The sequence below is a fragment of the Macaca mulatta genome, chromosome 14 (assembly GCF_049350105.2).
Source record: "Macaca mulatta isolate MMU2019108-1 chromosome 14, T2T-MMU8v2.0, whole genome shotgun sequence".
NCBI classification, from domain to species: Eukaryota; Metazoa; Chordata; class Mammalia; order Primates; family Cercopithecidae; genus Macaca; species Macaca mulatta.
In genome coordinates this window covers 123,489,035-123,630,709 of record NC_133419.1, presented here as the reverse complement: position 1 = coordinate 123,630,709, position 141,675 = coordinate 123,489,035, and the positions used below count along the sequence as shown (strand labels likewise).

The 141,675-nt window shown below is 42.4% G+C and overlaps 2 protein-coding genes, 1 non-coding gene and 2 pseudogenes across 7 annotated transcripts; 1 reads left to right on the top strand and 4 right to left on the bottom strand.

Annotated features, from left to right (window-relative positions):
* Window positions 1-6,107: 6,107 nt before the first annotated feature.
* On the bottom strand, window positions 6,108-7,076 carry LOC713956 (SUMO-activating enzyme subunit 1 pseudogene; annotated as a pseudogene).
* A 35,569-nt stretch (window positions 7,077-42,645) lies between these two features.
* On the top strand, window positions 42,646-46,958 carry BSX (brain specific homeobox). The gene is made up of 3 exons (XM_015116157.3): window positions 42,646-43,070; window positions 45,117-45,313; window positions 46,640-46,958. Exons 1-3 carry the CDS (start codon window positions 42,809-42,811, stop codon window positions 46,877-46,879), a joined length of 699 nt encoding a protein of 232 aa, XP_014971643.2. The 5' UTR covers window positions 42,646-42,808; the 3' UTR covers window positions 46,880-46,958.
* A 17,650-nt stretch (window positions 46,959-64,608) lies between these two features.
* LOC100425430 (ATP synthase peripheral stalk subunit b, mitochondrial pseudogene) lies at window positions 64,609-65,668 on the bottom strand (annotated as a pseudogene).
* Window positions 65,669-66,144: 476 nt separating this feature from the next.
* On the bottom strand, window positions 66,145-136,891 carry JHY (junctional cadherin complex regulator). Of its 5 annotated transcripts, none has more exons than XM_077964542.1 (10): window positions 136,793-136,891; window positions 134,686-134,769; window positions 133,580-134,007; window positions 115,863-116,382; window positions 95,019-95,132; window positions 85,343-85,998; window positions 79,081-79,375; window positions 69,321-69,401; window positions 68,406-68,534; window positions 66,145-66,620 (listed from the first exon to the last, which is right to left on the bottom strand). In XM_077964542.1, the coding sequence occupies exons 3-10, from the start codon at window positions 133,915-133,917 to the stop codon at window positions 66,423-66,425; spliced, it is 2,331 nt and encodes a 776-aa protein (XP_077820668.1). In that variant the 5' UTR covers window positions 133,918-134,007; window positions 134,686-134,769; window positions 136,793-136,891; the 3' UTR covers window positions 66,145-66,422. The 5 variants fall into 5 exon arrangements, with proteins under 5 accessions (XP_077820668.1, XP_077820671.1, XP_077820669.1 ...); XM_077964545.1 differs by having other exon boundaries at window positions 79,081-79,351; window positions 136,793-136,890; XM_077964543.1 differs by having other exon boundaries at window positions 136,456-136,869.
* Window positions 93,030-93,169, bottom strand: LOC114672587 (U4 spliceosomal RNA). Its single transcript, XR_003722978.1, has one exon. It is a non-coding gene; the product is annotated as a U4 spliceosomal RNA (small nuclear RNA).
* Window positions 136,892-141,675: the final 4,784 nt, after the last annotated feature.

Here is a 141,675-nt window from a genome sequence, read left to right as displayed (position 1 = left end):
ATTATTTCCCTTTCTTGTTTTTAATTCCTTTCTCTGACAGTAAAAAATTTGGTGGTTATTATTCACAATATATTTACTTATTTGTTCAACACTAGATTACACATAAAACAATTTTAGAATTTCTAACCTACAGCCTTGTGAAAAACAAATTTACTAAATACAGTAAAATATTGTGTGCTCTTTACCTTTAGAGTACATAGTTAACTAACAGTCCAAAGTTACTTAAATCTTTTTTCTCACCTCTTTTATTGTGGTTATGTTATAAATCTGTAATAAATTCAGTGCTTTTTTTTTTTTTTTTCTGAGACGGAGTTTCGCTCTTGTTGCCCAGGCTGGAGTGCAATGGCGCGATCTTGGCTCACCGCAACCTCCGCCTCATGGGTTCAAGCGATTCTCCTGTCTCAGCCTCTCGAGTAGCTGGGATTACAGGCATGCACCACCACCACGCCTAGCTAATTTTATATTTTTAGTAGAGACGGTGTTTCTCCATGTTCAATGCATATTTTAAAACATAAATAGTATTTGTAAAAATATATTGAAAAACACCATATATATGGAACTGTCTCTCTTGCAGACAACTTGAAGGCTTGGAGAAACATCCCCAGGCTAAGTACTCCCAAGCCTGTAGGAAGGTTAGAACCCTCATCCCTTCCTACCTTACTCCTCTCACCGGATGTCCTTATCTGTTTCTGTATCACCTGTTTCCTTAGTCCTACTGGAAGACATTCTCACAAGTGCTTTAAAAGTCCTGAACCTCACTGCAACCTCCGCCTCACGGGTTCAAGCAATTCTCCAGCCACAGCCTCCCGAGTAGCTGGAACTACAGGCGCACACCGCAACGCCCAGCCAATTTTTTGTATTTTAGTAGAGACGGGGTTTCACCGTGCTGCGCAGGCTATTCTCCAACTCCTGAACTCAGGCAATCCGCCCTCCTCGGCCTTCCAAAGTGCTAGGATTACAGGCGTGAGCCACCGCGCCCGGCCTTTCTTGTTACTTTTAATACCAGTTTTTTTGCTGGGGAGTTTTCTACGCTATCAGCCCTACTTGAATCAAGTATCTCACTGCAATCCCTTTTCCTTTTCGCGTGTGCTGAAGATGGCCACCAGGTGGCACTTTAGAGTTTCCTTCGGCCCCATTTTGAAAGTCAGCTGCTTGGATTCGGTTGACTTTAGAAAGCAATGTATTTCATGAGATAGGAAGAGATATTCTAGTTGCCTTTTAATTTTAGTTAAGAAATTTCCTCCATTTAGGTCCAAGCAAAATGAAAAAAAGGAAGCACATTTCAGCCTCTCTCCTCTTCTTTGCCTAGGAATCGTGAACTCTTCCCTCTTCCTTTATAAAACTTCTCTCAAGAAAAAACAAACATACATATTGGTTGACAGCCAAAGCAGGTTTATCTAAGAGTGACGGAGCTCCTTAGTCTATCAGCCTCTGCCAAAGAAGCTCAGACAGGACATCAAGAGGCTGGAATTCAGGTAGAAACTCCACCACTGACTCTCAGTACTTCCTTGAGTCATTTAACTTTTTTGGAGCTTCAGTTTTCTTATGTGTAAAACAAATGGATTGAACTCCATGCTCTCAAACACAAATCCCTCAGATGCCAGGTGGATACCATAAATCTATGAAGAGGCTGAAGAGGGGTTTAGGACAACAGGATCTTGTATTGACTAAACTAGAATTACAAAATGCATGCTCTACGAAATGCATTCAAATTTAAATTTGATTGAGAAGACCAAACAAAATACCTCTGGGCATTGAAAGTGTTCAGAAAGCTCCAAGCGTGCAGTTCTTAGACCGGAGAATCTTTATCACTGAGGCTTCTTTTCTTTTCTTTCTTCCTTTCTTTTTTCTTTCTTTCTTTCTTTTTTTTTTTTTTTTTTTTTTTTTTTTTTTTTTTTTGAGACAGGGTCTCACTCTGCACCCAGGCTGGAGTGCAGTGGTGCAATCTCAGCTCTTTGCAGCCTTGATCTTCCAGGCTCAAGGGATCCTCCTGCCTCAGCCTACCAAGTAGCTGGAACTACAGGCACGTGCCACCATGCCTGGCTAATTTTTGTATTTTTTTGTAGTGTTGGGGTTTCACCACGTTGTCCAGGCTGGTATCAAACTCCTGAGCTCAAGCAATCCATTCACCTCAGCCTCCCAAAGTGCTAGGATTACAGGTATGAGCCACTGCGCCCAGCCTCACCCATGCTCTTTCTGTCTGTTTGAAATATTAGCCACTACCACTGTTCTCTATCACCTCTGCATATCTAAATCCTAATTTGTTCTTACAAAACCCATTCAAATGCCACTCACTCAAGGATGTTTCCCTTGATTTGAGTCTTTCTAAATTAAAAGGCATTTTCTCTTTCTTCTGAATTCCCCTCCTTTTGGCCCTTATTGCTTTTTTTATTGTGTTGTTTATGTGCTGGTCATCAGTCTTTCTCTACATATTTACTTTTAAGCTCCTTGAGAGCAGAGTTCATGTCTAATTAATTTTATGTCTCCAACATCTGGAAAATCAGCCAACAAATATTTATTGAGTACCTACTTGGTTCATGTTTACGTGATTTTAGGCACTCAGCACAAAGTTGTGGAGACTCAGTAAGTGCTTGCTGAATTAATAGTGTTAAATGGCCAGCAGGGACAGTAAAAGTGAGAAAAGAAGATACTACCAAATGTTAGTGAAGACGTGGAAGAACTGGAAATCTCATACTCTGCTGGCCCCTATAATCTTTGCATTCTAGTGTGTTCCAATCACTATTTTTTTTTTTTTTTTTTTTTTTTTTGAGACGGAGTCTCGCTCTGCCGCCCAGGCTGGAGTGCAGTGGCCCGATCTCAGCTCACTGCAAGCTCCGCCTCCCGGGTTTATGCCATTCTCCTGCCTCAGCCTCCTGTGTAGCTGGGACTACAGGCGCCCGCCACCTCGCCCGGCTAGTTTTTTGTATTTTTTAGTAGAGACAGGGTTTCACCGTGTTAGCCAGGATGGTCTCGATCTCCTGACTTCGTGATCCGCCCGTCTCGGCCTCCCAAAGTGCTGGGATTACAGGCTTGAGCCACTGCGCCCGGCCCCAATTACTATTTTTTTTTTTTTTTTTTTTTTGGAGACAGAATCTCTTTCTGTCGCCCAGGCTGGAGTGCAGTGGCATGATCTCAGCTCACTGCAAGCTCAGCCTCCCAGGTTCAAGTGATTCTCCTGCCTCTGCTTCCCAAATAGTTGGGACTACAGGTGCATCCCAGCAGGCCCAGCTATTGTTTTTTGTTTGTTTGTTTTTTGTATTTTTAGTAGAGACAGGTTTTTGCCATATTGGCCAGGTTCGTCTTGAACTCCTGATGTCAAGTGATCTGCCCACCTCGTCCTCCCAAAGTGCTGGGATTACAGGTGTGAGCCACCATGCCTGGCCTCCCATCACTATCTTATGTTGCATGGCAAGAGAGATTTTGCAGATGTAATTAAGTTTACTAATCAGTTGATGTTACAATAGGAAGAGTGAGTGGGCCCAATCTAATCCTATGAGCCCTTTAAAAGCTGAGAGTTTTCTTCAGCTGGGGGCAGAAGAGGAAGTCAGAGAGATTCAAAACTCAAGAAAGACCTGATGCATTGTTGCTGATTTAACAATAGAGGGAGCCCCTGGGCCTGAGAGTGGCCTCTGGAAGCTGAGAGCAGCCCTCAGCTAACAGCCTGCCAGAAAATGGAGACCTCAATCCTGTAAACTGCATGGAACAATTCTGGCAACAACCTCAATGGGTTTGGAAGCAGAATCTTCCCTAGAATCTCCCAGTGAGAACCGAGACCAGCTGACACCTTGATTTTGGCCTTGGAAGCAGAGAGACCAGTTGAGCCTGCCTGCACTTTTGACCTGCAGAACTGTGAGATAATAAATGGGTACTGTTTTAACCTACTAAGTTTGTGGTAATTTTCTATGCAACAATTTCGAAACAAATACAGACACTCAAGCAGCTCTGTGGAGGGACGCACAGAGAGAGGAACGGAGGCTCTCGCTGAAAGCCAGCACTAACTTGCTGGCTGTGTGAGTGAACCACCTTGAAAACATGGATCTCTGTCCCCAGTCAAGCCTTCAGATGACTGCAGCCCTGGCTGACATGTTGACCACCACTTCATGCAAAGGTCTGAGCCAGAAACACCCAACCAAGCTGCTTTGGAATTCCTGACTTACATACATCATTAGAGATAAAAATTTATTCTCGTTGTTGTGAGCCATTAAGTTTTGGAGTAAATTGTTATGAAGCCATAGATCACTAATAAGTGTTCAGTAAGTGTTTACAGACTGATTGGCCACCCTAGGGCATTAGAGCCAAGCAGGGAAATTTCAGGCACCTCTGATGTCTGGTGTCTCAGAATTCCAACCACACCTGCAGCCCCCTCCTCACTAAGGCAGGTCCTTTACCTACCTACCTTTCCCTCCTGCCCTAAATCCTTGCTGGAATTCCTGCCTGAGGTTTTCAGGGTCTAGACTTGCCTGAGTTGCTCTGAACATGCTTAAGTTTCCTTAGCATAAAAATGAGAGAAGGAGGGTGCAGTGGCTCATGCTCGTAAACCCAGAATTTTGGGAGGCTGAGGCAGGCAGATCACCTGAGGTCAGGAGTTCAAGACCAGCCCGGCCAACATGGTAAAACCCCATCTCTGCTTAAAAAAAAAAAAATATATATATATATATATATATAATATATATATATATATATAAAAATTAGCCAGGTGTGGTAGTACACGCCTATTGTCCCAGCTACTCCAGAGGCTGAGGCAGGAGAATCACTTGAACCCAGGAGGCAGAAGTTTCAATGAGCAGAGATCACACCACTGCACTCAGCCTGGGCAACAGAGCAAGACTCCATCTCAAAAAGAAAAAACAAAAAGTGAAAGAAAGAAAAAAAAGAAAGAAAAAAGAAAAATGTCTTTCCTAAAATGAGAAAAAAACATTTTTACTTCATGAGAGAGTTGTAAATTAAGCAATAGTGGTATGAACACAAAACACAATACAGGCATTAAAAAGAGAAAAGCTCTGTCTAGACAAATGTGGAACACTAACCAAGACTATTAACAATAACAGACAACAGATATATTTTTAAATGAAAAAAGCAAGGTTTAGAACAAGGTGTACACTTGGCTATCACTCTGTTAGGAAAACTCTATTTAGAATAGCTCTGGTAATAAAGATTGCCTGTGTTTTTCTTGTTACCTAAGATTGACTTTTTTTTCCCCCTAAAGCAAGTGACTTCATTATCATTCCTTTAAAAATAACCAAGGAAAATTCAGACATATGTGAAACACAAACAGCTGTGGTTTGGGAGGTAAACAAAGGTCCAACACAGCCCTGAAATGCAACAGCCTCTGAATGGCCTGGGCCGCATGGGTGACTGGGGTTCTGTTAAAAGGGCAGGCTCCTCCCTCCTAGCCCTGGAGCCCCAGGAACCTGCCTTGAAAGACAAGCTCTCCTACTAATACGCAACTTGCAGGGTCTTGCCCTAACATCCAAGACTTAGTAACATCTCCTTTCTCCCAAAACCCAGCTGGAACTCAACTAATCCTAAATGAAAACTCAAGAACAGCACACCAGATGCCACCTGTTGTTTGTCAGGGTCTCAAACTCCAATGCATTTGCCTGTGGTGGGTTTCCTCTCTAAGGGCACCTGTCTGAACTTGGAGCTGCACTTCCACTGGTGCCTCACGGGGCCTGGGCTTACTCTCCATCTGAAGTCACGCTCCCCTCTGCAAGACGTCAGGTGGGGAGTAAGTCCGAGAAGGTGGCAAGAGGCTCCTAAGCAACAGAGCATGCTCGTTCCTGGCAGGCATCACCCACAATACCCCAGAGGGCTGGCGAGGCCATGACAGCATGAGGACAGAGAAGGGGCAGAGGGGTGCTTGGAAGTGCTCTTCACTCAGGGGAGCTGGCAGGCCCGGGATGCCAGGCTGTCTCAACAGTGCTGGAACAAAGACAGCTGCCCTGCGCCCCTTGTCGAGCAGCTGCTGGTGATGGGAAGCAGCATGACGGCACCACCTCCTTCGTCGCAGGAAATGTTTTGTATTGGGCCAATGACTTCCGTTTTCCTTGCCTGGAGATGCCTTCATGAAGCAGGGGGACAGGGAATATAGGCGGGCATGTTGCAATTGGCATCTCCGGGGCTGCCAAGTCTTGGGTTCACTTGGGGCCAAGGCACTCCACAATCCCATTCCCCTTCATGCCATAGAAGAAGAAGAAGTTGTTGTGAGGAGGGTCCCACTGAGACAGGGCCTTCACAATTTCCTGTGCCAAAATCCCTCCAACCACCGCACACACTGGGGCCATCTTGGAGAAGCAGTACCTGACAAAGTCCTCAGAAAGCAGGTCAGGACTAATACCCGGTGAGTCAAGCACATCGTTTTGTATCTGGAGCAACAACTCGGAATCTTCCCCGTATGTATCAGAACTGGGATCTCTTCCTTTTTCTGTGCGGAACTTTAGGAGCACTTGAAGCAGAAAGTGGCCAGAGGTCGTGTGCTTCAGAGTAGCCTTTGCTTTCCCACTGCTCCAGTCCACCTCCAGGACTTCTTTAACGGGGCAGAAGACCACCTTCTTTTTGACCATCGTTGTCTTAGAAGAATCAAGTTTTACTCTTGGTATCAGGCCCATCTTCTACTCCTTGGCTAACTTTGGCAACTTTAGTTTTCTCTTCTACAAACTCATGTTCTCCTAGATTGGCAAATGTGTATCCATGGTATCCAAAGCATCTCCTGTAAAGAACTTGATGCTATTTTTGTGACAGATCTGGTCAACTTTAACTATGACATCCCTGGAGCAGCAAGTCAGACACACAGCATCAAAGTGAGTGAAAAATGACTCTGGTTTCTTCTGTATATCCTCAGTGTCCACCTTCACATCCACCATGGGGTTAAGATTCTGAGCTTGCTCCAAAGAGGCTTCAGCCCTGTTTCCGCCAACAGACCCAGTACGAATCAAGAACTGAGCTCCGGGATCTTCTGCTCCGGGATCTTCTGGAGATACCTGTTCGTGATCCAGCATGGGCAGTCCTTTCACTCCAGCCAGGATGAGATTCTTGGCAATTTCAGCCCAGAGTCCTTTCATGCCGACAGGAAGCACCCGGGAGGCGCGCAGCCGCTTTTGGGCCTCCAGTCCCCACAGGCGGATCTGCCAGTCATACTGCACCAGCCTCCTCCCCGCTGATGCCGCCGCCAGTCTCCTCCTTCTCCACCGTGGCGTGGGCTCTTCCTGCCTCAGCTCCGGTCCCGCTCACGCCAACTGCCCGCCGGCCCCACGCACCGCCAATCCTTTTTTTTTTTTTTTTTTGAGACGGAGTCTCGCTCCGTTGCCCAGGCTGGAGTGCAGTGGCTCCATCTCGGTTCACTGCAACCTCCGCCTCCCGGGTTCAAGCGATTCTCCTGCCTCAGCCTCCCAAGTAGCTGGGATTACAGGCACGCGCTACACGCCAGACTAATTTTTGTGTTTTTAGTAGAGACAGGGTTTCACCGTATTGACCAGACTGGTCTTGAGCTCCTGACCTCGTGATCTGCCCGCGTCAGCCTCCCTAAGTGCTGGGACTACAGGCATGAGCCATCATGCTCAGTCTTTTTTTTTTTTTTTTTTTTTTTTAATGTAATCTTGCTCTGTTGCCCAGGCTGGAGTGCAGTGGCGAGATCTCGGCTCACTGCAACCTCTGCCTCTTGGGTCCAAGCGATCCTCTTGCCTCAGCCTCCCGAGTAGCTGGAACCACAGGTGAGAGCCACCTCATCTGACTAATTTTTGTATTTTTAATAGAGTCAGGGTTTTGCCATGTTGGCCAGGCTGGTCTCGAACTCCTGACCTCAAGTGATCCACCTGCCTCGGCCTCCCAAAGTCCTGGGGTTACAGGCGTGAGCCACTGTGCCAGACCCAAAATTGCCTTTTGAGAAGAGAATTGGATGGTTGGGGATGGAGAGGAGGGAGAGCTCTTTTTACTGTATAGCTTTTTGTACCTTTTGAATTTGGAACCATGTGTCATGTATTATCTATTAACAATAAATTCCTTCCTTGGATAGAGATTATAGGAGCTGACCACTTTTCAGCTTGCCTACTCCCTTTCCCTAACACATTCACATGCAACCGGAACTCCCTCCATACCCACCTTCTGTTCCCAAGTATACTTGAACATACAACCAAATGCTCTCCTTACAACCACATGGCTCCAGCATTTGTACAAAGGCAACAGTGCATCTGCTGCACTCACAGACATCCCCACGCACGGAGCCAGCGAGCATGCAGTCCTGTGTGTATGTGTGTGCTTGTGTGTACATATATCCATGTGTGCCTTTGACCCAGCCCCTACCCTCTCCCTTTATCTATATCTGTTTCCTGGGTACGTATACCTGGGTGGAGGTCCCTAATTACAAGGGGAAATAGGTTAAAAGTATCCTACTGTAAAGCACTCAATGGGCCTAATTACAAGTGACTGTAAAACTCTAATTATAAGAGGACGCATTAGTTGGAAAAAAAAAAAAAAAAAAGGAGAAGAAGGCAGACCTGAAAATAAAGGACCTGAGTGACAAATGTAGCCTTCTTAGACTGTTGAGAAAAAAGAGCTTAATTGCCCTTTGATAAAACTGGGGCAGTGGGAAAACAACGGGAGGGGTGGGGAGGGGCCAGCAATCAAAGGAGACTCCTATAGACAAGACCTCTCCCCAGGGAGCTCTCTCCGCCACCCCACCATTTCTCTCATAACTGTCACTTGCCTTCTACTGCTGGTGGGACAAAAGAGGAGGAAGTTGTTACTTGCATCCAGCTTACTCCTTCTTCTACTCTCTGAGCTCCCTCAGGAATCCCAGGTCCTTCGTCCCTTTGCACCTATCAAAATCCATTCTCTCAGGTCCCAGAGGAATGGCCTTGTGAACAGGACACACATTCTGATCCTGACCTAGCTACTCACTAGCTATGTGACATTTGTGAGGCACATACCCTAAGCAAACCTGTTTCCTCAATTCCAAACGGGGCTGGTAACATCTCTTGCAGAGTTGTGAAGATGCACAGAATGATATATGAGAAAGTGCTTTGTCAATGGGAAATTCTTGCACTGTTAGCCATTAGGGACCGGATTCACTGGACTAGATCGAATGTTCTTGGAAGACAGGAATCATGTCTTAGTCATCTCTGCTTCCAGGTTCCTACCTCTAATAGGGTAGAATCTTTTTTTTTTTTTTTTTTTTTTGAGACGGAGTCTCGCTCTGTCACCCAGGCTGGAGTGCAGTGGCGCAATCTCGGCTCACTGCAAGCTCCGCCTCCCGGGTTCATGCCATTCTCCGGCCTCAGCCTCCCGAGTAGCTGGGACTACAGGCGCCCGCCACTGCGCCCGGCTAATTTTTTTCTATTTTTAGTAGAGACGGGGTTTCACCATGGTCTCGATCTCCTGACCTTGTGATCTGCCCGCCTCGGCCTTCCAAAGTGCTGGGATTACAGGCGTGAGCCACCGCGCCCGGCCAATAGGATAGAATCTTAAGAGTCACTCTCACTGTGGGGTAAATGGCAGACCTTAACCACTAGGCTATCTTTCCCTTGGTGTGAACAAATGGACAAAACCTTTGGCAATGGGATGAAACTGTGGTGGCCATAGCATTAATTCCAATATTTATTGACATTTACTGTGTAGCAGGCACTATCCTAAGCAGTTTATATGTATTCTCATATTTGATCCTCTCAATGTTCTTAAGTGGAGCATATTGTCTCCACCATCTCCATTTTAAAGATGGGAAATAGAATCTCAAGAGACTTACCTCAAACTGCACTGCTAGCGAGTAAGGGAGCAGGACTTGAACAAAAACCTACACTCTAACTGTGTAGACTTTAGGCGCCAGCCAGCAGGTGGTGAATGACATTTGGGTTTGGGAGCCTTTCTGTGTGTGTGTGTGACAGAGTCTCGCTCTGTCGCCCAGGCTGGAGTGTAGTGGTAAGATCTCAGCTCACTACAACCTCTGCCTCCTGGGTTCAAGCGATTCTCCTGCCTCAGCCTCCCGAGTATCTGGGATTACAGGCGCACACCACCACTCCTGGCTAATTTTTGTATTTTAATAGAGAAGGGGTTCACCATGTTGGTCAGGCTGGTCTCGAACTCCTGACCTCAGGTGATCCGCCCACCCCGGCCTCCCAAAGTGCTGGGATTGCAGGCATGAGCCACCGTGCCCAGCCAAGACTTTTTAAGTAACCTGCTCATCTATTTATAATTAAAGGCAATAAAACTATTGATTAAAGATCCTGATCATAATGCATTAGCCAACATTTATTCAATAAACAAGTATTTAGTACTTGCTGTCTGTATGGTGCTGTATCCAGTAAATGAAATACATTGATAGTACATTGATCGATAACTGCCTCTTCTTTCATGAAACTTTCTAAGTATTCCAGTTGAATCCAAAAACACTAAACATTTCTGTTCGGCACTCTCTTGGGTAGATAAACATACATCTATTATTAGGCCTTTTGCAATATCTGGAAAAGCAATCATTCACTGAGAGAGAACTACGTGCCAGACATGCACTGAGCACTTTATAAATACTTGCTCGTTTGTTTCATGTCTCTCTTGCACCTTCACTAGAAGGCCAGCTCCATGTTTTGTTTAACATCTCTAGGGCTGACAATACCTGCCACATAATAGGTGCTCAACAAATACTTGTTGGCCAAATAAATGATCTCTTAACACTTCTGCATGACAGATAGGATTATTCTTCCTCTACTGATGAAGAAACTAACACTCAAAGAGATTGAATCACTTGCCCGAGATCTTGCTACTCTGAGTGACAGGCAGAAGTGTGAATGCTGGGTCTGTCTTCTTTCTTCTATAAGTCTCTTCCATCGGAGTTGTCTAGAGCCAGGGACACTAGGTTGAACAACTCTGAGATAAGATGTGAATATGCAAAAGTGTGTTTGTTGGCTGGGCGCGGCGGCTCAAGCCTGTAATCCCAGCACTTTGGGAGGCCGAGACGGGCGGATCACGAGGTCAGGAGATCAAGACCATCCTGGCTAACACAGTGAAACCCCGTCTCTACTAAAAATACAAAAAAATTAGCCAGGCATAGTGGTGGGCGCCTGTAGTCCCAGCTACTCGGGAGGCTGAGGCAGGAGAATGGCATAAACCAGGGAGGCAGAGCTTGCAGTGAGCCGAGATCGCGTGACGGCACTCCAGCCTGGGCGACAGAGCAAGAGAGACTCCGTCTCAAAAGAAAAGAAAAGAAAAGAAAAAAAGTGTGTTTGCGAGGAGGGAGTGGTCAGCGTGCATGGATCACAGGGAGAGAGAGGACTGAGACTGCAAATCATGTTAGTGTGGGAGGCCAGGAATGCTGAGCTGAGAACTTTGAATTTGAAAGGCACTGGTTAATGCAAAATTTTTACTATATTAGAATTGTGTTTTAGAAAGTTTGTTTGTTTTTTTTTTTTTTTGAGATGGAGTTTCACTCTTGTTGCACAGGCTGGAGTGTAACAGTGTGACCTTGGCTCACTGCAAGCTCCGCCTCACAGGTTCAAGCGATTCTCCTGCCTCAGCCTCCCGAATAGCTGGGACTACAGGCGTGCGCCACCATGTCCGGCTAATTTTGTATTTTTAGTAGAGATGGAGTTTCTCCATGTTGGCCAGGCTGGTTTCAAACTCCCGCTCTCAGGTGATCCGCCCGCCTCGGCCTCCCAAAGTTCTGGGATTACAGGCATGAGCCACTGCGCCCGGCCAGAAAGATTAGCAGAAATGTATAGGGTGGCGTAGAGTTCAGAGAGATGAGACCAGTGTCATTAATTCATCATTTGAGGAGGAAGTAACCAGTCATTGAATAGAGGTGATAACAGTAAGAATGGAAAGGAGGTCATGATGTCAGAAGAAACTCAAATGCCTCAAGTAATGGAGCCAAATTGAAATTCAGAGATAGATTTGCAGTGACAAGTAGATGAAGCAGCATCTCTCTTATGGTGACCTCCCCCTTCCTAGAGTTACCTCCAGGTGGGTGGCAGCTTCTGTGGTGGGATTGCTTTAAACCAGTCATCTTCTTGGCAGAGCCTCTGGGAAGCCATTTTTTTAGCAAGTATTTTTGGTGCACTTAGTATTTTATAGGCTCACAGCATCAGCATCGTCACTTTTTCTGCACTTAGTTCAATAAAATGCATTAAGCCCGTACTGTGTTAGGGTTTAAGATATACGAGCAGAGGTGTGGGGCTCTGTCTGGCTTCCTCCTTCAATCTATATGTGACCTCTGTTTTTTGATTCCATCAACCATAAAATGGGAATAATAACACACCTGTCTTACAAGGTTGCTGTAAGGATTGAATAAGTTAATATAGGGAAAGCAAATAGAACAATGCCTGGCATATAGTAAGTGATTTGTAAGTGTTTGCTAATGTTATATAAAGCCTTTCTTCTCAAGGACACAGTTGGATAATAGGATGCATACAGGACACTGTAATAATAGATGCACACACAAGGGACAGAAAGAGCTCTAAAGGGGAGCAATTCTTACAGTTACCTTTTCTATTGTTCATCCTTATCTCTTCCACTGAGAGCAGAGCTCTTTATTTAAAAAGATTTATTTTTATTTTTATTTTTATTGAGATGGAATCTCCTTCTGTTGCCCAGGCTGGAGTGCAATGGTAAGACCTTGGCTCACTGCAACCTCTACCTCCTGGGTTCAAGCTATTCTCCTGCCTCAGCCTCCTGAGTAGCTGGGATTACAGGCAAGTGCCACCACACCTGGCTAATTTTTGTATTTTTAGCAGAGATGGAGTTTCACCATGTTGGTCAGGCTGGTCTCGAACTCCTGACCTAGTGATCCGCCCGCCTCAGCCTCCCCAAGTGCTGGGATTACAGGCATGAGCCACTGCGCCCGGCAGAGCAGAGCTCTTTTCACAGTTTCCTATTATTGTTCCTATTATTTTTCCTATTCTTGTCCTGTTATTCCTATTAATGTTTCATTCCCATTCCTCTCCCCAGACTACTCAGTGAGAAAATGAGGATTAAATATACCCAAACTCCACAACCCTTGGACTTACTGAGAGTGTGTAAGACACAGAGCTCCCATGCAATTTTGAAGTGACTTTTATCCCCTTCCACCTCTGCAGTCCTGCCAGGAATGAAATCTTTGCTTGGGACAAATGAGATTATGTTCTCTTTGGAGAGGACAATCTCCATCTCTCCCTAGACACAGATATTCATTTGCCTGCAATGAACCTGCAAGGCAGATGAGCCTCTGAGATACCCTCTTTCTTGTTCACTTAGGGGTGAAAAATTACCAGCAAGAAACCAATTAGCATCCTCTACAAGCAGGTCCCAAGCCTTCTGGAGCCAATTCTTTTACTCCATCTTCTGCACACAAGCATCATCTGCTTTGGGGTTTTGCCCTAATTGAGTCAAACCTGTGCTGTTATCATTTGTTCACTGTAGCCCCAAGAGAGAAGAGCAAAGGAGGGAGGGAAGGAGGGGGCTCTGTCTTCCTTTGTCTCCAGCCCAAAGGAAGAGAGAGAGGGTGACTGGCCAAAGGGATCAGAGGTCAATGATGGAGGAACTGCCTAGACACTGAGTGGCTGATTTACATGCAATGAAAAGCAATACAAATGAATTGCTTGAATACTTATTGTAATATGTACCAGACACTATACTAAATGCTTTATATGGATTAACAGAATTATCGCAACTCTCTCTGTTAGTTCCCATTTAAAAATGAGGAAAAAAAATTAAAAATTAAACTAAAAAATTTAAAAATGAGAAAAAATAGAGTCACTAAGAGGGTAAGGACTTGCCCAAGGTGACATAACTAGACAGAAAGGGAAACCGAGGCTGGATGTGGTGACTCACGCCTGTAATCCCAGCACTTTGGGAGGCTGAGGCGGGTGGATCACCTGAGGTCAGGAGTTCGTGATCAACCTGACCAACACGGTGAAACCCTGTCTATACTAAATATAAAAAATTAGCTGGGCATGGTGGCACGTGCCTCTAATCCCAGCTACTTTGGAAGCTGAGGCAGGAGAATAGCTTGAACCTGGGAGGCGGAGGTTGCGGTGAGCTGAGATTGTGCCATTGTACTCCAGCCTGGGCAACAAGAGCGAAACTCTGTCTCAAAAAAAAAAAAGGAAGGAAGGAAGGAAGGAAGGAAGGAAGGAAGGAAGGAAGGAAGGAAGAAAGAAAAGAAAGAAAGAAAGAAAGAAAGAAAGAAAGAAAGAAAGAAAGAAAGAAAGAAAGAAAGAAAGAAAGAAAGAAAGAAAGAAAGAAAGAAAGAAAGAAAGAAAGGGAAACCAAGATTTGGGCCTCAAGATGCCTGTGCCGTGCTCGCTTATTTCCTCAGCCAGCCGATTGGCTGTATTTAAGGAACCAAGTTATCAACTGCAACATTGGAGCAAAGACTCAAGTTCAGCTTATGCTGCAGAGAAAAAAACCAAAAACTCCTGCTGAGAAACCAACAAGCCTCTTTCTTTGTGATCTTTGTTATCTGGAGAAAGCCATGATGTGCGCCAGGGAGGGAGTGTTCCCCTGCTACAGACTCTGACCTGGCTGCAGTAGGGGAGACACAGAGGAAACACAAGCAGACTTCAGGGAGCCGGGGCCTAACGGGGAAATACTTGTAAATACTGAGATAAGCTAAGGCAAGTTGATGTCTGCCATCAGGGGCAAACTGTCTGAAACCCAAAGCCCAAACTCAAAGCACTCAAGGCCTCTCCCCGCTGTGGCCTCTGACAGCCACTGCAGGCTTGGAGCTCTCACCTTGCGTGAAGACAAAGATGAAATTTTTCTCCCAAGTAACAGCTTCTTCTCATTCTGACTCCACTGGCAATGCCCAGCCCTCCATCGTTGGAGTAAAACTGCTTGCGTTCACATCCAAATGTCAGATTCCGTTTCTTAGAGCTTATGGCTGCACATTCAAATGTCCTCGGGAGTCCGTCAGGTGAAACACACAAACAATGGAGGTATAATCCAGCATGAGTGGTTAGCCTACCTTAACCTATGGCGTGTATGTTTTCCCTAAAGGCTTTCAGCATGAAAAGTGTTTGATAATACTGTGCTGACCAGGCAAGACCCCTGTGGCTCCATCACTACAAGGCTCTTACCTTCAACGGGGAGGAGCAATGGCAGAGGGCCCAGAGTTTCTTTTTTTCCTGTGAATTCTTTTCTTTTCTTTTTCTTTCTTTTTTTTTTTTTTTTTTTTGAGACAAGGTCTCACTCTGTCACCCAGGCTGGAGTGCAGTGGTGTGATATCTTGGCTCATTGCAGCCTCTGCCTCCTGGGCTCAAGCAATCCTCTCACTTCAGCCTTCGTGTAGCTGGGACTACAGGCACACATCACTACGCCTGGCTAATTTTTGTATTTTTAGTAGAGATGGGGCTTCACTATATTGGCCAGGCTGGCCTCAAGTGATCCACCCGCCTTGGCCTCCCAAAGTGCTGGGATTACAGGTGTGAACCACAACACCTGGCCTCTTGTGCATTTCTTGACAGTAGGAAGTAGGAGAGTGTGGTTTCACCACACTGTGAGGACATGGATAGACTCCAGAGACAGATTATGTGATTTTGATCCCAGTTCTGCTATTTATTGACGCTATAGCTCTGGACAGGTTATATGCCTTCCTCTGCCTCAGTTTCTTCATCTGCAAGATGGGGATGACGATAGAACAAACTTCATTAAAGCTGTTGTAGGAATTAAATGAGTTATCTCTAAAGTGCTTAGAATAGTGCCTTGTGCATATTTGGTGGTATGCAAAAGTGTTAGCAATTATTGTATCTATAGTACACATTTCACAGTTCTGGATGCTGTGGACATATAATAACAGTCTGTGTATAGTGTGACAGCAAGGAGCTAATCAAGAGTTCTATCTGTGGCAATATCTCTAACTTTCTGGGTTTTCTGGAGTTTACCTTTATATCTTCATTTCTCATTTTGTAATTAATAATAACAACAAATAGTAATAACATAATAACATTGTTTACTATGCAATATATTTTCTTTTTTTATATTTCCAGCCTGGGCGACAGGACAAGACTCTGTCTCAAACAAACAAACACCCCTCACAACAGTGAGATAGGCATTATAATCTCCATTTACAAATGGAAAAAGTGAGACCCCGAGGGGTTAGGTGACTTGCCCAAGCTGACACAGCCAAGTGCAGGGCCAGCCTTTCCCTCACTGTGCCACCTGGAGGGGTTGGTGTCACCACCAGTGGAATCAATCAAGCCACCAAATGTATGACATCATACTAAATGTTGAGAGGATATAGAGAGTATTCTAGACATTCCCTATGCTCAAAGTGTAAAGACATGACACACATGGGGAAATGAGTTAAGGATAGAAGAAAAGTTTCAAAGCGGTAGAATTGGAAAGGAAGGGAAAACAGTTCTTAAGTGTCAATGGGAAAGCCACATTCTATGCCAATAAAAGGGATTTGTGCATGAAGTATTCTAGGAAACATGCTGACCAAACAGAGGAAGCCAGAAGGGAGAGGATGCTGCCCTGCTCGGCCCCACAACAGCATCCAGCAATGAGCTGAACCCTCATGCACAGAATCCTTCATTGCCACAAAACACCTCTTCTTTTTCTTTTTTTTTTCCAGGGTGTGTATATGTGTGTGTGTGTGTGTGTGTGTGTGTGTGTGTGTTTCATTATGATTTTGATTGAGGACTGGGGAATTGATGCCCTGCAACTCTTCTCTTCAGCATTCTCATCGCTTTAATTTGTTGAGCTGCCTAATTACCTAAATACTTCTGGCCAAGAAGCAGAATGGGGATGTTGGGGCTGGTGTATCACCTTCCTCCTCTTTCCCCAGTAGTGCTGTCCCCATCTCAATTCAAAAGGCCTAGCAGCTTCCGTCGGAGTGTAGCAGCTCCATTTCCCTCCAATATTAATAATTATGACATTAGAAGGGTGATCTGCTGCAATTCAGGCTTTCTATTTGCAGACTGGCAGCTGCATATCAATGGCATGATTAGGCAAATGAAATCAGATTGGCACTGTTATGAAATATTTACATGGCCAGAATGCATATGCTTCAATCTCATTGTTCCCATTATTAAGCCATTTTATAATCTCATAACATTTAGACTCACACTTTGCATTTCTAATTAACTTGAGAAGTGACTTCGCTGGGAATTAATTGCAACTTGTGCATTCTTATACACACAAACTCACTGAGAAACAAACTCTGGTTGGCAATCATGCAATTCACCCCCAAGATGGACTCCAGGTTGACTTCTGTTCTACACCGGCCTCACTGTCGGTTGGGAAAAGTGGCTGGGGACCTTGGTTTTCATTAAAATTTGGCTACAAATCACATGCAGGATCAGTCTGAGCACAAGGGTTCCTTTGGAGAGACTCATTCCCACCTGAATAGCCTTTCACAAAGGACCAGTTCAGTGCAGAGCAATGTTTTTTTCTTGTTGCTGTTTGTTTGTTTTGAGACAGAGTTGCTCTGTCGCCCAGGCTGGAGTGCAGTAGCACGATCTTGGCTCACTGCAACATCCACCTCCCAGGTTCAAGCGATTCTCCTGACTCAGCCTCCTGAGTAGCTGGGATTCCAGCCATGTGCCACCAGGCCCGGCTAATTTTTGTATTTTCAGCAGAGACAGGGTTTCACCATGTTGGCCAGGCTGGCCTCAAACTCCTGACCTCAAGTGATTGGCCCACCTCGGCCTCCTAACGTGCTGGGACTATAGGTGTGAGCTACCACGTTTGGCCAGGACAATGGTTTTCAGCTGTCTGGATTTCATGGATCAATAACATCTCTATAATAATAATAATAATAATGACATAAAGATTTGGGATATCGAAATAGCAGTTATTTTAAGGTACTATATTGCCTTTGTTTAAAATTACTTCTGTGTGAACGGTGTGGTGTATCTCTCACACTTCAGGGTGGCTTAGTTAGCATTTGAGTGTTTCTAATCAAAAGTCCGTGCCCTTGAAGTGGCTACTATCAGGCACTTTAATAATCTTTATTTCCTATTAACATCAGAGTCTTGTTAATGTGCACAATTGGTGTTAGAAAGATTTTTTACTGGTGAAATGAATGGTGTTCAAGATATATGGATTGGTTAGAAATATTGACAAGGTACTCATGAATGATCAGGGAATTTGCTGTAAGCTTGCTTAGTGGCCTACCCTTTGGAATAGTGCCCTAGGCCTAAAATTTTGCGTGGTCATATTTTAGGAAGCTTATACAGGATTTGACTGCCTGGCTCTAAATAAGAAAGTATCTGAAGTCACTGCAAGTGAACCTTGCTTGCAAGATACTTGCAAGTTAGTAGTTCTAAACTGGGGACAACTTTGCTTTCCCCACCAACCCTTCCTGGGGGGCATTTGCAATGGTCTGGAGACATTTTTGGTTGTCACAATTATAAGCATGTACGTGTGTGAGTATGTAGTGGGTAGAAGCCAGATATACTGCTAAACATCCCACAATGCACAAGATAGCCCCCACAACAGCAACAACGAAAAATGGCCCATTCCAAGGGATATGAACAGACATTTCTCAAAAGACATGCATACAGCCAATAGACACATGAAAAAATGCTCGTCATCACTGGCCATCAGAGAAATGCAAATCAAAACCACAATGAGATACCATCTCACACCAGTTAGAATGGCAATCATTAAAAAGTCAGGAAACAACAGGTCCTGGAGAGGATGTGGAGAAATAGGAACACTTTTACACTGTTGGTGGGATTGTAAACTAGTTCAACCATTATGGAAAACAGTATGGCCATTCCTCAAGGATCTAGAACTAGATGTACCATATGACCCAGCCATCCCATTACTGGGTACATACCCAAAGGATTATAAATCATGCTGCTATAAAGACACATGCACACGTATGTTCATTGAGGCACTATTCACAATAGCAAAGACTTGGAATCAACCCAAATGTCCATCAGTGACAGACTGGATTAAGAAAATGTGGCACATATACACCATGGAATACTATACAGCCATAAAAAAGGATGAGTTTGTGTCCTTTGTAGGGACATGGATGCAGCTGGAAACCATCATTCTCAGCAAACTATCGCAAGAACAGGAAACCAAACACCACATGTTCTCACTCATAGGTGAGAACTGAACAATGAGATCACTTGGACTTGGGAAGGGGAACATCACACACCGGGGCCTATTATGGGGAGTGGGGGCGGGGATTGCATTGGGAGTTATACCTGATGTAAAGGACGAGTTGATGGGTGCTGACGAGTTGATGGGTGCAGCACACCAATATGGCACAAGTATACATATGTAACAAACCTGCATGTTATGCACATGTACCCTAGAACTTAAAGTATAATAATAATAATAATAATTTTTTTAAAATGGCCCATTCCAAAATGTCAAGAGTGCCAAGGTTTAGAAACCCTGGGAAAGGACAGAGCTTCAACTTCACTAAGCTCACAGAACTAACTGCTGATGTTTGTGTGTGTGGCTGACTTTAGGCTGTGCCTCTTTCTCTGTAAATAGACAACTGGACAATGAAGTTGTGGAGAATTTCATTCCTTTTCTATCTCCACTCTTGGAGGTTACTAATAGCTATCAAAAAGAATCCAAAGGTTAAAAAAAAAGTTGAGAAAGAAAAAAGAATACAGTATTTCTACACAAGCAAGTTGTCTTGGGTCAATTTCAAACCGTAGTGTAGGTTTCAGGGTTTTCTTGTGGAAACCTTAAATTTTATTAATTTCAGACTTTTAAAATAAACAGCCAGGCCCCACGTGCTTTCATACATTGCTCTCTCATTTGAAGCCACCGTAATCCTTTGAGGTAGCGTTATTCCCATCTTACAGAAGAAAAATAGGCTTTCATGACTTGCCCAAGGTTACATGGCTAATACATGTTTTCCAGTATCTTAACACAGCTCTCTGCTTCTAAGACTTCAGAGGGAAAACATTTCGGCCGTGATTTTTTTTCTTTTCTTTTCTTTTCTTTTTTTTTTTTTGAGACAGTCTTGCTATGTCACCCAAGCTGAGTACAGTGGCCAGATCTCAGCTCTCTGCCACCTCCGCCTCCTGGGTTCAAGTGATTCTCGTGCCTCAGCCTCCTGAATAGCTGGAACTACAGGCGTGCACCACCACGCCCGGCTAATTTTTGTATTTTCAGTAGAGACAGGGTTTCACCATGTTGGCCAGGCTGATCTCGAAATCCTGACCTCAAGTGATCTGTCTGCCTCAGCTTCCCAACGTGCTGGGACCGTGTGTGGCCTGCTATGATTTAACTAAAGGGCTTTGAATGTGTTCCCACTCTGTCTGATGGATCATAAGATGAAATGGTCCTTAATGGATCATCTAGTCTAGAAATTCTCAAACTTAAAGATCAATAGCCTTTTAAAAATAATTATATACTTTTATTTTTCCATAGGAAAAAAGTTTTCAAAACCTCCCACCACTTACTTTCGATACCATTTCATTAAAGAAAGGATATTTTAATCCCAGGAAAATAAAAAGGAAAAATTTTTCCTTCATTCATTCAACAAATATTGATTAAGTGCCTCTTACATGCAGGTATTCTTCTAGGTATTGGAAACCAGAGAAAAAGAATATCATCGAAGTCCTTACCCTCTTGGAGCTTACATTTCAATGATATCATCTCAGAAGAAAAGCCCTTTAAATGAAATACATTGAACTCTGAAAGATTCTTTACAGTATCCTTATTGTTCTCATTTAATGAATAAAAACCTTGTCATGTGTCAGCATTGGTCCATAGACCAGCATTTGGGAACTCTGGATCTAGCTCATCTCCAGGGACAGAGCAATGAAGTTATCACAGATGGAAGGAAATCAGAAGGAAATTTGGATATAATCTGGATTCTCCTAGGGACAAGACTTGGTGGCCTAGGTGAGAAAGGAATTGTACTATTTACTGTGCACCACGGGGTAATCTCAGTCGGATTTCTATGAGTTCAACTTCTGGCTCTTTGGTTCAACAGGTAAAGTGGCATTTTCTAAATCACCTTGCTTTGCCTGCTTTTTCTCCACCTCACTGGTAAGGCCGGAAATGTTCCCAAACACCCTTTGATCTGGCAATCATTGTAGCTCATTAGCAGGTCTAGGAGGCTGAGTTCATTCCACACAAGGGAAACTGAGCTGCAGGAGGTCACCTGGGAAGGCAGCAATGGCTTGAGGATCAAAACCCAGCTCTTCTGCTTCTATCCACGTATCTGCTCATTGAACAACTCAGAGTCATGTCTGTTCAGAGTAGTAAAGGCCAGAAGTATATTCTCCATGGCCCCACAAGAGCAACCTTGCTTGGATTTCCCCCTAGATTATTTGAGTTCCAACTCTTCAAAATCACCCTTCCCATTTTGCCCAAAGTATGTGCCCCTGGGAGTTCAGGGCAACAAGTTTGCATTGCTAATATCTCCTCCTTCCTGAGCTGCCCAGCAGGCTTAGAAATGGATATAAAATGTTCAAATACTGACAGATTATACCAGAGAAAGAGCTCAAGAAAGAGGTAAGAGCGGTCAGGTACGGTGGCTCACCCCTGTAATCCCAGCACTTTGGGAGGCCGAGGCAGGTGGATCACCTGAGGTCAGGAGTTCAAGATTAGCCTGGCCAACATGAAACCCCGACTTTACTAAAAATACAAAAATTAGCCAGGCGTGGTGGCGGGCACCTGTAATCCCAGCTACTCGGGAGGCTGAGGCAGGAGAATCGCTTGAACCCGGGAGTTCCAGAGGTTGCAGCAAGCTGAGACCATGCCCCTGTACTCCAGCCTGGGTGACAGAGTGAGACTCTGTCTCAAAAAAAAAAAAAAAAAAAGAAAGAAAGAAAGAAAGAGATAAGAGCAAGGCGGGAGCAGCAGGAGCTCTGGTAGGAGCTGAAAGTCAAGGCTAGAAGACTGTTCTGTTAGCTCTCCCGGTCACCAAGATCTGAATGTGGAGATGAGAAGACAGGATCCTTGTCCTACTTTAACAGCCTTCTCTACTCTGTCTGAACATGGTTAATTAGTTTTGTTTTACGGAAAGGGAATTCTGGCTGGCTGGAACACTTACAGGACACCATGTCTCTCCCTTGGCCTCCAGGCAGGGGTGTGTTTGCATCATTGCTGGTGGCTGCCATTAGGAAGTGCTCCACTTCCTTTGTCCAAAGCTGTACAGACTGACTCTTCCACCTAAACGCCTGCTTTTAAACATGACCTTCCCAACTCACCTCCTGTGGCTGGCTGTGGTACATTCGCAAATCTGACTTTGACAACACATTCAATTTCCTTCATTTATGAGGGAATTCTACCTCAATCCACTACTCTACTACGAAGAAGAAGGGCGACTAAGTGATAATAAAACCAGTGGCTAATGCCAACATCTTTCTGTTTGGCACTTGAGGGGATGCACTCTGTGTTAGTCTGTTCTCACATTGCTATAAAGAAATATCTGAGACTGGATAATTTATAAAGAAATGAGGTTTAATGGCTCATGGTTCTGCAGGTTGTACAGGAGGCGTAGCAGCTTCCGCTTCTGAGGAGGCCTCAGGAAGCTTCCAATCATGGTGGAAGGCAAAGGGGGAGCAGGTATTTCACATGGCAGGAGCAGGAGCAAGGTTGTGGGGGGAAGAGGTGCCACACACTTTTAAGTGACCAGACCTCAGGAGAACTCATTATTGCAATGACAGTACCAAGGGGGATGGTGCTAAACCATCCATGAGAAATCTACCTCCATGTTCCAATCACCTCCCACTGGGACCCACCTCCAACATTAGGGATTGTAGTTTGACATGAGATTTGGGCAGGACATGAATCCAAACCATATCATATGCTTTTTTTTTTTTTTTGAGATGGAGTCTGGCTCTGTTGCCCAGGTTGAAGTGCAGTGGCATGATCTCAGCTCACTGCAACCTCCACCTCCCAGGTTCAAGTGATTCTCTTGCCTCAGCCTCCTGAGTAGGTGGGATTACAGGTGTGAGCCACTACGCCTGCCTAATTTTTGTATTTTTAGTAGAGGCAGGGTTTCACCATGTTGACCAGGCTGGTCTCAAACTCCTGACCTCGTGATCTGCCCACTTCAGCCTCCCAAAGTGCTGGGATTACAGGCGTGAGCCACTGCGTCCAGCTGTTTTGTTTTCTTAATATTGGAAAGGCTTTTCTGTGGCAGTAAGCTTTCTTCCATGAGTTCAGAGATCTGAATAGGAATCAGTAGTAGAGGTTTCATGGAAGTAAATTGAGGCGTCCAATGCGGAAGACATTAAACTGTCTTAGATGTTTTCCATGTGAGGCCCACTTTGGGTAGAGGCTGGGTCAGATATATTTAAGGCCTCTTTTTGCTACTGTGTGTGTGTGTGTGTGTGTGTGTGTGTAGGCACGCATGTGTTATATACAATATAGGCTCTCCTGTACCCAGGAAGGTTTTTGTTTTTTAATGGGGAGAATGTGGCCAAGATCACCCCTCCGCAAGTGCAGTACTTGAGGGAATGTGAACGTGGTCCACATGGAGATGCACACGTAAAGATACATGAGCACAGAGTGGCAGTATTGCCTAATTTTTATTAAGCACTTACCACGTGCCAGATGCTGCCCTAAGCACTTTCCACGCTTGTCTCATTTAAAACTCCCAGCCATCCTGTGAGGAGGTAGGGGCCATTTGTTAATGTCCTGGTTTTACAGATAAGACAGAGGCTCTGAGAGGTCACAGGGAATATGCCCAAGGGCACACAGCTCGGTAGAGTGGGGAGGTATATCCTGGAGTGTCTGATGATCAGCTTCATTAAGGAGAACGCATGATTTGTATTCAAACACAGACACACATTCTAAGGCTGTACAGGTGTTAGAGACAGTGTCAAAGGGCAGAGCCACATAAATACCTGCAGCCACCCAATTCAACCACTCCTCATCCCATGATGGGACTGGAGAAGGGGGAGTACAGCTTCTCCTCTAAGTGAAGGCCTCTCCCTGTCTCCTTTAAGATCCACCTGCCTCCTTGATAACCAGGAGCTTAGGGGCCCATGGTGATACAGGATCATGACATCCACCTGGGCTTCTCTTACCACAGTCCGTCACGGGATGACCTCAGGTTATCCTCAGGTTTTTTTTGTTTGTTTGTTTTGTTTTTGTTTTTTTGTTTTTTTTTTAAAGGGGTCTGCCACCACATCTGGCTAATTTTTTGTATTTTTAGTGGAGATGGTGTTTCACCATGTTGGCCAGACTGGTCTCGAACTCCTGACCTCAGGTGATCCACCCGCCTCGGCCTCCCAGAGTGCTGGGATTACAGGGGTGAGCCACAGCGCCCGGCCTATCCTCAGGTTTTTCAGTTGAAGCAAATCAAATTTTCTGTGACTTAAGACTTAGAATAATTCTTTCCACTATTTGTGCATTTTGTGTATGTACATATACGTGCGTACGAGTCTTCGGTTTTGTTTTCCTAATGGATGACGTTGGCATTGGAGTCACTGGGCTCCTTTCAGCGGGCAGGAGCCTCCAGGTGAACAAGGATGGCTAAATGAGAGGACATGCTTTTTGTAATTTGTCTTCAAACAATCACTTAATGGATGCAGGAAATTTCTGCGAAATGGGTGAATAGCATGGGTCCATTTTGATCTGCCCCTCAATGAAGTAAAGCCCACTGGCTTTTAAGACCCAGGCAGCAAACAAAACGTGGTCTTTATCCTCACACACCAAATCTGTGCATCAGTAAAGTGCAGGCCCTGACAGGAATTTCAATTATTTAATCAAAAAGAAAATGAAAGAGGCCTTAAGTGTTGTGATTCGAAGACAGCCTTTTCATAGACCAATCTAGGGTGCGCTCACATTGAATTTGAAGCAAAATAGGAAGGAAATTAAGGCAGCTTCGGTTTAAGTCATGTGATTGCAAATAGTAAATTAGTTTCTCGATGTTTTCATTTAAGTGTTTAAGTGGAAGGTTTTATTCCTAATGTAGTGTAGTGACACAGAAGAGAACCCTTGGCGACTCCAGCTTCCCCACCCTTACATCAGTGATGCATTTGCCCTGGGGAGGGAGAGGGAGAAAGAGAGGCTGAGATGGAAAGAGAACGGGAAGCAAAGCCTCAGTCATGTTAAGGTGCTTTTGTTTCAAATGGCTACCAAAGTACGCTTTCACAGCAAACTCATTAATCGAGCAGATGAGTAACGTCTGTTGAAAATGTACTAAGCGAAAGGCATTTAATTTGGAAGGGAAATCAGGAGCTGCATTAGTCAGAGCTTATAAATGGCAACATCATCCATTTGGCTGTTGTTTTGTTTGATGTGGACTCACTGAATTTGTTCTTAAGGGATAAGGGTTAGGTAAAATGCTCAACATTGCGCTTGAGACTCTGCCTTTCAAAGGCTTCTGGGTAGTTTTGCTGGGGCTGGAACTACAGCCTGCTGTTGTGGTGGGAGCAGGGTCAAAGGAATCTCTTGGGAAAGTGCTAATTGGGTTGGACTGAGGTGGCCTCTGACTAGTGCAACAAGTATCTGGAGGTCATTTCTTTGCAAATGAGCATCCCTTTGTGTTTGTAATTAGCTTTGATTTATTTGGCTGGGAGCTTAAGGCGGTGCACAGCAGGAGGTCAGGCTCAGGGTTCACCCGTCGACCAATGGCGAGTGGACTTAATATCAATTTAAGCAATGAGGCCTGGTATCTCTGAGGGTTAGATTTGCCAGGTTCCCTTCTGCAGCCCACAGTGGGAGGGGAGTATTATTTTTTTTTGTGATGGAGTCTCACTCTGTCTCCCAGGCTGGAGTGCAGTGGCGTGATCTCGGCTCATTGCAACACCTCTGCCTCCCAGATTCAGGTGATCCTCCTGCCTCACCCTCCCGAGTAGCTGGGATTACAGGCACGTGCCACCATGCCTGGCTAATTTTTTGTATTTTTTGTAGAGACGGAGTTTCACCATGTTGGCCAGGCTGGTCTCAAACTCCTGACCTCAGGTGATCTGCCCACTTCAGTCTCCCGAAGTGCTGGGATTACAGGCAAAAGTCACCCTGCCTGGCTGGGGAGTGTGTTTGTAAATTGGCAACTGATTTGATCCTTCTATAGGTATCAGCGCTTGGCTCTGTCAATGCACATTGCAGTTCTATTCATCTGAGTGTCACCTTTTCCATGAACTATTCTTTGCCCACCTCAGGCCAAGAGATCTTTTTTTCTCTAGACTTCAAGAAACTTTTTGGTCTGTGTTACTTTCCGGACACAGAGTGCTGATCATACACTCACTTTTGCCATTGTTCAACTTTCTTTCTAGCTTGAGTGGTATTTTCACTCCCTTCTTTTTCTTTTAATTTGCAAGGTTGGGAACTTCCAACAAATAGAAAAACAAAGAAACTAGTATAAGGAAGCCCACATGTCTATCACCAAAAATTAACAGTTATTATTAACCTTCTGTCATATTTATTTTTACCTCCCTGAGGTCTACTTACAGTAAATTCTGATTTCAAGAACTTTCACTTTAATTACTTAAGAATGCACCTCTTTTTATTTATTTATTTATTTATTTTTGAGACAGCGTCTCACCCTGTCTCCAAGGCTGGAGTGCAGTGAGTACGATTGGCTCACTACAGCCTCAACCTCCTGGACTGAAGCAATCCTCCCACCTCAGCCTCCTGAATAGCCAGCGCTACAGGTGTCTGCTACCACACCTGGCTAATTTGTTTAATGTTTTGTAGAGACATAGTCTCACTATGTTACCCAGGCTGTTCTTGAACTCCTGAGCTCAAGTGATTCTCTGGACCCCCAAAGTGCTAGGATTACAGGCATGAGCCACTGCACCCCACCACAGCTCTGTTTTTGGACATTTCCCCTATATAACCACAATGTCATTATCATGTCTAACAGAATTAACAATGATTCCTTAACACCGTTTAATACCCAGTCCATATTCAAATTTATCCATTTCTCAAAAGTATCTTTTATGGTTGGTCTGTTCAAAGCAGGATTCAATCAAGGACCACAAATAGTGTTTAATTTTGTCTAAGTCTTTAGTCATCATTTAAGTTTTTAAAATTTTCCTAGGCCGGGTGCGGTGGCTCATGCCTGTAATCCCAGCACTTTGGGAGGCTGAGGTGGGCGGATCATCTGAGGTCAGGAGTTCAAGACCAGCCTAACCAACATGGTGAAACCCAGTCTCCACTAAAAATACAAAATCAGGTGGCGTGGTGGTGCATGCCTGTAATCCCAGCTACTTGGGGGTGCTGAGACAGGAGAATCACTTGAACCCGGGAGGCAGAGGTTGCAGTGAGCTGAGATCATGCCACTGCACTCCGACCGGGGTGACAGAGTGAGACTCAGTCTCAAAAAAAAAAAAAAAAAAAATTTCTTATTAACATTGCCTCCACAGACTGTTGGACCTTTTGGATTTGTCTGACAGTTTGGTACCAATACTTTACAAGTACTTCAGTTAGCACGACAATGGGGGGCACGCATAATGTTTAGTTGTCTCACCATTCACGATACCAACATACGACACAGGGTTAAAGTGGGTACAGCCTGGTCGCCCCATATCAAAGTTATACTTTCTTTTTTATAAACAGCAAGTAATGTGTAGGGTGATAATTTGACTTTGAGAAAAAATTCGGTTTCCCCCATTTCACAGCACAAATCAAATGAGGGCCAGGGATCCTGCATTAGAGAAGCTTTCTATTTTCTGCAGCACATAGTAGTGCAAGATATACAGTAGCATTTGGTGAATACTGGTTGAAGGGTGAATGAATGAATGCAAAATGTTTTGAGTGACTAAACTTAAAAATTTAATATAATGAGAAACTGCTGCATACCTTCCCTTCCCTTCCTTCCTTCCTTCCTTCCTTCCTTCCTTCCTTCCTCTTTCTTTCTCTTTCTTTCTTTCTTTTTTTGAGACAGAGTCTCACTCTGTCACCTAGGCTGGAGTGTAGTGGTGCTATCTTGGCTCACTGCAACCTCTGCCTCCTGGGTTCAAGTGATTCTCCTGCTTCAGCCTCCCAAGTAGCTGGGATTACAGGCACCTGCCACCATGCCCAGCTCATTTTTATATTTCAATAGAGACGGGGTTTTACCGTGTTGGCCAGGCTGGTCTCGAACTCCTGACCTCAAGAGATCCGCCTGCTTCGGCCTCCCAAAGTGTTAGAATTACAGCGTGAGCCACCACGCGCAAACTGCAAACCTATTTTTGATTGATACATTTGTGAAACGCCCAGCATCTTTGGAAATCAAGAAATGCTAACATTTCAATGGATGTGGGGAGATTCAGGTTTCCTAACTTCAGCTTTGCTCCTCATTTCCTGTGTGACTTTGGACAAATCCCTTGCCTTTTCTGGAACCTACTTGTACCATAAGGAATGCAAAAAGGAAAAATCTCCAAGATGCTACCAGCTTTGGCATTCTAGGATTCCAAAAAACACCACAAATAAATGTATAAACCAGAGTTGGAGCCTGCAGATCTTAACACCACTTGAACGTGGGTTTTTCCTGTGCACTATAGCCTTTTGGTGTTTAATAAGCTTAAAGGTTGTCATAGCAACCACCCTCCCCACAGCTTGTTATCTGATAACCAGCCATTCCAACTCCATCGCCGCCTAGGATTTCTGCCCCATTTGATATTGAATTGGAAAGGTGACCAGAGATTGATTAACCTTCATGTCATTTTATAAATGGTGGAAAACACTTGCTTCTTTCCCAAGCAAAGTAAAATCTTCTAGGCTGGATCATTTGAGTGACTATTTCACCTATGCATTTATTTATTTATTCTCTCATTCGCTCAGTTAGTCAGTATTTATTGAGACTTTACCATGTGCCAGACACTGCACTAGATGCTTGGGATATACTTGATCCTCCTTACGGAGAGTTTGCAGTCTAAACAGGAAGACAATTAAAGAGGTAGTTATAGTACAGTGAAAAAAACATGATGATATCAGAAGTGTGTGGTAACGCAGGGCAATGGCACCTAGCCGACCTGGTGGCATCAAGGAAGGCTTCTAGGAAGGAGTGATTTTTTTTCCTTTTAGAAGTGATGTTTTAGCTGAAAACTGTGTAGAAGCAAGCCAGTGTTAGAGTGAGAGATAGCTAGAACAGTAAATAGTCCTGCAAGAGGAGGAAGCATATACTAAGTAAGGCTCAAAGATGAGAGATAATATGATATGTGAAAGATTTTAGAGCACTGGAAAACCACTAAAGGCTTTTAGAAATTATTGTAGTAAAATGTACGTAACATACTACCAAAGGATCTTAAGCATGGACTGATGTAATCAGATTTGCATTTTGAATGATCCCTCTGGCTAGTGAAGGGAGAATTGAAGGGAGTGGCAAAAGAGAAACAGAGAGACTGATGGCACTTCAGATCATGCCATTATCATGAAGTTTAAAAGTCTTGGCCAGGCGCAGTGGCTCGCGCCTGTAATCTCAGCACTTTGGGAGGCCGAGATGGGTGGATCATGAGGTCGGGAGTTCGAGACCAGCCTGGCCAAGATGGTGAAGCCCCGTCTCTACTAATAAATACAAAAATTAGCCAGGCGTGGTGGTGGGCACCTGTAATCCCAGCTACTCGGGAGGCTGAGGCAGGAGAATTGCTTGAATCCGGGAGGTGGAGGTTGCAGTGAGCTGAGATCACACCACTGCACTCTAGCCTGGGCAATTATTTTTTTGAGATGGAGTTTCACTCTTGTAGCCCAGGCTGGAGTGCAAAGCCGCAATCTCAGCTCACTGCAACCTCCGCCTCTTCGGTTCAAGCGATTCTCCTGCCTCAACCTCCCTAGTAGCTGAGATTACAAGTGTGTGCCACCACGCCCAGTTAATTTTTGTATTTTTAGTAGAGACAGGGTTTCACCACGTCAGCCAGGCTGGTCTCGAACTCCTGACCTCAAATGATCCACCTGCCTCAGCCTCCCAAAGTGTGAGGATTACAGGCATGAGCCACCTAGCCCAGCCAAAGCTATTATTCTTAATAATTAACATTTTCATCTTGCTGAACAGTTTTCACAGCTTTTTTTTTTTTTTTTGCATATTTTCATCACAAAATAGTCCCCACAATAGGCCTCTGAGGTAGATGACATTCCCATTTTGCAGATAATAACTAAGGCTCACAAGCATTAAGTGACCTAGGAAAACAAGATCTTAGATCGTCTGCATGAGAATTATCTGGGACTCTCTAATATGCCACAGATAGGAGCATACGTTGATATTACCCCTATAGAGAACAGTTTGGCAACACCTATCAAAATTACAAATTTGATTCAGCAATTAATCTTCTAAGAATTCCTACAGATATAACTGCCCATTTCCAAAATGAATTATGTGTATGGTAATTTATTACAGCATTGCTTGTAATAGCAAAAGATTAGAAACATTCTAAATATCTTATTATCATCGAATGGGGACTAGTTAATAGATCATGATTCATCCATTTTTTAAAAGTTGTTAAGAAAAAAAAATGTGCAAAAGACTATGCAGTATATTATCCTTTGTGTAAAAAGAGGTAGAAAGAATGTGCATATGTGTGAGGAATATATACTTAAACACATACAGCTGTCCCTCATTATCTGCTTAAAATATACTTATAATATCTCCAGAAAGATACCAAGAAAATGATAACAATGGTTACCTCCAAAAGGTGAATTGGGTGGCTGGAAGAGAGGGAAAGGGGAAGATATATCACTTCATAACTTTTTTTTTTTTTTTTTTTTTTTTGAGACGGAGTCTTGCTCTGTCGCCTAGGCTGGAGTGCAGTGGCGCAATCTTGGCTCACTGCAACCTCTGCCTCCCGAGATCAAGTGATTCTCCTGCCTCAGTCTCCAGAGTAGCTGGAACTACAGGTGCCCGCCACCATGCCCAGCTCATTTTTGTATTTTTAGTAGAGATGGGGTTTCACCATATTGGCCAGGCTGGTCTCGAACTCCTGACCTCGTGATCTGCCTACCTCAGCCTCCCAAAGTGCTGGGCTAACAGGCATGAGCCACTGTGCCTGGCCCACTTCATAACTTTTTATAACTTTTGACTTTTGAATTATTTGAATATATTATCCAAAGAGACAATAATGTACGCTCTAGTTGGGAAAACAGAACATGGTTATAAAAAGAGAAAACATGGCCGGGCGCGGTGGCTCAAGCCTGTAATCCCAGCACTTTGGGAGGCCGAGACGGGCGGATCACGAGGTCAGGAGATCGAGAGACGATCCCGGCTAACACGGTGAAACCCCGTCTCTACTAAAAATACAAAAAAATAGCCGGGCGAGGCGGCGGGCGCCTGTAGTCCCAGCTACTCGGGAGGCTGAGGCAGGAGAATGGCGTAAACCCGGGAGGCGGAGCTTGCAGTGAGCTGAGATCCGGCCACTGCACTCCAGCCTGGGTGACAGAGCAAGACTCCGTCTCAAAGAAAAAAAGAGAAAACATATCAATGTCGTATTTAGCCTATGCCAAAACCCAGTGAGTTGTACATTTGCTAATAATATGATGATTAAGTGCTGTGGACAGGAGTCATTTTCCGAGGAAGAAGGGAATACAGTGGACCTAGATTTGGATGGAAGTTATCTATGTAGAAGGAGAGGTGATAGCGAAGATATTTCTAGGAAGAAGACATTTGAAAGCAACTTGTAAAAATTGAGCTTTGAAAGGTTAAGACTCCAGAATACAAAATTGAAGTGTTTTAGTTCAGTTTTGAAGAGCTTTTCCCAAATTTGCCAGCCCATTGTTTCTTCTCTACTCCATAAAACCACATGGTATTAAAAAACAATAGCAACATAGGGCATTGCCACACCATCCCAAGGAGCTGCTCACTTTCCAGCCAACAGAGAAAGATCTGGCAACCCACACTAAATTATTCTTGTACCTGGGACTGTCAAATACCACTGCAGTCAATCATAGATGTATTTGTGTGTCAATTTTGAGAGAGTTCAATATTGTGTATTGGAAAATATTAAAACAGTAGATAAAATTAAACCCTTGACCTAAATGTGGAAGCAAAATATATACACTTGTGAGAAAAAAACCTCCAAATGCATACTTACTTTTTTACGAAAGGTACATGTTTAATAAGTGTTTACAGATATGAGTGCATAAACCATAGAGCTCTTGGATTCCTCATTTCCCACTATTATTTCTTATCTGAATTACAAAGACAACTGAGTCTGTATCACATTAATGATAAATTATTTTACTGATTGAGTTAAATGCACAGAGAAGCCCTTGTTTGTTTATTTCTTTGTTTTGCCTTTCTGGCTGCATGTATTTAGGCTTGTGTGTGTATGTATTCAGAGGTAATGGAAGGCTTCTACTTTTCCTATGTTTCCTTGTTCCCTGTACTTTTGTATTTTTAGTAGAGACGGGGTTTCACCACGTCAGCCAGGCTGGTCTTGAACTCCTGACCTCAAGTGATCCACCTGCCTCAGCCTCCCAAAGTGTGAGGATTACAGGCATGAGACACCTTATCTCTCCAAACTACTTCACACAGAGCTTAGTACATGGTCGACAATCAATAAATGGTCTTTGCCTGATTAGTTTCCTGTCTCCCACATACCTAAAAGAAACCAGACTTAGCGTTGATCTTCAAGTATTTTCTTTTCTTTTCTTTTTTTTTTTTTTTCCTTGCGACAGAGTTTCGCTCTGTCCCCAGGCTGGAATGCAGTGGTGTGATCTCGGCTCACTGCAACCTCTGCCTCCCGGGTTCAAGTGATTCTCCTGCCTCAGCCTCCCGAGTAGCTGGGACTACAGGCGCGCACCACCACGCCCAGCTAATTTTTGTATTTTTAGTAGAGACGGGGTTTCACAATGTTGCCCAGGATGGTCTCCATCTCCTGACCTTGTGATCTGCCCGCCTTGGCCTCCCAAAGTGCTGGGATTACAGGCTTGAGCCACTATGCCCGGCTGATCTTCAAGTATTTTCTAACCTAATGTTTTCAACCTCTGGTTGGGGGAAGGCAGAAACACAAAAATTGCAGTCATCCAATGGGAAGTTTTTTTTGTTTTGTTTTGTTTTTTTTTTAGATGGAGTTGCACTCTTGTCACCCAGGCTGGAGTTCAATGACACAATCTTGGCTCACTGCAGCCTCCGCCTCCTGGGTTCAAGTGATTCTCCTGCCTCAGCCTCCCAAGTAGCTGGGATTACAGGCGCACACCACCATGCCTGGCTAATTTTTTTGTATTTTTAGTAGAGATGGGGTTTTGCCATGTTGACCAGGTTGGTCTTGAACTCCTGGTCTCGACCTCCCAAAGTGCTGGGATTACAGGCATGAGACACCCACCGCGCTTGGCCTAGGAAGATGTTTAAAGCCGTTTTTAAGGTATCTTCTAGACCTAAATAGAGATTCCTCACTCCTACCCAGGAAACACTCCTTATTGCATCATCACCTCTTCTCAGTACTTTTTTTTCTTTCCATGACTCTTTCTAGAATTATATAAGCCCGCTTTTACATAGCAACATTATGTTAGATTTGTTAATCATTCATGTCCATGGTAGCTCTAGAATTTCAGCATTGATCATTTGGGCTTCTTTTTATTGACTAGTCATGCCACCATCACCACCACCACCATCATCACCATCACCACCATTACCATCACCACCATCATCACCACCACTACTACCACCATCACCACCATCACCATTACCACCACCACCACCACCACTACCACCATCACCACTATCACCACCACCACCATCACCACCATCATCATCACCACCACCACCACCACCATCACCACTGTTACCATCACCACTATCACCACCACCACCACTACTACCACCATCACCACCATCACCATCACCACGATCACCACCACCACCACCATCACCATCACCACCACCATCACCACCATTACCATCACCACCATCACCACCACCACCATCACCACCACCACTGCTACCACCATCACCACCATCACCATCACCACCACCACCATCATCACCACCACCACCATCACCACCACCACTACCGCCACCACCACCACTACCACCACCACCACCACTACTACCACCACCACTACCACCATCACCACCACCACCACCACCACCACCATCACCACCACCACCACCATCACCACCACCACCACCATCACCACCACCACCACCACCATCACCACCACCACCACCGACATCACCACCACCACCATCACCACCACCACCATCACCACCACCACCACCACCACCACTATCACCACCACCACCACCACCATCACCACCACCACCACCACCACCACCATCACCACCACCACTACCATCACCACCACCACCACCACCATCACCACCACCACCGTCATCAGCACCGCCACCATCACCACCACCACCATCACCACCACCATCATCACCACCACCACCACCACCACCATCACCACCACCACCATCATCATCACTACCACCACTACCACCATCATCACCACCACTATCATCAGCAGCAGCAGCAACAACAGCAGCAGTGCTACTTATTGAGCATTGGCTGTGTGTCAGGTGCTGAGCAAAATGCTTTACATACTTTACCTTAATTACTCCTCAAAACTATCCTGTGAGATAAGAAATGTTATTATATTCATTTTACAAATGAGGACAACAGGGCTTAGAAAGGTTAAAATTTTCAAGGTCATATAGCTGGTATATAATGGTGATGGAGCCAGATCTCTAACTTAGATCTGACTCCAGACTTTGTTCTATTCACCACTGGTAATATATACTGCCTTCACTGCGTTGATTTAAAGATGGTAAGGATGGATAGGTAGGTAGGTAGATAGATAGATAGATAGATAGATAGATAGATAGATAGATAGATAGATAGATGATGCACAAGTGTGTATATCTGTGTGAGTAGAAAGAATGTCTTGAGGTTTTGACTTTGGAATGTATACATATGTACACACACACATATATATATACACACACACTTATTCCAAGTATGTGCACACACAAACACATTCCAAAGTGAAAACCTCAAAACAACCTTTCTAGCATTTAGGTTCTAGTTAGTGCAAGTCATGATATGAATTTATAAAACCATCCAATGAGAAGAAGAATTGGAGAGACCAGCCTCTTAAATCAAAGGCTATAGTTTCAAGTTGCATTCAAGATGAGAAATAAGCAAACTCTAATCTTGGTTTTTTTGTTTTTTTTTTTAGACAGAGTCTCGCTCTGTTGCCAGGCTGGAGTACAGTGGCATGATCTTGCTCACTGCAATCTCCGCCTCTCGGGTTCAAGTGATTCTCCTGCCTTAGCCTCCCGAGTAGCTAGGACTATAGGCACCCACCACCATGCCCAGCTAATTTTTGTATTTTTAGTAGAGACGGGGTTTCACCATGTTAGCCAGGCTGGTCTCAATCTCTTGACCTTGTGATCTGCCCGCCTCGACCTCCCAAAGTGCTGGGATTATAGGCATGAGCCACCGTGCCCGGGTTTATTTGTTTATTTTTTAAAGATAATGTGGTAGAGTGAACAAAGTGTGAACTCTGAGGTCATATGAACCTGAGTTCAAATCCTGGCATACAAACTGTGTAATCTGAAGCTCACAACTCTACCCAAGTGACTCCCCTGCTTCCTTTATCTGTAAAAATAGAAAAGTGATGATACTCAAATAAGAAGGCAAAGCAAAATATTTGATATATAATATAAATGCAAGAAATCTACCTCATTTAAAAAGCTTCATCATAATAGTGAAAAGCATTCTTTAAAGACTTTTGTTTAGGTAATTAATAGATATTATCCATAATTTCTAGATGGCGGTTAGGTGTTAACTTTTTGAAACCACATATAATTTGTATGAAAGTAAACAGTTTGTGAGGCCAGGCGTGGTGGCCTGGGATTACTCCTGTAATCCCAGCACTTTGGGAGGTCGAGGTGGGCGGATCACCTGAAGTCAGGAGTTCAAGATCAGCCTGGCCAACATGGAGAAACCCTGTCTCTACTAAAAATACAAAAATTAGTCGTGTGTGGTGGCGCATGCCTGTAATCCCAGCTACTCAAGAGGTTGAGACACAAGAATCGCTTGAACCCTGGAGGCGGAGGTTGCAGAGCTGACATCGTGCCACTACATTCCAGCCTGGGTGACAATGAGAGACTTGAACTCAAAAAAAAAAAAAAAAAAAAAAAAGGAAAGAAAAAGAAAAAGAAAAAAAAAGTAAACAGTTGCATAATCTTTACTGAGAAATAAAAGTTTGATATCCCTTATAGGCAAATGTCAAACAGAACTATGTGCAATTTGGGCTCAGTAACTTATGCAGAAAATCTAAAAGTTATAATTTTAAAATTTAGTGAATTTGATTTGGACATTTTTTTGTGTTGAAGCAAAATCATTCTTTTCCCCTTTGTGTTTCAAAGTTACATTTACATGATTTGTACTCAAAAGATACAAAAGGCTAAACGGAAAAAAAATCTCCTTCTTGTCAAGTGCCCAGCACTTCAGTCTCTAGAGGCAACTAATGTTGTGAGTTTCTTATGTATCTTTCCAGAGGTATGCATAGACAATCAAATATGTACCGTTTTCTCCCTCCCCAGAAGTATTACCTCTCTGTACTTTGCTTTTTTTGCTTAACAATATATCTTAGAGCTCCTTTTTTGAGTGTGTATAATTTAGCTGTGATGTGCAAAGTATATATGTTGCATACATTTCAATGTACATTTGTAATTTTGATAGACATTATCAAATTGTTCTCCATAAAGGTTGTATAAATTTATATTCTTCGCATCAATAGATGAAAGTTATTCTTCCTATACAGTTTTTTTTTTTTTTTTTTTTGAGACGGAGTCTCGATCTGTCGCCCAGGCTGGAGTGCAGTGGCGCGATCTTGGCTCACTGCAAGCTCCGCCTCCCGGGCCGACGCCATTCTCCTGCCTCAGCCTCCCGAGTAGCTGGGACCACAGGCGCCCGCCTCCGCGCCCGGCTAATTTTTTGTATTTTTAGTAGAGACGGGGTTTCACCGTTTTAGCCAGGATGGTCTCGATCTCCTGACCTTGTGATCCACCCGCCTCAGCCTCCCAAAGTGCTGGGATTACAGACGTGAGCCACTGCGCCCGGCCAACTTCCCATACAGTTTTACCAACAGAGTGGGTAATTAGATTTTTTGGTCTTTTAATTCTATAAATGAAAGATGTTGTCTCAGTGAAGTTAAATTTGTGTTAGTCTTATATTTGCACCTTTTCAAACTTTTAAGAGTCACTTATAATTTCTTTTATGTGAACTATTTCTTTTTATCCTTTGCCTATTTTAAAATAATGCCCTTCCTTTTTTATCTCATTGATTTGTAGAAACTTTTTATATATAACAAATTACCCCTGTGTTTGTCATGAACTGCAAATACTTTCTCCCAGTTTGTTGTTTCTTTTATTTATTTTGCTTCAGATAAATTTTGCCATACAGAATTAAAAAAATTAACATATTTAATTTTATCAATGTTTTCTTTTATGACTTTTAAACTTTTATTTTATACACAGAATGGTCTTTCCTGTTTTAATTTGTTTAAAAGTATTTTTTCAATATTTTTGCTTCTGTTTCCTTTTAAGATTATTTATCATTGTAAGACAAATCCCTTTAGAGTGACAACATTTGCACCTTCCATTTTTTTGTTCATAATTTGATTGCATTATCAACAGGAGTTAGAAGATAAAAATCAATTGGCTTCATGAAAAGTATCTTCAAACAAAACAGCACTTTAGCAAACATATACCTAATATTTAACTCTACACACAAAGTCCTTTTGAGAAATGTTTACAGGCTCATCTCCATACCTCATGATACAATTTGATAAGGTCTTATGATCTCTAACACCAAATACTCTCAACATATATTGGTAATAACTCTCATGTCCTTTTATTTTCAAAAGTAAGCATATTAATTTGGTATAACTGTTTGAAGTTTGTTGTGTCAAACTTTATTTTAAATCTGATCATATAATTTGAATGACTTAGAATGGAAGAAAAGAATATTCAAAAGGTATGTGTGTTAGCTTATTGGGTTTTTTCCCCTAGTAATATATTTGGCTACTCTTTGGGATACAATGGAGAAACTGGTGGAATACTAGCAAAAGACTGATGAAAGAGCATTCTTATTCCACCATATATCTTTTGCAGGATTAAAAAAAGGTATAAGTTTTCTCATGCTACAAAGGTCTTCTTTTCTCTTTATCACTTCATGAAATATGCTTTGAATTGAGATATCAAAGGCAGAATAGAGAACTTCAAGAGAAATGAAATGAGTTTTTGACCCTATAGACTGACCCAACCTGAAGGAGCAAACTGGATGGATTTAGTCCTCCTTGTATTACGAATACACTGTGATTTGAATACCACATCCTTAAGCATGTTGTTCTCATGTGGGTTCACACCCTAATTTCCACTGCAAACACATTATTTTTGAAGATGCATTTGTCAGAAGCAGCCAGCAACTCCCTTTATTTTTGTAGACATGTCATCCACTTTGGTAGTGCTTAAAATAAAGTACTCAGATAGAAGGTAAGTTGCAACAGACAACAAGCAATATTATGAGTAAAGTGTGTTACTCAGATACTTCTAAAATACATTTCTTCCTTTATTTTGAAGGCCACGGTATAGGCAACTTGGCTAATGGAACCAGTCTCTTCCTTTGATCATCAATAGAGTTATCTTTTCGGGAAACTAAGTCCCAGGTCAGATGACCATTTTAGCTGAGGCTGACATGAAAGAGAGAGGGACTGTTTAATTATTAGCTCTCTGAAAGGCATGTGTTTTTCTTTCTTTAATAATTCTTCAGCTGAAACCACAAACAGAGTACTTTTGGGGAGGTGGCTTCATTTGATCTTTATTTCTTTACTCTGGGCACTGTGTAGGATCTGGGCTCTATGTGTCAGCTTTGCAGAGAGACACAGCCTGCTGGCCCTGGGTGACAGATTCTAGTCAAGTAAGAATCAAAAGTAAGTGTAATTTAGGTGCATTTACTTAATCTAAGACTTGGGAAGGTATGTGGCAAGGAGCCTGGCACATAGTAGGTGCTCAATGAATACTTAGAATAATCGAATATAATGAATGGATGGAGGGCAAGCCTGGAGAATGTGCCAGGCTGGTTTCGGCAACTGATTTCCATTTTCTGTGTGTATCTATGGATATTTGAGAGGGTAATAGGGACTATGGCAATTGACTAAAGGTGCTGTGCAACACAGTAGCCACTAGCCCTATGCGGCTATTGAGCACCTGAAATATGACTAATCTGAGATTTGTGGAAAGTGTAAAATACACACTGGATTTAGAAGGTTTCGTATGAAAAAGGAATGCAAAAATCTCATTAATAATATTTATATTGATTACATGTTAAATAATATTTTTGATATGTTGGGGTTCAGTGAAACACATTAATATTTCACCTGTTTTCTCCTACTTTTTAAATGTGACTTTCTGTTTTTTAAAAAATGTAACTAATAGAAAATTTAAAATTACCTGCGTGGCTTGCATTGTATTTTTATTGGACAGCACTGGTATAGACTTTAGAGATAAACCAGGCGATGTAACATCTCTGCTTTTAAAGAGAAAATAGTTTCCCTGTCCCCGTCCCCTGCCACAGCCAACCTCTACAAGCTGTCTAAAAATGTACGCCTTCCCTGGGCGTCTGCGGCCGGTGGGTGGGGTGGGGGTTAGGGCTCTAGCAGGCAGGAAGGTGATGCCGCTGCCTTTGGTATGCGTTGCCTGCCACAGGAAGATACCCGATTCAATACCAAGATTGAATCTCAAAGGGGCCTCCCTAACCCCACCACGGAAGTAAGGCGGGCCAGCCGCCGCCTCGAGCCAAAGTTTCTGCAGCCCTGGCAATCCCCCGCGCGTTTCTGCTCAGGAGCCCCACACGGCAGAGAAACTTCCCGGCTTCTCCAGCCTCGCTATCTCCCCTAGGCTTTGGGACACAGCTTTAAGGGACTGCGGGGCCGGGACGGGATCTGAAACCTTTGGAGGACCAGACGCGTCCGCACAGCCCGCCCATGCGCGCTGCTGGCACCAGGACCCGCAGTCTGCCAGCAGCGAGTCCCCGCCGCCGTTCCTCTGGGCACCCCGGGAGAAGGGGGCGGCCCTGAGGAATCCCCTGCACTCCGGATGCCCTGTTTTCCCCGCCCTCAGCGCCCCAGGGCCCTGCTCGGGTCTCGGCAGCCCGTGGTGTTCTCTCGGCCGCGGAGCTTTGTTTCCCAGGGTCGCTGAAAGGGAAAGAGAAAGAAAACGCCTTCGGTCCTGGAGGTCCTGCCCCTTTCTGAAGAGATGCCATTTCCTCCCTCCATCTCTCCTTTCTTAGGTTCCTCCTGGGGCCCCGGCAGAGGCGGGGCGGCTGGGCCCCGAGTCTCTCTCTGGCTGCAGCGCGGGCTTCGGGCAGGCAGCGCGCGAGCGGGGCTGGAAAAGAGGGCGCCAGGAGCCGTCCCGCCCCTCATCGCCCCCGGCTTCTCCGCCTGAGAGCAGGGCCTGCGGAGATTGCCTTAGCTTTGGGGGAAAGCAGGACACTGAGTCCAGGGCTTACGAAACAAGGGAAAGATAAGGACGGAGGAGGCGGTCTACATCGCCCCCCACTCCCTTTCCGATCCCGCAAACACTGTGAGAGGTGTGTAAGTTCTGACGGGGGGTTGCAATGCCTTGGCTCAAAGGTAACTGTCACTTGAAGACGTTTTTACTGCCCCAGCTCTCAAAGGGACATTCAACAATCACTTCTTCTTCTGCGACAGAAGTTGGTCCCCTCCCCAGAATGAAGCCGAAATTCTGCCCTCAAGGCTGGGTGCGATCTGTGCTCTGTGTGGGGCTGGAGTGTAGGGTGCCCTCAGGCACGGGCCACACTCTGGTTGTACACCCGTCCAGCCCTCGATAGCCACTCGGCCTATAGGGTGGGGAGACAGAATGGCTTGATTTCTACTCTGCCCATGCTGTAAGCTCACAATGGAAGCGGGGGTGAATGTGGAAGTCTGTAAAATGTGGACGGTCACCCCCGGCCCCTCCTCACCAGTCTCCTCCGTCTGCCTCCAGCCCTGCTGAGACGATGGGCCAGGGCTTAGCGCTAGGAAAGGACTTCTGGAAAGTCTATTGTCTTCCTCTCCATGGCCACCTGCTTTCAGGTCTTCAGTTTCTCTTTCTCTCTTTCTCTTTCTTTCTTTCTTTCTTTCTTTCTTTCTTTCTTTCTTTCTTTCTTTCTTTCTTTCCTTCCATCCTTCCTTCCTTCCTTCCCTTCCTTCTTTCCTCTTTCTTTCTTTGTTTCTTTCTTTCTTTCTTTGTTTCTTTCCTTCCTTCCTTCCTTCCTTCCTTCCTTCCTTCCTTCCTTCTTTTTCTTCCTTTCCTCCTTTCTTTTTTCTGAGCTGGGACCTCACTATATTTCCCAGGGTGGTTTTGAACTTCTGGGCTCAAGCAATCCTCCCCCCTCAGCCTCCAAAAGTGCTAGGATTACAGACGTGAGCCACCACACTGGGCCTCTTCTCTTCTTACTATTAGAGTTTTTTTAAAATCGCATTTTGGACTTCAGGTCAAAGCATTCTGATTTCATTTAGATGTCTACTTGCCAAGATCTTATTTTAAAGTCTCCCTCACATCCCTTCCTCCTTCCTCTCAAGCTCTTCATCTACTTACCATTTACCAGTTCATCCTTATGGAATAGAATGCTGCCACTTCCTAGTGCACTGTAGTTTGGGGCCTAATTGATTCTGGTAATTAATTTGTTCTACCTGCTAGATCAGATGGAAATCCTACCCATGCGCCCCAGGATTAGCACTTGGCTTTCTAACACCTCCTCTAATTATCTAATAGCATGGGTTGTGAGGACTCAGTCTCTATTAAAACACTTTTACTATTAGCAGTAGTGATTGGAATTGTGATGACGACTAGATTTCAACAAATTAGAGCTTAAAAATGGGGAGATGGGAGAGAAGTGGCTTCTTTTAATTTCCCTGAGTTTAACATCAATAATTAGAGCAATTTTCGGAGATGTGAGCTGAAATTACCCCTGCTGTGTTGTAGATGATCACCCTAATTTTAGCAAATTGACTCCAGGGAAATAAATGTGACAGATTAGAAAAAGACAAACAGAAAAAAAATGAAAGATTGGTAGGGACAGAAATGAAAGGAAAGAGGCTGGGAAAGAGGAGTGGGAAACAAAAACGTAGTACAATTATTTCGGGGGCTAGGGTTGAAAAAGTAACAGCAGAAATAGCAAACTGTGTGAGTGAAATGAGGAGAAAGTAAATATTTGAGGGGACATGGAAGATGGCACTAAGAGATGACTCTGGACATATTTACACAGACCATATAACTTGACTAATGTAGACATAACCCTCCTCCTGCCCACTGCCTATAACTGAAGTAAAGACTGTTATGATGACCATCATCATTTTCTTTCTTTACCTTAATAATCCAGTCATCCCTCAGCCATAGACTTAAGTAGAATCTAGCAATTTGAAGTATCAGGTGCCCTTTCTCCTCACTTCCTCCCTTCTTTTTTTGCCACCAAAATTATGGAAACTCTTAAAACCCAGGCCTAAATGCCTGAATAAGTGCTTTATCCCTATTGCTTTGGTGCCCTTTTAGTGCCTTCTCCTCTGTAAAGAGGAGTTTGCTGGACAACAGAGACTTTTTCCTTTTAGCTTTCTTTTAAAAACGACTGGAAACAAAGCAGCCCCTGCAGTGACGGGGCAGAAATTGAGGTCAAGAAACCAGGTAGGAACAAGAACCCTGCGGACTCTGTTGTTCCCAGGCTTGGCCGGTGGTGTTCAGCACCGCGGACAGCTCCCCGCCCCGCCCCGAGCCTCCAGCACCCTCCCCTCTGCCTCTGGCAGCCTCGTCATTGGCTCTCCCCGCTCCCCTCTCCAAGCTGCCAATTCTCCAACACAGAGACCCAACCTACCCAGGAGCTTGTCTTCTTGCCTCTCCAGCGCCGGGGGTAGCCCAGGCCCGGGAGAGAGCAGAGGAGATTCGAGCCTCGGAGGGTGGTTGCTGGCTTTCGAGCAGGCTTGAAGACTCTGCCTGTGTCCTCCACTTCGTCCCGGCCCTTGTCCTGTGGCAGGTGCTCTGCTCAAGATGAATCTCAACTTCACCTCTCCTCTACACCCGGCGTCTTCTCAGAGGCCCACATCCTTCTTCATCGAGGACATCCTGCTGCACAAGCCCAAGCCGCTGAGGGAGGTGGCCCCAGACCATTTCGCCAGCTCTCTGGCCTCTCGGGTGCCTCTGCTAGACTATGGCTACCCCCTCATGCCCACACCCACCCTCTTGGCTCCTCACGCCCATCACCCTCTGCATAAGGGAGACCACCACCATCCTTATTTCCTCACCACCTCGGGTAAGTAACAGGAGCCTCAAGGTATGGGCAGTGAGAGAGCAGGGCTTCTAGCACAGACTCTAAGCCTGCGATGGAGCCAAGGAAAGGCCAGACTGGCTCGGCCTGGCTTGGTGGCCTCCTTCCCTAAGTGACAGTGGAAGGCTGGGGATATGGCTGAGGCCATGTGGAGCTCCTTGGAGGCATGCCAACTCACGGGGATAATTCGTGATCCCCCCCGCACTCTTCATAGCAGAGGATAGGTGCCTGGTCAAGAGGCAGCGTATAGGGTTTGACAATACTCTTGTTGGGCAGTGCTCAGTCTCCCTGCTTGTGATCTTCCTGGCCACTTTGGTCCATCTCTCAATCCTGATTCTCCGCCTCTGCCCACTCAGAGGGAGACCCTTGAGCATCCCACCCTGTGGACAGAACTTTTCCTGCACAGAAACTCAAAACACTCTGTCCAGGGCAGCTCTCTTTTTCCCCAGGCACTGAGCATTTGCAGATACTGCAGGGGGCATAGAAGTGAATGCAGGTTTGGGCTTCTCTGAGAACGAAAGGTTTGGGCTAGCCTGAATAAGAGAGAACGCGTGAGAAAAAATGGGGGTTGGGGGAGATGCAACTCTTTAACCCTCCTCAACCTCAACATCTAACATTTAACTCACAATCTGGGCTACCTCCTCTGCCCCAGCTGCCATCATTTAGCCAGGTGCTAAAGTATTTTGATTTCTCTGGTCTGACAAAAAGCAGAGACTAGCAAAGTCTGTTTGGGACAGGAGGATGTGGAAAAATACCCAGATTTTTTTTTCTGTCTCCCTCTAAAAGGCCACATCCATGGTTTTTTCTCTGGCGTTTTCAATCCAGCCAGAGTAGAATAATTCCTTGAGTCCAGACTCATAGCTCGGAGGTGGCAACAACCATAGTCGGTGCAGGGGCTGGGGGCAAGACAGGAGGTAGTTTGTGGGCTCTGGAATCCAGAACAAAGCTAAAAGTGTTTGTAAGGTGGTAAAAAAAAAAAAAAAAAAAATCCAGACTCCGGGGCAGTCAGTTGGAGGGGCAGTGATAAAATAAAGGCTGCATCCAGGTCCACATCTCTGCATTGGCTTCGCCACCCGCTGGTGACAGTCTATTCTCAGTGGCGCCAGTGGTTCACCCATACAGCAGTGGCCAAAGCCCGCGGTACCCGCACTACTTGTTGTTATGTTTGTTTATTTTCCCTGGGATTGGCCGATGTTGCTTGTGGTAGCTTCTATTCGCTTGGCGCGTCTCGGACAGAGTCAATCTCGCGAGGGTCAGGAAAGACAAGTTTTCCCGGACCGGGCCATGGAAAAGCGCCTCAAATCCTTCTGCTTCGCTGGCCTTGGAGAGGGAAAGAATGAGAAAAAGAATGAGGACCAGATTAGATAGCCGGGTCCCCAGCGCGACCCAGAAACGGGCGAGGAGACGTGAGAGGCGGGAAATACCCCTCTGTTCCCGCTCGGGGGCTTCTCCGGATAAGGCAGTTTTGCTCGGCTCCCTTTGGCTGCAGGGGGATAGGAGTGGCTTGGGAAACAGGTGTTTTTCAGTGAGGTTTAGAGGCAAGATTATATCCATGCATCTGCTAGCCCCAGAACAGCACTGACTGTCATCAGGGGTCTAGGAGGATACGGTGGGGGCTGGGGACAGGACTGCTCCTGGGCCATTTGACATTTGCAAAAAAACTTCGCCAGGCGCAACTGAAGACGGCTCTGGCCTACCCTACGGAAGTCTCTCCAAGAAGACATTTTTAAACGGCCTCCGGATCTATTTTCCGATTTTCTTTTCTGTTTTACTTACTGTTTGTTGTTTGTATTTCTAGATGACTCTCCAGATAAAGATCTCCAAGCGCTATTTCTGAGGCTTTTTTTTTTTCTCCCTGTTTCTCTGCCCTGGATTCCTGAGAGAAAGGCTTGAGGGGCTTTGGGGCTAGCAGACTGGTGGAGGCGAGGGGCGGAGGGAGGCACTGGGGGCTAGCGGAAGGGAGGGGAGCGGTGTGGATGTTGCTCTGCGGCGACCCAGGCTCTGCCCACTTGGTTGCTCTTCTTTCTGCAGGGATGCCTGTCCCAGCGCTGTTCCAGCACCCCCAGCACGCGGAGCTGCCGGGGAAGCACTGCCGCCGCCGCAAAGCCCGCACGGTTTTCTCTGACTCGCAGCTCTCGGGCTTGGAGAAGAGGTTCGAGATCCAGCGCTACCTGTCCACGCCAGAGCGAGTGGAACTGGCCACGGCCCTCAGCCTGTCCGAGACGCAGGTGGGCGGGAGGAGAGGGAGGCCCTGATCTCTGCTTCGTTCTTGTCTCCCTTCAGCTCTTAATACCTTCGGGACCTTGTGGAGTTCGAGTAGGAATGGACCCCGCTGACGCTTATTCTAGGCCTTTCCTAAGAGCTTTCGTAAAATTACCCATACCCGGCCGGGCGCGGTGGCTCACGCCTGTAATCCCAGCACTTTGGAAGGCCGAGACGGGCGGATCACGAGGTCAGGAGTTCGAGACCAGCCTGGCCAACATGGTGAAACCCCATCTCTACTAAAAATACAAAAATTAGTCGGGCGTGGTGGCGCGCGCCTGTAATCCCAGCTACTGGGGAGGCTGAGGCAGAAGAATCGCTTCAACCCGGGAGGGGGAGGTTGCAGTGAGCCGAGATTGCCCCACTGTACTCCAGCCTGGGCGACAGAGCCAGACTCCATCTAAAAAAAAAAAAAAAGAAAGAAAAGAAAGAAAAAGAAAAAAAAGTCTCGAGCGGGGCTCTGGACAGGAAGGAAACACTCCTCAGGTAATTCTGATGACCACCTCCGGGTTAAGAACTCTTATTCGCATGAATATTCGTCAGAGAGAGGAGTCTCTCCAACCAGGCTAGGAACCCGGGTCAGAGGTAAATGGTAAGCATTTAGGCGAGTTCTTGTACTGAGAGAAGTCCACACACCGAGATTTCTTCCCCCTTCTTTCTTCAGTCTCTCTCACAGCGGCCAATGTTCACATGCACCTCCGCTCCAACCCCAACACACACACTGTGGTTTAAGTCCCCTCCCTGTTCCCCTGTCCTGAGTGGAAGAATGGTTTTTATCTTCCTCCAAGCGCTATCCACCTGCAACCTCAAACCCCGTCCTCTCTTCCCCATTTCTCATAGTCTCTACCCAGAACGCCTCTTACTGTGAAATCATTAGCTCTGCCAGGCCCGGGTCTGATTTTCTCTCGGATGAGAACCAGGAGGTTCAATTCTCATCTTCCTGTCCAGGAGTCTTGCGGATCAGGTGGTTAGATGTCTCAATCAGAGGAACATCAGCTGAGCGTAAAAAAGATTTGCCCACGGAGCACTTACTGTTAGTAGTTCTAATTAATAACAATATGCATAACTGCTAACCACCCATGTTAATCCTCATCATTATTTTGGGACAGTTACTCCTGAAAGCCTCAGACTGTTCGATTCTCATTCGGCTCAAGGCGATAACTTATGAGCAGTTGAGGCTATCACCGATCTTGGATACTTCATCAACGGACTGCCACCCATTTTCCTAAACCCCAGCAATCGCTCAGATTTGGAGGAATGACATGATTTTATTTTTATCTCTCCGAAATCAGGTGAAAACATGGTTCCAGAACCGGCGGATGAAGCATAAAAAGCAACTGCGGAAAAGCCAAGACGAACCCAAAGCACCAGACGGTCCAGAAAGCCCCGAGGGCAGCCCCCGCGGTTCAGAGGCCGCAGCCGCCGAGGCTCGGCTGAGCCTGCCCGCCGGCCCCTTCGTGCTGACCGAGCCAGAGGACGAGGTGGACATTGGAGACGAGGGGGAGCTGGGCTCAGGGCCGCACGTGCTCTGAGTCGCCAGGCTGGGGAGGGTGGTAGGCAGGGGAGGAGACTGCGGGGCCGAGCGCCGTTCCCTCCCGGACGGGAAGACTCAGACTCCAGTCTCGTGGCGGGCCTTGGAGATTCGCTCCTGGAAGACAAACAAAACCCACCTGTCCTCCAGGCCGGTGCGGAGCCATTGCGGCCCGCGGCCCGGCCTCCCGCTTCCCCTCGCGCCCTCCCGGTCCCAGCCACTGGAGAGTGTGCGCCCGGGCGCGCATTTTCCTGCGTTCGTCGTCCTTGGGGTCGGGGACCAGCCCAGTACCGCGTCCTAGACTGGAAATTCGACTTTCGGCTCTCTGTTTTCTGCGATCAGAGACCCCTTTCTCCCTCGCCTCTCAGCAACTTGCCCCTAGCTCTGTTCTTTCCTCACCACGCCAACTCCTTGCCCTTTCTTGGGCAGTCCGTTTGTCTGCAAAGGGACCAGGTCTCTGGGGCCTCCGCTCCGCGGGGATCCAGATAGAACCGCAATCTGATCTTTAAAACGTCCAGTGTCAGGACAGACTCATGCACTGCTCGTCACTAACCTCCCGCTCGCTCCCATCCCCCATGCCCCGAGTCTCATCTCTGACTCAAATACGAAGGCGACTCCCCCCTTCTCTGGGCGGCGCTTCCACCCTCTCTCGTCCCTGTTCTCCGCTAGAGCTCGCGGTTCTGCATCCTGGCACCCTTCCTCAACTTGTAGCCCCCAGGCGCAGACGCCCCTTACGCCCTGTGTCCCGCGTACTGCGCGGCGCCAGCGCGCGGCGGGAAACTTGGGCACAGAAAACCCTTAGAGCAATTTCTGCTTCCCGAACTTGTTGCGCTCCTGTCCCGCAACGCTTCCACGTTTCACGGGCTACTTATATTTTAAAACTGAGTGTTCCTCGGGTTGTGTGTGGAAATACTCATTCTCAGTGCATTTTAGGAAATCAAGATGAAGGCCAAAGGGTTAAGGATAAAGGCGTTCCGGCCGTGCACCTGTTTGGGGACTTAGATGGGGCGGGGGTCTGATTGACTTTGCGCTTTACCCCTCTCCTTTTCCCCTGGGAGGTCTCTTTTTCTTTTACCGGGTTTGTAGTCTCTTAGATAATGAAAGGCTCGCCAGGCAAAACTGGGAATGATCACGCGTTTCCAGGAATGGTTTGCGACCGCGTTCTCCCACGCGTACGCCCCCTCCCCTCGGTCCTAGGCAGTTTCCTAGTCCCTGTAGAAATGAACTTGCGAATAACCTTTCATTAACAGATCCCCTCCCTCTCACTCCAATTTTTCTGTTTCTAATCGTTTGATTAATGGTCTTGAGTTCCACTTACGTGGAAAAGTGGCTCTGGTATTTTGTGGCTCTGAAATGCTGAAGAGACAGAGATGTACTGATATTTGGAGTTTGAAATTATACTACCGAATTGTGTGATGACCCTACACACTCAGTACACATATCAAACATAGCAGCTGCGCCAGAGGCACTCTCACTTCTGATTCTTTCGCTTCTGGTTGTGTCTTTAGGTAAGTGAGTCCGGGAAGGCTGGAAAAGAATGAGTAGGACTAAGTGGAATCCTGACCCTCGGGTTCTAATGATTAATAATAATTATATAAACAATAGTGGGTGTGAGCATGGGTTAATCTTTTTGTTTTCTTATTTCTCCAATATGGGGATGAATCCTAAAGATCATTTTAGGTCTAAGTTCTATACTTATGTGAATGTAGCAGGAGGCCTTTTCATTTTTCTGCAATAGGCTTGTTGGAGAAACATTATCCCAGGTAAAGATAAGTGTCAGCGTGACAGCTTATCCAGGTGCATCATGTAGGAGGCAAAATTATTGGTTTTAAAACATAAGCATTGTATAGCCTTTTGGATTTTCCAACGTGCTCTGTAATCAATCAATGATCATGTGGGTCTCAGATGACATGGGTATTTTCCCCTTTCATAGATGAGGAAATTGAGGCTTAGCAAGATTGAAGGATTTACTCATGAAATCAGGACTAGCTGACAGCCAAGGAAGGATTGAAAAATGTCTCTGACTCCTTGTTCACTTCTTTTCTCATGCAGTTTATTTATTCATTTTTCTTGGTAACAATGCATTGATTGGCATTTTGTCTCTATCACTTTATAAGAATACCTCTCTCATTTCTTTAGATTACACAGCCTAAAGATTGTGGCTATTAAAAGCAAATCTATGCTCAGATTTCTCTCCTCCCTCCCTTGTTAAGATAATGACAGTACTGTTTTTTTAAGGCAGAAGTTTTTGGCAAATGCTTTACAGTAAGACAAAAGACTTGGTGGAAGAAAAAGTGATTTGTGACTGAGAATGTTCTTAGTAACCTGGAAAGGAAAGTGTGTATCCCTTGTATATAGTGATACTGTTACACAAGATTATGGAGCCAAGGGAAAAATCGAATTCTTCTAATCCCAGGAAGAACAACTACTAAATAGGATTTTGAAAGAATCTTTAAAGTGAGTAGAAAAACTGTATTTGGGCAAAAGTGTGTGTGTGTGTGTGTATGTGTGTGTAAATTAGATGGTGAACCCAAACGCAAAAGCACCAGGCATTTCTGTCTTCTGCTTTCACAACAACTTGTCAAGGGCTTGTTCTGAGTCTAACAAGAGTGGATTGGGTGTATTTCATGACCTTTTTGTCTTGGAAAAGCAGACAATAGGAATCTGCTTGGAAAAGCAGAGAAATAGGAAAGCTGTTAGTATATGCACAGCTCTGCCTGATTGGAGGCAGGATGAGTCCTGAAGCCCAGGGACTATTTAGGTCTATAATTCATGAACATTAAACTTGGGAAGATACTCATTCCTTCTTACCCTTGTCCTCCCGTGGTGGTTTCTTGGCGGATTAGGTAGCAAGGGAAGAGGTGAGAACTGTGGCACCAGCCACACCAACTATGGCACAGTTTTCTCATCAAAAAATTCCCTGAAATTGATGGCAAACAATCCAGTAGCAAAGTTCTCCTAGTTTTATTTTTACTTTCATATAATGAGTTAGTGATAGTGGTAGAGGATAAGCACAATTTAGTCTCGATTTAATGTAATATGACAGCACTTTTTGGTTTTGGCTTTCAATACTGATCGAAGCTTCCATAGGCTGAAAAAGTATTTTTTCTGAATAACCCAGGCTTTTGCCTCAACTCAGTTTCACTTGTGGTAAAGATCTGACAAAACTATGTTTATTATGATATATTAAAGAAAGACATTCAGAGGTCTAATTTTTAAGAATCAAAAATATCACAAAATAGCCAATGTAGGGAAGTCATTTTAGATCTAATCCCATGTGTCGTAAATAATTTGTTCTGTACTTGTTCGAATGCTCTGTTTCTGATGGACTTCATTTCATAGATTCTCAGAGAGGGATTCCTGATAATATTTCTGCTCACATGATGTGAGAACGTAAGAAATGGACAACATACCATACAGCTCAGTTTTAGCTGATGGTAGCACTAAGAAATGCTGAGCTGGAGTCTATGACACCACTTCAAAAGATAGAGGGTTGGCTTTCATCGATGTATTTGATAATTAGAGAGAGATGTGAAGGCACAGAGCAAGCGGAATGCTTTCTGGTGCTAAGAGAATTGTGCAATAAACATACTTAGTTTAAGCAGTGACTCCCTGGTCTTCCTGAATTGGGTTCAATATATGTGAAAAATAACAAATTAATTGACATATTTTATATATTTATATTTTTGGCATCACATTTTAAAGAGAATATAGACAAGCTAAAACTCATCCAGTATGCAGGAAACTGGATAGGAAAGGGTGTGGAAAACAACAAATAAAGAAGAGTGAGCTTTAGCTTGGAGGAGCGAAGCTTTGGGGGATAAGTGGGGAAGGAGGTTCAGCTATGGTAGTTGAATCTGAATGGTTATGGGGCTATTAAGCATGAAGAGGTATATCTATTCTGCCATGCTAACAGATGATAGAACCAGAATCAATGGGTGGTTGCAGGGAAGCAGATTCTGGAACAACATTCGAGGACAGGCACTGTGCCGTACATCAACAGAGCAGGGTAAGTCCACAAAACATTGAGTACCTTTTCACTAGAAATCCTAGAGGCTGGAAGACAAAACATAAGGGCTTCTCTATTACAGATTTCTCCGTTAGTGGGAGATTGGGCTAGATATCCTGTACGGTTCTTTCTAACTGTTAAGATCCTAATCTCTCTCTTTTTTTGTAGGGAAGGGACTGCAAGTCCCAAGTTACTAAATTTTTTTATCTCACAAAGATTTCAGTTTCTATACTTTAATTTAAACACATATATCCACAGCAATGAGAAGTTTTAAGGGAAACAACAAAGACAGGAAAAGGATATTTCTTTCTTTATTAAAGAAATTCCAACACCTTATTCTAGAAGGTCAGTGAGAACACAGCGAGAACTAAGTCAAGGACAAAGATATAGTCAGGAAGAAATTGTCAGTATTAGAAGAGACATTTGACAAAATCTAAGCCCTTCATTTTATAAGTTGGAGAAATTAAGGCCCAGATATAGTGGTGAGTGCTTTGCCGACGTCACAAACACAGTGGTGGAATTAAGACTAGAAGCCAATGTTAATTATCATACCTTACAAGTAACTCATGTTGTGATAAAAGTGATTGTGGAACTATTGCCATTGTAGCATGTGGAGGAGAAGATTTTCATAGCAATTTTGGATATAAGTTTTTAACAATGCAGGTAGAAATTATCCAGTAAAATCTTAGGTCAACTTTTGGAAAAACTTCTGAATAAGAGCCATCTGAAAGTTGAATGAACTTTCCTGAGAGTACTAAATTCCTGAGCCTTGTTTTCCTTGAAGCCAATTTAGAAAGTAGTCCTATATCCAATAGGATGAGCTAGATGATCTCTTAGCCATCTTACATTTCTACATTTCTCTACTATAAAAATTTTGACCTGATCTCTTTTAATTACAGATGAGGCAACTGACAGTCAGAGACACTGACTTGTCTGAAGTCAGACAGCCCGTTATCAGGGAAGTTATGAAATTAATACATCTAACAGTCAGAGATAATTCCAATAATATTTAGGAGTGAGATGAAAATTCAGAATGGTTCTGTTTTCTCTCCTATTGTATTTCTGGTTGTAACCCCCTCCCAATGACACATTTCTTTTCCATTTTATTTATGCCTGTTCTCTGAGAATTCCCAGTGTGTACACTGATAACCTTTCCTCCATGATTTCATTGATAACAATTCCACAAGCCTTCTCCTATTACCTTTTTTTTTTTTTTTTTTTTTACAAAATCTTGCTCTGTCGCCCAGGCTGGAGTGCAGTGGCACGATCTCAGCTCACTGCAAGCTCTGCCTCCCGGGTTCACACCATTCTCCTGCCTCAGCCTCCAGAGTAGCTGGGACTACAGGCGCCCACCACTACACCCAGCTTTTTTTTTTTTTTTTTTTGTATTTTTAGTAGAGATAGTGTTTCACTGTGTTAGCCAGAATGGTCTCGATCTCCTGACCTCGTGATCTGCCCGCCTCGGCCTCCCAAAGTGCTGGGATTACAGGCTAGAGCCACGGCGCCCGGCCTTTACTCTCTTTATAGTATTGAGTAACTACATCAGATTTAGCATGGTGAATGGCTTGACTTAGAGGCTTACATTCTATTTTTTTTTCCCTGACAGAGTCTTACTCTGCCACCCAGACTGGAGTGCAGTGGTACAATCTCAACTCGCTGCAACCTCTGCCTCCTGGGTTCTGGCAATTCTCCTGCCTCGGCCTCCCAAGTAGCTGGGATTACAGGTGTGTGCCACCATGCTCAGCCTATGTTTTTTTTTAGAGACAAAGTCTTACTCTGTCAGCCAGGCTCACTGCAACCTCTGCTTCCCAGGGTCAAGTGATTCTCATGCCTCAGCCTCCAGGATAGCTGGCATCACAGGCACACAACACTATGCCTGGCTAATTTTTGTGTGTGTGTATCTATCTATCTATCTATCTATCTATCTATCTATCTATATATATATGGTAGAGACTGGGTTTCACTATGTTGGCCAGGTTGGTCTCAAACTCCTGACCTCAGGTGATCCACCCATCTCAGCCTCCCAAAGTGTTGGGAATAGAGGTGTGAGCCACCCTGCCTGGCCCTAATTTTTGTATTTTTGATAGAGAAGGGGTTTCAACATGTTGGCCAGGCTGGTCTCTAACTCTTAGCCTCATGTGATCTGTCTGCCTCCGCCTCCCAAAGTGCTGGGATTACAGGCGTGAGCCACTGTGCCAGGCCGATGCTTAAATTCTAATTTTACTTTTATCAATGATAACATTTTTTCTCTAACTTGTTATCTGAAAAATGAGGTAAGTGCCCTATAAATCAGTTTAGAATGGTGAGGGGATAAGAACTATGAAAGTACCTACTGTGAGATCTTGGATGAAAAGAGCTAGAGGAAGATAATGAATTACAATATAGAACTGAACATATCAGCGATAAATGTGATATGTTGCAAACGTCATAGGACTACAACTGTTACAACATGGTTAACTAAAAGGTATTAGTCTGGGACCTAATCACATCATTACAAAGGAGTCATGTCTCTTTCAAAGAAATTTTATCTTTTAAAATAACTTCATCTTATTTTCTCTTTGTCTGTCATTGTTCTACCTCTTGGGCTAAGAGAGGATGTGTAAGCCCTGAATGAAATAGGATTCAGAGCCTTTATTAAGGATGTTTCCATTAGAAGTGTCCTTTTCCCCACCATTACTTATCCAACACTCATCCAGCCCCGGGGGTTCTGTTATCCTATTTGGTGACAGACATAAGGCTATGTGGGGAGGGGAGTTAGAATTCAAATTCGTGGGAACCCTCTTAAGTGATAAAGACTTGCCTATGATTCCAGTATGGAATCTATCAGGAAAAGGCACGATTTCTTCTGAAGTTTTTGCAGAACTTTTTAGCTTAAAAAAAGACATGATGAGCCTGGCACGGTGGCTCACACCTGTAATGCCAGCCCTTTGGGAGGCCGAGGTGGGCGGATCACGAGGTCAGGAGATCAAGACCATCCTGGCTAACACAGTGAAACTCCATCTCTACTAAAAATACAAAAAAATTAGCCAGGAGTGGTGGCGGGTGCTTGTGGTCCCAGCTACTTGGGAGGCTGAGGCAGGAGAATGGCGTGAACCCAGGAGGCGGAGCTTGCAGTGAGCCGAGATAGTGCCACTGCACTCCAGCCTGGGCGACAAAGCGAGACTCCTCAAAAAAAAAAAAAAAAAAAAAAAGACATGATGAGCTGGGCGCAGTGGCACATGCCTGTAATTCTAGCACTTTTGGAGGCTGAGGTGGGTGGATCACTTGAGGTCAGGAGTTCAAGACCAGTCTGGCCAACATGGTGAAACCCCGTCTCTACTAAAAACACAAAAAGTAGCCGGGAGTGGTGGCGCACACCTGTAATTCCAACTACTTGGGAGGCTGAGGAGGGAGAATCGCTTGAACCTGGGAAGTGGAGGTTGCAGTGAGCCAATATCTTACCACTGCACTCCAGCCTGAGCAACAGAGCAAGACTGTCTCAAAAAAAAAAATAAAAAAGAAAAAGAAAAAGAAAAGACAAACAAAAAAAACCGCCCATGATAGATATCTCTTTATGACAAGAACAAGTTGTTTAAAAATATTGACAAATATAAACTTTGGGAATTAGCTGAACATTTCTTTCTTTCTTTTTTTTTTTTTTTTTCCAGAACAGAGTCTTGCTCTGTTGCCCAGGCTGGAGTGCAGTGGCGCCATCTCGGCTCACTGTAACCTCCACTCCCCGGGTTCATGCCATTCTCCTGCCTCAGCCTCCCAAGTAGCTGGGACTACAGGCACATGCCACCATGCCTGGCTAATTTTTTGTATTTTTAGCAAAGACGGGGTTTCACCGTGTTACCCAGGATGGTCTCGATCCCCTGATCTCGTGATCCACCTGCCTTGGCCTCCCAAAGCGCTGGGATTACAGGTGTGAGCCACCACGCCCGCCCTTAGCTGAACATTTCTAACATCTTTTGTCACCCTAGTCTCCATGGCTATAGATGATGCAGCTATTAAATGTGGTTGCCAAATTCTAGCTGGAAATTAAAGAATGGTAAAATAGTTTTTATTTTTCCACAGTGCTTAACTTGGGATTGGAAATAGGCTGTGGAAAACAATGGGTATAGGATAGAAGCGTGGCTCTTTATCCTGAGTTTCAAATGAGAATAATTTACATGCTATGAGCAAAAAACGAATACTGTATGCTTGCTCTGCTCTTTTTCCATCTATTTTTTTCTCCTTCCCATCCTAAGTTCTTCATTTTAAATTTTAAATATTAGGCTTTTATCACCATGCACATTGTTTAGAGTCAAATACTTCCATGAGTTTTATTAGTTTTTTGTTGTTGTTGTTGTTGTTGTTGTTTTTGAGACGGAATCTCGCTCAGTCGCCCAGGCGCGATCTCGGCTCACTGCAAGCTCCGCCTCCCGGGTTCACGCCATTCTCCTGCCTCAGCCTCCAGAGTAGCTGGGACTACAGGCGCCCGCCACCGCGCCCGGCTAATGTTTTTGTATTTTTAGTAGTGACGGGGTTTCACCGTGTTAGCCAGGATGGTCTCGATCTCCTAACCTCGTGATCCGCCCGCCTCGGCCTCCCAAAGAGCTGGGATTACAGGCGTGAGCTACCGCGCCCGGCCCGAGGATTATTTTTAAATAGAGCAGTCCCGTGCCCCCTTTCTTGTTTTCTTCACTACAGAGGCAATCACTTTCAATTTTTAGCTGATAATTTTGGTATTTATCGCCACGTTTCTAAATTGTCACTGAATTGCTGTTTTTGTTGTTGTTGTTGTTGTTGTTTTGAAATTTATATTTTGGAAATTATCTAGTACTTCACACTATAAAAAGTAAAACTTTCATTTTGTTGCTATTCCCTATTTCTATTTCTCCCCTATTCCCAACACATATGTGTGCACCCTTTCTGTCCTTCTAGCATAATTTTGGTTAGACCATTTTTAAAATTATTTATTTATTTATTTATTTATTTTGAGACAGAGTCTTGCTCTGTCACGCAGGCTGCGGTGCAGTGGCACGATCTTGACTCACTGCCACCTCTGCCTTCCGGGTTCAGGTGATTCTCTTGCCTCAGCCTCCAGAGAAGCTGGGATTACAGGCATGCACCACCACACCCGGCTAATTTTTGTATTTTTAGTAGAGACGGGGTTTCACCATGTTTGCCAGGCTGGTCTTGAACTTCCAACCTCAAGTGATCCGCCCGCCTTCGCCTCCCAAAGTGCTGGGATTACAGGAGTGAAGCACCGCGCCCAGCCTAGACCATTGTTACGATGTGTATATGCAATTCTCAGCTAAGCCAGGAAATCAATGACTTTTCTGTGAGACTTTTTGTTTTCCTTGCAATTAATACTTATTTTATTATTCTTAATTTTAATGTACTTATAACTAATTTATTCCCAAACTCTTTGCCATTTGTCTGTATCACACTCTCAAGATATTCACAAATTCCTAACATTCCATTTTCCTAAACAAACCTCTCCCAGAGCCTTCTGATCTGCTCCATTCTGGATTCTATGTAAATGGCTCTCCCTTCCCAATCATCCTGGGGGTTCCTTTAATTTCACCGTATTTTACTCTGTTTTTTTTTTTTTTTTTTTGAGGCGGAGTCTCGCTCTGTCGCCCCCGCTGGAGTGCAGTGGCACGATCTCAGCTCACTGCAAGCTCCGCCTCCCGGGTTCACACCATTCTCCTGCCTCAGCCTCCCGAGCAGCTGGGACTACAGGTGCCGCCACCACGCCTGGCTAATTTTTTTGTATTTTCAGTAGAGACGGGGTTTCACCGTGTTAGCCAGGATGGTCTCCATCTCCTGACCTCGTGATCCACCCGCCACGGCCTCCCAAAATGCTGGGATTACAGGCGTGAGCCACTGCGCCGGGCCCACTGTATTTTACTCTTGTTTCCCATATCTTTTTGTTTCTTGGTTTACTCTCTCATTTTGGTGAAGCACAGTCTACTGTAGTTTCTGGACAATTGGTACGTGAGAGGTAAATGTTTGGAGATCATCCTTATCTAAAAATCTCTTTATCCTAATTTCATGCTTTATTAGTAATGCGGCTAAGTATAGCATTCTAAGTTGGAAATCATTTTTGAATACTTTTGAATTCATCACTCCACTGACTTTTAGCTTCCAATTGCTATTGTGAAGTATAAAATGACTTCGATTCTTGATTTTTTATGTGTGTCCTGTTTTATTTATTCATTTATTTTCCTTTTTGGAAGCTTGTAGGATACTTTCTTTGTAGCTAGTGTACTGAAATTTTACAATTATATGCCTTGCTTTAGGTTTATTGTCATCCATTGTTTCAGATATTCAATAAATTCTTTAAGTCTGAAAATGCATTTTTTTTTCAGTTATGGGGAGTACTCTTGAATTCTTTAATGATTTCTATATATCTCCTGTTATTTGGATTTTTACCCCCTGGGTTTATTCTCTAAATTCCTAATCTCTTATCTCCTATTTTCTATCTCTTTGCCTTTTTTCTCTGACTTTTGGAAAAATTCCTCAATGTTGTCTTCTAACCTTATTTTTGTGTTTGTAATTTTTTGACTGTAATTGTAATTCCCAAGATCTCTTTTTAATTTTCTTGTCCACCTCCTTTTAAAAATAGTCCTGTGTCATATCCTCAGATGTTTGGAAATTCTTGGTTGTCTGCTCATATTTAAGTGAGAGGCTAGAAGGCTGACAGGAAACTATGAGTACATGGATGGGACTTGTTGATTGTGAGGTTTAACTGTAGGATAACAAAGTTGGGGTCTTTAGTTGGCGAACCTCTGAAGTCAGGATTTTTAAGTCTTTTCTTTTAGGCTGGTCAGATTCTCCAGAGAAGAACTTTCCAAATTCCTGCTTGTAGAATAAAGTACCAATGTTCTGGGAGCCAAATGGAAGAAGACCAGAGGTTTCTGTGTTTACAGTACACATGGTCACTATTGACTCTTTTTTCAGTACTTACTGTGTATCCTCAATAGAACCAGTTGTCCCTGACTCCAAAGATACTAGGGCAGTGTATTTTACTGGGTCAGTGGAGGAGCTGTGCGTGGCTGCGTGGGAACTGAGGAAAGGATTCACAGGTGTAACTGCTCTTAAACTGACTTTCATGCAGTCACCCTTCCTTAGCTCCCCCGGCCCCACATCTCCATTCATTCCTACTTTGAGAGGTAACTGACACCATTAATTCCTGAGCATTTTGGGTATTCTAGAGTGTAAGTCAGGTTGATTCTTGGTTTTCCTATTGCTAGCTTAGAATTTAGTATTTTTGAGAAATCTGATATTCTATGAAAATGTAAAAAGAATTTAGTGTTTTTTGGGTCTGCTAAGTTTTTAAAACAACTCATTCATATGCTTTCCAGTTTTCAAAATGTTATTACTATTGTTCCTCCTCCTGTTCTCCTTGTTTTTATATATTTATGCAATTTAAAAACTTTACTATTATTTTAGTAGGACTTGTCAAAGGACTGAAATAGATGTGCGTGTGTGTGAGAGAGAGAACGTATGTGTGTGTGTGTGTTTAGTATACCATATTTTGAATTTTCTGTTATTTTATTTTGGCATTTATAGTGAGTAATGGAGGTGTTGATCTTTTATCTTAACATTTCTTTTATGTAACTGAATTGTTGAGGTACAGGAGAATTGCATTATCACTGGAACAGATTAGAAGGCTGATTTCCTTGCCAAAACACAGAATAGCCTGTCTACTTCATATTAAGTGATGTAGTACCAACGGCTTGCATCTGCCTGGCTGAGAAAATTGGAAGTTAGAGTTAGTTCTTAAGAATCTTTGTCTGTGAAAGATTCTGAATAGCTCTACCAGATAGTCTTATAAATTTCAAGGTGAGGGAATTTATATTATTTCATTTTCCTTTGTCTCAGATTAATTTAAAACCTAGGTCCCTAGCTGCCTGAGGAGAGGGGAGAAACAGAAAGGATGAACCGAGAAAGCAAGACAAAGATACAGATACACAAATAGACACATACAGACACACGCATATACAAGTCTCTAAAGAGAATGACGCACACAGGACAGGAAGAATTGGGAGGTGATCAATTAAGACATTAAGTGTTTTGTGACACATGGATGCATCTGCATTTTGCCCTGGGAACAAGGGCCATCAGCTCATTTTCAGAGGGCTGCTGGCTTCTGCAGCTCACTCCTCAGATCAAAGCAGAACTGTCTGCTTGCATTTTCCAATCAGAATAGGGATGCTAATTTATACTCCTTAATGTGTGATGGTAAGAGACTCCTTCAATTAACTGAATTCTATAGCCAGCAAAATAAAAGGTATACAAAGAGGCGCAGGCTGGAAGAGCTGAAATTCTCATTAAATCAAAAGGTCCAGTATTCATTACCTCATGCATCTGAGGCTAAACACTAAATATTGGGATCATCAAAGGAGGTTTAATGGGTTAAATTGAGAATATAATCTAATTAAAATATTAGGCATGGCTAAATAGTTCTTTGATATTCATCTAAAGGTTTCATTAAAAATAGATGCTTGAGATTTGTATCATAGGAGATTATCAATTTTAAGCAGAAACCACAGATTTAGGAACCTCATCAGCACTACTTCAAAGTGTCACCATTGTGTGGAAGCAGGGGAAATGGGAAAAGGCATCACTGCCAGGTGACAGGGTGGAGATATGATATGAGGCGGGGCCAACCAGGCTTCATGATCATGATTTTGACAGTTGTCTGGATGGTAAAAAAAAAATAAAGTGTAAGATTAATTTGGGAGATGATTTTGCCACAGAGGAAAGAGTAAAACATAGAGATCTGAACTGGTTTTATTCAGTATGTTCTTGGCTTCCTTCTTCTGTTTAGACAGCTTCCCAAAGAATGGCTGATCATATTTTCTGGGTTTTAAATTTTGGGCAGTTATTTCCCCTACTATGAAATTTGAACCATTGGGATACTTAGCACTAAAACCTCTCTTGCAAAAGCGTGAGACCTTAGTGACAGAGGGTGCCCTGAGTAGCCTGTTTAGCAGCCCCAGTATCAGTGCTGGTCTCTACAAGCTGCCAGTTCAGCAAAGGGTATTTACGAAATCTTATCAGATATTTCCAAGTCTCCACTAAATACATTTGCCTGGAATGCTCACATCATTGTAAACCTCTCAACCTGTTAGAGCTATTTAATAGCGGAAGACCATTTATTCAGCTTATTGAAAATTAATTACTTACATTACCCAGGTTTGCAAGGGGGAAATGAAAAGGCAATGGAGAGGCAGCAAGGGAGATAAATCCAGTTCACCAAATTCTTTTTTCCTTTCTTCATATTTTCCAGAGCCCCTATATTGAGAGGTGGAAAGAGCTGAAAATACTATTCATTTTGTATCTTATTGTATCTTGCAACATGTTGTCTAACATTTTGGAAAAGTGTCAACTTTCCAGTTATTTTACTGAGCCAAAAGTGAATAACCAAACATGAAAAGTGGGAGTGTTTCACACTAGGGAGTAATTTAGAGAGTTTGATGAATGAATGAATGAATGAATGAATGAATGAATGAAGTCTTCCATCCGAAGCCTTCTGCTTTCTATTAGCCAGATGTTTGCTTAGGAAATTGGGATATTTTATGTTTCTTTCGTCTGTCTCTTTGTGAGACAGATGTGTGGTTTTGCTTAATGAAGTTACAGGGTGTGTAGAAACAAACACTGCACTTAGTCCGGAGGCAGTAGGGTGAGGGGACAGTGCTGAGCATCAGATTTTCAGCTTCTGGGACCCTGCTTCAATATATTTCAAAAAGTGGAATAAGCATCTAAATATAACTTTTTATTAGAACATACGTCCTTGCTTTTATTTTGCCTTTATAGTATGGGAATAATATTATTTTGGCAATATCTTATCATCACTGACGTAGGGAGAACAAGCACAATGGATAAACAAAATCCACAGTCATTCAAAAATTTCACTTCATGCTACACTTTTAAATCCTTTCCTGACTGGGAAAACAACTAAAGAGGCAAATGGAGCATTTCTGTATCTTTGTGTCTCCTTGTTTTTTACCCATTAGGAATAGAAATTGTGGAAACACAGTTAGCATTAGGGAGGAGAATTCCTATAGTTGTCCTATGAATACTTCACTGTTAGAATGAAATGTATATTATTCAAGTCTGATTCTTACTCTAACAGGAAAAGGTAATCTTTTTTTTTTTTGAGACGGAGTCTCGCTTTGTTGCCCAGGCTGGAGTGCAGTGGCGCCATCTCGGCTCACTGCAAGCTCCACCTCCAGGGTTCACACCATTCTCCTGCCTCAGCCTCCCAAGTAGCTGGGACTATAGGCGCCGCCACCACACCTGGCTAGTTTTTTTGTACTTTTAGTAGAGACGAGGTTTCACTGTGTTAGCCAGAATGGTCTCAATCTCCTGACCTCGTGATCCACCCGCCTCAGTTTCCCAAAGTGCTGGGATTACAGGAGTGAGCCACTGCGCCCAACTAGGAAAAGGTAATATTAAAAAAGGCATATTTAGGAAAGCAACACTGATTTTTACTTAGGAACTTCACATTTTCAAATGCTACTTCTAATATAATGGTAACAGATACATTTTGAAGCACATCTTGGGATAGAATTAGCGAAACTTGTCTTGATATCTGCAGACTATCGCCCACATCCAATTCATTTTCTGCTATTTTTCAATAAGTAATTAAAGAAGAATCCCCCTTGAGTTATCTAGTCTGCTATTGCGGGCCATTTGCTATCAACACAAAGTTCTCAATTAGCTCCAGTGTTGTTATAATTACCGGACGTGTTTTCAAACAACTCCCAGTTAATAACTGTTGGGATGAAGAGTCATTTTCTCACTATAGACTAGACTGTGCACGTTCACGCTTGCTGTGATGTTTTGACAATGATTCATTAACCAATAATAAGGCCCCAATTGGAACCATTAGGCATCAGTGCCTCTGCTAGGCTTACCTTTTATTTTGTTCCTCAACATTGTCTTTTCTTGACTTGGTTTCTGGATAACTCCCAAGAGACTCCTTACTATACAAAACAATATCAGGAAGACAGCTGTCATTAAATTCAGCTACTTGTAAAAAAAAAGCTCCCTTTAAGAGGATGCTCTTGTTGGAAACTCAAGATGGAAAAACACAATTAAAAGGAGGCTTTAATAAGAGAGAATACATGGTTTAAATGTCCTTTATTTGCACCAGTTTATAGACATTAGGCAGATTGGGTACTGTGTCTTTCAATGGCATGTATATAACATCTAGTCAAATACAGGGGCGCCATCATTACATCACTTAAGTTTGAAGTTTTTTGTTTTCTAATTCGATTATTTTTTGTTTTTGAATATTTGAAACAGAAATGCTACAAAATTGATCACTGATCCAATTTGGGCCTATAAAAGATCACTATTGTTGTCATTAGTACAATTTACTTTAAAACAGGAGCAAAAAACGTGTTTGTCATTCCCTGTTTTTGCAAAATGTCTCCCCTTAGTATTATGGTAGTTCAGTGACATTCTGCTATATTTCACTATTGTGAGATGACGTGGAGCCAAATGAAGGGCCACTTTGATCCATTCTTTGATTTCAACCCCAAACTTTCAGCAAATATGTTTTATTTCCTAGCCAAAGTTATTTTAGACGCCACATGGCACTATATAAAGAATTTTATTGTCCTTGAGTCTTATGTACTGGATAGTAAAGAGTTGCCTGGGAGGTAAGAATCCTGTTGAATGTTGTTTGACGGGAACTGAATCACTTAAGCTGCTTCAGCTAAGTTTAGGTTCTTGACAGTAGGTGTGAAAGTGAAGGATTTAACAATGATTAAGCTAACAGAAAAACAGTTTGGGAAGTTTTTGAAATGTTCTGGAAAAAAAAAGAAAATAAATAGTGTCTCTTTTATTGGTCATTTTCTAAGTTTGAGTTGCTTTATATGTGTATTCTAATTTTATCAATGTAGTAAAGAGTTGGCAGATTGTACATGCTAAAAAAGTATTAGGTACATAGTAATGCATATTTCTAAAAACTGAACTTGGTGGAAATTCAGGTCCAAAATAGAAATTCATAGCAACTATATGTTGCTTGTCCACACAGAGAAACAAGGACAACCTCCTTCCATCGACAAATAAACAGTACTGGTCCTGGTGTTGAAGGATGGGAGATTCAGACCTGGCTACCCTCCCATTACTCTCAGTAGGACTGATGGACTTCTGAGTCATGTAGCCTTTCTCTTCACCTCCATTTCCTCTTCTGAAAAACTGGCAGTTGAATGTGATAAACTCTTTCCAAGCTCTAAATTCTTTTAAGATATTCTAATACAAATGGAATATTTAAAAATTTTTACCCTGTCCCTTTAAATACGAATGTCTCTATATGCATTCTTTTTCTCTTCCAGATGAAGTTAGAATTTAAGGCCATTTCGGAAACAATTAATGAAGGTTATTCATTCTACCTCATATTTCTAGAAATGTCTTCCTGCACCCAGAAGGGGCCTCTTCTCTTACAAATACATTGTAGGAGCATTTTGGCCTGTGATTTTCCTGAGTCTAATGCCTCATATATTACATTTTCCAAATCTCACTGAAACATGATTCACCAGTTTTCTGTTTATCTTCAGATACTTGTTACTTTGCAGACTCTCAATTCTAACTGCTTACAGTTTTAAGAGAAGGTTTCGTATAGGCACCTTTTACGCTACATTCCAGTACATGTAAAATATATACAACATAGGAGTAAATTTCCAAAGCAGTCCTTACAATACACGTATAAACAGATTTGCCCCAAATTGATGTTCAAAATATCCACTTCTGAATATGCCTATCTAAAAATGTAATGTCCATCTAATATAAGGAAGAAAGTAAAAAAATTAAACCCTCCAGTAATTATTTTAAGACTGGGAATTCTTGCAATATTAAAAAAGGTTAAAAAACTAAAAAATATTTATTGACATTTGTATTCAGTAGTAAACTATGGAATGCTTTTGTCTTATCTATTTGTGTGTGTGTGTGAAAACACACATTTGACAATATTTTAAGATATCTGTGATGGTAAGATGGCCAGCAAATTTATGTACTTGGAGTAAGGAGCTTTGATAAAGTGTGTCTCTCAGAGGTGCCTGCATCAGGTGTTTCTGGACTTGTTGGAGGGTTTCTAACTAACGTCTTGATGCTCTCCTAGAACAACATTAGGATTTGTTCCATCTGAGCAGGCACAACCAGATGTACCTTCATTTTTTTCAACTTTATTTCTTTACTTATTTGTGTTTCATTCAATTGTCACTTTATTGCAAGATGGTAAAATTAATTACAAATTTAAACTATAACCTGGTAATCTTTAGTCAGGCACCAAGATTTAATAAAGGCAAACCGCTTATTCAAAAGCGATCATAGGGCCAGGCGTAGTAGCTAACGCCTGTAATCCCAGCACTTTGGAAGGCCAAGGTGGGTGGATCACCTGAGATCAGGAGCTCGAGACCAGCCTGATCAACATGGCGAAACCCTGTCTCTACCAAAAGTATAAAAATTAGCCAGACGTGGTAGTGCACGCCTGCAATCCCAGCTATTCAGGAGGCTGAGACAGGAGAATCGCTTGAATCCAGGAGGCAGAGTTTGCAGTGAGCCGAGATTGTGCCACTGCACTCCAGCCTGGGCGACAGAGCGGGAGTCCGTCTAAAAACAACAACAACAACAACAACAAAAAACAATAAAAAAAGTGATCATGGAACAACTCAAATGCCCAGTAAGAAGGATGGGAAACATCTGACTGGCCAACAGATTGAGTTCTCTCAGTATAGTGAACAAATGTTTCATTTTTAGGAGATAGAAACTATCTACTTCAGTAGAGGGCAATAGAGAAAGATTTCGCCACATAGACTACTTTCCATTAGTCAGTCAACTGTTTCTGGCTGTCTCAATTGGGATAGATACATTTACATAACTGGCTGTGCATGAACCTTCTTTGCCAACAGCTTTAGGTCCCAAATGCACTTGGCAATTGTCTCCTTTTCCTGCTGTGCAGAGATGCTCTGCACCACGTGCTTCTCCACCCAATTTATCACGCGCTCTTGTTCCTTTCAACGCATCATGTTCTGCACAGATATATGATAGTCCAGGTGATTCTTTACTTCCTTATACACTCTATGCAGTCATTCCCAGTAAGTAACCTTCAAAGCCATAGCAATGTTATTCCTCTGCACATCAAAAAGGTAATGGCGCTTCTGAACCAGTGAGCACTGCGACTTCTCCAAATCAATTGCATCCTGGATTTGTTTGATGGAAGCCTGCTTCACCTCTTCTAGTTTGGGCAGTGTCTTGCTCATTGAGTTTATAAGCAGATTCTCCAATAGAGGCACCATATTTTTAAATTACAGAAAGTAACCCTACTATTGATATAGTAGAGAAGGTCTCTGTGGTAATCATGTATATTTCTTTGGATAAAGCATACAAGATAAGCCCATTTTAGGGCACATAGTGTCCTGTTACACTGCTTTTAGGATAAGGAAATTGGAAGAATTCCTCAGGGATCAGCCCCAAATGAACTTTTCCTTTATAGGAAAAGGAAGGAAGAGGGGGTAGAGGGGCAAGGAGTCGCTGCCCTGTGTGAAAGGTCCTTGTCGCCTGCAATACCCCTGGACCTAGGAAAACTGCATTCTACAGAGAGGGGGCCACTGTGGCAGTGGCAGAAAGTGCCACCCAGGACAGCATGGTCGGCGAAGACACAGGCAGCCAGCTGTCTTCACATCCCTGAGACCCCGACCAGAGAATGTGTCAGGGCAGGAAACTTTTGTTGCTGTTGTTGAGACAGAGTCTTGATCTGTTGCCCAGGCTGGAGTGGAGTGGCACAATCTCGGCTCACTGTGACCTCTGCCTCCTGGGTTCAAGCGATTCTCGTGCCTCAGCCTTCTGAGTACCTGGGACTATAGACATGCACCACCACGCCTAGCTAATTTTTGTATTTTTAGTAGAGATGGGGTTTCACCATGTTGCCCAGGCTGGTCTCAAACTCCTGGCCTCAAGCAATTCACCTGCCTCAGCTTCTCAAAGTGCTGGGATTACAGGCGTGAGCCACCGGGCCCGGCCTCAACTTTATTTATATATATATATATATATATATATATAAGCCCTTTGCCAAACTTGGAGATTTTAGTAACATTTTGAAATGTTATCACAAAATTTACGGATGACTGAGTTCATTTTAGGAGAAACTGAAGTGTTTACACTTGTTTTTCTTACTAGGAAGGTAAGAGAGAAACACAGCTACATTTATTTCTGGGTAACTTTAAGGTTTCCATTACGCTAAGGAATGGGGTAGAGATTAAGAAATCAAAAGATCAATATAAAACCAAAAGCTTTATTCTCTAGTTATTATTCAGCTCCAATTCTAACTGATTTGAAAATAAATAATTAAAAAAATTTTCTTCCTAGAAAGTAAAATATGGCACCATAATCCAATTGGGCCTCATATTTTAAATCCTGCAGAAAGCAAGCATGGACTGCAGATAGATGATAATAATAAGCCATTACTCTCAACGCAGAGAAGGTGGGTGGCATTTCTTTTCTCCGCATCCATTCCTGGACCAATTTTGGTCTCCTTCCTATCAAATGTTGTCTATACGATGTGAAGGATTTTGAAAGCAGCCACAGCCTGTTTTTCCCTTTCGTGTCTGTTCTGTAGTATTTCCAGCAGTGAGATTTCAGGTAAACTTTCTTCTTTCCCAGCATAGGTTGGGTTTTTTTGTTCCTTTGATGCTTGATGAGTCAGATTTGATGGTTTGGGTTTGGGGATGGTCTTAGCGTATTCCAAAGCCTAAACGCATAAAGATGAAATTTTATTTGAAATGCCAAGTGAGCCTGGATTCCTTAAATAAAATCTAGGAAATGTTTGTTCATAATATAAATGGAGAAAAATCACTATAACTTACTAAGACATTGGTGGAAATGGAGATCAAATAATGCAATATAACACACAGTTTAAACAAAATATATTAGCCCCAAAACAATATATTGTGGAAAAAAAGGAGTTGAAGAATAATACATACAGTTGTGTTCTTTGGATGCTTTTGTCATAAAACTGAGTTTCCTTCAAGTGTTCCTTCTTATGTGTTTGGTCTACTTAGTTTCTGGAAGTCTTAGTAAAACCAAACTTCTATTAAGGAGATATTAATAGACCTTTCTATCCAAAGAAGACTTGTTACAGCTTGAGACCAAAGACATCACTGTAGTTTACATACACTTGAGCTCCCATCATTATACCAGATATTCTTGTTCCTAGGATCTAGAAAGTATTTGAGGTTGAATTTTTTTCCTTTCTATAGCAATCTAGATGCTGAAAAACACAGTCTTTTTCTCAGTGATGTCAGTTATGAAAGGCATTACAATAAAAATGAGATCACTAAATAGGATTTCTAAACCTGCCTTTATAACAGTTTTGCATTTTAGTAAGAGATTGTTGATAGCTGAAATACAAATGGATTGTACGCTTTCAGTCCTGCAAGAGGGGGAAAAAACCTCTAAAATGTAGAAAGGAAAAGTCTAGACTTCTCAGTGCATGTAGGTGAAGGTTACAGATATTTCTAATTATAGGTTTGTTGCCTTGAAACACTTCATGAAAAAATAAGGGATTAGAGAAAAAAGAAAAAGTAGCACCACAGAAACTCAATCAAGTGGATTGAGGTCTTCAAGGTCTGAGGAAGAAAGGCAATAAATAGAAAATACGATGGTCTGTGAAAGAGAACATGAAGTACAAATTCCTGCAGGCACCAAAGGATCTCTTGTTCCTCGTGCAAAGGGTCCCGTGTCCTTACAGGGACTGGAGAGATCAATTGAGGCAGAGACTTGTACTGCAAAGCTCTGTGTACATATTTCATTCACATCATGACTGATGGTTGATGCCATCTGAGAGGGAGAACATTCTGTATTCCAGAAATCATTTTTCTTCAATAGAGGAACTTATATACTACAATCCTTACGGAAAGTGTAGGGGAATGAAGTTGAGAGAAACAATGATTATGTGTCTTTTCTTTGACATATAAGCAGCAAGAAGACAACAACTGCCTTAAAGTTTATTTAATGATACAAAATAAAATTGATGATGAAGCTTGCTCATTTAAGAAATCACATGATTATTTAATTTTTATGTGTGACAAATTTAAAATACTGTTCTTGGAAGAAAAGACGTGGAGACAATCACTTCAGGAAAAATAAAGGTTAACTTTACAGCATCGTGTGTGTGCGTGTGTGTGTGCGCGTGTGTGTGTGTGTGTGACTATTGCATTGCTATTTGTGAATGATGGGTAGCTACAGGAATGGAAGTAGTTAAACCATCTCCTGTGTTCCAAAAAACATGGGCAGGTTTTTCTTAAGTTACAAGAAAACAGGTTGGGTGTGTTGGCTCTGCCTGTAATCCCAGCACTTTGGGCTTAGTTGGGAGGATAGCTTGAGCCCAGGAGTTTATGACCATCCTGGGCAAGACAGCAAGACCCTGTTGCTAATCAAAAAAAAAAAAAAAAAAAAAAAAAAAAAAAAGAGCAGTAATAAAAGTTTCCTTTTAATTCTGATTGAAAATATAAATGCCTTGTTGAGAATTTCTTACCTTCTGCCGAGGGATAGCAGATTTATTTTGAGCTTTTTCTGTTTGTGGTTTTGATAGAACGGATAGTGTCTTCATGTTGTACTCCTTGACTTGTTTTGCATATTCCTTTTGGTGTATTAATTTTTGCGTCTGTTCAGAGAAACAAAGTTATGATGAATCCAGGTGCTGCTACTCCTCTCTGCTCTCTATTTAAAGCGATGCCCTGGTTTTGGTATACTGGGCATATCTTATCAGCTGTAGAGGAGAAATGGGATCACCTAGAGTAAGGTGGTAGCAGTGAAACGGTTAAGTTAATTGTTTCTCCTTGAAATAGTCTCTCTGTGAGGAGGCACCTCACTGCAATAACACGCCCAGTATGCCCTTAACAGGGGCTAAATCACATTCAGAACCTTCTTTGTTGCATTTACCCAATTTATTTTCATTTTTGCTTCCAACTTTGAACTATACTCTCTTTTTATGCCTTGAGTGCAACTGCAGTTAAAACACATTAAATGAAGATCTCCTTTCACTAGAGGAAAGAGAATAAAGTGGATGCACTTTTCAGGGGTTGGGAAACTCTTCCTCTAAGTGTCTTCTCTGTAGCCACTCTTCACGATTATCAAGATAACTCTAGTGGGAAAGACCAACGACCACGTAACATACACATTTATTTTCATGTGCACGGGTCCCACTGTGCCATGCAGGCCTTCAAAACTAACCAAAAGACAGATACATATAACAACATGGGCTACATATTTTTATTTTAAGGCAAGAGGCATGTCCGGGTCTCTATACCAATGTTATTTCGGAAGGGTCTCTATTCAGAGTGAGACATTTGAATTAAGGCTTAATTCTGGGGGGGCATCTTCATAAAGTTTCCTAACAGACAGATGGGCTGAGTCAGGTCTGGAAACACTGTATGTGCATCTCACTCACTTTGTCTCTGATGGACTCAAAGTCAGGTCCGAGGCCTCCAAGCTTCACGTCTCTTTTCTGATAACCTTTCAGCTTGGTGTTCTAAAAATACAACCACAGAAACAGTTTGTTTTAAGGACTTGTGTGTCCCCCTACTCCTACCACTCCGAAAGGTGTCATAGCCACATCAAGTAAGAAGGAAAATAATGAAAGCCTGTGTGCACTGTCAGAGAATGGCTGCATTTCCAGACAATTCTTCCATTTTAGTGGTAGTTATTGGTAATAGTCTCTTTGGTAATTTGTAGCTGGTTAGCTAACATATTTTCACTTTTCCACTTCTGCAATAAAGAAACTTGAAATTCTGAAATTACAAATAAAAGTTTTCAAGCTAGTGATGTCCTGTTTTCTTATGAATGTTTTTTATTTTAATTTTTTTGGAGATACCTGATTTTGCTATGTTGCCCAGGCTGGTCTTGAACTCCTGGGCTTGAACTCCTGAGCTTAAGTGATCCTCCCACCTCAGCCTCTTGAGTCGCTGGGATTACAGATGTTAGCCACTTCACCTGGCCCTTGCTATTAACGTTTTTAACACAACATATATGTTATTACTTTGCCACTGCTCCTATTACCATTTTGTCCAGTCTTAGACAGTTTGCTGAGCCAAATAACTTCCCTGGAAGAAAGCATCGAAACGCATCAGATAAACACAGTGCTTCAAAAAGAGAATACCCTGTCCAGTGATGTCACAGCATTATCTGTTGGAGACACTCCAGAAGAGAAGAAGGTACCAACCTTTCAAGTTTTGCTATTGATTATTGGGGGAAAAAGAGAATTTTAAGGGAAAAACAATTATAATCCATTTATAATATTCAAAAGAAAAGTAAGCATTTGAGAGTCTTGGCAAGACTCACTAAGAAACTCATTTTGTTCAGTCAGTGTGATTTCAGATATGTTGAAGGGCACACAGAATTTAATATGACAACTCTTATTAGTATTGCCTATTTAAAAGGATGGACAGCAAGAAAGTGAGACAACTGACTGATTAGATCATGGCACCTGAGCACAATAATAGGCAGGAAAAAACCCTAATATTCTACTGCCTGTCTATCCCCTGATAGATTAAGATATCCCCCAAACCACTGCTTTCAAAATTAAAACTGAAGTTTAGGCTGGGCATGGTGACTCATGCCTGTAATACCAGCACTTTGGGAGGCTGAAGTGAGCAGATCACCTGAGGTTAGAAGTTCGAGACCAGCCTGGCCAGGGTGAAACCCTGTCCCTACTAAAAATACAAAAATTAGGCAGGTGTGGTGGCAGGCACCTGTAATCCCAGCTACTTGGGGGGCTGAGGCAGGAGAATCGCTTGAACCTGGGAGGCGGAGGTTGCAGTGAGCCGAGATCGCACCACTGCACTCCAGCCTGGGTTGACAGAGCGAGACTCTGTTTTAAGGAAAAACAAAAAACAAAAAACACAAAAAAACCACAAAAAATCCCCTGAAGTTTAGACTCGCTACTTCCCCTTACAGGGAACTCACATCCTTTTGAAATTTCAGTTTGTTAATTAATTTGGCTTCCTTTTTGGGAAGGATGGGAAAGACAATATAAAAGAGGTGGTTGGATGACAGTAGTTTATTAAGGCACATGTAAGTTACTGCTTAAAATGGAGAAAAATCCACCACATTGAAGAAGCAGCTGTCGTGTACCTAACTGGATGTTAGTCCCTGTCTATACGTTAATGACAAAGCACAGAATTTTTATCAATTTTGAAATCTCCTGTTAATTATTCCATTTTAAAAATTTTATCTATTTATTTAGTTTGAGGCCAGGTTATGAGACTGTCTAATTTTTGTACTTTTGGTAGAGACGGGGTTTCACCACGTTGGCCAAGCTGGTTTCAAACTCCTGGCCTCAAGTGATCCAGCCACCTCGGCCTCCCAAAGTGCTGAGATTACAGGTCTGAGCCACCGCGACCAGCTGCGCTCCTGTTAATTATTAAGTCCTAAGATATACATCTAACTTGCCCTTTTCTAAGACAAAACTTAGCAGAGATAGTCCAGAGACTTAATATAGGACATTTTCTCATATTAGATATAATTATTGCATATAACTCTCCAATCTTAAAAATGAACTTGTATAAACACACTGTATCAACCATGTCCTGCTCACTGTGGTCTACTGAGTACCCAGAGTCATTCCAATTCACTTCTCCACTGCCACTTCCCACTGTCGATGTTCAAAAGACAAACATTCTCCAGCACTGACTCCTCAGCACTGAGCTCTTGCCCATGAAGTCTAAGCAAAAGTTCGTTGGGTACAGTGTATATTTTGGAAAGCTTTAAGGCTGTGGTAGCCCCTTCCCCTTCCTTTTTTCTTGGCTCAAATAAGGATGTGATTCCTGGAGCTGGAGCTGCAGCAGCAATTTTGTAGCCAGGGAAAAAAGAGAATCACAATACTGGTTCTGATGTTCTGAGCTGTGGAACCACCAGTGCTAGCAATCACCTACTTGTGGATTAATTTGTATGTAAGAAGAATGAACTCATATTTCAGAAATCACTGTAAATGGTAATTGTGTTACTTGCCCACTGAAGGCAATATTCCTAACATCTCAGCACTTTCATGTTGCATTAATAATTTAAAAGGGCCAAAATGATGCACTATATGGGCAACACTTCTACACTGCAAGGATTCCAAGTTCTGTAAATAGAATTTGCCCCATTAGAATGTTAAACATTTATAGTCAATACTCTAATTCTAATTCTAAAAAGTGAAACAATATTCTTAAGGAAGGCTTTGGACTAAAATCATAAAAAAATTAGTAACATTAAAGTATGCAGAAGACACATTGTTCATTGAAGGGTATTTCAAAGTCATACATCTCCTTTCAGAAAACAGAAGTCACCACTCAGCACAACCACGAGAGCTGCTGCCTGTCCATTATATCTGTCTGTTCATACTTTTATACAATTGTCCATTCACTATGAATTCTTATTTTTTTCATTTCATTTCTTTTTTCTTTCTTTTTTTTTTTTGAGATGGAGTGTCACTCTGTCATCCAGGCTAGAGTACAATGGTGCGATCTTGGCTCACTGCAACCTCCACCTCCCGGTTTCCAGCGATTCTTCTGCCTCAGCCTCCCAAGTAGCTGGGATTACAGGCGCCCGCCACCATGTCTGGCTAATTTTTGTATTTTTAGTAGAGGCAGTGTTTCACCATGTTGGCCAGGCTGGTCTCAAACTCCTGACCTCAGGTGATCCACCAGCCTGGGCCTCCCAAAGTACTGGGATTACAGGGGTGTGCCACCACATCCAGCCCAAATTCTTATTTTTTCTAAGTATTTTAGTACTACAGTACATTTTTCTGTCAGTATATATATTTTTTAATGTGAGTTTTATGCATAACATTCTATCATCTAGTTTTGTTGGACTGTTTATTCCTCTAAATGTGGAACATTTAAGCTGTCCTAGGTTAAGCATTGTTTTTCTGGGATACTTTGATTATTTCTTTGAGATAAGTTAATAGCAGTAGAATTATTGAAATAAAATGAATATGTTTAAGGCCATCAATTAATTAGCAATGGAGCCATAAGATCGCTCTTTTCATCCAAACCTTGATTATACTGGGTATTATCACATTTTAAAACCTTTACCAATTTTCAGTGGGTGAATGAATTCAGACAACGTACATTTCACAAATGAAAATTTGTTCTTTCTCTTACATATGCCATCTGTATGGTTGTTTTGCAGTCACTGAATTACTATCTATTTGCCAAAGTAAACCAATAATTAAAAGGAAGGAAAAAACGCCTGCTCATGTCCAAGTCGTAAATCCAATTTGTCCAAAGGTGATGAGAAAGAAATGATCAGTGCTCACAAATCACATCCTAAGTCTGAAGCAGCTTAACTTCTAATCATTCCACTGACTTACAAAAGACACATTGTGAAGCATGAATAATTGCCCAGTGCTCTCCAGCCACAGTTCTTACTATCACCTACAATAAACATGTTGGCTATCACAGAAAAACAGAGCCAGGGTCTAGTACTACACCTCGATATGAAGGGCCAGAGTGTGGCCCAAAGGGTGATCTCCAAGTGCTGCTGATCCCTTTACAAGATGGATGAAGTGCTTATAGCAAAGGGACTTTTCTCAAGGGATGGTGATGGCTCCTAAAGGAGTTTGTTCTGGGTGACTGGCAATGAAAAATCTTGGATTTACTTAAGGTTGGCGCAAGTAATCTTGATTTGTTCTCAGAGGTGCAATTTTGTTTGATCTCTCTCCATCAAAAGTCTTTTTAGCAGCTTATAGAGATATAATTCACATACCACAAAATTTACCCACTTGAAGTTGTACAATACAATGGTTTTCAGTATATTCACCAAGTTGTGTAAACATCACCACATTCCAATGTTAGAACATTTTCATCACCCTGAAAAGAAATCCTGTCCCCATTAGCAGTCACTCCCTTTGCCCCCTCCACCTCCAGCCCTAGGCAACCACTAATCTACTTTCTGGCTCCTCAAAAGTCTTTTATAGTAAAAATAATCCCCCAGAATTCACTTTGATTTATCTCTCCATGGCTGTTACAAGACTAAAAGGTCATAGTAGCACAATATTAAAAAAAAAAAAAAAAGTAAATCAACAATGATAGTCTTGTTAGGTCTCCAAACACAACGGGAACAAATTGGAAAATGCAGGCATGCTCTCAACCAATCCCTGATGAGATTTGCTGCTGGTCTTTGCATAAGACGTACACGAGCTGGCATCGACCGAGTCTGGCACCATCTGAGGATTGTTAAGGCCAGACCAGCCCCTCTGCACTGGTGTTCACACTTGATCGCTTTAGTGGACGATGGCATAGGACTTTCCTGATGCAAGGTTTGTACCAGGAATTAACCACAGTTCTTCTCAAGACAGCAGAGTTTTTAGTTGCAAACTTGGGACACAGTGTGCCCTGATTGGCAATGACATTGACTGTTCCTGTCAGGACCTGTTTCAGCTCTGAAAGGTGGTTCCCTGCTGGGGGGCCACTGCAGAGCTATTCTCCAGAAAATTCCTCAGATGTGTAAGTGTGAGAAAGTTACTGAAAAACACGACAAAAAACAATGCCTCAAATACTGTGGAACAGCAAGTGAAGGAAATTTGCTCTGCAGTTGCTAAACTTAATCCAAATAAACCCCTTCTTAGAAGCAGTCAAGCAGCAATGCCCAAATTGTCTGTGACACCAACACATGAGTTAATTACTTCAGCTCAGCAGAGTTAGCTATCAGCAAACTCCTGAAGCAGTCATTTCGTGGTGGGTTGCGACAGATATTTTTATGCCGTTTGTCATCCGTTGATCCCTGACTGCCTGATGTCTAGATTTCATGGCATGGACAATGCCTGGCATTCAGAACTCAGTTACAACAGAACTGTCAGGAGAAGAGGAAAGGTGCTTGGGCCTATTATCTTTACAAATCCTCAAAGTTTTAATGTGATTCAGGGCAATTCCCTTGGAAACCAAAAGATTTGATGTGACCAGCAAATGGCCATGACCTGGATAATGATCCCCTCTGTCTGGTGCCTCGACTACCTGCTGTCCTATACAAATAGCTCATTTCTAAGTCATTTTAGCTTCTGGAATATCTTAAAGGACAAAGAGCACTTCTGTGAATTTGTCAGATGTAAGCTGAAGGTGCTGGATTGAGAAAATGGATATATAGATTGTAACATTCCTGATAGAAAGCAGGAAGGGGGATGTTCCCAGTTGGAAAGATGGCTGGGAAGGCAGCAACTGCAAATTTTCCTTCCTCTCCCCTGACCTCCCAAGCGCTTAGATTTCTGGTGACACACACTGTCGTCGGAGAACTTTCCTCTATTTTTCTCAGTGAAACATAAATTCAATCAACTAAAAGAAGGGGAAAGGGAAAGGAAACTAACATTTAGTTGATGTCTCTTCTTTGCTAGGGACTAAGCTATGGTTTTAATACATTATTTCACTTAATATCACACCAAATCTACAAAAAGAAAGAATAATTCTGCAGATGAAGAAAAGAGGGCTCAGGTGCATTAATAACTCGTCCAAGTCATAAGAGATATTGGGAACAGAGATGAGAACCTAGGAATGAATGGGTCCATGGCTTCCTCTAAATCTTGCCGAGTGAGAATTGAGTTCAAAAGCTTGCATTTTCAGCAACAACCCATCATTGGCAAGAACCCTAACCTAGAAGATTCCCTTGTGAGCTAGTGTGTTTGAGCTAAATTTAGGCCCTGGTAATCTATATGTACTGCAGTGAACAGGCTGTCCTCACCTCGAAAATGTGTTCTGAATACATGTCCCTACAGAAATAATATGGATGATGTGCAGCTTCCTAGTCAAGTCTTCAAAACCTACTTTAGTCACAAAACTCTTGAAAACAGTACTAATACCTGACAGCCTAACTACCATGTAATGATGTTTCTGTGGAAAAAGAAGTTACCCGTGATTAAAAAAACACATTTGTGGCTGGGCGCAGTGGCTCACACCTATAATTCCAGCAATTTGGGAGGCCAAGGCAGGTGGATCATCTGAGGTCAGGAGTTCGAGACCAGCCTGGCCAACATGGTGAAACCCCATCTCTACTAAAAATACAAAAATCAGCCGGATGTGGTGGCACGTGCCTGTAATCTCAGCTACTCAGGAGGCTGAAGCAGGAGAATCACTTGAACTCAGGAGGTGGAGGTGGCAGTGAGCTGAGATCGCTTCACTGCATTCCAGCCTGGGCGACGAAACGAGATTCTATATCAAAAAAAGAAAAGAAACAAGAAACACCTTTCTCCTTATTTACAGCAGAACCAGGGATTCTCCCAGCTCCAAGTCACTAGTTGTGGATTCCACAATGTGGGCATGGATAGGGTCCTGTCCCCAGTAGAGGGGAAGACATGAGCGGGTGAAGTTGGAATGAGGAGTTCAAAGAGCCCCCAGGAGCGGGTATGTGAGGGAGCTGGGGTAAGAACTCCAGGGTTGTGAGCTGAAGACCCGCGGTACACAGACGGGCTCAAGATGGGAGCTGCAGGATTGGGCTGGGGTCATATCTCAGCCCCAAGACATCCTCCTTTTCTTCTCGTTAGTACCTCTCGCTGCCTGTTCCAGGCCAGCTTCCCCTTCTCTTTGAGGCCACCCCTTATCTTTTTCTCTAAAGACTCCACTTGAGGATCCACAGACTTCCTAATCCCGTCACTTTCTGGGATGTCTTACATCTGTCCTGCACACCATAGCCAGAGCTGCCTTTCTAAAATACAAATCCAACCATGTTTAAAAGTCCTCCATGATCCCCCCTGGCCTACAGAATAAAGTACTTCTTTGAATGGAAAATGAGATCCTCTAAGACCTGGCCCCTATCCACCACTCCGCTCCCATCTTTCAACACTCCTTGCCTCCCAGGTTTAGTCACAAGAACCTGAAATGCTCTCATCCCCAGCATGCACCATGTTACAGCTTCAGCACCTCTGTTTGTGCTGGTACTCCCGCCTGAATTGCTCTTGCAGTCTGTTTTTTTTTTTTTTTTTTTTTTTTTGAGATGGAGTCTCGCTCTGTTACCCAGGCTGGAGTGCAGTGGCGCGATCTTGGCTCACTGCAAGCTCCACCTCCCGGGTTCAAGCAATTCTCCTGCCTCATCCTCCCGAGTAGCTGGGACTACAGGCGCCTGCCACCACGCCCGGTTAGTTTTTGTATTTTTAGTAGGGATGGGGTTTCACCATATTGGTAAGGCTGGTCTCGAACTCCTGACCTTGTGATCCACCTGCCTCAGCCTCCCAAAGTGCTGGGATTACAGGTGTGAGCCACTGCGCCCCGTCTGCTCTTGCAGTCTTCTTTGCCAATTCTTCACCACCCTCTAAGACTTAGTTCTGAATTATCTTCTGACGCTTTGCCTGACCCCCGGGTCAGGATATCAGTTTTCCTTTATGTTCCTCTGTGCTCCCCATGCGTGCCTACATTATTATTACCACTTTTATTATTAATTAATATCATTATTTGTTTTTTGCTTGCAACATTATACTGCAACATAATAAGCATTTACATGTCTGCCTTCCCAAGTTCCATGCAACTGGAAGCTTCTTCTGAGGAAGGGTCATGGCTCATCTTTACATCCCAGCACCTTACAAGTTCCTAGTAGAAATCATTATTATTATTATTATTATTGAGACAGAGTTTCACTCTTGTTACCCAGACTGGAGTGAAATGCTGCAATCTCGGCTCACTGCAACCTCCATCTCCCAGGTTCAAGTGATTCTCCTGCCTCAGCCTCCCCAGTAGCTGAGATTACAGGCGCCCACTACCATGCCTGGCTAATTTTTGTATTTTAGTAGAGATGGAGTTTCACCATGTTGTCCAAGCTGGTCTTGAACTCCTGACCTCAGGTGATCCACCCACCTCGGCCTCCCAAAGTGCTGGGATTACAGGCGTTAGCCACCGCGCCCAGACTAGAAATTATTTAATAACAAACTGAATTCAACTTAGAAATCATTTGCTTAATTCCTCTCAAGTTGTCTAGAATGGAGGCCCTTCTGGACTGAGGCACTCATTTCCCCAGATGCTGGGAGTGCTGTCCGCTGATGGCTCACAGCTGAGTTCCTCCCTAAAAACTGCCTCAGTCACGCGGAGCTGCTGTGCCCAAAGTCACCACCCTTCCCCAGGGGCAGTCACTATCCAATGGCAGGTCGGTATGGGAGAACAAAAGCCTGGGCCCCTTGCCTTTGAAGGGCCATCCCAACTTTAGAACCCTCAGAACCGTGGCCAAGGCTACTGCTGTGTCTGCATCACAGCCCATCTCTGCCCAGCCCCGCTTCCCTCACTCCCTTAAAGGGGAGGTTCCCAAGGTTGCTCCACTATAGACCTCCTGCATGCAAATCTCCATTTCAGTCTGTTCCCTGAAAACCCAACTCACCACAGGCTTATTGCTTTCAACCAGGCCTTTCCCCGTTGCCTGTAAAACATAATGCATTTTCTAGCTTTTTCCTTATTATTTGACACTGGAAGCAAGTGACCTTTCCTGAGGGCTTTTTATTGCCAGTGACAGAAGAGAAATACACAGGACATAAAGAGCCTCCTTCCTACGCTCCTTCATTTCTTACTGAAAACATTCTACTTTGGGCCTCCCATTTTACTTGTTAAATCATGTAGGCCCTAAGAGAAAAGATTTAAGTGCACCAAGATGCTAGTAATGGTGAATTGATTTGAGACAAAGAACTCAGTAAAGGTCAGCTAACGTTTGAGAGGAAAGTTCAATCACTGGCCAGCCCACGTATTTTACTGCAGAAGTTGGGGTAAGATTAGGGCCAAGATGAGTTCTCATGGTGGCGGATGGTGGGAAAAATGCAATGGCAACAAGCGCTTTCACTCACTCAACCCCACTTTCTCTGCTTTTTAAGATATGAGAATGAGCTGGGAAGAAATGATTTAATAACCATGAAGACTCAGGTTAGCATGGGGCTTGGGGTGGAGTATGGAAGCTTTTCTGAGGAAGGGATGTTTCAGCTGGGGATGAAAGGAGGAGTTTTGCCACTCTGCAAGTGGAGACCTCTCGCCAAGATGACTTGAACAGGAGGGAGAAATGGGCATCCCTGGCAGCAACAACTTCTAGAAAGAAGGGGAGGGAAACCCCAGGGAGTAGCAGGGGCAGGAGTAAGAAACTCCTTAGGACTCTGGGCCAGCCAGTGTGGCAGCAACTCAGTAATGACCATCCCTGTTCCAGGGCTATAATTAAATAAAGGTCCATCTGTATTCTCAAAATTGAAGGGTTACTTGGTAAAATGGTGCTTTTATTACCTTACTGCTGCTTCTTTTCTTATGCTTTTTTCCCTTTTCCAGTTGAAACAGATAGCCTTCAGAATTGCTACGGCTAATATTCACTTGGTTTCTTTGGCTTCTCTCTGAACTGAGTTGGGATTCACTTTCTACCCTTGACAGTATAGGTGGAAGCGTGACGCTGGATAAGGCCCCTTCACTGGGCTGCACGTCGGTCAGCTGCACCAAGGCTTGCTGATGCTGCTCCATTATCTGGGTGAGCCATGAATCTGGAGAAGCTCTAACGGGCTGGCTGTCAGAAGAAGAATGGAATTTCCTTAATGAAAAAAAAAAGCACAAATCTATTAATAAAATCTGGATACATAAGACCTCTAGCATAAAAGTCTTTCTGAACCATTAACTTGATGAATTTATCACTCCCAAATCAAATTAATGGCATTTAGCTTAATCTTTTCATGACTACATTAATTTCTTACTTACCTTAAACTCCTCCTCTTTTTCCTTTAGGATGGTCTACATTTCATTTAGAACTTTTGTTTAGTGCATTCAGAATAGAAAAACACCATTTTGAAAACTCAAAGACCTTCCCACTGCAAAATACCTAGAAATGTTGCATTACATTAAACATCCTTTAAATACATAGTTGAATTGGTAACATAAATAGAAATCTCCGAAGACCAAAATGAACAAAAGGAATAAAAACCAAAGCAGATTTTAGATTAGCTGAAGTTATAGCTTTCTTTACAAGAGTTTTGGGTCTACAGGCGTGAGTTTTAATAGTTAACGCTGGTATAGGATATGCAAGATCTTGGTGCTGTGTGAGGCAGGGAATCAGAACTAAGATCGTTGTAAGAAGACTATAACTTGAGGTGCTACATCCTCATCCTCAGTTAAAAGCCACATTAATTAAAAACCCATTCACCAGCCGTGAGAAACAATAAGCAAGTCTGTCTGTCTTGGTCTCTGGGCTCTGAATAGAAAAACAGAACAAACCCCACTCCCCACAAAAACCCAACAGCAACAACAAGCTCTTGTGAGTATCTATAGGACAATATTTGGATTTCAAATTTACCTTACCCACACAATCATGGAAATCCAACACGAAGAAACTAACATAAAAATGATCTTGGATGAGGGATACTTCTGTAGTATCTGGCAGAAGCAAATATAAAACTTCTCTGGATAAATACACTCCCACCCAAGCCTGCCTAGGTTTCCACAGGAAAGGTGGCTAAATGTGAGTTCACAATCCAAGGTCCTTGCCCAGAAGAGGAAATAATCTGTCAAGTATGAGAGTCAGCAGACACACATGCACACACATCCAAATAGCAATAGTAGACTTCCAAGAACTTCACATAGAGAGATCCTAGATAACATTCATAAGGTTGTTTAAGATGAGTAAAGACACGAAAAAAGAAGTTAAGAACCCAAGAGACATATTTTAAAATCCTGTATTTTGGAAAAAGAACAGAGAGGTTCAATCAGAACCAAATAGAAATTCTGGACATGGAAAATATCATCATTGAAATTTAAAACTCAATGGATACATTAAAAAGCACATCTTGGACACAGGTAAAGAGAGATTTATTATGCTGGAAAACTTATTTAAATACATTTTTCAAAAAGAAGCACTGAGAGATAAAAGGTGTAAACTAAAAACAGTTTAAAAGGCATGAAGTCTAGAATAGACAATCTAATATACAGCTATTTGGGGTTCCTACAGGAGAAAATAGAGTAAATTTGAGACACATAATATTCAAAGGGGGCCGGGCGTGGTGGCTCATGCCTGTAATCCCAGCACTTTGGGAGGCCGAGGCGGGTGGATCATGAGGTCAAGAGATTGAGACCATCCTGGCCAACATGATGAAACCCAGTCTCTACTAAAAACACAAAAACTAGCTTGGCGTGGTGGTGCGTGCCTGTAGTCCCAGCTACACGGGAGGCTGAGGCAGGAGAATCGTTTGAACCCGGTAGGCAGAGGTTGCAGTGAGCTGAGATCGCGCCACTGCACTCCAGCCTGGCGACAGAGTGAGACTCTTGTCTCAGAAAAAAAGAAAGAAGAACCAGTCAGATCTCCAGATCACAATCTCCATTTTGTGCACCTAGGCAACTGTCCCTTCCCTCTCTCCACAGCTCACTGGAGGTTTTCATTCTGAAGAAGCCAACGAGTCTCCTGCCCGTGAAGCACCAAGCACAGATAATAAATCTGACCACCAAGATAAAAGACCTAAAACTTACAGGAGGAGCTTCCTATCAGATGGCCCCCACAGATCATTCTATAGGTACTCCAAGTCAACAAGCACTGTCACTCAGAGCTTCCAATAAGCTTTCTAGTCCCTCATACTTGATCATGAGAAGATGATCAAGCATTGCCAGACATCTGACACAAGCCGTAAGGTGGAAGGCAGCAAAATAGGAGAAGAGAAACAAACATCACTGACAAAGACCTAGAGGAAAGAGAAACAAAGCGGGGAATTAAAAACACTGAAAAATTCAGTCACAAGGGCCCTTACAGCCTATTTTGCCTTGTTGAAAATCTAAGAAGATGTTGAGAAAAAAGGATGTTGCATCCACGAACAAAAACATGAGGCTATAAAAAGAGGAACACTCAGAAACCAATAACAGAAACAACAACAAAAAATCCTGTCGGAAATTAACAAACATGATAGCAGTAGAAAGACTGGAAGCTAGGACTGAGAAACCCTCCCAGACAGTAGAACAAAATTACAAAGAAATGGAGAAGGAAAGAGAAAACAAAATCATAATAACAGTCCTGGAAAAACACATCTGAATCATAGGAGTTTCTAGAAAGAGCAAACAGAAAATGGTTGAATGGAACTACCCATAAGATGACTCAAGAAATTTTCCCAGAACTGAAGGTCATGTGTTTTCAGGTTTAAAAGCCCCAGCTTAATCTATGAAAACAGACCTATACGAAGGCACATTATTATGAAATTTCACTTCAGTAGAGAAAAAGAAAAGATCCTAAAGCTTCCAGAAAACAAAACAAAACAAAACAAAACAAGTTATATATAAAGGATCAAGAATAAGGTGGCTTCAGATTTCTCAACAGCAACACTGGATGCAAGAAGGCAATTCTGAGGGACAATGATTTTCTTTCTCTCTCTCTCTTTCTTTCTTTCTTTTTTTTTTTTTTTCTTTTGAGACGGAGTCTTGCTCTGTCACCCAGGCTGGAGTGGGTGACATCATAATCTTGGCTCATCACAACCTCCACCTCCCGGGTTCATGCCATTCTCCTGCCTCAGCCTCCCGAGTAGCTGGGATTACAGGTGCCTGCCACCATGGCCGGTTAATTTTTTGTATTTTTAGTAGAGACGGGGTTTCACTGTTTTGGCCAGGCTGGTCTCAAACTCCTGACCTTGTGATCCACCCGCCTTGGCCTCCCAAAGTGCTGTGATTACAGGCGTGAGCCACCGTGCCCGGCCAATTTTCAATCAAGAATTCTACAATCCTCTGCCAAGCTACCAATCAGGGGCGAGGGCAGAAGAAAGATAATTTCAGCAAGATCTCAAAACACTTACTTCTCAAGCAGTGGAGGATGTTCTCTACCAAAATTAGACAGGAAACTAAGAAAGAGAACGGGGATGTAAAAAAACAGGAAGGGTGACGAAGGAGAAGAGTGAAGAGAGTCTCCATGAGGATATGGAGATTCTCAAGGATAATATGAGCACAACAACAGCGGAATGCAGTCAGAAAACAAGTGTGGCACAAGACACTGGCATGCTGAGAACTGACCATCACCCTGTCCCCTGTCCTTAGACCACATTTTCAATCTGAAAAAAATCACCGGAAGGGGTGCTCAAACAAACTAAGGAAAATGTGAGATACTGAAAAGAGAATCCTATCAGAAGAAAGGCAAAGGGAATCCTCAGCAGGACAGCTGCGTAGCAAGTCTAGAACGAGAAAGAAAGTAGTCTAGAAAGTCGAGCTCCAAGAAGGAGACAAGAATTGAGAAATTGCCAGATGTAGTTGTCCTTATGGAAACTTACACTAAGAGGCTACTCAAAAGTGTAGGATCAATTAGCTATACGTACAGAGAAAATTAAGCAGAAGCAGCCCAGGAGGTTGAGGTTGCCAAAAAGATTAAAAAAAAAAAAAGAAATGAAAAGAGGGACATGATTATAGATATAATAAAAGTGGAATAACATTAAAGTTATTTAAATACTACAAAAAGTTTTATGACAGTACATTTTAAAACTTAGCATAAAAGGAAAATATTTCCTAGAAAAATATAACTTATTAAACTGACTAAAGTGAAAATGAAAAGACTGCAAAGTCTTATAATGATTATAGTAAATGTATCAGGAGTTTAAAATCTGCTCACAAACAACAACAAAAAGCCAAACGAAACCCATTTATGGCCCAATAGTTTTAGAGGAAAATCCTATCAAACCTTCAAGTAACAGATAAGGCCAATTGTATATAAAGTGTCCAGAGGACGCAAAAAGAGGAAACAGTCCTCAACTCATTTTATAAGGCTGGTATTTTCTTGATAATCCACCCAGTGAAGGCCACTGGCAGATAGGAAAATTATAAACCAATCTCACTTCATGTATATGAAAATGTTAAATCTTAAAGTGTTAACACATCAAATCCAGCAACTTATTAAAAATGCAGTATGACAAATTGGGTTAACCCTAGGAATAAAAGGATAGTGTGTCATCAGAAAATCTGTTAACATATTTCATTACATTAAAGGATTAATGGAGAAATGTTTCAATAAATGCAGAAAAAGTATTTGATAAAATCAAATACCCATTTATGTTGAAAGTTATTTGCAAAGAGGAATAGGAGGAAATTTCCTATCTATCATCTATCTATCTACCAAAAACTAAATATTATTTTTAATAGTAAAAGTGTTAGAAACGATCTTTCTAAAATGAGGAAAAAAAAGACAAAGATGCCTGCTATTTATCATGATCTCTTCTAGGAAGCTAACTTTAAGTCTTATTGAATCTACATTCCATACCACCAAGTGTAGCACTTAAATGTTCTTTGATCAATTCACAAGGGAGTAATTGTCTCCCTACTTTGAAAGTAAGTTCCCTGAAGGCGCCTCACACACCATACTTCTTTTGTATCTTGTATAGCATTGAGCACTGTAGCATTATATTCAGCATGTTAGGGATGTAGAAAGGATGTTTGATTGAAGTACACCAAGAAATGGTGCCTGAAGTAATTTTTAAAATAACTTTTATTCTCCTGTTTATAGAAGTTACACATTTACATTGTAGGGAACTTGAACTGTTTTGAAAATATAAAGAATAAATTTTTAAAATTCCAATCTCTCTTGCTAGAGATAACTACTATTGATGTTTTGGTAATTTTTCTTCTTCTGTGCATATTTGAACACAGTAGAACTCACACAGTAGAGCTCATACTCCCTAGATGTAATTTTTTTTCCACCAGTGTTATTCAACCCAAGGTGTAATTTTGTACCCTACTATTTTCTTCCTATAGAAGCATTTCCTCATAACCATAATTTTTAGTGGTTCCACGATACTAAATATCATAATTTACCTAAACATTCCCTATTGTTGGATTTTTAGGTCACTTCTACAAATGATGATTTTTTTGTATGTGCACATTTTTCTGTATTTTAGATTATTTTCTCAGGATAGGCCAAGATAACGTTGGAGATCATTTGTTTCCTCCAAACATTACTTGCAGCCCTCAAAAAGCACTGATGTTTTTTGACTGGGTCCCTCTGTCCTTGTCTCCCTCCAACTTCTAGTTTAACTACAGGGGAAAAATAGAGGAGACAGGGAAGAGGAAAAGAAATCCATCAAAAGTAGACTCTTGGCTGGGCGCTGTGGCTCACACCTGTAATCTCAGCACTTTGGGAGGCCAAGGCGGGTGGATCACTTGAGGTCAGGTGTTCGAGCCCAGCCTGGCCAACATGGTGAAACCCCGTCTCTACTAAAAATACAAAAATTAGCCCGGTATGGTGGTGAACGCCTGTAATCCCAGCTACTTGGGAGGCTGAGGCAGGAGAGTTGCTTGAACCTGGGAGGCGGAGGTTGTGATGAGCCAAGATCACACCACTGCACTCCGGCCTGGGCAACAGAGCAAGACTCTAAAAAAAAAAAAAAAAAAGTGGACTCTTGGAGGCAGGAATCAGAGCTAAGGAAGTTGTTAGGTGAACTCTTCTTCTCACCTAGCCATCCTTATGGATTCCCCTTGCCCTTCTCCCTCTCCAGTCTTTCTGCAGCGGTCTCTCCTTTCTCCTCTAGAAAACCACTTGAGAAAAGGGAATTCTTACCATAACATTTCTAGGTTCCTGTATTTTGTCTCTGTGTAAGGCTGTTTGGGTTGTTTCTTATTTTCAGTTGATCCATGAACATTTCTGTGATAAACCAACTGAGAGCCTTTCTGGCTCAGGAGCACGTGTCTCTTAGAGAGTTCATTAAGGTTGTCCAAATCCATGTCAGAAAGGGTGTGTAGCTGCTGGTAGGAAAATCCTTTCTCTTCTTGGTCTTTGTGTCCTCTTTCTTTATTAACATTCAGTCCAGAGTCATATCCAGTAGAGTTTTTATATAAGACCTTGTCAAAAGCCTGTTTTGGTGGAGCAAATGTATTGGAGGTTTCTTTGAGATTCTGGCCCCTAAGTGCCCTTGAAGCTTGTGCATCATTGTTAGAGGCGTGCATAATCACAATCGATTCAGGCTTTGGTGAAGTATCAAGAGACTTATTTTGGTTCTGTTGCTGCCTGGGAGGGTTATTCTGGTTCTCCAGACTGGCAGTCACCTCTTCCGCTGCGAAAGACTTCAGGCCATTTTGGTGTTTATGCTGTTTTCGAATCTTGGGCTTGGCTGGTCTTCTGGAAGGCTGATGGTCATTCACCGTTTCAGAAGGCTGCCCTCTTGGTACACTGCTTGATTTTGTACTCTCATATTGAGACCAGTGTTCCTGGTAATTCTAGAGAGATATTTTTGGTTAATGTAAAATTAGAAGACTGGCACTCTTCACAAATTTTAAATCAGTGTTTTTCAAATTGGGGACTGGGAAGCTGACCATAGAACCGAAAGCAGATACAGAAAAAGTAGAGGTTTTTTGTTTTTGTTTTTGTTTTTTCCCTAATTTCAGGGCATTGGAGAGTTAATAACTGAGTGATCCCTCCTGGAAATTTAGGATTATAAGCCTAGAAAGAAATAGAAAGCTTAGAACAGGCTTTATATTAAGGACAAGTCTTTGGCTTAAAAGTTTAAGTTTTAAAAGTTAAGTCTTTGACTTAAAAGTGTCGCCAACTTGGGGGATGGGGTGGGGAAGCTTTACTTCCAGCGATACGGAGAAAGTACAAACGCGAATCTACGTCACAATATATAAGCTTATTTTAAGTAACATGAATATTTTAAAAAATCTTAACCAGAAAACACTAATAATTTGCTTTATAAACCAAGTACAAATTTAATATTAAATACAATTCAGATGATCAGATCTTTTTACTCATGCTGGTCAGAAGCTAGAAATGACCTCTTCACCAGATGAAACAAATTAGATTTTATTCAGAGGATTATAAAAGAGTCTGTGCTGTGATAGGACATCTGTGAAACCACAAGGGTTGTTTTGCTTCTGTTCCTTAATATAGCCTGCGCTTAGGCAATCAAACATCTGGGGGAAATATTTCAATTTCAGAACAGTCTTTATGCTTTTCAAAGTCTCCTAACAACAAAATGTACTCCTGGTATAATAGATACACTATGTAACTATATTGTGCTATTGCCATTTAGAAATATTTTCCAAGGAATAAAGCACTCATTACTTTGTGAAAAACTGGCTGAGTTAAGAGACCTTTGCAAAGAATGATTACATGCTTATTGAAAACAATAGGATGACCATATGCATCAGTGTGTTATATAACTGCAATATATTTCTTCCTTTCTGAACACATATATTTAAAAAATCTCTTTAGCTTATATCTATAAAACATTAACTGAAAAATGCAGCAGTTGGATGAATGATTATTTTAGCTTGCTAGAAAGAATGATCAAATTACTGTGATAAGAGTTCAGCTTTGATTTCTCGTTTCTGATACATTCTGATACAACCACTAAGACTCATCCTATTCGTGTATAATATTAAGCAGTGTTCTATTTCTAGTGAAATCACGTTATAATGATAATGTTGATTGTTAAATTTAAAACAGCAATATACAGTGTTACTTATTATATCACATTTTTAAGAAATAACGCTTCTAATTTGAAATTTAGAAGCTGTTCTTTTGAGAATTTGAGCTTTCTAGGGGATTGGCCAGGCTCTGATTAGCTCCTACATACTTTAAATTTTTACTTGTGGTGCTCCAAAAAAAGGGAAAACTTATTTTCTGTATTCCAGGTAAATTCCAGGTATTCCTTTCATGCAGTAAATTGAGCTGCTTGGGGAAATGTGGGCAGGAAGGCTCTGCAAATACATAGCGCCAAGAAAATCCTTTCTTGTAATGGATCCAGAAAATAATTGCTATTTTACAAAGTTATAGGTGTGGTCATGGAACACAGCAGCTCTTTTTATGACTGGCAGCACTGTTCGTGAAGGTCAAAAATGCCCCCCTTGACTGTGACCTAAAAATATTAATTGATGCTGATAATGTCATTCTTTTCAATATTTGTTCAGCCTTTAACTCACTAGAGAAGTAACCAGGATGCTGCCATCTAAATGTACTTTCCCTACTTTTCTCTCTTAATTTTCACCAAAAAAGAAAATACTTACTTCTCAGAAATTTCTTGGGTACTAGATCTGAAATCCTGGGTTACCACTTGATCTTAATCACGTTATTACCTTTGCTGCTGACAATGCAGATCACAATAGTACACTTCACAGGGCGCTTTGACAACAACAAGGCCAAGGACTCATCATTTTATGAAACTTCAATTGTCTCAAGTGTTAAATCTTCTATTCACATAAATATAAGTGCCCAGAGATGGCATTTCAGTCCCCAGAAAGGAAGCCATTTATAGGCTTGATACGATTTTTCTCACCTTCCAAGCAGCCTACTTGAGATCTGTGGTTTACTAAAGATTTATTACCCTACAATTGGGGCATCAGGTGTCACTCTTTAGGTGGCAAGACCTGAGTTCCCTGAAGTTAATATATAAAGCCATTCTCAGACGATTTAATCTCCATCAGCACTGAAATCCTCTATTCCATCCTGCTCTCACTGGGGTTCTTTTGTTACCAACACTTGCAATCAGTACATACTCCATGCACTTAGAATAACTGCTTAATGGCAGTAGGTTTTTGCGTCACACGTGGAGTGTTAGCATGGGGGAATCCTGATGCCTAATGCTGGGATGATCATTTCTTAGTAGGACTCATCCTCAGTTATTAAGTGATGCTCATTCATACTGTGCCACCCAAGAGAACTTTGTCCCCAACCCTGTGAAAGGCAGCACCTGGTTGTTTCTCTTTTACGACTTTTCCTTTCACATGTCCTAAGCAGACGGGACAATGCCTGCTCTGATCGCAACCAAAAAGTTCATCTGCTTCAACACAAAAGCCACTCCTGCTCTTAGTTAACCTGACTCAACCACGGTCCCGAGAGTTGTGCCTGGGCTCCGAGATCAGCTCTAAAGTGGAGAAATTTCTATTGTGTTCCGCTTTTCTGCTGTGTTTATGAACAATAAAACATGAGTACTTTAAGCCTGAGATACACATTCCATCTGATAATATTAAGAGAATCTCAAGCAAAAATATTAATTGGCTCTAATTTTCTCTGTGGGTAAGGAAGAACTCTGTGTTCAGATGAATAGAAGAAGCATAGATCTATTGATAGTGTTGGAGGCAAAACCAAATTAACAGCTTTTTGGAAAGGTTAATCAGGATTTGATTACAAGGGCTTTCATATTAATTAGTAAAAGATCCTACATATCTTTAATACTACCATTATCTTTTCTTTGCCTGGAAAGCTAAGAGTTATTTTAGAGGGGTAAGAAAGGAAACATCCTATTTATCCTTTTGAAACATTACTTACTTGGGGAACCTCTTGTTTTTTTCTACTGACTTGTTTCTTGCCTGGTGCCATGGTTTGAACATTTGTGTCCTCCCTAAACTCGGACGTTAAATTCTAACCCCCAAGGTAATGCTATTTAAAGGTGGGGCCTTTTCGAGGTGACTAGGTCAGGAGGGCAGAGCCCTCCTGCATGGGATTGATGTCCTCATAAAATAGGCTCAAGGAAGCTCATTCACTCCTTCCATAGTGTGAGGACACAGTGAGAAGGTGGCACCAATGAACAAGGAAGCAGATCCTCACCAGACATGGAAGCTGCCAGTGTCCTGCCCTTGGACTTCCAGCTTCCAAAACTGTGAAAAAAATTAATCTCTGTTGTTTCCAATCCACCTGATCTATGGTATTTTGTTATAGCAGCACAAACAGACTAAGATACCTGGTTAAGATCTTAACCAGTGGGAATGTGCCTGTCACATTGCCCAGCAAGAGTCCTGAGCCTTATACATACTGCATTCAGTCTGGGCACACAACCTGAGTAGGATTCAGAAAACCCGTGAAGATTCATAGGCAAGCGCGAAGCGATTCAGGACACTAAGGCCTATGTGTCAAGGTTAAATGAAGAAAGATTACTTGGCTTCAAGTGAAGCCTCTAGGCATGGATAAGACTCTTTTTTTTTCCTTTTTTTTTTTTTTTTTTGTATTTTTAGTAGAGATGGGGTTTCAGCATGTTAGCCAGGATGGGTCTCGATCTCCTGACCTCGTGATCCGCCCGCCTCAGCCTCCCAAAGTGCTGGGATTACAGGCATGAGCCACCACGCCCGGCCAAGACTCTTAAATAGAATATGATGATGACTTGGCTTCAAGTGAAGACTCTAGGCGTGGATAAGACTCTTACATAGAATATGATCATGACCATCATTCTCAGTATTTTAAAAGTAAAAATACATAGGCTGAAATGGTCTCAGGCATATCGTCTCTCTTTCCTCACCCTCTCTCTGGTTTCTCGTTCTTTCTAGTATGTAAATGTATTTAAGTCTCTCCTATGAAAAGAAGGAAAGAAACATTCACTTGATGCCATTCTCTGGTTAAATCCTATCTCTTTCTTGGCCGGGCACAGTGGCTCACACCTGTACTCCCAGCACTTTGGGAGGTCAAGGCGGGTGAATCACTTGAGGTCAGGAGTTTGAGACCAGCTTGACAAACATGGTGAAACCCCATCTCTACTAAAAATACAAAAATTAGCCGGGCATGGTGGCGTGCATCTGTAATCCCAGCTACTCAGGAGACTGGGGCAGGAGACTCGCTTGAACTTGGGAGGCAGAGGTTGCAGTGAGCCAAAGTCACGATACTGTACTCCAGCCTGGGTGACAGAGCAAGATCCTGTCTCAAAAAACAAAAGCAAAGAATAATCTCTCTCTTTCTCAATTCACAGCTGGGCATCTTGATGGTGTAGACTGCACTGGTCTCTGCTCCCTATCTCTCATGCTGACCTCTGTCCCCTGCCATAGAGCGTTCCTTCTCCCCATCCCGCTGAAACTGCTCTGTTCAGGACACCAATAAACTTTTAGTCACCAAATCCTGTGGGCACTTTTTTCTTGAACTTTTCATTTTCAAGTTATTTCAAACTTACAGAAAAATTGCTAGTACAGACAACTCTAAAAGATTCTTATCCAGATTGAACAATTTTAAACATTTGGTCACATTTCATTGTTTTATCTGTCACTCCACACATAAACACACAAATATACATCTATATACAGATATGTAATTATTATTGTTTGCAGTTTTGGTATTTAGCTTTTTCAAGCCATGGAGCCTTCCTTATATATGAGTTGCATGTGTAATGCCCCTTGCACGGCACCTCACTGCTGCGTACCTGCTTAGACTGTGAACAATGTCTTCTTCAGTCTGAGTCCTGGGATGCGTGAGGCAGACAGCAGCCCTTACCAACTATGTCAACTTTTCCCTCCCTAGACCACAGAAACAGCAGCCAGGGCTGTCATGGTTCCTTGTTCCTCTTCCCACTTTCACACCTTTGCCCGCATTTGTCCTTCTAGGGGGAGTGGAGATACTGACTCCTATGGGGGGTATTTCTCTGTCTTCTTAGGGCAGAATTAGGTGCTCTTTTAGTTCCACTGCATTTTGTACCCATGTCCATATTACTGCATTATAATGATTTCATAACCGTATTCCCACTAAAGTATTGAACTCCTAGAGGGGAGGTACTGCTTTAAAAAAAGATAACCTTGGCTGGGCACAGAGGCTCATGCCTGTAATCCCAGCACTTTGGGAGGCCAAGGTGGGCAGATCACCTGAGGTCAGGAGTTCGAGACCAGCCTGGCCAACATGAAGAAACCCCGTCTCTACTGAAAATACAAAATTAGCCGGGCGTGGTGGTGCATGGCTGTAATCCCAGCTACTTGGGAGGCTGAGGCAGGAGAATTGCTTGAACCTGGGAGGCGGAGGTTATAGTGAGCTGAGATCGTGCCATTACACTCCAGCCTGGGCAAGAAGAGCGAAACTCTGTCTCAAAAACAAACAAACAAAAAAACAAACTTTCTTCAAGTTTTATTTATTGTTTTAAAGAATTTTTGTTGTTGTTTGCTTGTTTTTTTTGGTTTTTTTGTTTTTTTGTTTTCTTATCTTTTGGGCCAGGCACCTAATCCACAGTGCCTGGAATACAGTAGATAGTCAATAAATATTTGTTGTGTTAAATATTTTGATTTTGCATAAAGATATTTCACATTAGTGAGGGTTATTGCTGTTAGGGTAAGCTTATGAAACTTTGAAAGTCATTTTTCAAGAAAAAAATTTCAAATGAGGCCCATTTTCCCTTGGAGATATACTAAACAATCTTTTTATCTGTATTTTGCATTTTGTATTTTGTAGAGACAGGGTCTTGCTCTATTGCCCAGGCTGGAGTACAGTGGCACCTGTAACATCGAATTCCTGGCCTCTAGCAATCCTCCTCCTTGGCCTCCGAAAAAGCAATAGGATTATAGGCATGAGCCACTGTGCCTGGTCCATGATCTTTAAATGCATCTTTAATCAGTCAGTAAATATTTATTGAGCATCAGCCTTGGGCAAAGCATTGTGGTAGGGGATGTAGAGAAAAATGCAATCAGTACCTTTAAAGATCTCATAGTGTAGTGGGTACAAAAGAAACACAGGTGCGGTGGCTCAGGCCTGTAATCCCAGTACTTTGGGAGGTCCAGGCAGATGGATCACCTGAGGTCAGGAGTTCAAGACCAGCCTGGCCAACACGGAGAAACCCAGACTCTACTAAAAATTCAAAAATTAGCTGGGAGTGGTGGTGGACACCTGTAATCCCAGCTACTCAGGAGGCTGAGACAGGAGAATTGCTTGAACCCGGGAGGCGGAGGCTGCCGTGAGCGTAGATCCTACCACTGCACTCCAGCCTGGGCAACGAGAGCGAAACTCCATCTCAAAAAAAAAAAAAAAAAAAAAGAAAGAAAGAAAGAAACAAAGACAGCAGCTAATGAGACACGGCCAAATATGGCAGGCCCTGAGCCAGTGGTCCAGACTATAGACACAGCAGGAGCTGAAGGCAGAGGAGCAGGGTGGGAGAGGCTGGAAATCTCCATGCAGAGGTGGCCCTTGAGGAGGCACTGAAAAGAAGACACTGGATTTGGGTAGTTGAAGAGGAAAAAGAAAGGCAGCCTGAAGTGTCTGTGTCCCAGAGTGCTGGGCCGGTGTGTAGCATGCAGTGGGCAGTCCACAAATCCTTTCCACCTAAAGAATGGGAAACATCCCTTAGGCCATTCATTGTTTTGGCATTTTAGGTCTAACACTTTTTAGATGTTTTGCTCCATGTCTTCATTCAGGAATGGGTTATAAGCACATTAATTACAGTATACGCAAAGAACAAAAAGCATTCTTTTGGTTTTCTTCTGATTTTCTTCCGTACAAAAGTTTTACTGCCTCTGTCAAAGGTCATGACATCAATCAAGCAGTGTGATTTTACCTTGATTATTATTTTTTTCGGTCTCCACAGAGACTATCCAAAATTGCCAGTGTTGACTATATTTCAAGTAATCATGGCGGATATTAGGAAAAGTTTTCAGTTAGCAATAATCGCACCTTGTATAAATCTCCCTGGTTATGATATTACCACTGGGCAAAGTTTTTTTTACCTTTTATCATTAGCTGAGAATCCTATGGTTTTCCTTAGTGACAATTATGAAAGCTACAGGTTGCAATAATCTTACATGCTTTAAATGTATTTTCTATAATAATTTAAATAACTAGACATACATGGTCATAGAATTCTAGCATTTTGCAGCTGTGATAGACCTTGAAGGTCATTTAGGCTAATCCTTCATTTAATAAAGAAGAAACTTAAGGCTTTGAAAAAGTTGAGATTTGCCCAGTCATGCATCAAGTAAATAGCAGGTTGAGGCCCAGAAATTCATCTCTTGTGGCCCATTACCCATAATGCATGGCAAACCTTAAGGTACTTCCTTTGTCCCCGGTTCCTGTTGACCAAGCTCCCCTGGCTCTCTATCAGGTCTGGTAGTGGATCCTGTCCTCCACATCCCACAGTCATGAGACATTTCGGTCCCCATCCTCTTAACTTCTAGGTGTGGCCTCACTGGCATCAACTTTCAGGAAGCTCTGGGTGAATGACTTTTTCTTTCTTTTTTTGCAACTCTTAAGAGTGGCCTGGAGGTCACTGGGGAGGAAAAGAGATGATTTGGGCTGTCCCTTCTTTCTAACCTCTCTGAAGCTGGGATAAAACTTACTATTTTTTTTTTTTTTTTACTATGTTTATCACTGTACATAGTTTTAACTGATGTCAACAGGCTCTATAGGTTCAGCAGTTTCAAAGGACTCATCTCTTCTTAGGCAGGGATAAAACCTGGTCCAAGGGAGGTTCCACATACATGGGTCAAGAAAAACTTGAGCTTCTAGTGCTTTTTCTGTTTCTTTTCTTTTTTCTTTCTTTCTTTCTTTTTTTTTTTTTTTTGAGATGGAGTCTCGCTCTGTCGCCCAGGCTGGAGTGCAGTGGCATGACCTCGGCTCACTGCAACCTTCGCCTCCCAGGTTCAAGCGATTCTCCTGCCTCAGCCTCCTGCGTAGCTGGAACTACAGGCGCCTGCCACCATGCCCAGCTAATTTTCGTATTTTTAGTAGAGTCGGGGTTTCACCATATTGGCCAGGCTGGTATTGAACTCCTGATCTTGTGATCCACCCACCTCGGCCTCCTAAAGTGCTAGGATTACAGGCATGAGCAACTGGGCCCGGCCTAATCTTTGTATTTTTAGTAGAGATAGGGTTTCACCATGTTAGCCAAGCTGGTCTCGAACTCCTGAGTGACCTCAGGTGATCCACCCGTCTTGGCCTCCCAAAGTGCTGGGATTACAGGTGTGAGCCACTGCGCCCGGCCTTTTTCTGTTTCTTCTAGAAAAACAGTGTGGAGAATTTCGGAAAAATCTTCCTGAAATCACATTTATGATTTCAAAGTAGTACACCCATGGCCAAAAAGGATGTCATCACGCTAAATGACCAGTTGGTAAGTTTTTATATTCTGAAAATGAGGGTTTGGTGAGGCTCTGGGAGTTCTCATCCAGTTTTCAGGAATAGTGTCCCCATTGTCTAGGAATAATAAGTAACTGCCAACTACAAAAGGAATCAGACTTGGGAGCAGCACAGAATTGGACAATTCTTTGGAACTGTGATTTTTCCTGCATGTCTTTCCATGCCTTCCTTCTGTGTGGGATTCTAACTGAGTATGTTGAAAGTGTGATATGATTATTTTCTTCCAGCAAACGGAACCCTTGGAAAAACAGGTAGGGTTGGCTGGCTGGGCAGGCCATGGCTCCTCTGTGCAGAAGCCCGTCTTATCCATAGGAAAGTGGGTAATTATTCTCAAGCATAAAAATAAACCCTTAAGTGATAAGAACTCAGTCACGATCATTACTTATATTCAGCAGTATTGCTTGAAACACACTTAAAATGCAATCTAGCAGGTAACCTTTAGCTGTTGTGCTCTTTGATGCCATTTGTCTTCAGGATCGATGGCAGCATTTTCAATTTCCTTGGCATTCTGAATAGACGTCTTGTCTGTTACTCTGACGGGGTAGGAGATCTAGGTAGGTAAAACACATACAGCATGTTAACTGGATTCATTTTAGTCTTAGAGCCATGGGACTCAAGTCAGTGCACTCTAGAAAACAGTCCTGCTGGGCTAGGTTTTATTTTCAGTTAATTTCAAGGATTCCTCTCATCAGTCCTCAGGGACCTGATTGTTCCCAAGGAAAATGGGAATAAACAATGTTTTATCTTGCAGACACGAAGAGAAAACTGGTGCCTTAAGGTCAAACTATTACTTACTTTACATGCTCAATACATATTCAGGAGACCCAATTTTAGAACAGTTATCTGAACTGGATGCAGCAAGTAACATTTGATCATGCCAATAGAAACACCATGAAATAACACTACATGCCAAGATGATGACGACAACAGAAATAACAATGTTTTTACACATGGAATGCTCGTGGTGTGCCAGCATCTGTCCTAGGCCCTTAGCACACAATGTTCTCAGGTAATCCTCACAACCACTTTATTAGGTATGCATATGTTATTACTCCCTTTTTGCAAATGAGAAAACAAAGGTACAGAGAGGTTAAGTAATTTGCCCAGGATCAACAGCTAGTAAGTAGAAGAGCTGGGTGGTCTTTCTCCGGAGCCTGCACATGCAGCAGTGTTGCTAACTCACTTATTAGAAATATCCTTGACCTGCACGATTAGTAGTTTTGGTTTGAATTTGAATAATGTAAAGTCGGTGGTTCTCAACTTTAGTTAGATATTAGAAAAACCGAGGAAATTAAAAAAAAATACTAATGCCCTGATCCCACCTCAAACCCATTAAATCATAAGCTCTGGGAGTGGCCCCAGATATCAATATATTTTAAAAGTTCCCTATCTACTATTTAAAAATTTTTTTAAAGTCCAGACGCGGTGGCTCATGTCTATAATCAAAGCACTTTGGGAGGCTGAGGCAGGTGGATCACGAGGGCAGGAGTTCAAGACCAGCCTGACCAAGATGGCGAAATCCCCATCTCTACTAAAAACACAAAAATTAGCCAGGCATGGGGGCCAGTGCCTGTAATCCCGGCTACTCGGGAGGCTGAGGCAGAGAATTGCTTAAACCTGGGAGGCGGGGGTTGCTGTGAGTTGAGATCATGCCACTGCATTCCAGCCTGAGCGACAGAGTGAGCCTCCGTCTCTAAATAAATAAATAAATAAATAAAGCTCCCCAGGTGGGTCTAATCTGCATCCAGGTTTGGGAAATATGAATGAAGGCAGCTACACAGGATTTAGGCTCCTAAATTATTTAAGGGCCCTTCATTGCCTCCATTAGTTACCTGTTTTAAATCAAGAAATTAGTGTCTGTGCTATGTGGCATTCTAGCCCTCAGGATGTACTGCAGGAAGAAAACTTAAAGTTATGCAATCTTAATGCTGGAAAATATTCTGGAGATAATCCAGTTTTCCAGTACATCCACACCATCCCTGGTAGATGTTTACTCACTGTCTGCCTAAATTCATGCCCCATTTCCTGGCAAGACTTACCTTACCTGTTTGTCAGTATTAGTATGTTTAAAGATCTTCTATGGGTTGAGGAGGAGAAAAGAAATCTGTTTCATGCATGATGAACATATTGCTCCCTAACTGAGCAACCTGAATGCCAGAAAGCTCTTCCTTATATGCGCAGATATATGTCTCTGTATTTTCTATGCCTCTGCCCTCTGGAATAACACAGACCAGACTAACCCCTTCTTCAGACAACAGTTCTGCGTGGGTAGAAGCTGACCCCGGTCTCCTGTGAGCCTGCTCTTATTTAGAGGACCGACTGTCTCATTCCCCTGTGCTGCAGTACTCAGGTCAGCCTCCTCTGCCCACTCTCTGTTCCACTGCCTAGAAATGCTGTTAACTCTCCCCGCAGAACTGATGTAATTAGTTTTAAAATTTAGATTTAGGACTTTACATGCGTTTTGTTACATTTCCTCTGGCGGGCTGTGTAGTGGAGAAGTAGCAAGGTGTATGACTAGAAAGAACTTGGGTTTTGGGATCTGTCCTGTTTGTGTTCAGATCTTCTGTCTGCTGTTTACTTTGACTTCAGACTTGTATTCAATACAGAAAGAGGTAAAATATTTGTTAAATATTAAGTGATAAGTAAATATTTGACAATGAAGACACCCTCATTCCTGACCACTCAATGTGGCTTCCCTGTACAAAACACAACATGTTGTTTCTTTTATTTCAGGTGTAACCTTACTTCTACCAGAGCTATCTCTATTAACTTTGCTAAAGTAACTATCACAATTACTGTATTTATATATAGAGAGAGATAGGGCAGATAGACAGTGTGAACGTTTGAACACTTAAGGTTAATCTGAAAGTGGGAAAAAGTAAAAACTTTTTAACATTTTTGTGCTTGAATTTTCATTCCTAAAACACGAAACAAAAACAGACTATTTGATCACGGAATTCTGATTACAAATGGAAGTAATCACCAGGTTTTGAATGATTAACCTACACGGCAAATGGAAAACTTCACATCATGAAACAGTTCAACTTGTGCTGAAATGAAAAGCTTAGAACTATAAATGAGCTATTTCTCTTCTTTCCCTCTCTCTCTCTCTCTCTCTCTCTTTTTTTTGTTTCCCAGATCTTGCTCTGTGGTCCAGGCTGGAGTGCAGTGGCACGATCTTGGCTTACAACCTCTGCCTCCTGGGCTCAAGCTATTCTCCTGCCTCAGCCTTCCAAGTTGCTTGGACTACAGGCATGTGCCACCACACCCACCTAATTTTTGTATTTTTAGTAGAGACAGGGTTTCACCATGTTGCCCAGGTTGGTCTCAGAGTAATGGACTCAAGTGATCGGTCTGCCTCCCAAAGTCCCAAAGTGCTGGGATTATAGGTGTGAGCCACCAAAGCCAGCTATTTATCATATTTCTATCTCAGTCCCTCTCACAGTGCTAGTTCAAGATGAAACACTAGATCATTATAAAAGTATTAGATTTCACAACTTTTCTCAATGTTATAGCAGGTTTCAATCTCATATGACCATGATGTTCAACAGAAACATGACTCATTTAAAAGAAAAATCAACTCTATCTTGGAGGAGAAATGAAGGTCAGAGTAAAAAACCTAACTAAGCTGACTTAGCAGGCAAGGAAATCATCCTTTTCAAACCTCAAAGTGGGGATGACTCAGAGAAACTGTCATCTGGAGCCTGGGAAAAAAGGAAGTTGAACTCTTTCATATATCTGCCATGAGGATGCTGATTGCCTGACTTTCGTAAGTGTCTAAGAAATAAAGGGGACTTAGTTTAGTTAATTCAGGTTATTACTGTTGGTACTGTTTGATTGACAATGATGGAATCTCTTCTATAGCACTGGCGAAAAGTTTACAAATGAAAAATACAGTGTCCCACGCTTCCTCTTCCAGAAAATGTAGGATATACAATATTTCCCTCCACAGGCTGTTTTGGTAGAACACAGCAGCTGAATCACCCCAGTGCGATCCCTGGGCAAGTAAAGCATACTTCTACATTATCTCTTTCAAAGTGGAATGGGACACAACCTCTGCCAGCTATTTTTTTTTTTTTTTTTGTGAACCATTCTATTAATACCAATCAAATCGAGAAAATGATCAAATGAAATTGCATTTTGAGCATCATAAGCTGTGTAATGTCTATTCTGTTAAATTGGGGCCTATAATTGCTTCTCTACTGAAAAGATACAACAAAGACAGCAATCATGGCTTGTCATTATCCCAGACTAGAAAACCGGCCTTTGCAGGGAGGACTTCAAAGGCTTGTGGTTCTCGAATTGCATTTGGCTGCTATTGTTGAAGCGCAGGCAATCTTGATGAGGTGTTTACACTGAGGTAAGGCGCAGAGCAGAGCGGCTGAGTGCCTGGGTCTAGAGCCATTAAAAAATTGTACATTATGTTCCTTGCTTTGAAGTGAGGGTTTGTAGGTAGGAAAGCAACTCAGATTGAGTACAGCTGAGCTAGATTGAGCTGCTACTTCTTGCTCAAAGAAACTCATCAGGTTCTTAGAGAATCAGACAGCACTACAAAAAAAGTTGATGCTTTACCAAGAGCTGTATGTGAGTCGAATCCGCGTAAAGACACACTGAAACATGTTTAAATAAGGACGTTACCATTAAGTTCTGCAATCACTGGAGGTTTTGCCTTTCTTCCTTTATATTGTTTTTACTACTGACCTTATGTTCAGATGTTGTGGGGGGCCCCACATTAATTTATTGGGTTCTTTGTTACTCTCATTCTTTGATAGTATTGACAACTAGCACATACCCAAATTAAATAGAGTTGATTTTTTAAGTAGTGTTAGCTTACCATCATTCCAACACCTATTATTCAATTCCCTGCTTCCAGGCATAATACTGGATTCAGTGAGCATTTCTCGATTAACTTGGCTAAGGAGTGAGCTGAAGTATTTATTTCTCTACCCTATTTCTAATATACCTTGCTGTGTGTTGATTCACACCTGCTCACGGCAGCACTGCTGCCACTTGTGTTTATACACAGCCAGCAAAAGAGACGGAGACACAATGATAGAAATTGTCTGCCAGTCTGCCATTCTGAGGCTGCAACCCTGATATTTAGCACAGCTGTTTCAATTATCCAAAAGTTTGTATTATTCACCTGTTTAGAGGCAAAGGACATGAAATATTTTGGCTCTGCTGTTAGCCATAGTCTCCATTCCTATAGATGGCCTCATAATGTATTTAGCATGCACATGTTCAGTGAGAACTGGATAACACTGAAACGCTTTTTTTTTTTTTTTTTTTTTGGTATTTTTAGTATAGACGGGGTTTTGCCATGTTAGCCAGACCTGTCTTGAACTCCTGACCTCAGGTGATCCGCCCACCTCAGCCTCCCAAAGTGCTGGGATTACAGGCGTGAGCCACCATGCCTGGCCATGAAACCTTTGAATATATTTTTTTCTACATTCATTTTCAGCATCAGATACTTGAACTTTAAAAAGCCCCAAGCTAATGGTCAGTCGCCTACTTAAAAACCCTTCAATAGCTTTCCATTACCCTCAGTCTTCAAAGATTTATAAGGCCCCGTGGCCTCGGGTTCCTGTCTACTTCTTCAGCCGTGGCCCCTGCTCTCTTCCTGCTGTACGTTTCAGCTTTGCTGATGCGCCAGGGGCACTACTGTCTCTGGGTCTTTGCATAGGCCATTCTTTGCCTGGAAATTCAGTTATTTAGGGAATTTCTTTGCCCCTTCACTTCACTTACTCTTTTTTTTTTTTTTTTTTTTTTTTTTGGGACAGAGTCTTTCTTTGTTGCCCAGGCTGGAATGCAGTGGCATAATCTTGACTCACTACAACCTCCGCCTCCCAGGTTCAAGTGATTCTCCTGCCTCAGTCTCCCAAGTAGCTGGGATTACAGGCGTGCACCACCATGCCTGGCTAATTTTTGTAATTTTAGTAGAGACGGGGTTTCACCATGTTAGCCACGCTGGTCCTGAACACCTGACCTCCAGTGATCCACCACCCGAGCCTCCCAAAGTACTGGGATTACAGGCGTGACCCACTGTGCCCGGCCCACTTCACTTATTCTGACCCACCCCATCCACTGTTCAGCCTTGGCTGAAATACAACTTTTTCCAGAAAGCCTTCCCTGCCACCCCAGAGGCGGCTACAACAGTTGCATCTGAGCTCACGGCCTTAGTACTCTGTACTTTCCTTTTGTAACAAGTATCACCCTGGTCATTGTTTTTTTTTCTCCCTCTGCACTGTAAATTCCAGTAAGGCAGGAGAAAGGAGGGACCATGTGCAGGGCTGTCTTGCTGTATGGCTCTAGGGGTACTACTCATCTGTGCTATGCTCTGAATGTGCCTGGCATCTAGACGGTCAATAAATACAACGGCATGAAAAGATCAATCTGGGTTGCTCACTGAACTTGCATTTATATCAGAATACATATAATCTACTTGTTTATCTGGTAGGATGTGTGGTTTATTTTAAAGTCAGGTAGCCGGCTGTTGACAAAATAAGGTGGAAACTAGAACTTTATCTTCCATTCCACTCTCCCTTGTTCCCAGCTTCAGTCGCTGAAATTTGCATTTGCTACTCCCTCTTCCAGAAATCCTCTTCAAATATTCGCATGGCGGGCCCTCTCACCTCCTCCGTATCTTTCTCAGGGAGACTCTGCCTCATAGTGCATTTAAGGTTGTGATTTCCCACCACCTCAGCAACCCTCAGCAGTTCTTCCCAGCTTTATTTCTGTCTTTACCTCCTTAAAACACAGAACTTATCATGCACCAATGCACTAATTTATCTGTTTTGTCTGTTGTCCATCTCCTACCTCAGGAGGCCTGGGATTTTTGTCTGTTTTTGTTAAGGGATGTATCCCAAGCACCTATGACAATGTCTGACACATAATCATCTCTCAATAAATATATGCTAGGCTGGACGCAGTGGCTCACACCTGTAATCCCAGCACTTTGGGAGGCTGAGGCAGGCAGATCACTTGAAACCAGGAGTTTGAGACCAGCCTGGCCAATATGGCAAAACCTTGTCTCTACTAAAAATACAAAACTTAGCTGGGTGTAGGTGGCTCATGCCTGTAATCCCAGCTACTTGGGAGACAGAGGCATGAGAGTCATTTGGACCCAGGAGGCAGAGGTTGCTGTGAGCTGAGATGGCGCCACTGCATTCCAACCTGGGTGACTGAGCGAGACTGTGCCTCCAAAGTAAGTAAATAAGTAAAATAAAATAAATAAATACATGCTAAATGAATAATGGCCTTTTTCAAGAATGTGAAAGATTTTTAGGAATATCTCATATAACTTAGAGAAAGGTTGATTATCCAGCAATCTGAACTCTCCATAACAAACTAAGAATATGTAACGGTGACCTCTGAATGGACACATTAGAGATTAAAAAAAAAAAATTCACAAAGCTCACACATTGCACTGAAATTGCTCCATTACTAAAATTCTTCAATGAATTCATACGACTGAGAGGAAAGGCCTAACATTTTAGCACAGTGGTTTTAAAATTTCAGCTTGTATCAAAATCACTTGGAAGGCTTGTTAAAACACAGATTGCTAGACCTCACCCCAGAGTTTCTGACTCAGGAGGTCTGGGATGGGGCCCAAAAATCTCCACTTATATTAAGTTCCCAGGTGATGCTGATGCTCCTGGTCCGAGAAACACAATATGAGAGCTTCTGCTTTAAAATGACATACAGGGCCTGCATGAAAGACGTCTGCCAATTTCTCTAACCTAAATATCCATATTCTCATCCTCACAATCTAGCCACATACAACTACGGCACTATCCACCTTCTCCTTAACTAACTCACTGGATGAAGTGACATTTTCTAGTCTTGAAGATATCCTGAGGCCATAGCTAAATGCTTACGGCTGCTAGGCTCTCTCTGGTACACCTTGGTACTTCTACTTCCACTTGTTCAGTTGTATGTTTACCAAGAGTCTTTTCCATTTGTTCCCAAACCTGTTTATTCCTACTGTACCTGTTGTTAAAATTATGAAATTTATTTAAAGATTAGATAATCTGAAGAAATCTGAGCATGAATAGAGAGGCGTTATATTCATGAAAACTTAGTTAAATGATTTAGAATGACCCAATAAAAGCAAACGGCAAAATAACATGTTGGGGGTGGGCGGGGGGAACTGTAAAAAATTAGGGGAAACATTCACCACAAAAACCTAGCGATTATGGCCAGGTGCAGTAGCTCACGCCTGTAATCTCAGCTCTTTGGGAGGCTGAGGTGGGAGTATCACTTGAGGCCAGGAGTTTGAGAGCAGCTAGGCGAAACCCTGTCACTACTAAAAATACAAAAATTAGCTGGGCATCGTGGCAGGTGCCTGTAATCCCAGCTACTCGGTGGCTGAGGCATGAGAATTACTTGAACACGGGAGGTGGAGGCTGCAGTGAGCCAAGATCGTGCTACTGCACTCCAGCCTGGTTGACAGAGGGAGACTACATCTCAAAAACCAAAAAAACCCCCCACACACCCCTAGAAATTATGTTCTTAAATTGTTTCTTAAGGTTTTTTAAGTTCGTACTCTGCTATCAAGAAATCAAAACTGCAAATCATAGATGCTCTCAAACTGATGCAAGAGAAACAATGACACTCCAATTAGTAGAATCTGCACTGGTAGAAAAGACCTTGGCCCCTTGGTAAAAAAAAAAAAAAAAAAAAAACTAGTGAATCAGTGTATATTTATATAGTTTAAGTGAAACTCAAGTAATTATGGTATATAGTTATCATTTTTCATATCTGCTTTAACCAATTTAAAAACAAAATTTTATTAATATATAATGTTTGTACATATTTATGGGGTATATGTGATATTTTGTTACATATACAGAATGTGTAATGAACAAGATATTTGGGGTATCCATCACCTCCAGTATTTATCATTTCTTGGTGTCGGGAACATCTCAAATGCTCTCTGCTCGCTACTTTGAAATATACAACACATTTTTACTAACTACAGTCACCCTAACTTTGTTATGGAACATTAGAATTTATTTGTTCTATCTAACTGTATGTTTGCACCAATTCATCAACCTCTCTTCATCTTCCCTACCCCTCAGACCCTTCCCAGCCTCTGGTAACTATCATTCTACCTTTTACCTCCATGAGATCTTTGATTTAACTGACAAACTATCAGTTCCTGACCAGCAGTATGGAGGTTTCTTCTGTGCTGACAGCTTTCTACTGAAACAGTGTTCACAACTTCATGCCATTGACCCTGCCCCCTTTGCCTGCAGTGCCCTTACTACCCACTTCCACCTGTTAACTTCTACTTTTTAGGGCTGAGTGCTGTGGCTCATGCCTGCAATCCCAGCACTTTGGGAGGCTGAGGTGGGTGGATCACTTGAGGTCAAGAGTTCAAGACCAGCCAGGCCAACATGGTGAAACCCCGGGCTCTACTAAAAATACAAAAATTAGCCAGGCGTGGTGGCAGAAACCTGTAATCCCAGCTACTTGGGAGGCTGAGGCCGGAGAATCTCTTGAACCCGGGAGGCAGAGGTTGCCAACAGTGAGCCGAGATCGTGCCACTGCACTTCAGCCTGGGTGACACAGCGAGACCCTGTCTCAAGAAACACAAACAAAAATACAAACAAAACAATACCCTTCTTCGTTTTAAAGAATCAGTTCCATGATTGCCTTTTGTGTGAAGCCCTCTCTGATTTCCCTGGACAGTCAGGCATCTTTTCTTCCAGGTTCTTTGGGACCTTATCTGATACTAGCACAGCAATTTTCACTTGGCATTGACTGTTTGCATGTCTGCTTCCAAGTCGGCCATAAGCTCCTTAAGAGCAGATACAGACAGCAGCAGAAAATTACCACGGACTCATAGCAGTCTGGGTCATTCAACAAAGAGGCAAAGAAGCGATCACATTGCCACAGCTTCTTACTTTGCTACAGAACGGCGCAGTATGACCCGTGTAAGGAAGCATAGAATTACCAGGTACGCTAGGTACATTTTGAAAACTATCCTTAAAAATGATAAAAATGATAGAAATTTATGTTAAATTTCTGGTTTTCAAAGGGGCGTGCTTTAGTTATGTGGATTTTTTATTTTATTTTATTTTTTCCTTTTGAGACGGAGTCTCGCTCCATCGCCCAGGCTGGAGTGCAGTGGCCGGATCTCAGCTCACTGCAAGCTCCGCCTCCCGGGTTCACGCCATTCTCCTGCCTCAGCCTCCCGAGTAGCTGGGACTACAGGCGCCCGCCACCTCGCCCGGCTAGTTTTTTGTATATTTAGTAGAGACGGGGTTTCACTGCTTAGCCAGGATGGTCTCGATCTCCTGACCTCATGATCCATCCGCCTCGGCCTCCTGTAGTGCTGGGATTACAGGCGTGAGCCACCGCACCTGGCCGGAAATTTTTTTTCGTATGGATCCCTCTTCAATAATGCCAAATTAATGAAGTGTCACTCTATAGATCATACAAATTGGTAGTTTAAGCAGCCAAGTGCTGAACAGTGCACACAAGAAAGAGGCCTTAAAAATGGCTTGTATTGAAAAAAATCATAAAGTTCAATTGAAATTATGCTGTCATAAGTAAGTGCTCTTGTAGTAATAGCAGAGGGCAAAATAAGAAAATTTATCAATCAATGAACATCTATAGAGTTCCTATTCTGCAGAAGAATAATTTTTATAAGTATAATAGGATAGGTGGGACTCAAAACACCACCAACCTGGAAGAATCCTATAAGAAAAGAATTCTATGTTTCTAACCAAATATAATTACAGAAAGATGACCATAACTTAAATAAAGGTAAAGCTTAATCTTATAAACAACCAAAAGTTTCACTAAATTTAAAACTATGAAAAAGAGCAATATATCCTTTAGGTGGTAACCTTCCACATGAGGAGACTGACTGTAAATTTAAACCAAACATTCAATAATAAATATAACATATTTATATAGGGCTGTAAGATTATAAAAAGCTTTCACATAGCATATCTCATTTGATTATCTCAACACTCCTGAGTCTGTGGTATAAGGCAAAGATTTGTAATTTTATTGAGGAAGAATAAGACTCAATAAGTTTGTGATTTGCCATGGCTCCAAATGGGACTCAAATCAGGTCTTTTGACTTCAAATTCTGGTGTTTAACAGCACAAGTTCTTGTTAATCCCCACCTCTGCTTTTTTTTTTTTTCTTTTTTCATTTTGAAAACAATGAAATTTTGTACCAAAGAAAAACTATTTAAAACTTACATTTCTTCCTGAAATATTTAGCTCGTGCTTGCTGTACGCCAGGATCTGGGAATTCAAAGATGAACAAGCCCATGATCTTAAGAAGCAGTCATCTTTACATGATGAAGACAGAGCACTGCGGGGTTATGGGTTCTGAGGGAGATGTTCAGGAATGAGGGAGGTGGTGGAAGGAGGATCTTCAAAGAGCCTTTACAAAAGCAGAGACATATGAGCTGAATCTCAAAAGGAGAATAAGGTTTTCCCAAGCAAACAAGCCAAGGCAAGAGTAGCCCATCAGCATGAACAAAGAAGGGGCTAAAGGAAATGCTGGGTCTGGGCGCTGCAAGTTCCTGGAGTATGGCCAGGCGTGAGACACAAGTAGGGAGTGATGAAGGATGAGGCCACAGGAGCAGGAAGGAGCCGGGTCAGGAAGGGCCTTTCGTACCACTCTGAGAGTTTGAATTTTATCTTGAAGGTTACACGGTGTCACATTAAGCAGTGTTGAAAAAATTGCCCTATGAAATTGTCCTTCAAAACTAAAGTACCAAATATATTGGGTTATTAATAAATTCCTTATTGTAAAGTGTAAATATTTGAAACAGTATCTGAGACCACATGCAACTGTTAAATACTGTCAACTAGTTGCATACAAGATTGTAGGGTTCTGTAATCCCTGACAGTGTTTGACTGACTGGGGACCCTCAAGAGAGAGCATGGTGAGTGTGGGGTGTACCTGGATAGGTCCCCTAGGTAGGCAGTCTTTTGAGAGTCTTACCATCGAATGGCCTCCTAGGGCATGTGGACATTATTGTTTTGCCTACACTTTGTTCTTACTCTGTCTGAAGTTATATCTCTTTCATTTTGAGGCAACGTAGCCTTAAAAAAAGAGAAAGCTGGTTAGAAGGGCCTCTTCCCTGGGTGGAATCTTCTCCTGTGGTGTAAGGAGTGCCTAGTGGTAACGATAGCTTCCCTTCACTGAGTGTCTGCCCCGAGTCGGTAGCTTTGTATAAATTCTTCAAATAGCCCTCCAAAGCAGGAATATATATATATCAAACAAGGAATATATATATATGAAGGTGAGGTGAGGTTTATTTTCATTTATTCTTAATTTTAATTCTTTTCTCCTTTTTGGAGACAGGATCTTACTCTGTTATCCAGGATGGAGTGCAGTGGTAAGATCCACTCACTGCAGCCTTGCCCTCCCGGCTCAAGTGATCCTTCTGTCTCAGCCTCTGGAGTAGCTGGGAATACAGGCATACCCCATTATGGCCAGCTAACTTTTGCATTTTTTGGTGGCGATGAGGTTGAGCTAATATGGGCTATGCTGAAGAGCCAGGATTGAATCCGAGATTGACTCTTAAATCAGTATTTTGTTTTGGTTTTAGTTTTTCTCCCACAATATTTCGTTGTTCCCTAGTAAAAACGCTGCTACCAGGGATGGGGCCAACCAAAGCTCTTCCTCTAGATCTTGCATACTTTTCTCCTTCTCATCCATTTGCACCTCCACTTGAATGATATGTCCTCAGAGAGACCTTCCCTAAGCACCTGGCTAGACATCCCAGTTTCTTTTTTTCTTTTTTTTTTTTTAATATGGAGTCTCACTCTGTCACCCAGGCTGGAGTGCAGTTGTGAGATCTTGGCTCACTGCAACCTCCACCTCCCAGGTTCAAGCGATTCTCCCGCCTCAGCCTCCTGAGTAGGTGGGATTACAGGTGCGTACCACAAGGCCCAGGTAAGTTTTGTATTTTTAGTATAGACGGGGTTTCACCATGTTGGCCAGGCTGGTCTCCAACTCCTGACCTCAGGTGATCTGCCCACCCCAGCCTCCCAAAGGGCTGGGATTACAGGCGTGAGCCACCACACCTGATCCCCAGTTTACTTATTAAAGTCATCACTTTATTAAATAAAGGACTTTATTCCCTTTCATTACTTTTTTTGTTGTTGTTTTTGTTTTTGAGATGGAGTTTTGCTCTTCTTGCCCAGGCTGGAGTGCAATGGTGAAATCTCGGCTCACCGCAACCTCTGCCTCCCGGGTTCAAGCGAATCTCCTGCCTCAGCCTCCTGAGTAACTGGGATTACAGCCATGCACCACCACGCCTGGCTAGTTTTGTATTTTTAGTAGAGATGGCGTTTCTCCATGTTGGTCAGGCTGGTCTCGAACTCCTGACCTCAGGTGATCTGCCTGCCTCGGCCTCCCAAAGTGCTGGGATTACAGGCGTGAGCCACATTACTTTCTTAAATACAGTTTATTCAATCTCTTTTGAGGTATTATCAGTATCTGAAATTATTTTGTTACATGGTTCTTATCTTTGCCGTATGACTGGAATGTAAACTCCTTCAAGATAGGAGCTCTGCCTGTCTTGTTTTCTGTTAATATCCCAGCATTGAGAAGAGTACCTAATATTTAATACATATTTGGTGCTCAATAAATATCTGTTGGCTGACTGACCTGCTGTCTCAGCAACAGCCACAAAGATGTGTTAATCGAAGGTAGGACTGTGAATTGTTTGTGACTTTATATTATCTTGACTATAGGCCATTCAATAACCATATCACATTTGTAAACGATGTGTAATTTCTTTCCAAGAAATTACAAGGAAAGAGTTGAGTAACATGTATAAAGCATTTCTAACTCTTTTCTAAACCCATACTAAATTTCATCTTCATCAGTCTTTAAAGTAACATCAGAATCAAGATAGAAAGGTAGTTCATTTTTCAAAACACAGTTTTCTTTAACGGTGGATTACAAATGGACTCAAAGTGGAATGAGTTTCGGACAAATACTTTAGGCTAGTGAACAAATCATGAATAAAAGAAAGAACTGATTATTCACCAGCGAAGTTCCTGCCTGACCGTGATACTTAGGTGCCCTCTAGTGTGTGTTGGTTTTTATATCGGTTCCGCGCTTCACACATCACGTGATTAAGATTTTGTCGTGTATTCAAAGTTGATTTTTCCAATGTATTTTAATGTACAGTCAGCAGATCTATGCAAAATGGCAAAAGATTGCAGAACAATTGACTTTAAAAATCAATAGTTCTACCCTAAGCATTAATTACAAGCATAAAATGCAATTTAGGGGGGTGAGCAATTGGGGGTGTGAAATTATATGGGTTACTACAAAATTTACATTATAAATGTCTCCTCCTATTTTTGTTGCTATTTTCCATTTTAATTTTTAAAAGGTAATACATAAGCATGGTTTAAAATTAATAGATTTGAAAAGGTACACAGTAAAAAGTTGTGCTCCCGCCCATTTCCCCTCCACTCCTTACAATTAACTACTTTTGTAGCCTTCTACAGTTTCTTATGCATGCCATGCAAATGTAATATATATTTTTATTTCTCTCCACTGTTTTTTTTTTTTTTTTTTTGGAGACAAGAGTCTCATTCTGTCACCCAGGCTGCAGTGCAGTGCTGCCATCTCGGCTCACGGGCAACCCTGCCTCCCGAGCTCAGGCAATTCTCATGGGCCTCCTGAGTAGCTGGGATTACAGACACCCACCATGACACCCGGCTAATTGTTGTATGTTTTAGTAGAGACAGTGTTGCACCATGTTGGCCAGGCTGGTCTCAAACTGCTGACCTCAAGTGATCCTCCTACCTCGGCCTCCCAAAGTGCTGGGATTACAGGCATGAGCCACCACGCCTGGCCCCTCTCCACTTTTCACATACTGCACCTTGAATTTATTTCTTAATAAGAAATCCTGGTAAGTTATCCCTTATAGTTCATGGACAGTGTCCTTATTTTTTTTTTTTTTAACAGCTGCTGTGTACTCTACTGTATGGATGTACCATAACTTATTTACTCCCCAAATGACAGATATTGGGGTGTTTTCCAATCTTTTGCTATTACAAATAAGGCTGAAATGAACAATTTTGTACAGATGTGATTTCAAAATTGCACACAAATATCTAGGATAAATTCCTGGAGCAAAATGTGTTGGGTCAAATAAAAATAATAATTCCGAACACTTTTATACTTATATGTATACCTATATATTTGCTATGGGCCAGTCACTGATCTTAGCACTCTCTATACATTTATTTGTTTGTTTTATTTTATTTATTTATTTATTTATTTATTTATTTATTTATTTGAGACGGAGTCTTGCTGTGTCACCCAGTGTGGAGCACAGTGGTGCAATCTCGGCTCACTGCAACCTCTGCCTCCCGGGTTCAAGCAATTCTCCTGCCTCGGCCTCCCAAGTAGCTGGGATTACAAGCACACATCACCATGCTCAGCTAATTTTTGTATTTTTAGTGTAGATGGGTTTCACGATGTTGGCCAGGCTGGTCACAAACTCCTGACCTCAAATGATCTGCCCGCTTTGGCCTCCCAAAGTGCTGGGTTTACAGGCATGAGCCACTGTGTGCAGCCTAACTCATTTATTTAGTCTTCTTAATAAGCCTATGAGGAAAGTCCTACTATTGTCCTCACTTTAAAGGTGAGGAAACTGAGGCACAGAGAGGTTTAGTAACTTGCAGAGGGTCAGACAGCTAGCAGGTGGCAGTGCCAACCAACCTGGCTCCAGAGTCCATACTCTTAGTCATTATGTTTTACTTTCTCAAGGAGTATATTTGTGTTTTAAGTAGACATTAACAAATTGTCCTCCATACTGGTTATACTAATTTATTCTCTCACCAGCTTGACTGTACTTTTTTGCCCACAGGGTCATTAAACTTACAGAATTTTGATAGTTTAATCACAGTTGAAAAACGGAATCCTATTATAGTATTAATTTGCACTTCTCTAATAGGCTGAGACTGGGTAACCTCTTATATGTGTAATAACCGTATATATTAACTTTTCTTTGTTAACTTTCATTAACGAAGAAAAATACACAAAAAGTATAAATGAACAATTCACAGATTGTTCCTCTCATTGTTCTTAATTTCCAGAGCTTTCTTTATTATCCTTGCTTATTGACAGATTGTTCATTTATACTTTTTGTGTATTTTTCCTTGGAACTTGGTCTTTTTCTTACTGATTTCTAGGATTTCCTGAAATCTCTACAAAAACACAAAAATTAGCCAGGCGTGTTGGCAGGTGCCTGTAATCCCAGCTGCTCTGGAGGCTGAGGCAGGAGAATCGCTTGGACCTGGGAGGCGGAGGCTGCAGTGAGCTGAGATCGCGCCACTGCACTTCAGCCTGGGCAACAGCGTGAGACCCTGTCTCAAACAAAAAACAAAACAAAACAAACCAAGAGCCTCCACACTTGGTACCCAAGCTTCCCACCTCCTACCCACAAATCAACTGAATAATCCTCTTAGCTATGGGAAACATCAATGCTCTGTAGATAATGACTTACACAACTTTGACTTTTAGATTTTGATAAAACCTTTGTGTTCTCTGTTCTAGCCCCTTGCTCATCAAAGTGTGGTCCATGGACCAGCAGCCTTGCATCTCCTGGGAACTTGTTAGAAATGCACAGCCTGCATCTCACCCCAGACCTACTGGATCACAATCTATATTTTAACAAGAGTCTAAAGTGGTTCGTTAGCATTTTTAATTGTGAGAAGCAAAAGATCAGTGGTTCTCAAAGTGTAGGCCTGATAACAGCAGCAGTATCACCTGGGGCCATGCAGAAAATTCAGATCCCTGGGTCCCACCCTACACCTGCGGAATCAGAAATCTGGGGGGATGAGGTCCAGCAAGCTTTTTAATAAGCCCTCCAGATGATTCTGGTGCACTCTAACGTTTGGGAACCACTGCTCTAGATCGGTGATTCTCAATCTTGGCTAAATATTGGAATCACCTGGGGAGTGTGGCGGCTTTCCCCATATTTAGAGTGCAGCCCAGATGAGCTGAATTGCAATTTCAGTGGTTCATCCAGGGAATCAATATTTTTTAAATTCTCCATGTGATTCCAGTGTGAAACCAAGGCTGAGAACCACTGCTCTAGTCTGGAACAATGCTTCTCAAACCTGGCTTCACATTAGAAATACTCAAGGAGCTTTATGAAAAACAAAAAAGAAAAACTGATGCTCAGGTTCTCAGAGATTTAAATGGGTCTGAGTGAGGCAAAAAAATCACTTTTTTTTTTTTTTGAGATGGAGGTCCTCTTGTTGCCCAGGCTAGAGTGCAATGGCGTGATCTCGGCTCACTGCAACCTCCGCCTCCCTGGGTTCAAGTGATTCTCCTGCCTCAGCCTCCTGAGTAGCTGGGATTACAGGCATGCTCCACCAAGCCGGGCTCATTTTGTATTTTTAGTAAAGATGGGATTTCTCCATGTTGGTCAGGCTGGTCTCAAACTCCTGACTTCAGGTCATCTGTCTGCCTCGGCCTGCCAAAGTGCCGGGATTACAGGCATGAGCCACAGCACCTGGCCAAAACAAATCACTTTAAAAAATTCTCAGGTGATTCTGATATCCAGCCAGATTTGCAAACTACTGCTCTAGAAATGCCATTCCCCCCATATAAACTTCAAGTTAATATAAAGAGTAGACAGTTTGGAGGTGATGGAAGAGATACATTTTTAATTTCCCTTATGTTTACTCAGCCTTTTCAGTGTATTAGGCTAGTGACTATGAAGATTAAAAATGAGCACAAACCCTAGCTCCTGCCCATAGGGAAAATATAATCTGTATCGGGAGGAGAGACACACACACGTCTACATATGAATAATGGTTCAAAAAAAAAAAAAAACCACATCATTTTATGCTACTGACTAGAATTCACTAAATCACACATATCATTATGTCACTGTTAGGTCAAATTCATTTCTATTCTTTTTAAAATAATAGGAAGCCAGGTCAGTGATACACACCTATAGTCCGAGCCACTCAGGTGTCTGAGGCAGGAGGATTACTTGTCCCCAGGAGTTCAAGGCTGCAGTGTGTGATGATCGAATCTTGCATAGCAATACACTCCAGCAATATAGCAAGACCCCATCTCAAAAAAATAATAGGAGTAATCTCTTAAAAAAATAATAGGAGCGGCCAGGCACAGTGGCTCACACTTGTAATCCCAGCACATTGGGAGGCCGAGGCGGGCGGATCACAAGGTCAGGAGATTGAGACCATCCTGGCTAAAACAGTGAAACCCCGTCTCTACCAAAAATACAAAAAATTAGCCGGGCATAGTGGCGGGCGCCTGTAGTCCCAGCTACTCGGGAGGCTGAGGCAGGAGAATGGCGTGAACCCGGGAGGCGGAGCTTGCAGTGAGCCGAGATCGCGCCACTGCACTCCAGCCTGGGCGACAGAGCGAGACTCCATCTCAAAAAAATATATATATATAATAGTAATAGTAGGAGCAAGAAGTACATATATGTTGGAAAATGGTAAAGGGACAATTTTAAATACAATTAGTCTTTAGATATTTGAACTTGGAGAAAGTGTTGGGAAAAGTCAATGGCCCCTTCAGAGAGTAATATAAGAACTTAAACTTTCCTCCATGGCACAAAGAAAAGAAAATTAAGCTGCGGAACCACTGACAATTAATACGCCCTAATATTGTTTAGTAAATTAACTTATAACTACTAACAAAACTAGCGATTAATAAATCAACAATTAAAGAGTTCACAATAAATATTTCTCCCTTTTATTATTGGAAATAGAACTATTTCTTTTGACCTCAGAAGAAAAAGAGAGTTTCTAAATGAAGAAAAACCCCAAATGTTCTCCTTCCGGATCAGCTTCTTTTGAGAACACTTTTTAGTAATGAAAAATATTGTCCTAGTTTGGGATAAATTACTGGCTATAAACATTTTTCAGGCCAGGCATGGTGGCTCATGCCTGTAATCCCAACACTTTGGGAGCCAAGGTGGGAGGATCATTTGAGCCCAGGAGTATGAGGTCAGCCTGGGCAACATGATGAGACTCCCATCTCTACAAAGACATTTAAAAACAAATTTAGCTAGATGTGGTGGTGCATGCCTGTGTTCCCAGCTACTCGCCGAGGCTGAGGCAGGAGGATTGCTTGAGCCCAGGAGGTTGAGGTTATAGTGAGCTACGATCGTGCCATTGCACTGCAGCTTGGGTGAAAGGCCAGACCCTGTCTCAATAGAAATTTTTTTTCAAAGATATTGGACTGTTGAATTTATTTACATTTTTTAAATGAGCAATCAAGCAAAATTCAAAATTTCATGTAAGTTTTATGGAACAAGAGTATATTAACATCTAAAATTGGGTAAAAATACTAAAAACTGCTTGAATTCACCTAGTTTTTAAACTATTTCAGCTAGATATACTACACCTATTTCATTTATTAGTACAATGGCAAAGATGTGACATAATTCTTTTTTTGAATTTTATTTTTATTTTTTGATTAAAGTATTTTTAAGCCCAAATCTCACCAGACGTCATTCTTTATTTTTATTTATTTATTTATTTTGAGACAGAGTCTCATTCTATGACCCAGGCTGGAGTGCAGTGGTGCCATCTCGGCTCACTGCAACCTCCGCCTCCCGGGTTCAGGTGATTCTTGTGCCTCAGCCTCCTGAGTAGCTGGGATTACAGGTATGCATCACCACACCCGGCTAATGTTTGTATTTTTGGTATAAATGGGTTTCACCATGTCGGCCAGGCTGGTCTTGAACTCCTGGCCTCAAGTGATCCTCCCACCTCGACCTCCCAAAGTACTGGGATTACAGGCATGAGCCAACGCACCACCAGACATAATTCTTTAAGACAAAAAAGGGAGTCTCTGAATAAAAACCACAAATGTTCATCCACCTCATCTATTTTGTTCCGTTAGAAAATGCTGAGAGGTTAGAACAGGTTAGAGTATGTTAAAAAAAAAAATACCAATTGGGATTTGGAACAGGTCTAAGGGCAACCACATTTAACATAATAACCTCTCCTTTGTATTTGAAAATGACCTCACGTTAGCAGGTGATAAATATCAAGCTCTTTTTCCAGTAAGAGTGGTGGGCTCTACAATTCTAACCCCATTCTTGGCCTGTATCCCTGGACATACCCATAGGAGGTGGGCGGATAAGATCTTTCTGTGCCCCTGTGAAATAGAACTAAGTTTACTGGCTCCAAAAGGTTTTGAATCCATCATGTGGGAGAGAATTTACTCTCAAAATGATCTGATGAGGAAGAGAAGGCATTTATTACTGTCCCAATTTTATAAATAAAGAGACTAATGTTTAATTATATCATACCATTTACACAGGACAATAACAAATGATGTGATTTTCAATGGGGTTTATAGAAACATCTGAAGATTGAAAAAAAAAAAAAAACCCCACCTTATGTTGTACCCTACCCTCTCCCCGACCACCCAATATGTATACAGAATCTGAGCTGAGGCCGGGTGCGGTGGCTCAAGCCTGTAATCCCAGCACTTTGGGAGGCCGAGACGGGCGGATCACGAGGTCAGGAGATCGAGACCATCCTGGCTAACACGGTGAAACCCCGTCTCTACTAAAAAATACAAAAAACTAGCCGGGCGCGGTGGCGGGCGCCTGTAGTCCCAACTACTCGGGAGGCTGAGGCAGGAGAATGGCGTGAACCCGGGAGGCGGAGCTTGCAGTGAGCTGAGATCCGGCCACTGCACTCCAGCCTGGGCGGCAGAGCGAGATTCCGTCTCAAAAAAAAAAAAGAATCTGAGCTGAGAATCGCTTCTGTATGTGAGCTGGGGCATGTTCCACATTAACCAGAATGTGCTGGGGCATTTAACAGGGTTGAAAACCTCTGCTGCGGTGGTAACAAAGGTAATCCACACAGGGAATCAAATGCTTCAGTTCTATATTTTATCATTTGGAAAACGCAGTTTTAAAAAGTTCTGGATTTCTTTGAATGGAGAATTTTGGATATAATAACTGACATAGTAATGGACTCATAATTACTTATAGCAACTATAGCAATTTTGGATATAATAATTGACTTATAGCAATAATTGACTTGTAGCAATTACACTGTAAACCATTGGTGGCTTTTGTTTTGGTCATAAGAATTTGTGGAATAAACATAAACATAAACATAAACATACAGGGTATGCTGTGGAAGCATTTGTTTTACCCAGCTAGGTGGCTGCTATCCTCATCCTAAAGGAAGTGGTATCTAGACATTGCAAACAAACGCAACTTCTAGTTTAATGTTTCAGAAGACATCTCAAAGTAGCCACTACGTACCTGTTCTGGATAAGATTCTCCTCTTTTTTTATTGTGAAGTTGAAGATAAGAGTCCATTTTAGGGGTGGGTAATCCCAAAGTGAGCTTGTTTTTTTCCACAAAATGTTGTTTGGACTTCCTTCGCCGAGGGCCACGTGATCCCGGCAGGAAAACCTCGTTATGTGAACTTGAGCTCTTCCCGTACTGAGAAAGGCTGCTCGACTTCTCCTCCAGGTCACTGTCGCTCAGCTCTGAAAACGGCTTGCTGCGACGGCCACCATGCTCATAGTTTGGGCTTAAAAATTCACTACCAAGTAAAGAAGCTGCACTCTGTGGACTCTCTTTCTGCTCACCTTTTCCCCCCGCGAGTTCCACTGACGTCTCCTGGGAAGGGTAGAGGGGAGCCAAAGGCAGATTTTCTAAAGAGCTGTCCGGGGACTCCGGCAACGCTTCCACAGACAGCAGCTGACCTTCCTCCTTCTTACTCTTCCAGTTTGGGTCATAGCGGAGGTCTGAATATTTGTCTTCTATTGGTTGTTGCCTGCCCAAGGCAGAAGAGAAATGTCAAGTCCTTAATTAAAATAAATTCACTCCTTATAGTCAGTTGATCATTTTATTTGAAATCAACCTCAGTCTTTCTCCTATAGTTTTCCTTTTATTATCTGTATGTTAAACACAAATCACAACAGGGTGCAGAAGCTCATACCTGTAATCCCAACACTTTGGGAAGCCGAGGCAGGAGGATCGTTTGAAGCAAGGAGTTCAAAGCCAGCCTGGGCAACACAGTGAGGCTCCATCTTTGCAACAAACTGTTAAAAAAAATTAGCTGGGTATGGTGTCATACCTGTAGTCCCAGCTACTCAGGAGGCTGAGGAGGGAGGATTGCTTGAGCTAAGGAGTTAGAAGCTACAGCGAGCTATAATCATGACACTGCACTCCAGCCTGGGAGACAGCGTGAGACCCTGTCTCTTAAAATAAATAAATTAATTAATAAACATAAAGACAGATCCCAGGCCCCAATTAGACCCACACACTACACATAAGGGCGCAAGGCCTTAATTGTCCAAGTTCATTGAAATATGGAATAAAAATGGGGGATAATTAATTTTTAAGTGTCAGAAAACAACTGAAAAACAAATGTCTATAATGTTAAACCAATAATCACTGTGGTTCAATGAATGCAATTACTTATGTACAAGAATAATGACTCAGTATTTTAGCTGGTGAAGATAAAACTGTGTTTCACGCTTTGGCTGGTAATACAATTCATACACTGACTAACAATGTTCTGGTCAAGGACAAGCCACATATACGACTGAGGTCCTACGATACTGTAATAGAGCTGGAAAATTCCTGTCATCTAGCGACGCTGTAGTCCTTGGAATATCATAGTACAATGTGTTGCTTATTATGTTTGTGGTGCCGCTGATATAAACAAACCTACTGCACTGCCAGTCCTATAAAAGTGTAGCACATACAATTATATACAGCACATAATCCTTGATAATGATAATCAACAACTATGTTACTGGCTTTTGTATTTACTATATGATATGGTTTGGATCTGTGACTCCACCCAAATCTCATGTCAAACTGTAATCCCCAATGTTGGAGGTAGGGCCTGGTGGGAGGTGATTAGATCATGGGGACAGAGTTCTCATGAATGGCTTAGCCCCATCCACCCTTGGTACTGAGTAGTGAGTGAGTTATGGTGAGATCTGGTTGGTTAAGAGTGTATAGCAGCTTCCCACCCTCTCTCTTGGTCCTGCTCTGCTATAAGAGGCCTGCTCCCCCTTTGCCTTTGCCATGATTGTAAGTTTCCTGAGGTTTCCTTAGAAGCCAAGCGGATGCCAGAATCATACTTCCTGTAGAGCCTGCGGAACTGTGAGTCAGTTAAACTTTGTTTTTAAAATAAATTACCCAGTCTCACTCAGGTATTTCTTTATAGCAATGCAAGAACAGGCTAATACACTATAATATATATATATATATAATTTTTTTTTTTTTTGAGACAAGTCTTGCTCTATCGCTCAGGCTGGAGTGCAGTGGTGTGATCTTGGCTGGCTGCAACCTCTGCCTCCCGGGTTCAAGTGATTCTCGTGCCTCTGCCTCTAGAGTACCTGGGATTACAAGTATGTGTTAACATGCCTGGCTAATTTTTGTATTTTTTAAATTTTTAGTAGAGACAGGGTTTTGCCATGTTGGCCAGGCTGGTCTTGACCTCCTAGCCTCCTGTGATCCACCCGCCTCAGACTCCCAAAGTTTTGGGATTACAGGCATGAGTCACTGTGCCCAGTCACTACACTATATTTTTTATCATTATTTTAGAGTGCACTCCTACTTATTTTTTAAAAAGTTAACTGTGAAACAGCCTCAGGCAGGTCCTTCAGGAGGGATTCCAGAAGAAGGCCTTGTTATCCTAGGAGATGACAGCTCCATGTGTGTTACTGCCCCTGAAGACTTTCCAGTGAGACAGGGTATGGACAGGCAAGACAGTGATATTGATGATCCTAACCCTGTGTGGGCCTAGACTAATATGTGTGTTGGTGTCTCAGTTTTTAACAAAAAAGTTTAAAAAGTAAAAAAAAAAAAAAAAAATAGAAAAAAGCTTACAGATAAGGATATAAAGAAGTTTTATACAGCTGTACAATGTATTTGTGTTTTAAGCTGTGTTATTACAAAAGAGTGAAAAAGTCAAAAAAAATTAAAAGTGCCTAAAGTAAAAAAGTTACAGTAGCCAAGGTCAATTTATTAATGAAGAAATATATTTTTTTTTTTTTTTTTTTTTTTTTGAGACGGAGTCTCGCTGTGTCTCCCAGGCTGGAGTGCAGTGGCGTGATCTCGGCTCACTGCAAACTCCGCCTCCCGGGTTCACGCCATTCTCCCGCCTCAGCCTCTCAAGTAGCTGGGACTACAGGCGCCCGCCACCACGCCCGGCTAGTTTTTTGTATTTTTAGTAGAGACGGGGTTTCACCGTGTTAGCCAGGATAGTCTCGATCTCCTGACCTCGTGATCCACCCGCCTCGGCCTCCCAAAGTGCTGGGATTACAGGCTTGAGCCACTGCGCCCGGCCGGAGAAGAAATACTTTTAAAAATAAATGTAGAGGAGTTGAAGTGTTCAGTATTTCTGAAGTCCACAGTAGCTTACAGTAATGTCTTAGGCCTTGAAATTTGCTCCCTGCTCACGCACTGCCTCACCTAGAGAAACGTACAGTCCTACAACCTCCATTCATGGTGAGTGCCTATATAGGTGTACCATTTAAAAACTTTTATGCTGTATATTTACTGTACCTTTTCTATGTTTAGATGCACAAATACTTACCACTGTATTACAATTCCATACAGTGTTTAGTACAGTAACACATTGTACAAATTGTGTGTAGTAGGCTGTACTATCTAGGTTTGTATAAGTACACTCTATGATATTCCCACAATGTTGAAACCACCTAACCACAAATTTCTCAGACCATACCCCTGTCATCAGGCAATGCATGACTGTATAGACATCTGGCTGTTTAGAAAGAGAACTGTGAATTGTTGCCTAGACAACATTTGCTTTGGATGAAGCTATATAGGTATTCAGTCAAGATAAAACCTTGCTTTCCCTCCGGGATTCTTGACTGAATACCTATATAGGTTCATTCTTCTTTTCAGTGATTTTGCTTTTCACTTCATTTTGTCTTTGTAGAGTGTATCTAATGTACTACAGAAAGATCCCCGAGGCTTCAAATCAGACCAGATCATGGCTCACTGAAAGGTTCATAGCCTCTTGGCTGTCAGCTATGCACACGTAGCTCAGTCGATAGTCAGAATGCACTGGACACTGCAGGAGGGGCCTATCTGAAGAAAAGGTTAAGCAGACGGTCCTGCCTGAGAAAAACGAACTAGCCTATAATCAGTTCATGTGACCCAAAATAAAGTCTCCCTTTTCCCCACGACAATCTCAATTTGTACAGCACCCCCAGTCTTAACAAAAAAAAAAAAAAAAAAAAAAAAAAAAAAAGCTGGTAATATGGCATATTTAATGGCCTCTTTGATCTTCAAAAAGCTAAATGGGAGAGATTTTCCTTCCTTGAATACAGTAGATGCAACCCTCTAATCAAAAAGAAAATGTAAATCACCTAGGCTTTTTTGATATTCCCGTTTACAGAGGACATAATTGTATGCTGGGTAAACAAACTAATGGTCCCCCCTAATGTTAATTTACTTTTCTTAATGTGGACCTGGGTTTCTTTGATTTGATGTAAAGCAAAAACTGGAGCAAAAAGCCAAAACTGTCACGCCTTGCTGAATTGTCACTTTGAATTTTTTAGTTCACATATTGTGATGAGGAACTTCTTGAAATAAGTGGCTCCTCCTTTTCCAACAAGAGAGGAGACATGTTCTTCTCCTTCAGCAAAATGGGAATGGTCCACATTTGTTAGAAGATGGGACGCCCAACCCCTCCCTGCCCTGCAGGGTCACCTGCCTCTGGGGCTTTGATGGGGAGGTTTCTCCCAAGTGATGTACTGTCCTAGGAACTCACGGTGTTTCCTGTCCCTGCCTTTCACTTGACCCTTAAGCATCATAGGGCAGGGATATGAATTGTACTGAATTAAACATAAGTTTCAACTGTGGTTGTTTAGGTGGGGAAGAAAGCTCAATTATTATCTTCAAGTAAATACAGATTTTTTTGTAAAGAAAGGTGCTATTTTCCCATATTTATGCTGTGCTGAAAGAAAAAAACTGAATTTAACTTTCTTAATTCATTTGCTCATTCATTGATTCAGCGGGTACTTATTTATTGAGCCCTTATGAAGCTACAGGAATAGTGGTAGATGGTGAAGCGGTGGGCGCACAGCCTAGTGGGGGATACAGACCAGGAAACAGCAATTGACACTTTGGAGTGATGTGCGCTCTCATGAGGAGCACCGGGCCATCAGGACACAGAGGGACATCCAGTCCTATCTTGGGAGGTCAGGGAAAGCCTTCTGGAGGAAGTGCCAGCGTAGCTCAGAGCTAAGGCTAAGAAGGGCAGGAAGTCTATGCTAGGCTGAGGGAACAGCATGTAAAAAGGAGTGGAGGCAGAGACAATGTGGTGCTTTCATGGAACAAATTCTGTGTGGACAAAATGGAGGGTGAGAGGAGGGCAGGTCGAGGAGCACAGCTCAAGGGTAAGCAAAGGTCAGATCTCGAGGGATGTTGCAAACTCCTGAAGCACCTCGGGCTTAACAAAATTAACCAGAGAGTTAATTAGAAAGCAAAGATTTTAGCAAGATGTAAAAACATTTGGACAGCCAAAGTGAGGAGTTTCTGGAAGGGATTATCTACAGAGGCTATGAAGTCCTTTTTGGAAAGCCTAGAACAGGTAATCCTCTACTTTGTACTGTTTAGAGCAGGGCCGGCCACCTTTCACAGGTGACAACACTGGGGATCACTGTTCTGCTACTCACACAGGAGTGAGATGTGGAAAGAGAGCACATGTTACTGTTTGATGATCTAGGGAATGTTTGTCGTGAGTCTTCAGGTTTATTTCCTTGGAACAATGTTGAGGGAAGTACTATTATTACCCCCATTTAACAGACGAGGAAACTGAGGCTTAGAGGGCTTATGTATCTCTCCCAAGGTCACAGAGCCTGGCAGTCTGCTCTGGATCGGGCTCCTGTACATCATGTTGCATTGTATCCTGCTGCTATTCCCATAGGTGACAGTGAAGAAAGTGAGTTGCGGTGTCTGCCTTATGTGAATCAGCGAATGGATCAGCCAGTCAACAGATATGCACGGAGCACCTCCCTACATACAGGCAGAATCTTAGGCACAGAAGGTACAGCAGCAAGGAAAACAGAAGCAGGCTGCTGGATCTTACTCTTCAATGAGGAGGACAGGTTTTATGCACCAACTGTAATATAGTCATCAACTAATGAATTAGATGCGTAAAGAAATACAGGACGTTATGGGTATTTAAAACAGGAGGATGTGACTTATCACAAAAGTATGTTAGCCTCTTATTTCCACATTCAGTTGCTAGATGATATTGCAAAGTCCATTCCAACTCCATTGTTCTATGATCCTATGATAGACTCATGAAAAAAATAAACAACTGAGTAATGCCCACTGTTTTTAAAAATTAGGTAGTCTTCAGTTTAAGGAAATAGATTTCCTGGTTTTCATCTCTGCAGTTATGCTAAGAAAACTGGTGCACTCATACTGGTCATGGTATTTAACCAGCATCAGCTGATAAGGACATAGTTTCTACAGTCATGACTATAGACCTCCTTCCGTCATATGTAATATTGTGGTGCTTTGTTTCTCTGTATGATAATATGGATTATTTTGGTTCTGAGAAATGGTACAGCAGAGCATCTAAGAACAAGGGTCCTAGACTATCTGCATTCATTTCCTGGTGCCACAAGATTATGTGAATGTGGGCAAGTTATTTAACTTCTGTGCCTCAGTTTCCTTATCAATAAAATGGGGATAATAGTACTGGCCAGGTGTGGTAGCTCATGTCTGTAGTCCCAGAATTTTGAGAGGTCCAGGCAAAGGGATCACTTGAGGCCAAGAGTTTGAGACCAGCCTGAGCAACACAGAGAGACCCCCGTCTCTACAAAAATAAAATAAAATAAAACCAATTAGCCAGGTACTGTGGCATGTGCCTGTAGTCCCAGATACTCGGGAGGCTGGGGCAGGAGGATGGTTTAGCCCAGGAGGTCGAACCTTCAGTGAGCCATGACTGTGCCACTGCACTCCAGCTTAGGCAACACAGTGACACCCGGTCTCAATAAAAATAAATAAATTTTTTAAAAATAATAGTACCTACCTCACAGTGTTATTGAGAGGATTATGCAAATTAATACATCTAAATGCAGCCAGGCATGGTGGCTCACGCCTGTAATCCCAGCACTTTGAGAGGTCAAGGTGGGTGGATCACGAGGTCAGGAGTTTGAGATCAGCCTGATCAACATGGTGAAACCCCATCTCCACTAAAAATACAAAAATTAGCCGGGCATGGTGGCACGTTTCTGTAATCCCAGCTACTCAGGAGGCTGAGGCAGAAGAATCACTTGAACCCGGGAGGCAGAGGGTGCAGTGTGCCAAGACTGTGCCATTGCACTCCAGCCTAGGCGACAGAGTGAGACTCTGTCTAAAAAAAAAATAAAAATAAATAAAAAATAAAAAAATAGAAATCTAAATGCATGGAACTGTGTCCCTGGCACACAGTAAGGATTCCATGAGGACTGGCTGTAGAAGCACGTGTCAGACAGCTCCAGCACTAGCCTTGCTTGCTGTGCATCACATTCAGTCCCTGTGACATAACACCGTTGCTGTGTATTATGCTTCTGGTGATGGATCTCAAGGGATTTTTCTCTTTAAAACTCCAGTTTTAAAGATGTTTAATCACGACTTAGGCACAGTGGAGAATGGCCAAACCACAGTTTAGGGAATGGGATTAAGAAACGTCAGTACTTTCACATGATGAAACATTTGAACAATTGCTGAAAGATGATGAATAAGGTAAAACTCAGAGAATTAAATTATTTTAGACCTTCTGAAAAAGCTGTAATTTCTAGCCTCAGCAAATTTCCTTTTTTTTGAGACAGAGTCTCACTCTGTTGCCCAGGTTGGAGTGCAGTGGTGCGATCTCGGCTCACTGCAACGTCAGTCGCTTGGGTTCAAGCCAAATTTCCATTCTTAAATGGCTGTAGAAGCAATATCACCCATTAAAGAAAAGACTGATGTTTTAAGTGGAACCTAGAAAGTACAAAGGATTTAGAAACACACTAGAGGAAATGAGTTGCTCTGGCTGAGAAAAATGTTTTTGAATCAGAGAAACTCTAAGAATGTGTATATATAAGGGTAGAGCCTGAAGATGTGGCTCTTATAAGAGTTTTAATTATGTTGCACCATTTACACCTGAAAAGACTATCTTAAAACATCCCCTTTCTCCCCTTTCTGGATGGAAACCATATGTGGAGACAAATAGGAGGTTATGTTTTGCAAAATCATGAGCCTGGAAAGCTGTAATACTTCACAGAAACAAATCTAATGGTCAAAATAGAACATGATACTGAAGAACCCCATTGTACTGGGCTTGTGTGCTTGGAAGCTCCATTGTGTTTGTGGTCCAGGTCAACACACTGGGACAAAATGAGTGTGAAGTGCCCTTTCATCAGTAATCATCTGCACACAAAACATGCACCTCTTTTCCTCCCCATTTGATAGAAAGGTTACACAGAAAATGAGTACACAACTCTTTTGTTACTGTTCAGACAGCAGATGCGGGGTCTGCTCTTTAGATGCCTAGGTTAGAAATGGAGGCAGCGAGGAAGGGAGTGGGGGACGGTTTCACATGCATATGCCATGATATTTGCTGGCTTTAATGGACCATATTTGAGTGCTTACTGTGATAACTTCAAACAAAATAAAATAAAATCTCCATTTAATGAAGAGCTTCATATTCAACATTGTATTCAATCAAAAAATTACTAAAATTAGAGCATGTTTCTAGTACAATTAACATCCCTTGCACTCACAATAAAATATTCAATAACTGGCCATTTTGCCTGTTGAGGAGGTGAATAAAAGCATTGCTATTAATCATTTAGCTGTTATTTATTTGTCACTTCATTTTAAGTAGGCAGTTAAATTGAAACTGCACATGTTATTATTGATTTAGGTTTAATTTAATCCTTTTAAACAGAATAATTATTCCCAATTTATATGCCATTAAATCTTTTATGCATATGAACAGCAAATTCAATTTTTGTTTAAGTGTAAAGTTTTTAATGCTTCTTTAAAGAACTATAAAACTGATCATTGCTTCCAAGGATTTCTGAATTCTATGCTCGCCTTAATCTTCTTATCAACAGCTTTTAAGTAAATAAAATGAAATAAATCCGAAAGATTAAAAATTCACTTTTGTAAATATGAAATAAAACGGTTCCACAAATATACTGAAATGCTTTGTGAAGGTTATTTGCAATCCAGAAAATTTTATTTAATGCAGGCATTTATTTTGCTAAGAATTTAAGCGTTTGAATAGAAAAAAGGATGATTTAATGAAATGAAGGTCAAAGACTGTCTATAGAAACACACTAAAGGGGCTGGATTGTTATTTAGTGAATTTTATTTATAAAAATACACAATTTGGATAATTCCAACTGAAGTGCTTTTTTTTCTTTGATAACAGATTTGTGACTGCAAAACACCAGATATTTCTCCTGGGTTCTTAATGGTACCAGTCTTGATTCAAGAACAATCTGTGAGTTAAATGAAAATTATCTAAAGAAGACATGTTTGTAATTGCAATGTAAAATTCTAGTACCTCACTTCTATTAAGATTATGTCATGTGAAACCAAGGCTGCATCTTCACAAGGGAAATGCTGTATGACACAGTATTCAGAAACATAATTCCTCTCATTCAATGAGAGTTTACAGTGCTCATGCCAGACATTTTCTAAGGAAGGCTCGAGTGTTTTTTTTCATTCTCCAAAATAATAGCTAAGAGACAGAGACCTAGATTTATAAAATGTGCAGGTTCTTACACTTTCTTTAGGTAGAGTTTCTTCTTCTTCTTTTTATGTTTTCTGTTTTGTTTTGCTTTTTGGTTGCTTTTTGAGATGGAGTCTTGCTCCATCCCGGAGTGCAATGGCGCCATCTTAGCTTACTGCAACTTCCGCCTCCTGGGTTCAAGCGATTCCTGTGCCTAAGCCTCCTAAATAGCTGGGATTACAGGCCCGGCTAATTTTCATTTTTAGTAGAGACGGGGTTTCACTATATTGGCCAGGCTGGTCTCGAACTTCTGACCTCAAATGATCCGCCCGCCTCAGCCTCCCAAAGTGCTGGGATTATAAACGTAAGCCACCATGCCCGGCCAAGTTTCTTATATTTTAAATGCCAGATTTAGCAGCATTAAAATTGCAAGGCAGCTGTGATATCATAAGAAGGCAATGGAGTGGTCTTGACACCTGGGTTCTAGTCCAAGTGTTGCCACTAACCAGTCATGTGAGCTTGGGCAAGTCTTTCCACCACTCTAGGTCTTGGGTTCCTCCTCTGTACAATAAATAAAGGGAATGGGCTGACCTTTCTGAGCCCTAACAATTCTAATAATCCATTACTTTATTAGTTGGATTGGGTCTATCCGGCAAAACCTAGCAATATATGGAAGTGTTGGGAAAATCATTTATTTTTAATTCCATATATTAAAAAATTACATTAAAGTTTTCTATATTTTCAAACTTGTCAGGGAGTAGAAATAAATGAAAAGGCAAAGGTCATGAATTAAAGCATCCCTTTAGGAATTTTGTTACAATCTTCTTGATCCTCTTGATAAACTCACAGCTTTGTATGTCATTTAAATTTGAATAAATCACACTCTGTGAGGTTTTGAACTCATGTATGTACTTATTTTAACACAATAATGCATCCTAGTTTTGAAATAACCTAGAAAGGAACTAGTGGTTGTCTCCGGGGGCAACAAGCCTCAGGAGTCACTATGGCGTTAGCATTTCTGGCGGGGACTCAGCCTTTAATAGCCACAATTCATGCCCATGCACACCCTTTACTTCCCTCTATGACTGCTCATCTGTTACGATGGCACCGTGCCTGCTCTGAGGAGCGTGTCGGGGTTTAACTAAAGCATAGTTTGTGAGTAAATGAATGAACAGAAAACAGAAATGACTAATACCTGCAACAAAAAGTCACTCCTCTGATATAACTATTCCCATGTGATCAGAAACAAATAAGTGCTAGTAGCGACTCCCAGAGTACTGCATGGAAACTTCTAGAACATGGCAGGTAGTGTAATGTATTGGAAGAGGATGACAAAACAATGGCCTGAAATTGAAAATCTAATAAAAGGCAACAGAAAATAATGTGGATGAATGTTGCTAGAAATCAATGGGAATGAAAGTTGACTCCTGAAAGCTCCTAGAATGTTCTCAATAGTCCTAGCATATTAGACCTAACTTCAGATGCTTCTTTAATCTCCTACCCAGTACGAAAAACATCTCTACACCACCTATGGAGAGGCGGTAGTCTAGTCTCAGCCTAAATATTCCCGATGCATTCTACAAAACAGCCTGAGAAATTTGGGGGAAATGAAAATCCTGAGTTTTGGTCTTCCCTAAGTCTTTCTCTACCTGTGGTATCTTTTGGTTATCCAGTGCCACTCTTCAAGTCCTAGAAGTCATCATTCAATACTTCACCTGGCTTTCGTATTATTAATCAGAAACAACACACATGAAAGCAGCTGAGATTAACAATTATATACAACAATAAAAATGCAGATTATTGTCCGGGCGCGGTGGCTCACGCCTGTAATCCCAGCACTTTGGGTGGCCGAGGTGGGCAGTTCACGAGGTCAGGAGATCAAGACCATCCCGGCTAACACGGTGAAATCCTGTCTCTACTAAAAATACAAAAAATTAGCCAGGTATGGTGGCATGTGCCTGTAGTCCCAGTTACTCGGGAGGCTGAGGCAGGAGAATTGCTTGAACCCGGGAGGTGGAGGTTGCAGTGAGCCAAGATCGTCCCACTGCACTTCAGCCTGGGCGACAGTGCAAGACTCCATTTCAAAAAAAAAAAAAAAATTGCAGATTATTAGGAGCCCCTTTTTTTCACTTTCAGACAATTCTGAATACTCAGTTTAGTAATTCCTCATGTGCCTATCTCCCTCCTATTAATTTCTAATACAAGGTGGTTTCTTAGACAGAATATGGGCCCTTTTGTGGAGGTTATGGTCTGAGGTGATCAGAGAGGAAAGCACTGCAGACCTCACTGCATGAAAACATTTGTTTCCCAGGACAAGTGCGGAAGAATATGGCTACCATGAACTCCCAGCCCAAAGGAAAATATAATTAATGTCTATCTACTCTAAGGACACAATATCCTCTAAAAATGTTTATTACTTTCCTAAAGCTTATCATTTTACATGCATATTTACTCTGGCCTCAGTTTAATCTGTATTGAAATTGTCATAGTTTTAATTTTTACTAGATAGTGAAATAGAATCCTTTATCAGCTCAATCCTTGATTACCTATCTAGATACGTGTAATTAGTGGCTCAGACTTTGGCGTTTGGAGAGAGGTCAATTTAATTTCCGGTTCTACTATCTAGTAACTACATATACCTATGCAGCTCTCAGATCCTCAGTTCCTTATCTGCAAAATGGGGATAATAATGCCTATCCAAGAGGCTCTTGTAAGGATAAATGAGATAAAGCAAAGAGTTTTACAAATGGTAGCTAATTATATAAATATTCCTGTTAACAAACCCTTATTAAACACACACATAAAGTACTGTATGGCTGCTCTCTGATTTTTTTTTTTTTTTTTTTTTTTTTAATATACAAGGTTTCAGAAGTCCCCAGGACTGAAGAGGTTGTTTCTAATGCTCTAGGAATTACACAGATCTCTTTCTTCGTGAGTGCTGAGTGTCATAAGGCCAGTTCTGGAGTGGGGTTTAAGGATTATCACGTGAAGATCCCCTCTCCACTCTTCATTTATTCGCTACAGTCAATGCTGCTCCAAATTCCATTAAGTAAAAGGTTTTCTCTCATCCATATACATTGAACTATGGCTTGACTTTGGTCAGATACAAGGGAATAATTGCTTTGAGGAGGTTCTAGTAACATCAAAACACAAGTGTAGGACTCAAGTGATTTGTCAGGCAGCTTTTAAAATTATTGATTATAAAAGCAAGAAGAAAGAAATTTTCCTTGGTTTTAAGGCAAGCTTTGACTGTGTGTGGTTTTTTTTTTTTTTTGGAACTACAATTCCCAGAATGCCATCTACTTTATAGAAATAAAAGCCTACTTGAATTTCATATTGAGAGTCTGAGATCAATTTCCTTGTCTCTTTCATGGCTCATAAACTACTCAGATCCAAGCAAGAGTATGCCTAGGAGAGGCTTCGAAGACTAACATGAGGCAGGCAAAGGGACCAATAATGAAACGCTCACCTGAATAATATTTTCGAGGCATTATTTGTCTAATTGCTTCCGTTCTGTTTTCCTTTTTACTGGAAAACTGGTTATCCTATAATGTTCAGTGTACGAAGCACTATATAGCCAAACAATGACTAGGGCTATAACCTATTCTAACCCGAGGGTTTATAGTTCATCATTTAAAAAGTCCAAGGCAAATCAATCTGAGGAAAACAGCGTTATTTGATGATCTCCGAATCAGAACCAAGAATCTAACCATAATTTTGATTTTTATAAGCATTATTCTTACTTTGAACTATATTAGATGGTATTTAAACTGTACTTTTGTAAGAACAAGGGTTAAAGTCAGGTCCCCGAGCACTGGACAAAAGGAAGAAAAACCCAACAACTGGGGAAATGAGGTCACTTAATGGATCCTTACCTTGGTTTCTTCATCTTAAAAACACAGACAAAAATACCTATCCATTGCAAAAGATTTTTCCTTTCCAGTGGCCCCATTTCTATAACTAAAACGACTCCCATTTATTACCTAGGAGACTATAAATCTCTTAGAGCCAGGATAAAAACAGGGTTTGGAGCCGTGGAGTCAGACTGCCTGAGTTTTCTGCTCCACCACTCACTAGATGCAACAAATGGGTATAATATAAACTTTTAAAGCCTCATTTGCAACCTTCAAAATGGGATCATGATAGCATCTACCACGGCTGCAATAAAGATTAAATGAGATAATACATGTAAAGTGTTTAGCACAAATGGGCTCATGATATGCATTCTATAAATGCTAGCTGTTGTTAGAGGAACCCTTAATCTTTGGCTTCTCTTGTTCCTTCAATCCTCGTATCTAATCTGTCACCCAACCCTATCAATTATTTCATTTATATACATAAAATTTCAGTTAAAGTTTTGTCTGAAAAACAAAAAAACAAAAAAACAAACTGGGGCCGGGAGGGGTGGCTCACACCTGTAATCCTAGCACTTTGGGAGGCTGAAGTGCACGGATTGCCTGAGCTCAGGAGTTCGAGGCCAGCCTGGGCAAAGTGGTAAGACCCATTCTCTACTAAAAGTGGAAAAAATTAGCCGGGCATTGTGGCGCACGCTACTCGGGAGGCTGAGGCATGAGAATCGTTTGAACCCGGAAGGTGCAGGTTGCAGTGAGACAAGATCGTGCCACTTCATCCTAGCCTGGGCGACAGAGCAGGACTGTCTCCAAAACAAACAAACAAACAAACAAACAAACTGGGAACATCCCAAAGTCCACCCTTGGGTGACTGAATAAATATATCATGGCACCTCCAGATACTAGAATACTATGTACCATGTCCATATGTACTATGAACATATAAATATAATCATTGCTCAGCTATCTGTGAGGGAGTGGTTCCAGGACTCCCTGTCGATACCAAAATCCAGAGATGGGCAAGTCCCTTTTATAAATTGGAGTAATATTTGTATATAGCCTATGCACATCCTCCTATATATTTTAAATTATCTCTAGATTATTTATAATACCTAACACAATGTAAATACTATGTAAATAGTTGTTATACTATATTGTTCTGGAATAAAGCCAAGAAAAAAAGTCTCTGTACATGTTTAGTACAGATTCAACCATCCATTTATTCCCCAAGTATTTTTGATCTGTGGTTGGTTGGATCCACAGATGCGAAGGCCATGGATACGGAAGACCAACTCTACAGAAAGAGACCCAAAATACACATGGGTATTTTGTTAAATGAAAATAACCAGTTGCCAAAGAGGATGTCTAAATCGATCTCATTTGGTTAAAACCATGTAAAAAGATTCTCAGGCTCACAAGTTATCAGAGAAAAGTAATTTAAATCTATAATAGGACAGGATTTTATAACCCATCAGAATGGCAGAAGTTAAAAGACAGTAATTCTGAGGACTGGTAACTTGTGGGCACTTGTGGGTAAAGTTGAAGATGTCCATCTGCCCATGAACCACAGTTCCACTCCTGGGGACTTAGACCCTAAGGAAACTCTTGCATGCATACCCAAGGAGGCATACGATGACGGGCACAGAGCATTGTCTGAAATAACGAAAACTGGAAAAAAACTAAATATTCGTCAATATTCAACCAAGACCATGTCTTAGTTCAAAAGAATGATTGTAAAATCCCAAAAACATAATATTGACTGAGCAAAATGGGCATCATACATCCATATATAGATACATATTTATCTACTAATTATAGATTACCCAAGAAATAAATGAATGGAAGATTGGTGAGAAGGATGCACACTCATGTAAGAGTATGTATTGATTACCTCTGAGGGGGAAGAAAGGGGAATGAGTTTGAGAAGGGGTACATGGAAACTTTATCTGTAATATGGTATGAATTTTAAAAATATGTCTGAAACATATATGGCAGTAAGGGTTCTACTGTATTTTTCTCTGTACTTTTTTATAGGTTAGAATTTTTGCATGATTTAAAAAAAAAAACAGCATCAGTAACAAAACAAGGACATCCTCCAAGCACAATAACCTTAGACAAGTTTCTTCATCTCTGTTAGCCTCATTTTCATTATCTGTAAAATAGGAAAAGCAACGCCTTCCCTACAGGATTGTGATGGAGAATTGAGTGAAACTAAGATAGGCTCTTAAAAAGTGATGTCATTGTTATTGTTGTCATATCCATCCAACAGTCTCTCTGTCCATTGTGTGTTTAGTCTCTAATTCAAAATGCACCAGCTTGCATAATAATCGTCCTTAAACACTGCTGCATCTCACTGCCCTCCCCAAGAACCTGTATTCTCTCTGCCTGGCTTTCCCAGCCCAGTCCAATCAAGGGTGTCTGTCTCTCTGAAGCTGTCCGGATGCCTCTTCCGCCTCTAGCACCTTGGTGACAGCTCTTATCACTTTTGCTGTGACATATCACTAAGACACTTATGAGATTGATTCAACTAAATATCCCCAGTGAAAAAAAGGGAGGGGAAGATGAAAGGAAAGAAGAAAAAGAAAGATAAGAAAGAAAGAAAAGACTCAGGACTGGGCTCTACTTCTGGTTCCCACACGAGCCCTTGCAGTGACTCTATCCTGAGGACAAGTCATGTGAGTTCTGTAAGACTCAATATCCTCATCTGTGGTAGGATGGTTACACTTCATGACCTGAAAATGTATCTTCCAATACTATGAGCACATTTTTAAGACTCCCTTATAATCAGACTCCTACTCAGTCCATTTTCCCTACACTCAAATCCTCCGCAAGCCAGCTGGGCTCCCGAAAGTGCCGCAAACATGTCACTCCCATTCTGTTCTATTATCCAGATCTTAGCTTGTTTTCAAGACCCTGCCCAAGTTCCAGGCCTTCCAATAAATTTTCCTTAATATATTTCAGCCTGAATTAAAAAAAAAAAAATCGGCCGGGCACAGTGGCTCACGCCTGTAATCCCAGCACTTTGGGAGGCCGAGGCAGGTGGATCACAAGGTCAAGAGATAGAAACCATCCTGGCCAACATGGTAAAACCCCATCTCTACTAAAAATACAAAAATTAGCTGGGTGTGGTGGCACAAGCCTGTAGTCCAAGCTACTCAGGAGGCTGAGGCAGGAGAATCGCTTGAATCCGGGGGGCGGAGGTTGCAGTGAGCTGAGATCACACCACTGCACTCCAGCCTGATGACAGAGCGAGACTCCTCCCGTACCACACACACACGCAAACAAAAACTAACACAATATAATTTATAAGGAGCCAGTCACTATTCTAAACAATTTAGATATATTTATTTTAGCCTTATGATAACTGGTTAACTATTATTATTATCCCATTTTTACTGATGAAGAAACTGAGGCACAGAAACATTAATTGGACTTGGCCAAGGTTATACAGCTAGTAAGTGGCAGAGCCACTATTTGAACCCAAATGGTCTGCCTCAGACACCATGCACTTCACCACCACACTAAAACCTCCTAATCAATAGCTTTTACCTTCTTCTGTACTCTATCATATCCTCAGTGCCTCAGTTGTAACAGAGTGGTATCACCACATTATTTTACATCCCCTTACTTTTTTTGGTAGCTCATAGCACAAGGTTAAATCCCTTAAATTCTGGTTATTAGATTAAATCTTTATATGATCATACAAGCCCTGGGAGGTAGACCTCTACTAGCTCTGAATGGGCCAAGTAAGATTCGATCCCCAATTATTTGTACTTTATTGACATTCATAGCAATCCTGTGAGATAGGCAAGTCAGGTTGTTTGACAGATGAGAAAAAGTGAGCCAAAAAAGAATTAAGTGGGTCAGGCATGGTAGCTCATGCCTGTAATCCTAGCACTTTGGGAGGCTGAAGTAGAAGGACTGCTTGAGGCTAGGAGTTCAAGACCAATCTGGCCAACATAGTGAGATCCCATCTCTATTATAAATATTTAATACTATATAAAATTTTTTAAAAAATAAAAAAAGAGTTAAGTGATTTATTCCAGATTATACACTAAACAGTAATGCCTGGACCAAATCGAGTCCACCTGACTCCACATCCTTTTCTATACCAGGCTTTCGGGAATTTCTCCCAGGTGAGGTCCTAGTCTGGAGACACTTGGAATATGGACAGGAAATAAATGGTATGAGAAATGCAAATCCCCTGATTAATACCCACTGCACTTTTTAATTTAAAAATATCTGAATATGGAAAAAAGATGGTGCCCAGCTCTCCTTGGCTGCTTGGAGACCCGTCTCACACACATGGCGCTCATTAGGGCAGCTTGCCCTTACTCTCATTTGGAATGACACCAGTAATTATTTAACTGTATATTTTACAGCCCATTATTATCTTACACAAGCCAATTCCTCACCTGTTATTGGCGCCCTGGTCCCAGGTATGGTGGTTTTGCTCGCGAGCCATCCGAGCTGCTTTTCCACTTGCTTCCTCTCCTGTCTCGTGCAGGCTTCCCCGTCGAGGGCTTTCCTCGTCTAAGCTGTCGCGCTCCATATCATCCTGGATTCGATCATCAAACTCAGAATGGGACATCATCTCTTGAGTGAGGCTTTCTGAATCAGATTCCAAGGAGTCTTTTGAAATCCGATGTAAGTCTTCTTTCTTCAAAGGTGGGTGTGTGGGCTGGACATTTAAGTTGGTATGACGGACAGGAGACTGAATAGAGAGCTTGGGAATTAGTTTACTTTTACTCATCTTGAAAAATGCAAAAAATTAACAGGGGGATACTCTTGTTGATAGGAGCAGCTGGCTGATATTTAAAGTTGTGGTTCACAAAGGCGTTACCTGAAAAAAATTTTATGTATGTTACTCTGCGACTACTGAAATCTCAATAATGTCAATGTTAAACAAATATTTAAATGAGTAAGAAAACCTTGTTCTATTATCTGCAGGCTTTTGTATGCACCCTTTTGTGTGTATAAGAAAGGTCTATTAGAAAAACAATTGTTTTTCTCTCTACAGAAACACATCTGATGTGGCGCTCATAAGCAGCCTGGGTAATCGAATGCAGTTTTATTGATGAAATAAATGGCTGCTTGGGAAGTGGATTCTATTTCTAACTTCCAATAAAGTTAGAAAAGGCTTGTTCCAGACAAACCTTGACTAAGACAAATGGTTAATTATGGACAGTACTTGGATAGCCTTATTTCAAATGCCCAGGGCAACAATATAAATATGGCCCATAGTTATTCATGGATAGAGTAAACCAGGTTCAGGGGCTATCTTTTGGAAAGTAAAGTAAGAAAAAGAGTGTGGTTTTCCATAGTTGGAACTGTAAATGGGGAAGCTGTTTTGTTCCTAGACCTATCTGGGCTGGCAACATTATTTGGAAAAGACTTTCCAGGTTGTGACTAGATAGGAACATATAATTTAGGTGGACATAAATGGAGATCAACCTCATCCAGTATTTTTTTAAAACCCATAATAACGATTAAAATTGTTCAACAATCATGCCTGTAATACCAGCACTTTGGGAGGCTGAGATGGGCAGATCACTTAAGTCCAGGAGTTCAAGACCAGCTTGGGCAACATGGTAAAGCCCCGTCTCTACAAAAAAAAAAAAAAAAAAAAAAAATTAGTGGGCATGGTGGGATGGGCCTGTAGTCACAACTACTCAGGAGAGTGCGGTAGAAGGGTCACTTGAGCCAGGCAGGCAGAGGCTGCAGCGAGCCAAGACTGTACCACTGCACTCCAGCCTGGGTAACAGAGGGAGACCCTATCAGAAAAAAATAAATAAAACTATTCAACAAAAGATTTAGTGGCCTTGTGAATTCTGCCACTGAGCGATTCAAAGTGGAGCCTGGAGGTCTACATTACGGAATGGGATGCTATCCTGGGGAAAGTTGAGTGGGTGGGAGATTGGCCTGAATTACAGCTAGGAGTTAGCTGGAGTCCCTTCCAACTCACTTATGAGTATGATTCAAGTGAATCTTCGCTGTCTCTAAGGGACATTATAAAGACCCATGGAAAGGGTGCTTTGAGTTCATATAGGACCGAACGGACATGATGTTTTTGGATTGTGCTTCCTTTCATCTCTACCTAGCATTTCTATTTTGGTCTATTTTCTATCTCACTGCCTTTATACTCATTTTTTTTTTTTCCTGTGAGTCAGGTAACAGAAACCTTTACCAGTAGAAATTAGTGTAAAATTTGTCTTAATGGCTTGCTCTTGTTCTTTTGGCAAATCCTAACTTTAATTAAATGACACAACCTAATTACTATTCCTAGGACTGCTTATAATGTTGACCTTGTTGCTAATGTTTCCAAGGAACATCATCAAATCCTCGGAGGAAAGCACCTTAACAAACAACAGGCAAAAGGGAACGTTCATATGGAAATACACATGCAGTGAGTTTTCTGTTGAATTTGAAGTCTGTGCTGTTGGTAGACTAACATAGTATTCTCTCATTTTACAGATTGGTTTGTTGTATTATTTTGTCTCTTATTTTTAAAACACACACTGCATTCTGCCTTATTATTTTAATTGTTGCTTTTTTAGGATGTGCCAAGAAAGCAGCAAATCTATCAAATACTAACACATTTTAACTAAAAGAGTTTCACATCAGTTTTACTGGAAGAGCTAAGGTCACTGAATTCGAGATCCTGACGGGCAAGCTTAGGCGTTATAGTGCAACTTAGAATTACTCTTAAAATAATTCAGCCCCTTGAACTTCGCTTCTTAAATGAAACAGGCTAAGCTTTCTTGGAATGAATAAATAATAAAACAGTAACCACAGAAGATAATTTTGTTGATGTTAGCGGATTCCTGAAGTTTGCTAAAGTATGCAAAGAGCAAAGCCGAATGCCACAAAAGCTGGGTTTTCTGTGGAGGCCTGATCTTACGAAAACATGGGGTTGAAGAAGGAACAGCTGACAGCTTGAATAAGTTAGAAAGTGGGCGCTTAAATTTAATGAATGTGGCTCCCTCCTTCCGTCCAGTGGAAAAAAAAAAAGGTTGTGCCGCTGAAATTTCTTACCAAGAGAAGTGACCAGTCTCCTGAATAAACAAGACAGGGATAGATCCCATGGCACCTAGGGACTAAGAGGCGGCCAGCTCCCCAGGGATCCCTGCAGTGGGTCTAGTCCACTAGGATGGGACAAACGAACTTCCTCCTGGAGGGGAAAAGGAACCCTGCTTGGGCTCACCAAGATGAATCGTAAAGAAAAAGGAACGAACCCTGGTTTGAAACAGGCCGGAAGCTGCCCAGTAGAGGCGTTCGGTTTGTTTTTTACCTTTGCTTGTTCCTGAGGAACAAGACCCGTCACAAGGGGCGTTTGGAGGTCCAGGAAGTGACGAGTCGGCGGGCCTGGTGCCCCGGACCGGTCCTAATTGACCGGGAACAGGGCTGCTCTGGGTGCCCGGGCGCCGAAGCCTCGGATCACAGCCCCCCAGCCCCTTGGTGCGGCCTCGCCCCCTTGTCGCTCCCCACTCCGTCCCGAAGGCTCCGGCGCCGGCTCCTCCCCAGCTTACTCGGGTGGTTTCCTGCAGTCCCTATCCCCAGTCAGCCCTTCCCGTTTCCCTCCCCGGGCGCGCCGCCCACCCCGGATCCGGGGGGCCACCGCCCGTCACCTGCCCGGCGCTCGTCCGCGGCCAAGACGCGGGCGGCCCCGCATCCTCCCGCGCCGCCGCCGCCGCCGCCGCCGCCCGGGCCCCCGCCCGCCCCGGCGCTGCCCTGGAGACCGCAGACAACACAGACGCCGGCCTCCACTTGGGCGGAGCAGGACCCGACCTAGGATCCCGCGTCCCGAACCGCACCCCTGGCCCTGGCACGGAGGCTGCAAACGGCCATAATAACGACATCGGGGCAGAGCTGGAGGAGCCCTAGCGCCCCGGGAGAGGCTGCCTCGCCGCCGAACTTCCAGCGCCGGAGGGCAGAGGCCGCCCGGGGCAGGAGATCTTTGCCACAAGTAAAACTACTAGGATACGCGAGGAACTACTACAAATCAAGAAGAAAAGGAACCCAATTAAAGAATGGGTACATGGAAAGGTATTTCACAAACACACGAGAAATCTAAATGGCCAATAAATATCTGTTTATCGAAATGGTGCTTTAATTCATTAGTAATCAGAAGATGGCCAATTAAAACCACAGCGGATAATACCACACTCACCATAAGTTGAGTGGAAAAGTCCAAAGCTGAAACGTCTGGCAGCGTCAGGTGCTAGGGAGGATGTCATGCAAAGAAGCCTCACCTGCGGGCCGACGTGAGAACCGATGCAACCAACCATTTTGGAAAATGGTTTGACATTAGCCAGGATATGTATACCTTGGGATCCAGCAATTTCACACTTAGGTATTTTCCCTAAGAAGTGAGTGCTCCTGTGCATGCAAACTGGAAATAACTGAACTATCCATCAACAATAGAATGGTTAATTAGATTATGGTATTCCCTATACTGGCCTACTACACAGCAGTGTAAATGAATGAAATACAACTACGTGTAACAATATGGAGGCATACTAAAAACACAATTTTGAACAACAAAAACCCAGAAAAAATACATACTGTATGATTTTTGTATATAAGTTAAAGACAGTCTAAATTACACTCTACAATGATTATGGCTCCATACTTAGTGGAGGAAACTATGAAAAAAAGCAAAAAAGCAATTGTTTGGGAATCACTACCCACTTAGTGATTTCCATGAAGTTTGGAGGATTGTGGTCGGTTCTGGCAGGTAGGGAGAAGAATGTTTTTGAGATTGTATCTCCTGACCTTAATGGTGGCTATATAGATGTTCATCTTGTAAAAATTCCTTAAGCTGTACATTTATGTATGGGTAGAATATTTCACTATCAAAAAAGGTTTCAAAAAAACATAAAGAAAGGAAGCGTTAGGAATTATCTTCACATTAAAACAACAAGTAGATTTGAATAACTATCTTCAAAGATTGGTTTGAGGCCAGGTGCGGTGGCTCACCCTGTAATCCCAGCATTTTGGGAAACCAAGTCAGAGGATTGCTTGAGCCCAAGAGTTCAAGACCAGCCTGGGGAACATGGCAAAACCCTGTCTCTACAAAAAATGTTAAAAATTAGTTGGGCGTGGTGGCGTGCGCCTGTAGTCTCAGCTACTTGGAAGGCTGAGGTGGGAGGATCACCTGAGCCCGGGAGGTTGAGGGTCAAGTCAGCCAATATCGTGCCATTGCACTCCAGCCTGGGTGAGAGGGAGACCGTGTCTCAAAAAAAAAGAATGCTTCGACCGGGCACAGTGGCTCATGCCTGTAATCCCAGCACTTTGGGAGGCCGAGGCGGGTGGATCACCTGAGGTCGGGAGTTTGAGACCAGCCTGGTCAACATGGCGAAACCCTGTCTCTACTAAAAGTACAAAAATTAGCTGGGCATGGCGGCATGCGCCTGTAGTCCCAGCTATATGGGAGGCTGAGGCAGAAGAATTGCTTGAACTGGGGAGGCAGAGGTTGCAGTGAGCTGGGATGTGCCACTGCACTCCAGCCTAGGTGACAAAGTGAGACTCCGTTTCAAAATAAAAATAAAAATAAAAAAAGAATGCTTCAATACCAGTTGCCTCATTAATGATAGGAAACATAGGAAATTGGAAAATGTTCTTACTACCCAGCTTTCACACTTTTTATTCTGTTTTTTATTTGAGTTAGTTTTTTTTTTTTTTTTTAACTTTTTTGGCAGCAGGAACCTTGTCTTATGGGTGCACAGTAGGACCTCGATGTCTGTAGAAGAAATAAAAGCAAGGTAGCTGAAACCGTTAGTGTTATTCTGCCCAGTATATTATACAAGGTATTATTATAGCAACTGCAAACATGAAAGCAAATTTCAAGCAAAAGGATTTAGTCCTAATAGTGGCTTCCAGAATATGTTATAGAATCAATGCTGAGTCATTCACACTTGTCCACTTTTGATGCTGTGGTTCTTTAGACTCTTCCAATGTTTTCTGCACTATCCAGAAGAGATTTTAACTGGCTTTTCTGAAAATCAGTGGTCCCTACCTGATTGAGGAGTCTGTCAACCCAGCAGCTACTTGCAGAGACTAGTCACACATAGAGCATGGGACACTCTGGGCTTGATCTTCCTCCTTCTCTCCTTGTAATGGCTGTCCTGAGTATTTGGAGTGACTAAAGGACGGAATAATCAACACGAGTAGTAGTCAGGGTCTGTAAGGAGACAGAAACCATGCCAGTTACTATAATGGAAATAATTTAATATGAAGATTTATTAACTGAAAAGTTGAAAAGGGAACACAAGTGTCATAGGGGTAGTAAGCACGGGAAGCAGCTTCCACCTCTATGGCTGGGGATCACAGGAAAGAATTATTTACACTTAGAAGGATTAACACTGAAATTATTAACACTCAGAGCTGGGACCCAGGCCTCTCAGGAGGGTGAAATCCCAAGCTAGTAGGTGCTGGCGTTTTTGAAAAGGAATCATGAAGCTGGTTCTGAGAGTGCTGGGAAAACTAGAATCAGCTACTGCTACTGAAACCAACTGAGCTGCTGGAGTGAACAGACGTTGTCAAGGTGACCTTGAGAGGAAAAGGAAGGAGCAGTCCCTTTTCCAGTCTCCAGGCTTAGGGTCTCCCTCTACTGTCCCCTCCTGGCAGAGTCCCACAAGGAGCCGGCTGGCAAAGAAAAATGAGGCTTGTAGGTGTTGCCCCAGCATTATGATCACAGTATATGAGAGTGAAGCTGAGAGACAATGGTTTAACAAGCAGCACAGTAATGCTCTGCTTTTCAGAATTCTTAAGGATTACAGAGTGCATACAAACAAAATAAAACCGTAAAGTGCATTGTTTTCATCTGCTGTTATGGTAATAATGTTGATAATTTACATATGAATAGCACTTCACAGGGTCTGCAAAGTGCTTTTGCATATATTATCTTTTAGAATTCAGCTGTCAACCTGACCCCAAACTAACCAAAATACACAGAATACGAAAAACAAGTCAAAAAACACTTAAATACATAGGTTAGTAATACTGAACTGAGTTTACTCCTTTTCCACCCCATGCCACCCATTCATGCAACTCCCTTCTTTCTGTTTCCCTGTCCTACACATCACTCATGCTCTGTTCGTGAAATCCTTCCTCTACTCCATTTCCCTTTTTGGTCTTACCCCTCCTGAGTCCACCAGACCTATGCCTAGCTCAGCAGCATCTCCTCCAGCAGGAATTTTGGGACAGTTCCCCACATTGATGCTTCTTGGACTAGGGTGCTTCTCAACCTGGAGCAGTTTTATCCTTCAGGGACAGTTAACAATATCTGGAGACATTTTTTATTGTTATGACTTAAGGGAGTACTACTGGTGTCTAACGAACAGAGGCCAGGGATGCTACTAAACATCCTAAAATGCATAGGACGGTCCCCCCACCCCCCTGCCAAAATTATGTGATCCAAAATGTCAATAATGCCGAGGTTGACAAACTCTGTGCTAGGCTAGTGGCCCTTGGTCTGTGGTCTCAAGGCACCCAACTGCATGCTTCTAGCTTTATACATATGCTTGTACAACATTGCATTGGAATTACATGTTTATATTTATGTCATCTCCTTACTAAACTGTAAGCTCCCAGAGAACCAGAGAACAAGGACAAACGTAGTGAATGGCACCTAATAAATGCTCAGTAAATGTTGAAAAAAAGCCAGAATATCCTTAGACTTTAGTACCTGATTGGGGAGTGGATAAGTAGTCAGTCCCTTTAATAGAACTGGTAAGAGTGGCCAGTCAAACTTTGTAACAAGGATATACTCATATTTGGCATATAACAAGGATGATCAGATAATTTATTAAAATACTGGATAGCCAGGTGTGGTGGCACATGCCTGTAGGCCCAGCTACTCAGGAGGCTGAGACGGGAGGATCATTTGAGCCCGAGTTCAAGGCTGTGGTGAGCTATGATTGTACTACTGCACTGCGGTGTGGGCAACAGAGTGAGACTCTGCCACTAAAAAAAAAAAAAAAAAGAAGAAGAAGAAGAAGAAGAAGAAGAAAAGAAAAGAAAAAAAGAAAAAAAAGCCAACTAGGATACATTCCAGATTTTTTAAAAGGATGCTATTTATTAATTACACTGGGACAATAGGTACACACTGAAATTGTCCTGGGTAGCCAGGGAGTGTAGTCATTCTACATATAACTGTAATAAGTTTAATTGTCTGGTTTCTTCGCATGTAGAATGAATCAGGAGCAGCAAACGGGTCAAGGAAGGCACTCTCACGGCAGAAAGAAGGGACAGTACCAGCAAGAGAAGTAACAGATATATCACAAAAACAAGAGACGTTCAAACAAAGCAACCTGGGTTCATTTGGTGTAAGGAACAGCCTTATCCTTGAATATCCTGTATGAGAATCACAGTATTATGGCAAGATTAATTTTCATAATGATTAACTTTTGGAAACTTTAATAAACATTGACTAGAAAGGTAAAAGTCGGCCGGGCGCGGTGGCTCAAGCCTGTAATCCCAGCACTTTGGGGGGCCGAGACGGGCGGAT

Bases quoted from the DNA above. Each gene is read 5' to 3' on its own strand.
- JHY (XM_077964542.1), bottom strand. From the start codon at position 133,917: ATGAGTAAAAGTAAACTAATTCCCAAGCTCTCTATTCAGTCTCCTGTC. The intron at 95,133-115,862 runs GTACGTAGTGGC...TTACCTACCTAG, and splicing joins GAGAATCTTATCCAGAACAG to ATCTCCTACCCCGTCAGAGT. The intron at 66,621-68,405 runs GTAAGAAATTCT...TTATGCGTTTAG, and splicing joins CTGCTATCCCTCGGCAGAAG to GCTTTGGAATACGCTAAGAC.
- BSX (XM_015116157.3), top strand. From the start codon at position 42,809: ATGAATCTCAACTTCACCTCTCCTCTACACCCGGCGTCTTCTCAGAGG. The intron at 43,071-45,116 runs GTAAGTAACAGG...TTCTTTCTGCAG, and splicing joins TTATTTCCTCACCACCTCGG to GGATGCCTGTCCCAGCGCTG. The intron at 45,314-46,639 runs GTGGGCGGGAGG...CTCCGAAATCAG, and splicing joins TCAGCCTGTCCGAGACGCAG to GTGAAAACATGGTTCCAGAA.